This window comes from Xiphias gladius, chromosome 21 (genome assembly GCF_016859285.1).
Source record: "Xiphias gladius isolate SHS-SW01 ecotype Sanya breed wild chromosome 21, ASM1685928v1, whole genome shotgun sequence".
Taxonomy (NCBI): Eukaryota; Metazoa; Chordata; class Actinopteri; order Istiophoriformes; family Xiphiidae; genus Xiphias; species Xiphias gladius.
Window position 1 is genome coordinate 18,495,982 of NC_053420.1, and position 142,357 is coordinate 18,638,338.

The following is a 142,357-nucleotide window of genomic DNA, read 5'->3' on the forward strand; positions in this document are numbered from 1 at the left end:
CATATACAGATATATCCATATATATACTGCTCAACTGGACAGTGTTTCATCAATAGAAACAGCATATATATATATTTATATATATATTTACATTTCAACATACCGTATGCATATGACCTGATGAAGGTTCAGCATGCTTGAGGCATAGAACCTTCAACTAATTTCTTATGCAAAAAACACAAAGTTTTGTTATGACAGATTACTCTCAGCTAATGCTGCAGAATCCTCGAACCTCACAATGAAATCACAGCTCCCTGTAATGTTACCTAATCTAACTTTCTTTCTCTCTTTTCCCGTTCCCCCACCCTTCTTCCATCATTCCTTCCCTGCACCATACCAGTGATGTGTGTTAAAGGTTGGGGGCCAGACCAGGTCTAAGTGAAAAGTCTCGTCTGAGTGCTGATATTTGCAGGAGACTGCCCCAACTTTCATCAAAGAGAAAAACCGTCAAAGCCCTGTGTAAGACTGCCACTCGCTCTTTATTTCTGCTCTGAATATTGAAATAATGAGGGGATCCTGGCTTATTCAGCTTCTCAGTTCATTTTAAGGTGATCAAAGGAGGAATGCTCACAGTGGTGGGGGTTTTTACATTGCTCAGTATTCATTTATGATCTTACCTGAGCCCCACATTGGTTGCCTCTCTTCTTCACAAGGCTCGAGGTGATCGAGATCCTCCGTCCAGGAGAGACTCCAGAGGTCAGTGTCTCACCCAGCATAAAGTAATACAGATAGAGGTCCTGTTTGAGTGGAATAAATAAAAGTAAGCTCACGTTACTGTGGAGAGATGAGTAAAGTAACACTGAGCGACATGAGCGCAGTCCTCAGACCAGTCAGCTGGAGAGTGGCGAAGGAAATGCTCGGTGCAGGCAGCCACATGCTCACAGTGTCGCTGCATCAAACAGCAGGCGTCTTCATGTTCAGCTTCTTCATCGTCCTCCACAGTCTCTCTCTCTCTCTCTCTCTCTCTCTTTATCCTGCTCTTTTCAGATTCCTTTTAATTCCTCTCTATGTTTCTCTGCATTTTCTCTCCGTTTGCCTTTCATGCTACCACCTCTTTCCTGGGAGCGAGGGAAACAAGTGCACGAGATTCCAGAGGCTAATTCTGCTTCTTTGGATGGGGGAACCTAATATGTGAGGACAACTGTGGAAGGAGGGAGATACAGGCAGGGAGAGAGTGTAAGGAAAGGGAGGGGTAGGGGGGGGCAAAGGAATGAATAGCAGATCAGAGGATTGGAGTCTTTGTGCTGTTGAGGAAGAGGAGGGTGGTAAATTGTGGAAACTTGAGAGACAGAAAATATTGACTTTGTGAAGCAAAGGGAAATATGATTGTCAGATGAAACAGATGGCCTACGGGCTGATGTGTTGCGTCTCGCTTTTTGTTTAGAAAGGGATTCCCATACCCAACAGGTTTTGGTCTCAGATCTGTTAAACTATCCGTGTGTCTAATAAATAATAAGCTAAATGTGCCTCAGTCATACACCCATCCAAGCCATGGCTCAAATACTATTGTAAATCTGAGGAAACATTTCTGTGCTCAATCACTCTATTAGTCAGTGTGACTGCATAATCGTTTATGAGTCCTGAGTCTTCAATGTGGCAACTGTCATACAGCTAAACACGTTAATCGTTCATTTTTAGAATAAAGGTCAGGATTAAAGTAACACAACGATCTTTTGGTGTCTTGATTCTACAAATGTGTCAGAAAGGTTACAAGGTTTAGTGTTAAAAAGTGAGGCTTTACACAAAGGTTTTTGTGGGAAAAATGTTTTTAGATTAAAGCAAATGACTTTATGTTACATTATACAACCACTGAGCATTTTACTAGGAACACTTTACATCTGCTTATTCATGCAATTAACCAGTCAGCCAATCACGTGGCAGCAGTGTGATGCATAAAATCCTGCAGATACAGGTCAGGAGCTTCAGTTAAAGTATTACTGAAACTACTGATCTCCTGAGATTTTCACACACAACCGTCTCTAGAGTTTATTCAGAGTGGTGTGAAAAACAAAAAGCAATCAGTGAACGGCAGTTCTGAGGACGGAAACGCCCTGTTGATTAGAGAGGTCAGAGGAGAACGGCCAGACTGGTTGGAGCTGACAGGAAGGCTACGTTAGCTCAGATAACCACTGTTTACAACGGCGGTGAGCAGAAAATCATCTAAAAATGAACAACACGTCGAACTTTTAGGCTACAAGAGCAGAAGAGCATGTCGGGTTCCACTCCTGGTATAAAAATTTGGTATCACCAGCATGAATCCATAGATCCAACCTGCCCTTGTCTCAACAGTCCACGCTGGTGGTAGTGGTGTAATGGTGTGGGGAATGTTTTCTAGGCACACCTTGGGCCCCTTGATACCAAATAATTGTTGTGTGACTACCACAGCCTATTATTATTATTATTATCAACAGTAATATAGAGTATTGCTGCTGACCAAGTTCATCCCTTTATGTCCACATTTTACAATCTTATAATGGCTACTTCCAGCATGGTAATGCACCATGTCACAAAGCAAAAGTCGTCTCAAACTGGTTTTATGAACATGACAATGAGTTCAGTGAACTTCATTGGCCTCCCTTGTCACCACATCTGAATCCAGTAGAACACCTTTGAGATGTGGTAGGACTGGCAGCACGAACGTCTTGTGAAATCTGTGCCACGAAGAACTGAGGCTGTTGAGAGCAAAGGGAGGCCCTACCCGGTATTAGTACGGTGTTCCTAATAAAGTGCTCGGTGAGTGCATCCGCAAGTAACAGAAATTAAATTATTCATGTGCTCTAGAAAAAACATTAGACTCTAGGTTTAGGCAATATGATTTTTTTGTTTTTTTCCCAGTCACATCTCACAGTGCAAATCATCAAACATCAGGAGGTAACTTTTGCAGTAAGTGGCCTTCTTTAAAATGCTGATCCACTGCAAGCCCAAAACACTCTCTCAGACTTCATAAATGTGCTTGGAAGTGTCAATTCGGGGAGGGAGGAGAGTATTAGGTGGAGGAGCAGGAGGAGAGGGCTGAGGAGAGATTGACGCATGGCACAATGTCAAATAAATGTCAGTCTAATTCTGACATGCTAAAAGGCCTCAGCTCTACTGTGCCTCCTGCATTACAACTCACCAACAGAGTATGGAGAGTAAATGTGGGGTTAAGTGCAGTCTATCAAAGCTATATGAACTGACATCTAGTGTGTGAAGTGCCCTTTTTGTAAATGAGACAGGCTGTTTAACAAAAAAAAAACAAAAAAAAAAAAGAGTGATTAATGTGAGCAGTAAAAGCAGTAATGACAACGTCCCATCAGCCTTGGCAGGATCCAGTTCTGACACTCACGAGGAAGAGGTGCCCATGTAAACTCTTATCCCAGTTTAATTTAATACAGACATCTTCCCTTTCATTTCATTTACATATAATGGACACACACACACACACGCACACACACGCACACACACACACACACATACACAGACAGAAACACCAACACTTTCTGGCAACATGCCATGTAGGGGTGAGGTTAAGGGACAGTGGGAAAGGACAGCAAACTGGAGCAGTAAGCACATTTCACCAGGGGGATACAGTTACACACAGACACACGCACGCACACACACACACACACACACATGCACACACACACGCACACACACACACACACACACACACAGATGCCTCCCCCCTTTCCCTCTCAGGGTCGCTCTCCTCTCTCTAAACTGCTCTCTTTCTCTCTTTGCAATAAAATTTTTACAAGAACGCTCACCGTTACATCTGGCAGGGTCTCTCTCTGATCGGTTTATGGCTCTTCAATGTTCACTTTCGTCTCCATTCCCCCTCAACATGTGGGGAAGTTTGGACTGACGTAAATTCTCATTCAACCAGTAAATTAAACTACTGCTGTCACATTTTTTATTGCTCTCTGTTCACCTCATTTTTTGCCTAAGTTGGCATTTGTCTCTGACAATTAATAGTCCATATGTAATAGGACATCTCATACAATGAAGCAGGGAATTTGTGTCTTCAGAGGGAGGATATACAAGGTCAACAGCTGGACACCACATTTATTACGGTACAGATGATCCTGAACTGGTCCAGTATGACACCCTACTGTCTTCTTTAAAATGAGTGAATATGATCCAAAAAGTTTTCCTTATGGAAATTATAATACCGATATATCAAAATAGAACATATATTTTCCTTTAAAAAAAGTATAGAAATATTCAAAACCACATCTGCCCTATTAAAAAGGAATTCGAATTCTTACATATTTTCTCTAACCTGACAATAACCTTGTTATAGACATTTTTTTTTTAATGTGATTGTCTAATAAAGTGGCTGGAAAGTCTAGAGTTCTTTTGATCCAGACCGCTGCGATATATGAAATTCCTATGTGGACCTTAAATGAATGTGATATTTTTTTAACTGGTTATGCCATCCATCCATTCATACATTTTCCACTGCTTATCCAGGCCTGGTAATATATAATAATTCATCATAACAGTAGAAATTATTGCCATACACAGCTGGAAGCAATGAAAAAATGGGATATAATAATGATAAATGATTGGCTTCAAACATCATACATACAACATTCATCATACTTTCATACTTTGGACGGTACGATGGAGAAGCAGGTATTAAATCACATCCTATGAAGTGTTAAAAAAATCTTAAAAAGTCTTAAATTTTACTTATTGAACCTGCAGAAAACCTGTAGTGAATCATTATATACTTACATACTTAAATAATTTTTTATCGTTCATGTATTAGTTATTAAATTCAGTTGGCTAACATTTTACGTATTAGCACAAAACACAAAGTAAACTTTAAAAAGACTGATGGGAATGCCGGTCGTTTTGCAGATATCTGGTCATAAGCCAAAGTATTGGACAACCTGGAATTTTAGACCTGATGATGGGGCAAGAAGAAAAGTTAAGGGATCACCAGAGTTAATGAATGAATATTTGAACAAAAATTGTGCCAATCTATCTTCAAGATTTAGGGAATAAATTCAACTTTTGGCCCAACTGTTGCTCGGCCCAGGATGAAAATTCATCTTGGCACCATGAATGTTTTCACCAAATTTAATGGCAATGCGTCCAATAGTTGTCAAGATCTTTTAGTTGAGCTCAGATTTCTGGCTTTCACTATGCATCTTGTTTTTCCAGTCTGCCTCCACCTTGACCCTACTTGAACTTATCCTGTTGATAAAAAGTTATGCATCTAAATTGCCCATCTAGTTTCTTTCTGCATCTGTGTTTTTTTTTTTTTTTCCTAATATATTCTTTGTATCTTGAGATATATTGTTTTTCTCATTTTAGGAATGTTAATTATCCGTACTGATGTCTCAGGTGTTTGTGACTTGACTCCTTTTTTAATTGGCTGTTGCAGTGTGTGGCTTTAGTATAAACCTGTCGCTGTTTCATATTTGATGCTTGATCAAACTGTATTTTCCATAAACTTAGTGCTGACACAGGGCAAGAATTCAACTCTTTCTTTTCTCATGCCACTATTAAAATTGTGTGGTTGAATCAAGATTTTGCATAAACACCCGCCCACATCAGATTCATTAAACTCATCATTTGTCTGATTATCTATGAAGGAAGGTACAGTCACACAGAATCAAAGTGAAATTTATCAAACAATAACTTCAACTCAAATCAGAGTTTTACTTCCAATGGTGCCGGTTGTGTTGTTTTTCCTACAGTGTTTTTTGGCTCCTTTTCACTCCAGTGTGCCAGCAGTCCTGGAGAGCACTGTTTTTGTTCTTCATTTTTCCACCTCAAGGATGAAAGCGCCGACCACATCCCTCTTCCCTATTAGCCCTTGCACTTCAGTGCTGCCTTTGAAGATTTAATCAGTCAGATTTCCTTGATTAATCCTTTTTTCATGTCCTTTCACGGTAATTAATTACAGAGTTTGATACGATCGCTAGCTGGATAGAGAGGACAGCATGCAGATTTCTGATAGAGCAGAGTCCCCAGGTACCTTCATTAGCCTGATTATTCAGATCCAAACACACTCCATCAACCAGTTTACATGTAAATAGGTTAACTCTATTCCCACTCTTCTCTCACGCTGCTGGCAAACTGTGTTTAACAGAGGAGAGCTCACCAAATGTTATTTGTTTTATTCACTCTCTGCCTACTCGAACATAACATTTGTGGAACATCACTTACAAATATTTGTCTTGCAGTACGAAGACTGTGAGGTTTTTCAAGTAGGGTATGTTTAACAGATGACTGAAGCTCAATCGCAGATCGTCTGCAGAAAAGCCGAGCAATAGAGGAATGGTGACTCTACTTCCACTGCAGTATATTCAGGAGGCCTCAGTGAGACTTCGCATGCCACAGCAGGTTGTCTGGTGGTGACACCCAGTGGGCAAATGCTCATGTCTCATCCAACCAGAGATTCTAGTTCAGCAAAACCTTTCACCACTTGGTGGCAGTGCGAGTCTTCTCTCCTCATTCGCAGATTTAGTTCTGACAAATGCATCTTCTGAAAGCTAAATCACTCCTTGTAGCTTTGTAAAGGGGTGTACTTTTTTTTTCCTGAACTTGATTGCACATTAAAAAAAACAAACCTTCATTGTGTTTAGCACTGCCTGATGCTATGTGTTGTTGTGTAAGTGCACAACAGCTGCATGCTGTTGCGTATCACAGGAGATGAAGAACTGCTGCCCTGACTGCCCCTCTCCCTTCAGGATTACTGAGTTAATGCAACCATACAGACACTGAGCTCTGATCAGCTGCTTAATACTGTTTTATCCCAAATAACACAACCGCGCACGCACGATGTGTGCACTCTAACAGACACACAGACTTCACATGCATAAACCTACATATCCCTACCAAAACCAACACACACACTTTATATACTATATTGTTGACTAATATTCAGGTGGTAAGAAGCTGCTGTCATACCCACACAATTATGAACAAAATTTTTTAAATAAATAAGCAGGAAATTTTTTGGTAATTTAATTTGTGAAAAACTATCGGAAAATTTGAATTCTCTGATAGATATGCTACAGTTAAAGCCACGTAAACAATCATTACTTATTAATTTATTATTAGAAACTTTATTCTCCATATATGTTGAATTGTATGCCTGCCTATAGACAAATTTCCCATTTTTGCATGTTCACCTTACCTGCTGTGCACTGACTGAAAGGCTTAGTTACACTAGCAATTAAATACAGTTACTTAATTGGCATTGTAGCACTTCAAAATAATTCTTCTTCTGAAAAGTTATTAGGAAATTATACGGACGCGTAAAGTAAGATGTTCTAAATGTTCCGTATTTAGTCAGGAAAGTGCCTCACTGAGTTTAAAAATCTCTTGTACAACAGTGTCCTGGCCAAGATAGCAGTAACACATGAGATATATAGCATCTCTGCTGCCATCATAAACTCATCCAGATAAGAGTCATAATCAGAGGGGTCAAGGGTCAAAAAGGGTAAGGATGAAAGCAGACCTTTCTTTGTATTGGGTGCAAAAGTCCCCCTTTCAAAAGGCAAATCTTAATAAACAATATCCTTCATGTCCAGTTTCAAAGACCCTATCTGGGAATAGTTGGGTGTCTACAAAGAGCAGGGACATGCCCTGTTTTTGTTATTCATCCTGCAGCTGCAAAGTTAGTCCCTGGTTTCCCTGGTTAGTAGTGCAAATGCACAGCAAACACACACACACACACACACACACACACACACACACACACACACACACACACACACACACACACACAGGCTTATACTAATCCCTGTGAAAACAAAGCTGTATATTTCTCCCAGTGCAGGTCAAGCGTGGGATGTTCATCAGCATGTTTATCGGGATTATGAGCATTTCATCCATAATACAACCTCTAATATCATACTTACCCAACATTCACTGTTTCAGATGAAGAGATTGTGCAGAAGTGCACAGAAAGGTACATTTTCCAGCAAAATGATGATGCAACTGGCGACCATGACTCTTTCAGGCCATTCCCACCAGTGAGTCATGACCCAGTGTGACCTTGTGACCCATTGGAACTGACCTCTCAGTGGGTGGCCCTCATGCTGACCAACATGGACCATGAATCACAAGAAGTGGCTGCTCTTAGATCGGAACTTTGTTATTTTTTTTCATCATCTTCATCATCCACATTTCCAAGCTGATATTTTTCTTCTCAGTCACTTGTTATTTTTATTGTAGATTTTTCTTTTCCACCTGTTGCCATCAAATGTTTCTCCATTACATATTAATCATTAGATTCACTCCTGCTTCTCCATCCGAAAAAAAAAAAGTCAGACCCCTATAAATCCCCTTATAAATCTTGATTTAGGTATGATAAATTTGTATGTTCCTGTCAGGGGTTTAAATATACATACATGTGCTTATTACATATGTGAGTGTTAAGTTGTGGTTCGAGTGGATATCAGACCAGAATAAAGCCGTCCCAGTGTCAGTGAAGAAGAGAGGCTGCATGGCAGCCATGTTAATCATAAATCTTTATCTGACAATCCTGCCTCGCACATCCGCCCTTTCATTAAAAAACATGGATTAGTGCAGCTAAACCCCTGAGATCTGGGGAGAAAAATGAGAAACAAAGTAGCGAGTAAACAGAATCCCTCGCTGTTGATGGTAACGCAAATGGGCAAATCTATCTATCTATCTATCAACATCTTTAACAACAAGTAAACACAGAATTCATGGACTGATTGAATTTTTAATATTTTAATAACATCAACTTTTCCAAAAGAAACAAAAATGAAAAAGACTAAGAAAAATTACATGGTAACCAATGCAAAATATGTTGGAAATTTTCACAATGTTAACCTGAGAATGCTTTTTTTTTTTGCTTCTCGACCTTGATCTCTCACTCCATCACTCCCCATTTATTTCCTTCCAGTTTGTTTTTCTTTTTCTACAAATCTTCCTTCTGCAGACACCTTCCAAAAATCAGCTACAGCGTGATAGGAAATGTACCTTGGACTGTGTTTCAAGTGCAAAACATGAAATAATACCCAAGACAGAAAACTGGACACAAACATAAGATACTGTAAAAGATAAACTATCAGTCTAAGTAACAAACAAAGATGAAGCCTTGAGCACAAATATATACAAAAGGAAAACCAGACACACCTGCACATTAGAACAAAGTCCATATAAACTGTATTAAATTAGAGAATAAATAAAAATACTTTAATTTATGTAGAATATCTGATGTTACCAAAGCTAAATAAGAAGTGCTTATATTACAGTAACAGGACATCTGGTCAAAATGGCCGAAGCAAGATTTCCTGTCAGGACCTGCGGGGTCTTATTTGGTAATCAATTTTTAAGAAAAAATGTATTGGTTTAGGTCAAGTATATCCTAATATTAACAATGTTCAGCAGTGCTAATCTACTGTGCAAGTGCTCCACACATTTAAAACCATTTTTATTCTACCGTTCTTCTACTAGCAGTCTGTCTACTGAGAAAGATCGATCCCTCAGTCTTAAAGTCCAAGAGACATCAGCATCCGTGTTCATGAAGGATCAAAGACTGGACTCGACCAGTCAGGTTGCATTGATGGCTGAAGCAGAACTGACTCCCTTGATCCTCTTTAGTCTCTGTAGACGGAGGTTATATGTCGGGGGGGCATGTGCGGTGGATGGTAGGACTCATATGGCCCCTCTAAGTGTACGTCATAGCTGCTCTGAGTCTGATACAGGCCCTGGTCCACAGGGGAAGGGGAGTAGTGGTGTGGGGGTGGATAATGGGGGGAAGGCTCTTGTTTGGGCACCAGGTTACTACTGATGCTCAGAGGTGGTGTAGGAGGGCCGTCGTATGGAGGGGTCCCCACACCGCCAGCGTTATACTCATGTGGTGAGTGGTGCTCGTACGCTCCTCCTTTCATCGCCCTCAGGTGAAGTAGGTGGGCAGAGTCAAAAGTGCCATACGGTGGACTTGGCAGACCTGGAGAGGAGTAGCTCACCATGCCACCAAGAGGAGTAGGTGTTGCCCGAACACCGTGTCTGTCCTCAGGCCTCATCCCAGCACCGGGAGCTGGTCCCAGCTGCAAGCAGCCAGCCACCAGGTTGGTGGTGGGCTGCGAGAGTCCCTTACACAGGGTCTCCATGAAAGCCCTGCTCTCTGTGGACAGGCCCCCCTCCAGGGCCTCAGACAGAGCACAGATGTAGTTGCGGGCCAGCCGTAACGTCTCGATCTTGGACAGTTTCTGGGTTTTGGAGTGACAGGGCATGATGCTGCGCAGGTTCTCCAGTGCATCATTTAGACCATGCATACGTGAGCGCTCCCTGGCGTTAGCCTTTATACGCCTCGCACGGAAACGCTCCTGCCGTGCTTTGGTCATCCGCTTTTTCTTAGGCCCTCGTCGTTTGGCCTTGTTTTCATCCTCCTGTCCTTCCTCTTCGTCCTCCTCGTCTTCCTCCCCATCCTCACTCCCCATCTCCCTGACCTGTTGGTTTGTTCCACCTGCTCTGTAGTGATGTGATGACACCGATGCGTCTCCATCAGGTGAGCTTGTGTCTTCGTCCATCCACTGCAGGGGGCTGATGACCTCCTCTCCCTCGCCTTGTCTCACATATGGCTTAATCATCATAGTACTCTGGAGAAAAGAAAACATCTTTGTCAAACGCACACTGACAGGTTTACAAATCATCATTACAACTGTTGTAACTACAAAACTACATATTTTACTTCAGAAAAACTAAAGACGTAATCTTCGTTCAAGGTTTCTATCAATAGAGTAAATCCTTTGTATTGATTGTATTGTCTTTATTGTTATTAATGGGGACATTATGAATAATGGCATATTTCACTAGAGGTTGACTTGGTTTCACAGTGTGGTGGACTCCCTGTAGTCCAATCTTGGTGTGAGGTAAATTCTCTACTTCAATATTATACTCTAATTTATTATATTATTATTATCTATTTATTAATTATTATATTCTAATGTAATGATTAGTTATTTTTGCCATAGACAATAAGGATTATGCAGGTTCTTGTTTTAAACAAATTGTTTCACTGACTAGCACATTTACAACCAGTACAAAAGTACTGTTATTACATATCTTATGCTACTTGATTCTTCTTTTCCTCCACACACACACACACACACACACACACACACACACACACATATATATATATATATACAGTATATCAGAGGAAAATGTACTTTTTTTTTACCCAGGTACATTTATTTGACAGGTACCAGTTACTTTACACATTTAGATTTTACATACAGGCACAGAACGAGTTGAAGTATGATGCATTGTTATCGATTAAACTCCAAACACCACACCACCTACTCTAAATGAATATAATATAATATAATATAATATAATATAATATAATATAATATAATATAATATAATATAATATAATATAATATAATATAATATAATATAATATAATATAATATAATATAATATAATATAATATAATATAATATAATATACATCTATTGTTTTAAATTAAGTTAATTTTTCTAGGCAGGACTTTGACTTGTAATGAAATTATTTTTTTACATTTAGGTATTGCCCCCCTTTACTCTAGTCACTTGTTTTTTCAACACCTCATAGCCTTTCTTTGGAACCAAAAAATTGCAGACTCTTGGCAGTGTTAGACAGACAGCTTTTAAACCTTCTTGTAGGTAATAAAAAGTTACAGAAAATATTATTTAAGTGTTAAATGAATCAAACTGACAAACCAAAATTAGAACATTTAGATTCCTCCTTTTTGGTGTCTGAGTTTTCTGAGGAGGACCCTGTAAAGGGGGACGTAGCCTGGAACAGGTAAGTATAAGCTTTCCTTATCAATGACAAGCGGTAATAACAGCCTAACTTCGAAAAACAAAACAAAAAACGGTTTTGGTTGTCCGCAGTCTTCAAACCGGGCCAAATATTTTAGCACCGGACAGTTCCCTCCTCAGCCACAGCCTTACAGCACCACAAAGGTAGGATACGACTTGAACACCTTCATGGCAGGTGATGGCTATTTGATTCTTCGCCCATGCATTATGTTGCCCGTTATCTCCCCCCACTGTCTCCCCCTTCCTCTCTCGGGGTAATCCCGGTCAACTTGTGAACTGGTAATGCCCCGGCGGGATAAAGTCGCTGACGGGACTTCAATCTGGGGCATCGCAGGATTTGCTCCGCGGATGAAGCGACGACCATGGGATTAAATGAAAGATCGACATCCCTCGGATCAGTGACAGAGGACTCGGGTTGATTTGAAACAGACTTTTCAAAAGGAAGAAATATTAATGTCTCGTCACAAACCGCGTTCTTGGGCTGAAGCATGTGAAGATAAGCCTCTAACACGTTTTTTTCAATTTCATTTTATCAGATATAATAACTGCCTGTTGACTTTCCCTCTAGGTGTTTTAGCTGGAAGCCAGAGCTGTGGGACTAAAATCGCATGATTGTCAAAAACTGGAAAAAAAAAAAAATGACGAAGGCTAATAGATCTGGGTTAAAATGTTAAAGAAATGTGAGCCAAACGTGAGTCCCCTAAAATCTTCCAGGCTGCAGAAAACACTTGAATAATATGAGTAAACTATACCCGAGCTGGTGTGTTCCAGGACTTCCTCAAGAAGTTTGTCGGGTGATCTTTTTCTTTCCCCCACGGGTCACAGTCCGGTCTCTCTGTCCATCAAACAGTGCTGAAGTTCGGTGCTGTCCCACAGAGCCTGTCTGAGTACGGGTCGCTCTGCGGGGGCTCTGGGTTTTAACCTCCACGATCAGGCTCCTCCTCCCACTACCATCCAGCTCCTGCTGACGCGCGTGGCCGGCCCGTGGCTCGGGCGCCTGAAGCTCCGCTCATCGCCTGCGCGCGCGTGTGTGAGTGAGTGTGTGTGTGTGTGTGTGTGTGTGTGTGTGTGTGCGCAGCCAGTGCGGAGGGTCAGGGAGATGTGCATAAGCTCAGTGAAACACAAACAGGAGAGGCCCGGGTCTTTGTTGCTTTGCGAGGGCAGCCGCCAAATCCGCAGCACGTTTGCATTGAGCGGAGGGGAGACGCGCTCAGCAGGCTGAGCCTAACTGTATGTGACAGCTTGAAGTTGCGTGTGAGCAGGTGTTTGCTCCATCCCCTCTTCCAGCCATCCATCCCTCCGCACTGCGGGAATAGGCTGTTGAACAAGTTCATGTCACCCAAGAGGCAGCTCTGACCAGACGGGGTAAGTTGAGTCACATGAGGTGTGCAGTTCCATCGGTAAGATGACTTTGGGACTCATTTCATCCACTACTCTCTGAAGGATATGGGTGCAAGGCTGCCGTATTTTTAAGCTTTAAGCACCTTGAATTGTTTCTAACGGGACACCCTGAACTGAATATATACATATATATATATATATATATATATATATACTGAAGACTTACTTAAACCAATAAAAAATAAAAATATATTAGTTTAAGCAAGTCTTCAGTCATTACCTGCAAAAGCCATGCAGTCACACAAAACACACTGAGATACTTTGTCAGTGATTTTGAAAAAAAGAAACAACAAAATCTTATATTTCAAAGCTCTGTATTTCAGAGGAATGTCTATTCCGTTCTTGAGCCTCATGGTTCAATATTGACCTTGGAAAAAAAAAAAAAAAAAAAAATGGGCCACGAGATGTGGCTCCAGAAAAATCAAAAAATTTCCAGTAAATGCACCTTGTGCTAAGAATTTTTACTACTACTATTTCCAAGGTCAGTAATGCTAGGATTTTTTTTTCAAGCAAAATAATGAATTGACCGAGTAATATAAAGGGGCATACGGCATATCAAAATACAGACATAACTCATGCTTTTTAGCAAATTAATTCTATGTTCTTATGTCTTCTGAAAATAGTGCTGGAACGTTCAAGTGATATTTTGCCTCAATATATAGCCTACCAGGTGTGGACCTCTAAATGTATCAAGTATTTTGAGTATTTTGAGTTTTTCAGTATTTGGTGCTGCACACCTTTCAGGCTTCGAGTGCATAGGAACACTAACATGATATGTCAGTATGGAGTGGAAATAAAACAATATGCGTCATTACCGTCACAAAATATTAAGATGCAGGCTGCATAAAGCTGATAATTTAATAATTTAGTAAATAAAGAAGTGTTTTTAGGTAACTTACTTTGATAATATTGTGTTAATTCTACCTGTGTGTCCTTACAGTAAATAAACAAAAATCTACCAACTTGTGTTGTTGTATCGTGACAGTGGCAGAAATTTTTAAAAAAGTAACCTGGAGACGACAGAAGTATTTCAATCAAAATTCAAAACAATTATTAACACTAACAGGCACTAAAATTTGTGTAACTTAACCAAACTACAGCCGCGAGGCTCTCCAAAGTCAACAGGCAGAAGGAATCAGGCGTAATATCCACGAGCTAACAGGCTAACAAATACTGAGTCTACTGTTTGACTTTGGTACATGAACAAATCCAATGAGCCCATAAGCTCTCAGGCAGCTAGTGATGGGAATTACGACTCTTTGAAAGGAGCGCGATCTCATGACTGCGTTCCTTTCCAAGAGCATTTTTCTTTTTGGCTGGACTGCAATGGCGGCGAGTTGGCGGGAGAAGGTGAAAACCTTTGTCAGTGTTGGACCCAGAGTGCGGGCATAAGGCTATTTCCCGGGGTCGGTACGTACTAATGTAAATGCAATTCATACCAAACTCTCAAAAACACCAGAAAAAAAGATTAGTTTGCTCATTTTTGGCCAGCACTATGTATCTGAAATAATAAAATTAATTCAGTTTGTAGACTGAGCAGCCTTGAGGTACTTACAAAGTAATCTGCAGACCCAAAGTATGTGCTTCTCATTTCCCGATCATTCCCAGGCTGACCACCTTCCCCATTGCTCCTCCCCCCTGGGTCTCTGCCTCTTCTATTCCACACCTGCAGCCTGAAATGGGAATAGCAGAGCCGGGCCTCTTGGGTCCCCAGAGTGGAACTAACGGGGGAATAAGATAGCTCAGGCCTTGTGTCCCCATTGCATATACACACAATGTGATGGGGACAAGTATCATCAACACTGTTTATGATACTTATATAAAATGAATTTGCTTTTCATTTTGTTTTAGAGAGTTGCATCCCAAATTGATAACTAACAAGTCTGCCTTGACAAAAACCGCTCCATTTTTTGCTCCTTTATCATTTTTATTTCCGGTTTGACCCACTTACTCGATGTCGTCCATTCTTCATGTTCCACAAGTGGTGCTCAAGAGCAATGCTGTATGTATGCCATAATGTCCCCAGGTCCCTCAGTGCTGGCCACACATGATGAGGCCCTCCTGCAGATGGTCTTCTCTTAAACATATCTCTTATTTTAACAGTCTGTGGCTCAGATGCTCATCTAATCTCCACTGGCTGCTCTGCTCACTCAGCATGTTCACGTTGCTCAGAGGACACTCCCTCCCTCACCTTTTCTAGGTATGTTTCTGAGATGGGAATTTAGTTTATTATGATAATAATAATTTAAAAAATGAAGGACAGATAAAACTTCACTCCAGTACACACACAAACATGACCTTCCTTTGAATCCCCCAGTGTTTCTGTGTGTGAGAGTGGGGGAAAGTGGGCTTTGTCCATCTGTCATACTGGAAGTCCTCAGAGAGATGCCAACACCACAGCATGTGGAGTGTTTGCATGTGTATGTCAGCGTGTGTGTTTGTGTGCGTGTTCAGGTTTAGGGATGAGGATAGATTGCATGTGCAGAAATCAAAAATTCACGACAAAGTCACCTCAACGGACCAAGACTGTATCTTTCACTCTGCATATCCACTTCATACTTTATACCATTGGTGAAACCAATGACAATGCAGTCAACAAATTGTTTGAAAAGCATACAAAAACTCCAGAGAATGAACGTTGCTCTGTGTTTCATGGTCCCCCATCAACTTTAGAAATGGCCGGCATCTAAGCCAAACTTGAACCTCCCTCCGGCCCAGCACCGACCCTGGGGAGACTGGGGTGATGTTGACCATGTGTCCTTTACTAACCATCTCATTGATGGACCCCACTACTGGGTAAAATAGACACCCCCTCTCTGCCTGAACCCCTAAACCCCCTTAACCCTATCCTAAACCCTCTGTTGGCCCCCTGTTGTGCGTGCTCATTGGCTGACCGCCTTCAGGCGTCCCTTTTCCACGGGTCCATTGTCTGGCCCCATAAGCAGCTTTGTTTCTGCATGTGCAGCTGGGCTAGCCCGCGCAGCCATTAGCCGCAACACGCCAAAGGGAGAGCGGGATAATATAATTACAAAACAAAAGTCAGGTGGCTCACGAGATCTGCCAGGAGAAGCCCATTTGGGGGAGATGCGAGGACATGCTGGCGGGTGGCCAGCTATAATTCGATTATGAAGTTGTGTGAGTGACAAAAGAAACAATTGAATCTTTTTTCTTTTATTTGCCCCACTGTGATTTAATTTGATTCCATTGGGGCTTTAAAAAGGGGGCAGTGTGAAAAGAGAGAAGATTTACCCTTCTAATTTCTAGAGTCACCAGCTCAGAAAATGTAATGTATTGTCTGACAAAATAGCGAGAGAAATTCTTCCCTGGGCTAGCTGTATTGTCATGTTGCTGCAACACTTAGACTGCATGTGAGGCCAAAATCAGATGAATTGCTGAGGGTCGGAGTTTTCCTGCAAACTGACTGGTCTTGTGCTCTTGTTTTGCATGAATGCACACAGACTGGTGGACAATGGGATCAGTGGCAGATCCATCTCCTGTAATACTTTCTTTAAACAGGGCTGCAAGTGTGTCCCCCTGTTCCGTCGGCAGACCAGAATTTATCCTGTTAGTCACCCCAGATGAGTGAAAGAGTAAAATCAACCCCCATCCCAGCTGGACACACTAACACGCACACACACACAGACACACACACACACACACACACACACACACACACACACACACACACACTTAACCCCACATTGGGGAGTTACACGCACACAGCTTTATGGACAGCTGATAAGAACAGGTTTAGCTGGTGGCTACTGTTCAGAGCAGGTCAAGCAGAACAGGATCTGTTAATGTCCTTTTGTTTCTATAGTTCATACTGCACAAGACTGCATTTTGTTTTTTGTTTTTTGGGTTTCTTTTTTTTTTTTTTTTTTTTGCTGTTAAATAAGACAATAAGCAATTGTGTCAAATGCACACATGCTCTTAGTACCGAGGGGTTGGTGTCAGTATTGTGCCCGCTCAGGGTGTGTAAACGCCCATTTTTTGCCCAATTAGGCACAGTTTGATCGTGCCCCTGGGAGAGCACCACATTCTCATGATCTGTAAGACTGCTCAGAAATGTTTCACCGCAGCTTAATCAACTGTCTGGTTTACTGTTTTATTCATGCAAGTGGATATGCACGTGTCACGGCAACTTCTGGAGCACATCAAACAGATGAACCAATATTTGAAGATAGATACATTTTTCAGATTATTTGGAATTGCTTTATGATAACATGTTGAGAATGAAAATTAGCTGGTGTGATATCTTTATATCACCTCATACCTTCTAACTTTTATTTTTCAGTACCTCTCACTGATATAAGTGCTTCTGTTGGGATTATTTCAAAGCATTTATATAATTAGTTTAATGAAAGACAGGCGGAGAGCTCTGTAAATTGTTTTTTGTTTAGCAAATGGCGGCTCAGTTCTTGGGGGTTGCAGGAAAGGCAGAGCCGATGAACTTCTTCCCATCACCATAGAAAGATTTTTCCCAGGTGTAAGTTTGGATAGTGAGCTCCTTTCCTCCCAGGCTCAGAAGACACCTGAGGATGATGGACAATAAAAACTTTAAATCAGAAAAGATTCACAAGCCAGAGGACATCATAGGACACAAAAATTCACTCACTGTTTTCCGGGGCGAGTGATGTAGCAGAGGCTGTAAATGGCAAAGTCAAACTCGGGGCTGCAGCCGATGACTGCAGAGCCGACCTGCTTGAAGTAGCCATCCCACATGAACTGCATCCCCATGACATCAGGGTAGGAAGTCCACTGTGAGTGACAGAAAGAACGAAAATGAAGGGAGTGCTTCAACCTATTACAACATAAACCACCATATTGTGGTCTTCTTTGGGATGCTTACAGGCCCATTGAAGCTATGGCTGTAGTAGTTCAGCTGTTCTCTTTTTTCAAGTAGATAAAACTGGATCCAGTTGTGGAAACCGGACACTTTTCCTCCTTTGACCTCTCCTGCCACACAGAATCTAATTCTCAATGAACAAATGTAAAATTTATTTTCAGGACATCTATGGTCTTGCAAAGACGTCCGCTCTGTCCAAACCTGCAAAGATGTGTTCAAAGCCACTGGAGTCCATCATGTTGTTGTTGCGGGAGTACAGACCAAACCACATCATCTTCAGATCCTGAATGAACTCTTCCTCTGATGCATAGACACCTTAATATGCAGGATAACATACATTTTAAACAGCAGGGCAGAGGTTTTCAAACTGCAGAAGCTGAGGGGGAGAGACGTGAGGCTTAGAAATCATAGGAGAAACATGCTCTTATAGCGCCAGAATTTGCCTGAGAATCTTCTCATTTTTAAGTTTTCTTCAGTATCAAAGTAACTCAGTAATAGCTGTCTGTACATCCACGGGTACATTACAAACAGGGATTTAATGTATCCAATTTGACAAAATGTAAACAAATAAATGCAAAAAAAAAAAAAAAACAGAGCTCAGGTTTTATCTTACAGCTAACTAACATACTCTCACTCACTCACTGTCTCACTATAACCCAAGTAGAAGCAAGACAAAGAATAATAACAGGAGTAACAAAATTGATTAATAATAACTTTTTGTGCTATCAGAATTTTTTGTCATTAGAGTAGATGTGGGCTATTGGAGTGTGCAGTTGTCTCAGTTTTGTCTTTGAAAACCCCTGCACTAGAGCAATAGCATTACCAGACCTCTGTGTGAGCAGAGCTTAGCCAGTGTCAGGATGTACTATTACACATGGCCCCACTTACCCTTCGTGTAGAGGAAGGCAAACAGCTCTCTGCCGAGCTCAGTGTTGGACATGGTCTCCTTGACAAAAGTCTCCTGCTCAGCCAGCTGCTGAGAGCTGAAGTGCTCCGCCTGTCCAGTCATCCTGTGGTAGTTGTCCAGCACAGCAAGGAGAGCAGCATATGTGGGTCTGGAGAAGAGGGTCTCCTCATCCAGGTAGCGGAACAAGCTGGAACAAGATGACACAGAAAGAGAGGTCAATACATCAAAATCAAGAAGAAGAGGAGCCAATGAGAAGGTGCGTTGTCTGCTCACGGCCCAGAGGAGAGGTCTATCTTCGAGTTTGTCTGAGAGTCCGGCACTAGAGCCTGAGGGTGAATAACCAACTCTGACGCTGAAGCCTTGTTCACGTCCAGAGCGTAAAGCGCCTCGGAGATGGCCCTGATCTCAGCATCAGTGATCACACTACCACCCCCTCCCCCATCACCTGTGGAAAATCACAAACACAGTTATTTGTATCCTATTAAAGTGATTTATGCATTTCTGTAGCAAATGTTGTATTACCAGTGGTGGAAAGTAACTAACTTGAATACTTGGTACTTGAATTTGCATGAGTAAAAAACAAAGTATAATCAATACATAAATATGATGTAAAATACAATTAAAGGCTATAATAGATTTTTATTATGCATCATTAAACATCACAAAAGTATAGAAAACTGTTCAACTGAGCTCCACCTCGACCACCTGCAACATCAAAATGCTGTTTACAGTCAGTAATAATAGTAGTAATAATACATTTACCAACAATACAATAATACACACTTTAAGAGGGGCCATGCTTCACATTGAGTACTCTTACTGTACATATCATACTTTAATTACATTTTGTTTTTAGAGATTCTGAATGCAGGACTTTTATTTGTGAAAGAACATATTGCAGTACTGCTACTTTTACCCAAGTATAGGATTTGAATACTTCTTCCACCACTGGGTATTACTACACACAGAAGGAGCAGGTGAATTGGAGTAATGAGCAAGCTGAACCTTTTTTTTTTTTTGGACTTTTTTTTTTTTTTGCTTTCAATATGTTATGTAGCACAACAGTGACATCAACTGGTTATATACTGAAAGAAGGATTTAACTGATTGAGGCTGGTCTCACACAGAGATGTACTGAGATCCTTTACTTAAGGAAAAGTAACAGTACCATTATGTAAAAATACTCCATTACAAGTAAAAGTCCTGTAAATTCTACTTAAGCAAAATAAAAACATATTTCCAGCATTATAGTATCAAGTATCAATAGTAAAAGTACTAATTTTTAACTAAATAGTTTTAACTATTTTATATGTAATTTGGTATTTTAGTGGTTCCTAACCTGGGGGTTGGGCCCCTCCAAAGGGTTACAAGATAAATCCGAAGGGTTGTGAGGAAGAGGAAAGAAGAAAAAAGTCCTGGTACACATTTTTTTTTTTTTTTTCATAATTGTATCTCTTTTTGTGAAATACTCATTAATTTTACTTCATTGAGCCTCAAACTGATGTTTCCATGAAACCATCACAGAAGCCGAGAGGGAGAATCTCTCTTTGGTGGAACTGATAACAAGTCATAGACATCTGAAATGTGAAAATTGGCCCCAAAAGCCAAAATGTTTGGGAACGACTGGTTTAATCCTTAAAAATGTGGTGTATTCTGATGGTGTAATCTGTAAAATAACTAGTAACTAAAACTGTCAAATACATGTAGTTGAGTAAAAACTACTAAAATTCCCTCTGAAATGTAGTGGAGTAGAATTGTATAGTAATAAATAGAAATACTCAAGTAAAGTACTAGCAGCTAAAAATTGTACTAAAGTATAGTACATGAGTAAATGTACTTTCCACCACTGCAAGCCAAGACAGCATATATATATTGTCATTAATTAGACCGTGACACAACCAGATAAACTGAATGTAAAACAAAAGGTTATCACAAAGACTACAGTTGTTTTGACAAACTTGAGTTTTTTTCAGTGCAGCACCACAGGGCGCACTGTTTGACTGCTGACTGCTTAGATTAAGGGTCCACCATGTGAAAGTCACCAGGTGTCGTAGCTGTACAGGAAGGAGACTCGGCCACTAAACAGTGGTGAGATACGGTATGGCACGTGAGTTGGGAGCAGCTGTAAGTGCTACAGTGGTAAGGTTGGTCTTACTGTCACAGAGGTCTGTGTAGTCGCTGCAGCAGTTTTTGTGCTGGGTGCACTTGGAGTTACAGTGGCACTCGTTCTGCGAGTCGTATTTCTCGCCACATCTGCCTGTACAAGATGTGGCTCCAGCTGGAAGGAAAAGAAACAGACTTGTGATATCAGGCAAGATACATGTTGGTAAATTAAAAATTTCCTACAGAAGTCTACTGTTTATCCAATGTCTAATGTTAATGTTAATGTTTAGTTATAAAGCAGGAGCCTGCTCTTGGCCCTCACCTTTACATATTTCAGCGTAGTCTGAACAACAGTCTCTGTAGCGCTCACAGGATGGGTTACACTGACAGGAGAAATTACTGTCTGTCCCATAACCACAGCGGCCCTGACACGAGTCCAGGGAGTCTGGAAACCAAGATTGGGATTTTAATGACACAGCAATGCAGTGACATCCTATTTGTTAGTATTTTAAATGGCTATTAATAAACCTGCAATAATGGATTGTCGTGATAACAGAGCAGAAAAAATCTCTTACTGCTGTATCCATGGCGGAACAGGGTCACAAAAAGTACAAGGAGAGCAATGACTTTCATCTTGGCTCTGCAGCAACCTGAAAACAAGGATGAACTGACTTTTATCATGGACCCCCCTTTTTATAGCAAGATGCACCTGACCAATTCAAACGCAACACTCATATTAACCCAGCCCATAGGTCACGATGTCAATCCCTTCAGCGTGATCGTGTCTCTTGGATAAAAATACTCTAAAAACACTCTTAAAGGTGTGACATACTTCTTAATCATGAGCTACTGTAGATGTGTTTACACAAAATGTGTGGGGTTTTGTAGACCCATGGCACACCTAAACAAAGTGGGAACTTATAAAGAATTTTTTTTAAAGTGGAAATAATCTTTCTGTCTGTCTCTTCTCTGTGAAATTGCACCACTGCTTTGCACAGACAGTGCTGTAATGTATCAGAAAAAGACCATATCGAGGTGTGAGCTGGGATTACAACTGCATTTTTTGACTTTTTACATTTATCTTGACATATAAAGCGTTATCATTCAATTAAAAGTAAAACATCTCTTTTACAGCCCATTGAATTTTACAGTAAAGCAATGAAATCCAATAAGAAATAAAATGATTTAAAGTAAAGTTATGAATTCTTTCTGCACCCTTTCGTATTCTCCTGGCAAAGTGACCAGATGCTGTATTTCACAGGGTTTGTGCAAGATAGCTCAGATTACCCAGAATAGCTCACCTGCCCCAGTGTCCCTGGTCATGTTGAGGTCACATGCCCCTTGAGGAACAACAAATACCACACAGCAAAGATGAACAATTAATCAAATGGTGTACAACAATAAACACATAATATATTCAGAGGGTTTTAGATGCAAGTAAAAAAAAAAGCACTATATTGAAATAATTTGTGGTTTTCCATTTCTAACCCATAAAAGAAAACAACACATCTGTAGTTTGCTGTCAGTGCAGTCTAAGTCACGATTGTGTCTCGAACCATAAGTGAAATTGTGGTATTTTTCTGCCCCCAACCATTAGGTTATACTAAGTTAGAAAAGATGGAGAAAGTGGGACACACAATTTCCAAACAAATTATCAATTCAATAAATTATCAATAATTTCTTACTTGCAGCCTGTAAAAACTGAGCACAACTATGTGGAAAGAAAATTTTTATTCTGCTTTTCTATCCTCTTCATCATTTTATGACCTCTCAGATTTATCTTGTAACTCCCTGTGGGGGTCCCCCCAGTTGGGACCATAGTGCTAGAGGACAGATGTCTGAAGAACCAGATACAAGTCTTTCTTTAACATTTTGCTTTATTCATATATTTTCACGATCATAAATATTTAAATACTTATTTTGAGGTCAGAATCATACAATGTAGTGACGAAATATTAACATTTATCATTTTTAGCGTTGCTTACATTTTGAGGACAAGGCAGTTGCTGGATATGGCCTCGGAAATGCAACTGTGCTCCCGTGCTGTAGAGGGCGCTGAGCAGTGATTATAACGAACCTTACGTCGATTTGTTTGGCCCTGCACGGCTTCCTTACACAGCGTGGATTTCAATGACATTCTGAGCTTTCATAAGACAGTTCACTTCTGAATGGTGTAAAAATGTCGTTAGCCTTTTTATTCAGAACAGCAGTAAGAGGCGTTGCAAAGGTGAACGCATTAAGCCTTACACTTAGTCGTATTCTTTACGTTTTACCAAAGGTTTGAGCTGTCATGAGCGGGTTTGGTAGTTCGCTTTTGCACTTTCTGATTTACTAGCCAGCGTTACCGGGCCACTTTCAGTGACCTACCTTACTAATTCATTCATATTTCACGTTGTGTAGACATGACTGTGGCTCGACACCTCTGCGTGATATTTTGGTTAAAGTGGCATTTGTTGCGCCAGACGTTTTGTACACCTGACTGTCTTCTAAAGACAGAGAAAAGCCAGGAAGTTACACTGTTTGTTACACCTTCTACCATCTTTCATCCTCAGGTCAGCGTTTGCCAGCATGTACAGTCGTTACACACAGGTTGTCAGCTCTTGGCAGCAGACAAAGCCCTCCTGATGAAACTACGGAAAAGCACCGGCTACACTTTCATTAACTGCAAGAAAGCACTGGAGAAGTTTGATAATGACATAGCACAGGTAAACCCACTCCCTCTCTTTCTCTCCGTCTGCAGTCACAGTTGTGGTGTGATACAGCAACGCAGCTGTGTGACTGTGTTACTGATGTAGCCTGCCAACCTTTCAGGCAGAGACCTGGCTACACGAGCAGGCCCAGAAGGAGGGCTGGAGCAAAGCAAACAAACTGGAGGGTCGCAAAGCCAAAGAGGGTCTGATCGGTCTGTTTGTAGGTGATAAAGCTGCAGTTATGGTGGAGGTAAGGCCAGCGGTAGTGATGACCGACATCATCGTTTCAATTGTCTCCAGTTTGCCAGGCTAGATGGCATTCAGTGATATCTTTTGTCTTTCTTCTTGTCTGTGTGATGCAGGTGAACTGTGAGACAGACTTTGTTGCCCGGAATGAGAAGTTCCAGCAGCTGGTTAAGGATGTGGCATTTGCCACCTTGGCTCACCACCAGAATAAAACCCAAAGCCAGACAGGATATATCAAGGTAAAGTTGCCAAAGTTCTTTAATTAAATGAATTGTTTACTTAATGAATGAATGAATGAATTCAATTACTTAACATGTTTTTTCCAAATGTAAATAGATACTGTACATAAAGTGGCAGGCTATAGTCCTGTGGGGAAGATTGTCTTGTTTTGACAACAGTTGAGTGTTCAAGTACAGCCAACTCAATACAGTTACACAGTTGGAGTCTTAGAGAAGTAGTTAGACATTTTGAAAAATTAGCTTATTTGTTTTCTTGCAAGTAATAATTCCTCCAGCTTTCAGTCTTATGCTAAGCTAAGCTAATTGTCTTCTGGTTTTCACACTTAAACAGTTATATCAATCTGCTTGCAAATAAGTACATTTCCCAAAATGTCAAGCTATTCCTTTAACCCCCACACTGTATTTAGCAATTGACCGTCAAACTCCATCTTACAACATTAATTCATTAGTATATGCACACAATGTTCATAAAACTGTGTCTTCAGAACACCAGTGACTTGCATTTTTCTACTCAGTCTGCTCTTAAATGATGGGAGCCTGCAATAAATCTGACTTCATTTTTCTAAGCTGGACAAGTCACAAGTTAATCTAGAACTGAAAAATCACTCTTGATGAGTCTGGACTGTTATCTGCTATGTGAATGCCCCCATTTCTTAGAGTTTCTTAAAATATTACAAAATAGAGCTGTGTACTGCTTACAGTGTGTGATGCCATCAGATAACAGCGTGATGCATTTTACAAAATTTTGACACAGTTTTTCCTCAGGAACATTTCCTATACTCTGACCATGCTAACATATTATATGTGTTTTCAGAGTGTCCTGGCAGGCGAAGAGTTAAGCAAACTCAGTGTGGGTGAAGGAGCTTCACTTGCAGACCAGGTTGCTCTCACAATAGGTCAGTAAGAAAATGAAACCCTCGTGCTCCTTTTTACCATCATTTCTTCAACTGGGTTTTCACCACCGATGATGTAACACATTTCTAAATTCAAGTTGATATTGTCCACTGCATTTGTTTCCATGCATGCTTATGTTTAAAAAAAAAAAAAAAAAAATAGCTGGCCTTCGTGGCATGCTATTAACTGAAGAATGTGAAGGCTGTGACATATTTAAAGCTTTACAGACTAGTTTGGGGATGTATTTTGCATGTGTTCCCACCAGTTAAGTTGGCTGTAGGTAATATTTTTGAACTATTCAAGTCAAATCCTTAGACCTACAATTTATTTGCTTAGGAAATCATATCCAGGACAAAATCAGATGAGAGTTTGTTGACTATATTTTCCTACGATTAGACAAGTAGTAATGTAACAACCTGTCATCATGGCACAAAGGCATAAAAACCAACCTGTGTACAGGATAACTGGTAATTCCACATAATATTTATCGACTGTAAATTGATCTTGAAGTGCTTATATTCACATGTACACCAGCTGATCTGACCAAAGACACCTGAAGACTGGATTTAATTTAGTTGCATTCACTATCTTCACTGCTCAGTATTCTGTAGGAGTTTGGACAACTGGATGGTGATTGAATTCAGCAGCTCATAATGTTCCTCCATAACTACTGGATGTGCTGGATGTGCAAATAAGCAACTGTTTGCTAACAAATTTGCCATATCAACTTTTTTCACAACTTGTTTCTGCTGCCCCCAAGTGGCCAAAAAAATTATTAAAAATAGGAAATTGTTGAAAACACTTGTCACTGATATCCTAACATTAAAAGTAAATTAAACATGATAGAATGTCATCAAATGCTTACATTGCCACATGGCATACTGTTGTCACTTGACAGCAAAAAAGAAAGAAAAACAAACAAAAACATCTGTGGACCTAGCAAGACCTGTAAAGAATTGACTTTATATGATGTAAATTTGTGGTTAAATTAATCATTCATACCTCAAAAGGAATTATTTACTATCTAAGATATGAAGTAAATTTTGCTGAAATCACACAATGGCACCATCCATTGATATAACATGTTTCCCTCTTCCTTCTCAGGTCGCCTTGGTGAGAACATGTCAGTGAAACGGGCAGTGACAGTCGGTGTCCCTGCTGAGTGGCACATCGGCTCGTATGTGCACGGTGGTGTGAGCGGCCAGACTGAGGTGGCCATGGGGCGGTACGGTGCCCTGGTCGTATTCAAGGGTGGAAAGGAGGCAGAACAGGAAACTTTAGGCCGTAAACTGGGACAGCACGTAGTGGGAGAGGCCCCCGTGTCCCTGGGCAACATGGATGACCTGCCCTGTGGTGAAAGTGAGACACGTCTGCTGCCTCAGACCTTCCTGGGAGACCCCAGCAGGACTGTAGCGCAGTTCCTCAGGGGTCAACAGGCTCGAGTGCTGGACTTTGTCCGATTTCAGTGTGGAGAGACCTCCAGCGAAGAAGCAAAATGAAAGGAGGGAAATCATTTATCCAGTAGGATTTGTCATTTGTCTTTATTTCATACGAAAAGTACCCATTTATTCTGTAACATTCAGACAGTCATACATTGTCATCATGAATTTGAAAGGAGAATATATAGACCTACCAGCATTGGTGCCTGATGAAATAAACAATCCATGAACAAAGTGTTTTGTTTTTTTTCTGGAACTCTCAGTCCAAGTTAATGTTACATAATTCACAATATTTTAAATTGCAAGATTCACTTGTTTGGATAGATCTATTCCTTGTTAAATCAGTATGTCTTGCTGTAATTCTTTTTGAAATACTATATTAGTCACATGAACATCTTCTAAATCAGGCAACCCACTCAAAAGTTTCAATGTAGTGTCACCATTTTCATATTTTCTCAAGTATTCATAGTTTCCTTTCATCCTCACATGTATTTACATACGAGGCTGAGTGGAAGAAAAATAGTCATGTGTAGGTGGGCTGTGATTTTTGTTCAATCTGATATGCATTCTTACAAAAAAAACTGCATAATACAAGGGAAAAAAAGATTTTGAATATATCCGAATGATTTTGAAAGGTTGTTGATACTTGAGTGGAAGGTGGTTTTGAGTTAAGGTGCCCAGCTTGTTTGGTACCTTATATACTTAGTAAATTACCAAGAATGTGCTCAAAGTTGGAACACACTTTGTTGTAACAATGCACCTGTCTGTTAAGTGTAGATTCCCCAAGGGCTACCGTACGGTGCAAACGTTTTAGGCACTTTGGATGTTTAGCTTCTTTTTCATCATGCAGCACCATCAGTGAGGTGTCTGACCAAATTATTCTGTATGTGATTACATGAAGAGACAGAAGACACTGAGACAGACTAAATCCACAAAACTGAGGCAAGTTCTCCAAGATGCTGGAACAACCTTCTTGCCAAGTACCTTGAAAAAATGTGCACACCTTGGAGAACTGGTGCTGTTCTAAAGGCAAAGGGTAATCAAACCAAATACTGATGTAGTTTTTTTTCTGTTTTTTCCACTTCATGTGAAGTTAATTGATAATTAAAAAACTGTTCATAGAATTATTTTTGCTATTTTAGTGCCTAAAGGGGGCTTTATATTGTCAGAAAAATAATCAATTACCAGTGGATATTGCTTTTCAATCAACAGAGCTGCAGTTTGAGGCTATGACATGGATTCTGTAGTATTCTCTGTTTATTAATTGTCATGTAAGTATTGCAGGGCTCACAGATGGAAATGACCCAGCAAATTTACAGTTGTATGCAAAAGTTTGAGCACCCCCGGGGCAAATTGCATATTTGGATTTTTGAATTGAAAAGAACTAAATAAAAGCCCTGCAGCAAACAGAGATTAGAAATAAACCTTTTTCCAAACATTAACGCAGTGTTACTTTTATTTCATGAACTTAAAGATAGGAAAAAAAAGCCAACAGTAATTGTTTTTGTTGCTTGCAAACACTTTTTTTAGTCCTTCTGTTCTTTAGATTGATGACACCCACTTTTCCTGCAGATTGCTTCAAATTCTATCGCACAGACTGTGGGCACACTATCGGGCTAAAGATTTTCAGTTATGCTCATGCCGAGAGGGGCGTACAATTATCATACTAAAATTATTATTCATTGAAGTATGAATATTTTATTATATGATGTTTTTATTATCGGCATTACTATAATTGCATATTATTTAGCCAGAAAACTGGAGTTGGTGTGGTATGTTGAGGCTGTAGCTGCTCCCCTGCAAATAAAAACAGCGAGGGACGCGGTTGTGGAATGGAGGCCTGTGATTGGCTGTTGCTATACAAGCCGCGGTGACATCATCAGGGATGTAGAGAAGCCGGAGCTAGCTGCAGGAGCTAGCTGCAGGTCTCGTCATAGCTGGAGATACGAGACCCTCTCCTGTCTGTCTGTCTTATAACCCAAAACAGACATGGTAAGTAAGGACTGTTCCAGACTGATATGTCGAAATAGGTCTTTTTTTTTTTTTTTTTTTTTTAGTAGATACGTGGTACATGAAAAGTGTTCTTCATTTGTAGATTTTGAAAACATCTAACCTAGTTACCGTTAAGCTAGCTGCGTAACTGTCCTGGCCTGCTTTAACGTTAAGCCTTTAGCTATAGTCCTTTTTCTTATATCAAGGTTAGAGTTTCTGCAGGATTAACTCAAAGCTTTTGTAAATCAAATTAATGTAAGTGTCTTTTGTTTTTTCGTCTCACCCTTACCCTCCTCTGCATTTTAACTTTGATTCAACCAGTCTGACTTCACAGAGGACCAGATCATGGGTGAGTTAACATCTGATTAGCGAAAGGGATTGTCTTCTTTTAATGGTTACAGTTGTCTTATTTTACTTATTTTTCGAGGCACAGTGATCAGTCGTAAATATATGATCATCATTTGAAATAGCTTTATGAATTCTGACCCTGTAGCTCGACTTTTGTCTCTGCAAACCACTGGATCCCTGCAGGTAACTGAGCTAAACTAGACTGAGCATTTTGTATGAGGTTTAAATTTGAATGTGTTCAATGCTTGTCACGACTTACACTTTACAAATATAGTGTGAATACATTAGCAGTACCACAGAACCTTGTACTAACCTGCAAAAAAAGTAATTTGATACAGCATGTTGGTGTGTTTTTGCATGCTGATGCCAAAGTATACACTTCAATGTGTGACTCATCGGCAGTCACGATAAAGACAGTTTGTGTGTAGCAGAGCAGTGTATAGATCAGGGTGCTTGCCCAGACCTAATTTCTCTGGTGTACTTAAAGTCGTGGCAAAGGACATTGACACTATTCTTTTGTGACACTCACTATAACAGCAACGTATTGTTAAAATAGACAGCATACACTGATGCTTGACACCAGCTATGTTTTGTGTTATTGTTTAACACGAAAGAAGTCTTGTTGGAGGAGTGGGAACATTTTGTGTTTTAAAGGATAGTATTTGCTCCAACAGTCCCCACCCCCACCCACTGATACTGACAAGAATAGCCTTAAGTGATGAGGTAGATTATGTGTTTAAACTAAAGAGTACATTTCAGTTTTTCTTTCAAAGTTTGTTTGCGTCCGATCTGATACTGAAGTAATACAAGAGCCAAAATATTAAAACTTTTAATTATCAAAAAAGACTTAATGTGAAGGAAGGGAAGAGATTAGAAAAAAAGACTATTGATCTGTCCTCCCCCTACTTCCAGGGAAAGGTGTACATCCCTGGAGGTTATTGCAAAATCTGCTCCTGTTTGTAGAATAATTTTTCCTTTCATATTCTGTATATGGGCCTTTATATTACATTGCAAGGGCAGTTAGTGGCTTTAGTAAATAGCTCTCACAATGAAATTTCACCAATGCAATTGCAAAAAGTGAGTTTTGTTTTGGGTTCTGATCCAGTATGTTGACACCAGAACAGTATGAGCTGATAGGATACCTACCTACCCAGCACTGTAAGGAACTGCCATGCAACTTTGTAGATGCAGAGACTTAATTGCATGTGTGTACTGTCCAAACAATGTATGCAGTGGTAGAGCAGCTGTTCTACTCCACAAACAACTTTGTTCAATCAAATTACACATGTAGTAGTTGGAGGATTGTAAGCCTCTTGTTGTTATGTGTATGCTTTTCCTTGTGTCTCAGGTAATGTTCATTAAGCTAATGTACTGTACAGCTGTACCTGAGCTCCACCTTTGTGTCCCTATGTTAGAGTTCAAGGAGGCCTTCCTTTTGTTTGACCGGACGGGTGAGGGGAAGATCACCTACAGCCAGTGTGGTGATGTTATGCGGGCCCTTGGACAGAACCCTGTCAATGCTGAGGTGCTCAAAGTCCTGGGAAACCCCAAATTAGAAGGTAAGCATCTCTGACATCCTATTCAAATGATGAAACCTCCTGCATTATCATCGCTTTGGTTTACGGTTAGGATTTGTGGAAATATGCAACAGATTTTCTTAATTTTTCAACTAGGTATCATTGCTTATTTGTGTGAGTGGTGGGAGGATAAAAGTATATAGAGAGAGGGATCGGAACTGAACCAAATATGATTTTTGAACAACTGTTTGAACATGCTGCACAAACTGCATCTCGTAATGCTACACCGTGTTATTAACTACTAGTCACTAGGGATGTTCCGAATGACTAATTTCCCTGTTGAATGAATGGAAATTTAAATTCAGTCTATTTGACTAGTTGGTGTCGGTGGAGGGAGGAGGATCCCAACAGTCCACCGGATGGTTCAATAAAGCCACAGAATTTCTCCTGGTGGCCAGTCCGACTGTGACACATGGTCCATTGTCAATGTGTCCGGGAGAGAGGTAGAGAGAGAGAGAGAGAGAGAGTAATATTTTCAGTTTGTTATGAAACTGTGGTGGGACAAATAAGACTATTGGGCCCCCACAGTCTAGGTAATTACTGGGAAACACTGCGTGTCATATTGGTTTGTCTGGTGTGGCTAACGTTTGCAGTGCTAGCACCAGCAGCCTTCTTTCCTTGCAGGTTAACGTCCGCATACCTGTGCTAAATGTGGCTAAGCATTGCTCCGGTCGAGTGGTTATATGCCAATTTATTCTGAGGCAGCCTACATAAAACCTTTTCATTTTCTAGATCAAAATACTGCCAAAATACTTTGGCCGACTAGCGAGGGTAGCAAGGTTTAATCGTTTAGTCGACTGTTCACGCACATCCCTACTTGTCACAATTATGTTATACGTGTCACTGATGATTGGGCGTTCAGCCTAAAGCTTTGATATTATGAAAACTGCATTTGAACTTTTATTTATTAAATTTGCTGGGAGTGAAGAGAGGCTGTCTAAATCCTGTCCAAGCCTCCTGACATCGATACGAATCTGCTCCAATTCGTTACAGTTCTGGGGGTGTTTTTAAAAAAAAAAAAAATCTATATGTGACTTTACTCTTCTGTTTCCATTTCTCATTAATTCACCTGCAGAGATGAACCACAAGATGCTGGATTTTGAACAGTTCCTGCCCATGCTTCAAGCCATTGCTAAGAACAAGGACCAGGGCTCCTTTGAGGACATCGTAGAGGGCCTGCGAGTGTTTGACAAGGAGGGAAATGGTACAGTGATGGGAGCAGAGCTGCGTCATGTCCTCACCACACTAGGTAAGACCTCAATTATCTGCAAGACACAGTGTTAGTCCTCATCAGGTAATCACAGCTGATCCATTTCTGTTTTCTTGTCGTGCCTCTTATCTTAAGTAAAATCCCTTCAGGCACTTCTCTCTGCCAGGGAAGATGTAAACAAGCCTACTGTCTCCTCTGTTAGAGAATCCTTCTTGTCTTTATTGTGCCTGAAAATAGTTTACAATTCTTGTTGGTCCACCAGGTGAAAAAATGACAGAGGAGGAGGTGGAGACTCTTTTAGCGGGACATGAAGACGCCAATGGCTGCATTAACTATGAAGGTAAAACCACACAAATATCTCTCATCTAAACAACAAAACCAGACTACTATATCAAGTACTGTACTGTGCAATTTACCACGTGAAAATATGTGACACAAAACAACGAGAGTGTCTTTGTGTCGCACGCTCAGTGTCTCAGTGTTCCCATTCCACAGTCTTTGTCCATCACATCATGTCCGGCTGACCAGAAGGTTTGAGCAAACCCCTGGAAGCCCTCCGCCCTGTTGATGATGTAGAACAGCTCAGAAAGTCACCACTGCACAGGGGCCTCTTTTCATCCAGTGAGTGCAGAAGAGAGACAGACAGCTTGTACACGTCTTAACACGCAGTGGCAGTGCAGTGAAGCAGTTGTACTAAGCTTCTTATACCCAAAAGATGTCTGGTGTAGTTGCAGCAGCAGCGGTGTAAGTCAGCTAGAGTCCCTCACTCACTGTGTCATGCTAAAACTTAGAGCCAAAGGAATAAAAGACAAAATGACACAATAACCAGAACAGTAAATGGACGAGACTACACAGAGTCCGTCAGAAATGCATTCATATTCAGTGGCCTCTGAGCAATAGTTATGTTCTCTGAACTTTAACCTTTCTCTCCTGCAGTGCTCCTTTGCCTCCCCTGGCTGTAGCCTGCATGTAGCATCTCTGCAGGTTTCTGATGATCACCACCCAGAGTGTTTTGAAAGAATAAAAGGCCTTCAAGACGCTAGGTGCACGAAAAGTGAAACGGTGAAAATACAATGAACTAAAATACTACAAGCCTAACCATGTTCAGTTGCCACCTCCAGCTCCGCGCTCACCTTCTACACCTTCATATTTATGTCAGAAGCTCCTGTTCTTTCTTTCTTTTTTCCGTTTGTTTTTCATTTTTTAATAACGTGTATCAGGCCGCACACTAAGTAGAGCTTCTGATTGTGGCTGGCGAGGAGAGAGCTCGTATTCCCGCTGACAGATTTTGCATGCTGAGCTTGTTCCTGCTTTTATCTCACACGCCTCACGCTTAATTCTGATGTTGTGTTTCTCTCTCCTGACAGAGCTTGTCCGGATGGTGATGAGCGGTTGAGAAGTTCAGACACACACTTCCAACTTTAATTTTATTCCTAAATATTTTTGTACTGTCTCTTCTAGCCCTTCCATCCATGTCATCCTACCTTCAACAAGTCTGTATTTTGTTTATTTAGACGTCTTCATTTTATTTCAAAAGTGCCTTTTCTGTCTAATGTGATAATGTGACGAGACCCTTTCATCTCTTTTTCCAAACATTATTCAGCCTCGCAGGCACAATCGGCAGTAATATTCCCTCGATGATTTAACCTTTGTCATCTTTGTCAATCAACCCCTTGTCAGTCTTATCGACCTTTTTTTTTTTTTTTTTTTTTGTTGTTATAATAATAATAATGTGACATGTTACACTTAACAGTATTGAATAAAAATCCTGGTCTACAAAGTGTCTTTTAGCCTGTAAGTCTGTGCTTAAATATCTCTTTATGGATATTACACTTACAATATCAATAACAAAGTAAAACAATTGAAAATTATAGAGAAATATTAGATGAATGTAATTATCAGTAAAATATTTAAAACACATTGTTAAAACATTCTAGAAATATTAGAAAAATCAAGAAAATCTTAGAAATATATATATATATGTAAGTTAAATATCTAAAAAAAATAATCCCAGCAGAGAATAAAATCTGAAAATATATTTATCACTAGTATATTAGGAAAACTTGAAAATATTAGAAAAATATTGAAAAATGTATTTTAAATATAGATGATGGTAATAATCATAAATTATGTCTCAAATGCAAGACATTGGGTTTTACGTCAAAGGAAGATAAAAGCGGAAGGGGAAAACAACACAGAGCCAACTACATATTCAACAAAAATTGAAAGAACACACGAAGAATTCCTAATTGTATTGTCTATAGACCAAACAAAAATGAGATAAAGTAAATATAAAAGCCAATTTGTAAATATAGTGACATGAATCATGAAGATTAAGTCAGTAATAAGTAGCAGACATCTAACAGCTAGTGAAAGCATTTGCCAGCAAGTGTGGTAGGCAAAAACTATTTTAAAAAGTGGTGGAATGTAACTAAGTACATGTATTCAAGTACTTAAGTACAGTTTAGAGTACTTGGTACTTATTTTCTCCAAATTAATACTTCACTGCATTTCAGAGGGAAATCTATCAGTATGAACTCTCGAATAACGTTGGATAATAATAATAATAATATATCGGTCACAGGACATTTTACTGCACAACCACTACTTTTACTGCTGATACTTCAGTTCATTTAGCTGATGATACTTTTTTACTTTTACTTCAGGACATTTTTGACTGCAGGACTTTTACTTGTAATGGAGTATTTTAACATTGTTGTTTTGGTACTTTTACTTAAGAGAGGATCTTAATACTTCCTCCACCACTGGGAAAAAAAAATTAAAAAAACAATCTGAACTCAAGATCCACTTACTCGCTTGTCTTGGAGCTTTTCACTGTATCACGCTGTCCACATCAAGTGGTTGAGTTTGCAAAGTTGCCATGGAACTTTAGATGTTTAAGCTTTCCATGATCCTGACCCGCTGTAGCACCGTGAACACGCTAGCGAATGGACCTTAAGTTCAGACCGTTTTCCAAAGTGCAGTTCATTTGCCAAAGTGAAGTATAAAGATCAGTTAAAGACAACAAACATTAGATGTTTAAATGTTTCTTTTAAAGTGGCTGCTCCAATTTCTGAATCTGAGACGTCAGAGTTTAGGACTGTTTACACAAACTGACGCATGATTCATTAATGTTATTAGTACCATTTACTGACAAATCTTAAGTCTTAACTTCTACTCCATCTGCACTTGGTGGTCAGTGGAGAGATTTCATTACAACAGAAGTTCGATTTATCTTTAAATCTCTTCTTCAGCACCCTGACAAACTGATAAACTAGCTTATGAATTTAGCTCCTTGTGTCTGATTTTTATTGGTGTGACCAGCGTGTGAAGCAGCTGACTAAAGAACAAACCACTCTACACAGCAACTCCTCTTCACATCTTTATTTTTTCCCCCAACATTTTGTAGTTAAAACCTGAACCGCTTTTGTTTTGCCTTTTTTTTTCCCATACAAACTGCCAGAGTAACTGTCAGCACTAATGCGATGATTTACTGAGGAAAAATTGATGTCTACTGTATAATAATCAATGCAATTGCTGCTACCTTCAGCATAGTGAAAAACATACAGAAACTGAACAGACACTTATTTCATATCACAAAATCCACACAATGTAGTAATAACACAGATAAAAGAAGTCCATTTATGCTCACAGCTGCGGCGAGGACTGCAATACTGGCTTGACGGATATTAACTGTAAAGTTTCACCATCTGACTGGATTATATTTCATGACACTGATGTGATGTGCCGTGTACAGAACGAAGCATTTTTTTTAAAAATCCTTCAAACTCGGTAACACACAACAAATGGCACTGAAAATAAAGCTGAACGGTAATATGGTTTACAGATCTTAATGGCATGCGTTCACATACACACATGCCCACAGTCACGTCTCAGACGGATCCAAAAGACCTGTCTGAATCATACACAACAGTGGAGAGGGTAAATATAGGCTACAAAGGTAATAATATACAGTTACAATGTTGACATATAAAAGAAAGAAGATGGAAAAACGGACAGTAAAAAATATAAAAATTGATAGGATAAAAAGTGAGGATATTGTTGCAGATATTAAGGACACAATTCTCCATTGTCAGCTGTTTAAGGTGCGAGCTCCCTTGTTTTTTGACAGCATTAAAATCTCCATCTGTAACTTGAAATGCACCAGCAAAAAAACAAGCCGCTTAAAAAAAAAGAAACTCTTCATTTCCCGAGCAACTACAATAAAACTCACAGAATAAACGTGAGATAAACATGATTATAAAAACATTTTGGTTTAGCAATTCACACAAAGTCAAATTGTGAATAAACATATTTGTGGTCGCTGATAGAATTATTATTCTCAGACCATCTTCTTCAGCCATTTCTTCTAAACCAAACCACATTCCTCACAGAACTACAACCTGGATGCTTTTGTTCATCTAGATTTGCAAAACTGAAGCGCCTCACTGACACATTAATAAGTACTAGGGAAAAGGGACATTATCAAGATAACTAAAACGAGGTCTTTTCAGGACCTCACACTGTCAGTACTTTCAAATAGTTCCCATATTTTTCATTATAGGGCAACAAAAGGTGTGTTTGTAACAGAAAATCCAGTTTACAGTACATATTTTCCAACTGCATCCAAACAAACTTAATGTAATTCTCAAACTGGCTTCTGATATGAACGTTTTTCATTCATTACAGACTTTGCTCTTGAGAGACACTGGTTTTTAGACATGTGACCTTCAGGCCATAATTTGTAGTGACCGTTGTCCATGTAATACAAATAAAAAATATAGAGAAAAAAGTAATACTCCCAATCAAGTTTCCAAAACCTTCATTATGAAAAAGTATTTAAGACAAAGGAAGATATAAGTGCTAAAGTTCAATTTCATGGATGCTTCAAGTCTTTCAGTGAGACCTAGGGAAACATATTAAAAGTGCATTTTCTTCTTACATATATTTTAATTAGTACCTACAGTACGGAAGGGGGGCTCTGGAGAGACTTCACAAGCTGTGATAAACTGTTGCAGGAAAATAAATGCAACAATTTCCAAAACACTGAAAACACAAGATGAGTCTTTTCTCTTCTTCTCCTTGAGTGCCAGCATGTTGGTAAGACCCTCTTCATTTACCAGATCTCTGGTGTTAAGCTTAAAGTAATGAAGTGAGATGCTGCTGTCCAATCGACCACACAGGATGAACAGCTTCTGTCTGAAAACCAATTTTCTTCATTGGCTGATTCAATTTGAAAAGGACTTTGTGGTTTTTTTTTTCAACAGATCAGTCAAAGTAGAAGAGGTCTGATTAAGACGTTACTGTTTTTCTTTCTCAAATCAATTGTCCTGTTGAAAAAAAAAAAAGAAAAAAAAAAAAGGTGAAAATGTAAAATGTGGTCTGTTCCTTCGGTTTATGACTTCTTCATGTCAGATGATACAGGCAGGATTCAAAGTGGTCAGAGTCATTCAGATTCTCAGGCCATTTATTGATCACTCACTGTGGAGGAGGGACTGGAGCCGGGGGGTGGAGTGTTTCCCCGGAGAGAGGGGCGTTGGGCTCTGTGAGGAGATGAAAGAGGTGAGAAGTTTAAAAAAATGTTAAAATCTCTACAATGAAGAGCTGCCAGGTTTTACAATATAAGCCATAGGTCCTGTTAGGGGGAGCTGAGGTTGAATTTTTGTGAACAAGACAAAGAACACAAATAGACTCACTAACAGTCTGTGTTGTCCTACAGCAAGTTGACAGGGGTTTGTGTAAATGACTGACTTTATATACTTACATGAGACTAATGAAACTGCGTAAAAAACAACGGTTCTGCAGTAATGCACAATGCTCAGAGAGGAGAGGTTTGTCTTTCTGTAAGGTCTGTCCAAAACACCTGCCACATTCCTGGTGGTACTATCACACTCCCCAAAATCATATACTTTTTCAAAAATATTAGATAGTGGCTTTTCATATCTGAGAGCCAAAAAAATAAGTTAGAAAATTGTGTCTAACAAAAAATAATGAATGCATGGCCTGTATTAAAAAAATTGCTGCAGTGATTCATGCAGGTCTCATTTTGCTATTTGATTAGATAGTCACTTGTGGTGTTTTTTTTTTTTTTCATTTGCTGTCATAATATTCACTGTTCAGTCGAAAGGACTGATATCAACATATCTCTACTAAGAAGAACTCTGCGTATTTGCTTCTTTGATTGAGTAAAAACATAGTGTCTGCAAATGAGTCTGACGTGTTACCTTTTAAAGGTATAAAGAAAGAAATGTAATGACACAACCCTGATACAGGAGGACATGAAAGCACAATGCTGTCTTTATCACAGCATTAACACACATTAGAGCTGCGACGCTGTTATTAAGTTTTGAACTGTGTCATGACAGTGAGGCTGCACTCACCATGAAGAACAGTTGTAGTGCTGGAGCTGGAGTGGGTAGCCGGGGCCTGGGTTGGGGGGCAGGGGGGCGAGGTGTGAGTGCCCTGAGGTGGCTGGGACTCAGGAGCCGGGGCGGAAGAGGCTGGAGGCGCGGGGCTGGCGGCCGGCTGCGGTGCTGGCGTGCTGGGAGCTTGCTGAGTTGCTGCCAGGCCCTGGGGTGGCGGGCCTGAGGCCACCTGGTTGGAATGAGGGCCCCCCGCCTGGCTGTGTTGCTGGTGCTGAATCTGCTGGAAGTGCTGCTGGCGAGCCCTCATCTCAGCGTATTTCAACTGCTCCATGTGGAAAGACTGACGGTCAGCTAGCAGCTGCTGCCGCTGGTACTCCAACTACACACACACACACACACAGAAATACATTAAAGGATTAATACTTTAATTAGGTTGACTACTGTCTGTTGATGGTGCATATCCCAGAACCCCTCACTCACAGCCTCCCTCTCTCTGTCCATGATGGTTTCCAGTTCTTCAAAGTGTCGCAGTTTGATCTCCAGCTTCTTCATTTGGGTTTCCACCAGCAGAGCCACAAGAGATTTGATCTTCCTCTCTTCAACTGCAGCCAGGTGCTGTGAAGAAAGTGACGGTGAAACCAAAGTGAGAGAAAATGTTAAAAAAAACAAAACAAGGGGATGAAGGATACAGCGCCACCCGCTGTATCCTTCATCCCCTTGTTTTTCCCCTTGCGAGAATTAACTTTACCTTGGCTTTGACAGCAGCAGCAGCGAGTGCAGACGCAGCCGCAGTGGCCAGGTTCCCCTCTCCAACATCACGCTCCACCTTGGCCTTCCTTTCTCCCTCACTTTCTCCTTCTCTCTGTCCTTCCTCTGTTCCCTCTTTTCCCTCCTTCTCCTTCTCCCCATCGCCTGAGAGAAGAAAAAACCTTTAAGTTTCTTCACCTTTGACAGAGCACAGTATTTCCTGTGTCTGGGAGACATGCACTTTCGCACCCATCTCTGACTCCGTTTTGTCCGCCTCCCTCTCTGCTTCAGGTTCTCTTCCTCTCTCTTCTTCCTTCTTCCCATTCTCTGCCTGCTTTTCCTCTTCCTCAATCGCTCCATCTTTGCTGTCCTGTGTGGGGAAGTAAAGACAGCACGATGAGTCTCGCAGCAATGCATCTGCAGAAATATGACAAATTAGAAACGTTATGTAGTACAATGAATAAGCGTCATACCTTGGCCTCTCTCTTCTCTTCACTTGATTGGCTTTCATTCTTGCTTTCATCAGTGTTTTCATCTAGAGTCCAAGACAGAAGACAAGTTAGAAGCTGTCTCTCGCAATTTTGCATGTTGTGTGCGTGTGTCCATCCTACCAGGTCTGTCTCCCTCCTCCAGGCCAGTGCCTGCAATGCCGCTACCCTCCAGGCCGTACAGAGGGTCCTGGCGGCCGCTGACCCTCGCCGCCTCCTCCACTCGCCGCACATGAGCCTCGACCAGAGCCGCAGGAACCTCCTCTTTCATACGAGAGAACTCCTCTGAGAGGCAGAGACAGATTGTGAAATCGTGGATTTAAGCGTTTTAACGATAAATCCGTTATCGGTTTATCAACTTCAGGAATATGATTGCTCAAGAGTAATTTGTGCATACAATGAGCAATCAAAGTAACAAAAGCCCTTTTTTTCAAGACACTGGGGTAACTTTTTTTCTCGATACAGGCCTTTGTTGGCTACAGCCCTTTTCATAATACAATGAAATGGTACAATATGGTGCCTAGTCTAAATTTGTGTCCTCTATAATTTTTGCATTCTGTAGAATTTCCACTAACCCATGACAAATGGTTGAATAAAGATTTCATGATGGAAAAACATTTTGTATTTCATAAGCTTTCTACAATTTATCAGTTACTGATTAATGTGCCCAGGGCACAATTAAGGAAATTGCCTAAAACTATTGAGGCAACTTCACACGTTTATCTGAAACAAAGTACAAGCTATGAGCTCATTACCATACTGTGCCTTCAGAAGGAGCAACTTATCATGTGGCTGTAAATAATTTTACTGGACTGTTTTTCGTCGTCTGTACAGCAGAGTAACTTCAAAATAAGCCACTTCTCACCTAGAGCAGATTTGGCTGCAGCTGAGGCCACGCGTGGGTCGACGACAGAGGCGAGGAAGGCCACCGTGCTCATGACAGGGTTTCCAGCTTGGCTGAAAGGTATCGGCTGGTAGGCCAGTGGCCCCAGGGACGAGGAGCTGTCCTCCAAGTAGGGGTCTTCAATGGGCAGCCGCAGGAAGTGCAGGATACACTCATCCTGCGTACGGCTGCCCACATGTTCTGACACTTTGTTCCAGTCATCCTTGTACATCTCCAAGCCCTGAGGAAAGTGAGGACTACATTTAGCTCCGCATTTTCATGTTCTTTTTTTTTTACTAAGGTATTATTACGACTAGTTTCGTACATTTCGTGTTTATGTTGGCACCATTGTTTCACTGTCACGGTGTTGATTTTAAGGACTGTTTGTACCTCAAGTAGTAGTAGTGTTTCTTGCTCTGTCCACTCCCTCATGGAACTCGCTGCGCTCTTGCTCTGCACACAAAAACATCACCACCGCTTTATTAATTTGAAAAACCAGAGAAAATACAGTAAAATAAATAAATTACAACAACAGTCGTCTTGGACTTGTACCTTTGCGGAGCCAGTCTTCTTGCTGTACATGTCAGTCCGCAGCCCAAAGTTTTGCAGATCTGCCGGTTTCTCCTTCACTTTATCTGGGAAAGACATCATCTGCTGGGTGGCAGGGGTCTACAGGTACATGGTGAGAGAGCGACAAATGTAAAATACCTGGAACCTGCGTGCACGTGTCTATATGTGCGTGTATGTGTGAGTGTATATGGACCTGGGATGTCTTGGGTTGCAGGGGCACCAAACTGGATGGAGTGTCTGCCAGGACATGGAAGTGAGAGGTGGGGGGAGGACCCATGGGTGTGGGCCGGCTCTCAGAGTCCACTTGGTAGTTGATCAGACCCCACTGCTCCAGGAAGGCGTGGACTCTGCGAGAGAAGAATCACAGAGTGTTCCTCACAGAAACAGTTTGACTTAAACATGCAACTGTGTAGATACAGACAGTCAAAACTCTGGATTGACTGATTATGTCCGTCACATTGAGCCTCCACCTACCTCATGATTGCACACACATCTCCTGCCAAGTTCCTCCGGCAGGCGGTGGAGGTCAGGTACTCCTGGGGGTTGAGTCGGTAGGTGTCAATCATGAAGTTCCTGTATGCCAGGTAACTGCCCAACGATAGAAGTAGACAGAAAAATTAGATATAACAACTGGGACTTATTGTTGTGGCATATGTGATTGCTTTTGTAAATGTGCATCAGATAAATACTTGTATTAAAAACATCAAATATTGTGTTGTGTACTGATCACATACTTACATCTCAGGCGTTTTGGATTTGTTCTTTCCATTGAAAAACTCTGGCAGGGCTCTGCGCTCAATGGCATGAACACTGGAGGAAGAACAATAATGACAGTGTGAGGACTGACAGCTCTATTAAATCTGGACGATTCATTTTTGACTTTCTGAGTCGCCTCAAAAATCTCCAATTGGTTTTCTTTTCGACCAAAAATGATGACAGCTGAGTTCACACTTTAGGCCTCAGTTTTTATTTTTGCACAATTTTACAAACAGACTACTGAGGTCTTTGAAATACGATTACTGTCAAAAGTGTGGAAAAAAATTAAAAAACAAAGAAAAACAACAAGAACAACAACAAAATTAGATAATCTTACCTGTTGTAGTCAAACCAGGCAGCGTAGCTTGGGATGATGATGTGGTGGGTTTGCTCAGTCACATTGTCCTCATGAAGGTCTGAGCCTTTCACTGGTTCACCCTTCACACTTGGCGAGCCTTCCTCCTCCTCCTGTTTAAACACACACACATACACTCAACACTCAAGATGATATATGGATTTACTATCCTCACCGTAATATTTTCTTGCACATTTACAAAGTACGTTACCTTGCCTGTTGTTTCCATGGACTCATCCTCTTGCTCATCTGTTAAAGTCAGAAAAGAAGGGTAAGTGAATATAATACAGATGAGCAGAGAGATATAGTGGTGATTTGGTCACTGCTTCACTTGCTTTAACAGAGTGGGAGCTTTTTCTTTTAAAAGTAGTTACAGGTGGCCATGTTGTTGGAGACACATAAACTCTCTGCTCACCCATATCCGTTCCCCCCTTGACTGGAGTTGAATCACAGTCCTTTTTGGTGTTATCTGCAAAAATAAAGTATATTGTCAGCGAGTGACAGCCAGCGGCTACTGTACAGCTTTAAAAGATGACAACTGTGATTAATGTTAATGGTCATCCATTGTTAGAGTTGCTTCTACGGCTATTTTTTGTTTTATATTTTGCACACATGTGGCCTTTTGTACTTGTCTTAGCTGGGTTTCCCTCTTCAGATGCTGGAACAGGTGACGCTTCATCTAGGTCCTTACTGAGATCCTCCTGTTCCTCCTCCCTCTGGCCCCGTTTAGACTTGGTGTACGGAGTTGTTGGTCTGTCAGCACACATACAAAGGGCAGTATTTTACTATATTGTGTAACTTCTCTGATACCACTATATGCTACACCTCAAGCAGCACATCATTGTTAAATTTCTGTGCATCAAGACAGGTCTGGTCACAAACCCTTTCTTAGTGTTCTTCTTCTTGCTTTCCTGAGGCGGAGGGGTGGGGGAGGGCGACGGCGAGCGCTTCCTCTTCTTGGCACTGCCGGGCTTCTTGTCTCTCCGCTCATCAGGTGTGGTCACCTCATCTGTCAGGGTCTTGGCAGAGATCCTCTTCCTCTTAGGGCAGCCTTCACCCACCTCATAGTCCTCTTCATTCATCCACTCGTTATACTGGTCCAGGTCTAAAATCCACTTGGCATGGACCTGTGAAGAAAGGCCGCATGGTGTATGCAAAATATTGAAACATTTTCAGTAAGCATGTCAACCGCTTGAGTGAAATGTCACCAACTCGTCCTACAGTTTACCCAAGCAGAGCTGCACGCAGATGCAAACTAGAATATCTATGTGTTTTTAAAAAACACCACCAGTGTCTGTGTTAAATTTTAACAGGTACAATTTAACGCTATGCAGGTTTGATAGTAAACTAACCCAGTGTGTACATTATTTTGTGAATGCTGCTCAGAAAAATTGAATGCTTCACTGCTCTTACTATCATGTCCTAGTGAGCGCTGAACGCCTTCAGCGAGTAACGCTCTGGATACACAATAAGAGCTTCTGATGCCGCTTTGAATTTGAGTTCAGCTCTGTTTCTTCAAACGCCAATTTGGAGCAGCACTTCATTCTTGTATGTTTCGCACAGAGAGAAAAATATGAAATGAGTAACAATGCCCAAACACGGCGCTATCAGCTCAGTATACACAGTCCCCTGACAGGTTTGTATAATTAAGAAAGGTGAGATGAATAAAATTAGCTTTTATTATTATAGACTCAAGTTGTCCGGAAAAGTACAAGATGTTTATTTTTGATTCTAGCAAATTTAAAGATGTTTTCCAAATATGCACCCATAAAAAACAACAGCTTCAATTTGCATATATTACTCATTCCGATAATCATTTAAGCTTAATAAAGGGCTGGGCAGATTTTTTACCAACGTGCTAAACATAGTATGACAAAAAATGCAGTACCTTCCTGGGCTTTTCTGGGCTGGGAGGATCCTCCACAGCAGCCTCAATCTCACTGGCTGGAATCCAGGTATCATAACTATACAATGAGAGGGGCAAGGTCAAAGGATAAGCCATGGGAAAGATTACAATTTTGAGCTTGTAAAAAGACCTTAGGGAGAGTAACGCGTAGGCTAAGTTTACAGAAAACAAGGCAAGACAAAGCTCCAAGAAAACAGGAATAGCATATACACTCTACTGTGTGGGAACTGTGTTACGCTTCCACAACAGGAGCAGGCAACAGTTCTCAATTGAGTATATAATGTCATGTGGTGTTCATATCATTCTACTGCTGCTGTGTGACTGAGCATCAACTCAGAACAGACCTGTCGGGAAAATATCCCCAGTGGAGCAGCACTTGCTTATCTCTCTTCATCACGGGACGTACCCACTCCTCTGGACACAATAGGAGAAAATTATATTAGCACAAAGCCAATCAGTGCAGCAGAATTCACAACAAATACAACGTGCTGTGCTTAAACACAACACTCAAAGCCTCACCTTCCTCCAGACTGCTAGGAATAGGCACAACAACGTGGGAGCTGGAGGCCTTGTCCTCTGTCACTGAGCCCTGCAAAAGATGTTCATACAGTTGGGATATGGTCTGAAAAAGAAAGCCTAATATCTCTGCTTTACTGGGGACGACACAAGGAAACGTGGATTTAAGCATCAAAACACAAAAATCCTTTTTAAACCTAACTAAGAGAGGAGTAACACTTCTGTCTAATATCCTGATACAGGATCCCTTTTAACAGAAGAAAAATAAACTAAACAAAACAAAAAACATACCTGATGTCTTTTGATGATGTCTTTCAGTTTCCCGAGGAGTTTTGGTTCTATGTCAGGGCTCAGGTAGATCACAGGTCTACTCAGGCAGTTGTTCTGAAATGAAGAAATGCAGCAGATGTGTGAATTAATTCAACTAAGACATTCACAAGCTTAAATTCATATGTGCAGGAAAATATATATGAATGCATATATATCCTATTTCATATCATTAAAATAAGAAATCTGTCAGTGCTATGTGCTGTTGAGCTCATCAGATCAGGAGAGCTGGAGGATCTTGTGGAGTAACTGCAGGGCTGATTAAGTAGGATTACTGGTCAAGTCACATGACAGGGGGCCCTTCATTATTTCTATCTGTAAAGCTCAAGCAGCCTGATTCTCAGACACGTCACAAATTTGATGTAACAAGAGGAGACGTGTAACCTCTCAAAGAGACAGCATTTAGCTCTGGTGCCTGCAGCAGGAAAAAAAAAACTGACTCCTGCTGGAGCTCAAAGTTAATCGCATAAAAAAACACCAGTGATTTTAGCAAATACTGGGAATTGTGGGTTTACGAAGATTGTTACATTTTGTCGAATGAAGCCAGGTCTGAATGCCTGTGATATATGAAAAATATGAAAAAATATATAAAACAAGCTCCATAACTGCACGATTCATTTGCAAAATAGTCATGCACAAATAAAAGCACTCAGGCAAACTCACCTGCACTAACGACTTCTCAATGGTCATGAACATCTCCACATTTCGGTCCATCCTTGACGGATTCTGGAAGTCAAACCTGCGCCTACCAGGAAATTAGACTGGAGTTACACACGAAACGGTAACATAGCCAAAATCCAACTGAGCACTGTAATTCTAGGTAACTGCACCATTTATTTTTACTTTGTCTGTTTATCGAGCATTTAAACCAGCTGGAAAGAAAGTCTTACCATCCTTGGTCGCTCTTGAACTTGTAGGCAGCAGCCAGGATGTGGCAGAGAGCCCCCCCTGACTTGAAGTCCAGAAAACACTTCATCTGCAGACAAAAAAAAAAACAAAAAAAAAACCAGCAGTTGCAGGGGGTCTCACTGGAGTAAAGCGATATGTACAATATGTGTGCGAATAAGACACATTAAGAGGGCTAAAGGGAGATATACCGGCAGTTTGGTGAGCGGAGGGTTGCTGACATGTCGACCGAACACCTCCTCCTGGAACTGGAGCAGCTGGACCACCAGGCTGGACAGAGACTTGTTGGTGGGGGGCTCGGCCTGGATGTACTGAGAGGACAACAACAACAACACAGAGGGGCACTCAGAGCGGAGCCACGGAGGGGGACAACAGACACACGAAGACACGGTGTGCTGTTAGCTGCTGTGTGCCGGTGGAAGTTTCACAGCTTTCAGTTTTACCACTGAGAGAGTGAGACAGTGCCGTAATGCGATATGTGATGTGGGGGGTGAATTCATGAAAATCCTCCGTTTCATCATTATGATTATTGGCGTATTTCTGGAGAAATACTGTGTTTTGTGACATCAACGTGTCCAAACACCGGCACGCCGCTCAGTGTTCTACCAGAAGGGCCGTGGCTTCAATCAGCGCGGCGCGCCACACAGAGCCAACATCTGGATCTGGGCTGCATTACCGTTAGCCCATTAGCTAACTAGCCCGCTAGCTGGCGGTCACCCCCTTAAAAAAAAAAATCATCCACACAGGTGAGACTGTGTGCTGCTTTTGGGTCGGTTTCGCTACAATAACGTACAGTGATGCCGCCATTCGCGTCTGCATCTGTTGCAGCTGTTGGCTCAGCATCCTTTTGTATCCCGGCTCGTGTGAATCAAACAGCTGGACGCTCAGCAGCACCCTCCCTCCTCTCTTTGTCACTGCCTCTGCCCAGCGGGTAAGTGCCCACATTTCGGGGTGAAAATGCATGCTCCGTGTGTATGGTTACGAAACATGCGCTCGGTACCTTTTTGTAATTCTTTCCCAGCCAGACGCGGACATTATCAAACTGAGAGACGGTATCAGACGCTTCGAAATATTTTACATTCGGGCCGCCGTCTTTCTTCCGCACCGCCATCTTTGCTTGCAGACAACCAGTCGACGTCGCCTGCCGCCCAGCGGCCACAGCGCGGTACTACAACTGCTGGACAACACGGCGCTGCAATGACTCCCAGCGAACAGCAGGGGCCAGAGTGGTGTAGGGAACGTTTTTAAACCGCTTCAACATAATGTGAGAGGTTTCAGAGCAGGGTTGCAAGCAGTGCTCAGAAATAACAATGTGTAAAAAATACTCCCTTACAAGGAAAGGTTGGGAGTGGCAGTTGCGAGACATTCCACTGGCATTGTCTTGTGTAATGTATGATAATTCATATAATCACGTTATAATAATTAATAATAACCTTTGGATGTTCACTTGAAGAGTCCTGCACTCAAATGTTACTTTTGAGGTACAAAAGCAAAAAAAAAAAAAAGTACTTAAAGTGTACTAATGTAAAAGTACTCATCATGCCGTCTGGCTCCTGTCCACTGGTGGAAAAAGTACTCACTTAGAATGTATGCGTGAACATGGAACCAGCATTTAAAAAGTAAAACTTTAAAAAGCAGCAAAAATTGAAACTACTCAATTAAAGTACAACTACCTCAGAATTGTACTTAAGCCCAGTACTTGAGTAAATGTACTCAGTTAAATTCCACTACTGCGCCTGTCAGTGTTATATTATTATATTATTGATTCATAATTATGTATTGTTGTTAATATGTAAGCAGTACTTTAATGTTGCAGTCGGTTGAGCTGAAGCAGATATATAATGCTTTACATGCCGTTGGGTAGTTTAGTCTATAACAATGCATCATATTTTATAATCCGACTGGCGTTATCAGGCCTGAATGATTTGGTGTAACAGGTCGTCAGATCTGCCTGCGTCTTCACATACTCGAAAAATCAAACCGTTTTCACAATCAGCAGTTTGTTTGACGCACCACAAAGTGCTGTCGGTGCAAACTATTAGTGGCAGTTGAAAGAAGGATGTGTGTTAGAAAATTAAGTATGATGCAGCCCTCACAACTGCGTTTCAGTCTCTGACATTATGCTTCCTCAGTGAGAGAGTTTGATTAATTGCTAATGCCTTGAACAGATTACATGGGAGTGGGGGGTGAGAGAAAAAAATGTAATTAAATTTAATCCAAATTTTAATTTAAATTGAATTCAATTCAGTTTTTTAGTTGGCAAAAACTGACCTCCTCCAGCAGGACGTGAGTGAGTGTGCTGGTGAGACGAGAGAGAAAGAAAAGGCAGGCAAGAGGGTTTTTTGGATCGACGAGTGAATGAAAGAAGCCCCATACAATCCAAATAAAATTTAAAGGACCAGGTTCTGGTTCAGTGACAGTGAATGCACATACTGTATTTAGTTAAAATGTGGTTTTAATAATCCATGTGATAACCATTCATATTAATCAGGTATCTAGTGTCTACTGGGCCAGCTATCAATTAATTATCTTGATTGCATGAGACCTGACCTATGAAGGCTCTTTAAAACCTATTCATTCAGGAGAGTCAGGGTGTAACAGCAGGAGGACAGTGAGAAATTAATGCCTTTTCTAATCCCAATTTAACCTCTGGTCCTAAAAGTTGTTTGTTATGAATTTCTGGCTAAATGAAACTAATTTCCCTATACAGCCTGGTGATAAATATGGGCAATTTGTAAGGAAAACAAGTTCTTATTGGCCATTTTTAAAGGGCAATTTATCAAAAAAGGGTAAGGATGATTGCCTCGTGTGAACGTCACTGTTTAAGGCAGTGGTTCTTGACCTGGGGATCAGGACCCCTCCAAGGGAGCACAAGTTAAATCTTAGGGGCCGTGAAATGACTAATAGGAAAAGAAACACGAAAACTACATAGGACTGCAACAAAAAAATATGTGAATTTTTTTTCTACTTTTACCTAAATACTTTTTTTTTTTGTTAAATATTTGAAAGCTTTTTCTACAGGCCTCCAAAAATATTCACGACACAATCTGAAATTGAAAAATCACTCTTCGCTGAAGTTGCTAGGGCTGCAACTAACAGTTATTTTCATTGTTGATTAATCTGCTGATTATTTTTTCTATTAATCAATTCTTTGTTTAAGTGGTTGGTTGTCAGACAATAGTGAAAAATACCCATGAAAACATTTTCAACAACAACAGTGACTTTTTCAATCGTCTTGCTTTGTTCCACCAAAAGCCCAACACCCAGAGATATTCAGTTTGCACCGATTTCTGACAAAAAAAAATCAACAAATACTCTCTATTGAGAATTTTTGCTTGAAAAATAAGTATGAAATTGATTATCAAAATAGTTGCTGATTATTTTTCTCATGATCAACTAATCAATTAATTGACTAATTGAATCAGCGTTAGAAACTGCACTAAGTTCACTGATTTGTGCAATATGTCTTAAGGGATTGTAACTATGCAGTTTAAAAGGGTCGTATGGGAAAAAGTTGGGAAGGGTTGTAAGGATTGTAGTTCAATGATTTGTTCTCTATTGTGTAAAATATTTTGAGATTTTCTTGCAGAAATAACTTGATTTCTGACTGGGAAGCACTTGTTTTTATATATATATATATATATATATAGTGCTTAGTTTCCAGTTACTGCAACCGATTAAGTAAATGACAGATCTAAGCCATTAGTGCATGCTCCATCACGGACTTAGTTTTGTATAAATATGCCCGAAAATATAATTTAATGCATCCTATAATATTATATAAATATCACAGCAAAAGTCAAAGCTCCCATTGAGTAAATATATGTAAAATATATACGACAAAAAATTGTACAAAAAGAAAATAACCACCTCAACACAAACAGTCCCTGGCCTGTAGAAATTACATTCCGTAAATTCAAATATCCAAGGACTACAGCATTTTTGTTACCCACACCCCTATAAGACTTTAAGTAAGTAATAAAAATGGGAAATTCAGCAGACATAAAAGTACAGAAATAACTGAGCAAAATATAGACACATCAGACTATTTCCATGTCTGTGACCTTTTTACTGGTCCTCATTTAGTCAGAGTCTAAATTAACCTTCATTAACAGAGAATAGGTGTAATGTGTGTTTGTGTGTGTGTGTGTGTGTGTGTGTGTGTGTGTGTGTGTGTGTGTGTGTGTGTGTGTGTGTGTGTGTGTGTGTGTGTGTGTGTGTGTGTGTGTGTGAATCTTACATGACCCCGGCTACTCTGTGAAAGTCCAGAGACAACACTGAAGAGAGTAGTGCTCCTTGAGCTAGAATTCCTCAGACTGTCTGTGTATTTGTATTTGCTCATGAGCATGTGTGTGCATATCTAAGTAACATTGTGTGTGTGTGTGTATGTGTGGTGCACTCGTCTGTGCTGAAGGAGAGAAGCCTATTGATTATTTTAATCCTCCTATTTGTGAGTCTGTGATCCTCTCGGCTCAGCCTTCCACGGGGGGATTGCTAATGGGGCTGAACGCTTCCCTCCTCAGCCCTCTCTCCCTGTCCAATTAACTTAACGCTGGAATTTGAGAGGAGGGAGCGTTGGGACTCGGGGGGGGGGGGGCCACTGCTGAGATACAACTGGCCCCCCCCCCACCCAAGTTCAACATTTCCCAAACCTCTCTTTTGCACCACATTCAACAAGAACCTCCTCATCCAGGTTAGTATTACCTCTCACCTTTAATTAAAGATCCATCTCCTTGTTTTTATTCTGGTGAGGTGAGAACTGCCTTTAGCCAGTGTTTCATTTTCACAGGATGGCTTTGCAGAGGGTAGAAGCTGCATCAGGTGCAGAAACAAGTCTTATTATAGAAACACTACCTTCAAAACGGGTTGCTGTAGCCCAAATTCTAATTGATCACTGTAGTTCAGTATGCAGTTGTCCAATGAGTATTTGTGTTCAACTCTGAAGCTGTATTTAGACAACCAAACCTTTGATTATGAAGTCAGAGACCTCAAAAAGGGAGATGGTGTCCACAAAGTCACAAGGTATTGTTTGATGCAATTTATAATTATACACAGGCTCCACTTCTCTAAAGATAAGCCACATTAAATCTCTCCAAAATACTCCAGTTTTTGTTTTGGCATAAGGAATTAGATACTTACTCACATTGATAAAAACAAGATTGCCAACAGTTATTGTTAATATATCTGGGGAACTTTACAAACTCTCACAATGCCAGCAGATCTGTGTAAATTATTAGCCACGCTAGCCACGTGTGGCTCTGTGGATGGCAATGTCGGTCTGTTGACCGCTACACCACTTTGGTCCAGATTTGAATATCTTAACACTGGATGTTAATGTTAATACTGGAGTAATTGCAATGAGTTTTGCCAAAATTTAATTAGTAGTAGTTTATGGCCAAATACCTGCAAAACAACTAATGGCTGTAGTCTGGGTTAAGAGCTAATCGGTTATATCACGCTATCTTCTCAACTAAGATTAACTTGGTGAATATTATACCTGCTTTAAATCAGCATGTTGCAATTGTCATTCTGAGCATGTTAATATGCTTATGTGAGTTTTTAGCTCAAGCTACACCTGCGCCACCTGTGACTACAGCTTCACAGAGCATTATGTCAGTATAGGGAATGACTGTGAGTGATTCATGATCAGACCAACCAATTCTTACTTTGGGATATGATGTTTCAGTAAGCGTGTCAATTTACGTTTTTACTTTTCATTTTCATTCTAGCGCCCAGTTTGACATAAAAACACATAAAGCAACCAGAATAGAAGACTATTAGAAATACCTCTGAACATACAGTAATGCAGTTCAGTACGACACCAGAACTAACTATGACCTCAGTGTGAGACCATTTGATTGAATTAACAACTCTATGACAGTGTCACAAGATGTGAACATTATAGCCATCACAAAATTAGACTTCATTTTGGCAGAAGCTTTGTATTGGATTGCATTAGATTGTAAAGCTATACCTTATAAGGTAGCCAATGAGTGTATTATTTTTATCAGTGGAGCAACACTACGATATAGCAGGTAGGTCATGGTTCTTGTTTGTACGTATCACAACAGATGTCAACGCCTGCTGAGTCCATGATTTTACTGTAATGTACAAGGAGAGAATAAAGGACAAAAGGAAGACTTAAGAAAGCGCTGGCTTTACTCTGACTCAGTGACAGCAAATAATCCTGAATTTTGTTTTTTTATTGTGTTTCGTGGTCTCCAAGGGCAGAGAAAAATCTATGCTGATTTCATACATAACAAATACACACAACTCAGCTTGCAAAGTACAATGACAACAATGAAATCACACTGCTCGTGAACAAAGGTAACAGCACCAGAAAACACACACAGTCGGATGCAGCATGGCACAGAGGTTATGTAAAGCCACTCACGAGGAATGTCTGTGTATAATACACAACGTCAGGATGTTTTTAAAATCACAGCACAAGAATGACGAGTTCATCAGAAAATTCACATCCAAATCTCATCAGGGTACAGTCAAGCGATCAGGCCTCGGGGCTGGTTCTGTGCTACTCAGGACAATAAAGTCTCTGCCACGCATTTTAAAATAGTGCATTGTTGGGCCAAAAAGATGCTCTCTTCTTCTACAGCTACAATAGATGTGTTCAAAGGAGTTATTACATTTAACCCGTCTAAGCATAATATCAAGAATAAAATAGAATTGTTTAATATAATAATCATGTTATTTAAATTTTTCTGGTTGCAAATTTGGAAAAACACAGTGACATGCTTCTGTTGTTTATTCCCACAGATGTTTCCCACCATACAGAATGAACCTCGGTCTCCATTCTGGGGGCTTTTATTTACAGCAATGAGTTACCTCCAGTAATATACAAAGATTCACAGTCTGCATTTCATTAAGTGAGTAACAGCATTTGCATGGACTCCCTGCATTTGAAAGGTTTTCATCAGAAATCCTCGGCAGATTGCTGTTTGTATCACATGGATCAGTTTGTTCATATAGCTTGGATTAAACAAGGGACATTGTCTCATGCATAAAAAATAGAAATAAAATAGAGTTTAAGGCACAGAAAATCTATAGGTATGGCATATGGCAGTAAAACTAACAACAGTCACCTGCATTTCAAAAACATCTTCACATTGGTACATTAACAGTATAATTAAAGGAATAATTTGACATTTTGGGAAATAGGCTTAATTGTTTTCTTGCAGAGAGTTAGATCAGAAGATTAATACCATTCTCATGTCTGTACGGTAAATATGAAGCTGTAGCCAGAAGCTTGGTTTAGCATAAAGACTAGAAACAGGGGGAAACAGCTAGTCCGACTCTGTCCATAGTGTTACCCAGGCACTCCAGTAGAGGAGTCCTGTTCAGCCATCACATTAAAGTGTAAAAAGATTAACCTGTCTGACTGAACACCTGAACATGAATATAATCACATAAAATAGAGGCTGACTCAAAGGAGAGCTGCTAACTGTCTTCCCTTCAACGCCTTCCCCTCTACCTTTTTTCAGTAGCGCTCTTACTGGCCTGACCTAAGAATACTCCATGGAAACACTTTGGCTCTTGACAGCTCCCTTCTTAAATGCAACAGTTGTTGTACTTGCTGGATATCGTTTAAGCTGCAAATATATTTTTGCTGTTAGGGTAATGTTAATTTATCAGTCTAGACCAACCGACAAGAGCTTTCATCTATGGACCTGACCTACTCACACACAACCTGTACTTGTACATCACCAAGGAGAGGCTACTGGAACTACTCGAACTTTTACGAAACCCTTAAGTAAGTTGTAATAAAGCTAGGAAACCTTTCCTTTAAATGCAGATAAAGTCCTTTATTTTATACTGGCAGAAGCTAACAGCAATAAACAGTAAAAATTGTTTCAAAGATTATAAATGCAGAAATATAACAATTTCTTTTAAACAAATTTACTCTTTCCTTTTTTATATATTCTAGCTGTTCTACTCACAACCTCCTTGGATTCTGTGAAGTGAGGCTGAACAAAGAAATAAGCCAAAAATCTCAAAATCTCACTATCAGCTCTTCCAGATGTCGTATGAAATCAAAAGGATCTTCAGCTGCTGCCGAAGTCCCATAGCTGAGGCCCTCTGGTCTATCAGGGCATCTTGGCTCAAGCCCATCTGGGCTACCGCCACAATTCTGTCTCTTTGGCAGTCTTTCCCTCGTTGAGGTGCTTACCTTAAAGCGACGCAGTGTCCCTAGGCAGTCGATGAGCGCTCTTATGCTTCTCTAAAACCTAGGGTTTTTATACCATTTTTACTTTCCCTATATGGACATCCTACATTAGATCATTTGTAGTTACCAAATGGACCTGGTATAGCGATAGATGGCGTGATCTGGTTTGTGATACGTGTGAGTGGCTATGTGACACAAACATTAGCAACTTTTGTACGTCCTCTACCTTTGGTCAGGTCATGTACCAAGTGCTCAGGTAATGCTAGGTCATTAACCGGTGTTTTGCCAGTTGTTGCTGACCAAACATCCAATTTTGATCGAGGCACTTCTCACTTTCTCAGCCATCTGTGTCTGCTAAGCCTCTCCAGTACTTTCCACAGTGCTTTCACTTCCCCATCTTACCATTACACACTTACATTGGATTAAAAACAAATAACTCTTCATCAAACATTAATCAACAATTTCCAGAATTATTTGTGTCCTCATTCTTTATTTATATCTTTATCCCTACCTACTGTATTTATTCTCTTTGATTATTATAACATATCTGTAAAGCAATCCTCAACATAATCATTTCATTATATTACTTTTAAGATGATAATCAAATCCATGGCTATATTCTCATTCAGTGGATTGTGTCCCTTACTTTCAGCTCATTAAATCATCATTCTGTTTAACCTCCATTTCCTCTTACTGTTGTGGTCTTGATGCTGTTCTTTCCCTGGTGGTTTTGGATCTCTTCTGGTGGTTGATAGGTCAGGTATCTTTGACATGCAGGTGAAACAGTCAACAACCGAGTCAGGTTCTCTGTTATTCTGGATTACCTGCAGTAAAGAAGGCGTGTTGGGGTTCTTTCTCCTTGTCTGTGGTGTCATCTTTTGGGCTCTTGTGGTCCTGTTTTTCCATCTTGACCGGGCTACAGCATGGCGTTCTCCATTTTAGAGGCCTATAAGGCTGCCTAAATCTGGTCTTAAAAGGCCTATAGGGCCTCCTGAGTCTAGCATTGATGTTCATTTTCCTGGTCTTTTTGACAATAGGTAAGAAAACCTGCCTGCCTGCAAAACCACAAATTCTTGTGCAAACAAGGTATGTATGTTCATTAGTGACCTTTAAAGGTCACTAATGAACTTGCTTAAAGTTGCTTCCAGTGCCAGAACTTTCAGAACTTCTTGGATGGTCGAATAGCTTCGGAAAACCCCTTCCCCCACGCCTATAACTTTCTAAAACCGCCAATCCGACATACATCTTTACTATATGCCATGACTAGCAAGCTTTGCAAAGATTTCTAGTATAACCCAGCCCTTAAGATAAATATATGAGAGTGGTATAAACCTTCTCATCTCACTCTTGGCAAGAAAGCAACTGAGCCTATTTCCCAAAATGTCAAACCATTTTTTAAAGTCTTATTCACCATACTACCCACTATGGATGTCGGGTTTGACTGGGACTGAACAGGTGAGGCTGCAGAGGAAGCCTCAGCTCATCAGCAGAACATGATGAGACTCTGTCATAAGCTCTGGCTCAGGAGAAATCTCAAAGCTAAGCCTCAATATCGATATACTGTGTGTGTTAAGGGACTGTTACCGACAACTTGACACCCCCGCGCCCCCAAACAGGAGTCAGAGACTGTGCAAGTCAAACTAACAGCAACATGATGCTTTTCACGCCTCAACACAAATGGAAGAGTAAACACACACAAATGCTTGCACACACGCATGAACACAGATATACAGCACACTGGATAATGATCATGGTTTTGGCTGTATTATCAGCTGCAATCAATAATTCATGACTTTTCTCATTTGGTGTCTATGGCCATATTGAAAATCCATCTCAGAGTGAAGGTGAGGGGCTGCAGCCAAATACACACACTTCGATTTACAGTCTACATTCAGAGATCATTTCAGTCGATTCCAGACTGGTGGCTGAAATGGTCATCATGTCTCAGTGTAACAACTGATAGGAGAAGTTCAGTTCAGGTGTTCACGCCTGTGTGTGCGTGTACAAGCGAATGTGTGCATGTGAACAGATGTTAATCGTGTGTTTTAACCATGCTTAAACATACTGTACATGGCACAGATTACACAAGTGTGTGTATCAGAAGTACAGGTTAACTTGTAGTATATACAGTACTATATTCATTTTTACACAAATTCTGTCCAAACTCTATTTGTTAACTGTGATCATGTTATTTTAAATTTTGTGTACTGAACAGCATTGAAATGACAAATTACATTATGGAAGCATGGCATGTTAGATGCAGAATGGAGAGGAAACTTTTTGCCTGATTACAGAGCGAGGGAGTATATAAACGTGAGTATACTGTCAGTCGGGGTAGATGAGGAAGCCAGAGAAGGTGCTGTATTTATTGGTGTTTCCCCCATGAACTTTGCCGCCGTCCAGCTGTACACACACTTCGTCCCCCACGTCCAGGTGCAGGATGACACTGTTGGAAGCATAGTCGTAGTTTTGATCTGCATCTTGAGCGATCGCACTGGCCCTCACCTGAGATACAAACAAGAAAAATGTTTATAGGCTGCTAAGACGGAAGTAAATATTTAAGTAGAAAAGGAATTTCAACAGGGAAAGCAGATAATTGATGTCATGAGTGTGTTTTGAACAGTTTTTGTGGCCCGTGTTGAAGTTGCTTGAGCACTGTGGCTTATGGTCTTACCCTGGCATCTTAAACCCTAAGCCCAAGGGGCATCCCATATGCTGTGCTGATATTAAATATCTTTAAATCTAAAAATTGCATACCTATTAGACAGGGACTTGATCCTTCTGTTTGAGCATTAGTCTAGACGGAGTGGAAAACTTCTTCAGTAGTACAGACTTTGTATCATATTGATAAAAATATTGTGTAATTCATCTACCTTTAGCAGAGTTTTGAATAAAAATTTTGTAGCAACATTAGAGCTTCTGCACATATTACAGAAATGGGAGACAGAGGAAGAAACTGAGGTTTGATAAGGTCGGAGAGGGAAGGAAGAGGAGGCAGTGTCTGATTTTTAAATTTGTGGTGGTGGCACGATTTTTTAAAACTATATGTATCTGAACGATTGTCCTCCAACATGGCTGCAAGTCAAACTGAACACCTGCTAATCACACTGCAGGTTTGCCCTGGCAAATATGGCACATACTTTTTCATTATATGTCCTTGAACTTTATCTCGGAATGGTCCTGAACCATTTAACTAAACTCAACTGAAAAAATATGCTTTTTGTTCATAATGCCTCTTCATGGCAGGATAATGCATAGATATAGATATATAGATATTTAATGTAAGTTGTACTTTGAACTTACATACTTACTGAATTTAGCAATAAAAATTGAACTCATATAAATAAATAAAAGAAAAAAATTCATCAAAGGTTTTTTCAAATAGCTTTCATGTGTCTGTGATCATGGTGATATGAACATCCATTACTGTTTATTGGAGAGGAAAGATTTCCATTGGTGAGTTTCCAATATTTCATTAAGGGCAAACTGATTTATCGGTCTCACCCACGTGTCTCTACAAATATCTGTTCCCACAAGCCACTCTTCTCTTATTTAAATCCCTGCTCCTCTCTTATAGCCCCAAAACACCAATTACATCATCTGCATAGGAGAGGTGTTTCACCACGGTCATCTAAGTAAAGCAGTGACTACCACAGAAATATGGACATCTATGTTCCGTGTGAAGAAAGCAAGTATAATGTAAACCAGTGACCATCTGACATGTTTTATATGCATAGGCTGATGATTTTAATAGGTTTATCTTTTCTGTCTTATCCCAACCTACCATCCACAACCAGTCTGTTCACTTTATTTGGGTGTAACCAGTGCAATTTTATTTCCTATTTCATTCTTTGATGTTGGTCTAATGTCATCAGTACAGACACCTTCCTGTCCACTGGGTAGATAGATGAGATGTGCAGTGATCTTTGGCCTCAAACTCCATCTGACAGCACAACCTTCCTTAGTTGCTATCAGTTTTTCCAGAGGATTGTTACTCTCATACCTGATCCACCTGTTGTAGAGAAGAGCCTGATAGTTACTGCAAGGGTGGAATCAGGGACTTAAGTTCATTTGCTAAGTTATTACAACAAACAGAATGAATGTAGACACATACGCATACTGACTGCTGATATATGGACATTTGTTTGTTGTAGCTGAACTGCCACCACTGCTCATCAACATCATTAGGTACTCACAGTTTCTGACAAATTTTGGCCATTCGTTTTTAGTGTTTCAGGTAGTTTTTGGTTATTATGTGACTGGTATTCAGCTTTGCAAGCGGTATAAGTGGTCAGGGCTACCAACTTTTGAGTTAAGCTTGGAGTGCGATTCGGTAACCTTGCTCTATGTAGGCCAGCTCTACAACTTTACATCGACAGATCCTGAGTAACACCCGACGAATTCATAAAATTACACAACTGACCATTGCACTTTGCATTTGTACCTCCATCCTTGCTCTTCTTCTTCTTCTTTGGGTTTAATGACAATTAAAAACCAGAGAGCAGAGTCTGGAGATAATTCTTCGTGGGTTTATGGGAGTGACCCCTTTCACATTACATACATTACTGGTTGAAATTATTGGTACCCCTGAATTTTAAGTACAGAATTTAGAGTATCTTCAGAAAAAATGCTAATTAACCAATTTTGTATAATCAGAATATTTAGTAAATCATCCAAAATTACTGAACAACAAAAACAACAAATATGCATTTACATAAAATGCACGCTTGACACAATTATTGGCACCCTTTTGATGAATTTGAATTAGTTCCTCAAACAAAATAAAAAACAAATTAAATTCACCTGTACTTAATTTTCAGTGGTCAAATGACCTGAATTAACCAATGAATTATGGTTTTACTGCATAAAAAGGGGCCGATTGTTTCCAGTTTCCTTAAGACAAGAGAACTGTCTGAGAGTATCAGAAATACTATTATCAGAAAACAGAATAATTCCGGAGTTGTAATGTTAATGTTATCAGGAAGTTTCACAGTCATAAAACTGTTAAGATGCTTCAGGCAGACCTGGAGCAATCTTGAGTGGTGGTTTCAGCCCATACCATGCACTGAGCACTACACCAAGTGGGCTCCATGGGTGAAGGCCAAGAAGGGCACCACTATTGAAAGAAAGACACAAACAGACAAGACTCATGTTTGCAAAAACTTTAATTGATAAGCCACAGTCTTTCTGTGGTAATTCTCTATGGACAGATGAAACCAAAGTAGAGCTCTTTGGGAATGCAGTGTATCAGTTTGTTTATAGGTGACGAAATGAAGCCCATAAGGAAAAGAAGACCCTACCTACATTAAAACATGGTAGAGGTTCTCTCATGCTGTGGGGCTGCTTTGCTACCTCTGGGACTGGAAGCATTGAACGCATCCAAGAAATTATGAAATCAGAAGATCACCAAGGCATTTTAGACTAAAAAGTGTGACCCAGTGTGAGAAAACTAGGTTTGACGTGAAGGTGTTGGGTCTTTAAGCGGGACAACGACCCACAGCACGACAGCACAAAATAAAGATTGAAGAGGAAAAGATGGACTGTTTTAAACTGGCCAGCAATTAGTCCTGACTTAAATCCCAAGTAAAACATTTGAGAGAGCTGAAATCTGCCATTTCAAAAAGGACTCCTGCAAACTTAAAAGAGCTTGAAAGCATAGCAATGGAAGAGTGGCAGAAACTACGTGCAGACAGGTGCAAGAAGCATCTAGATGGCCACAAGAAATGTTGCTGCCATTGTTGCCAAAGGTTCTACAACCAAATATTAGTGAAGGGTGCCAATAATTGTGTCTGGGGCACATTTTGTGTTTGTATTATTTCACTATTATGCAAGTTTTGTTTTTTATTTTCTCTTGTTCAGTAACCTTTGACATTTTATTAAATATTTTGATTTGACAAAATTGGCTAATTTGCATTTATGTCTGAGGATATTCTAAATTCTGTACTTAAAATTCAGGGGTGCCGATAATGTAACCAGGACTGTATAGACATTTGATCCACTGTTATTATAAAGATATTGATTATAACTGCTATAAATTTGAAGAAACTAAATTCACATTCAAGGGAGGGGACTAAGTGGCTCATGTAAAGCTGAATTCTAATTAGCATTCAAAACAGGTTTGACAAATATCACCTTTATATCTGTGTTTTCAAAGAAACAAGCGAAAACTAAGAGTTCCAAAGAAGCAGAATCGCATGAAATTTAGTCAAACAAACTGAAATATTTTTAAATTGAAAAAACAAATATATTGAATGCTAGACATGGAAAATGATGAACAACACATTGCTGAGGCCTCAAAATTACCAAACAATCTAATCAACACCCCTACAACAAAGTTACAACAAGGCCTTGACATTATGAGTGTCATAAAACTAGCACTAATGGCTGCCAATCTTGTGAGGACTACAATTTTCAAAAGCAATATGGTCTGATGAGTCATTCTTCACCTTTTTATCCGCTTTAGGGCAGGTTTATGTTGGGAGAAACCTATTCTGATTAGATACGATGTTGAGTCTGTAATGGTATGACCAGCCATTTAAAAGGAACTTGTTACATCTGACAATTACTATACATGTTTACATGCCAGACAGCAAATATCATACCACTGAGCGCTGATTCAATAACTCCCCAATATTCCGAGAATAATCCTCCCATACATGTTGCAATTAAGAAGAATTTTCATTACGACCACAATGAAGTAAAACACGTGCAGAACCCAACACAAGTATCAGATTTAATGTCATGTTATTTCCCTTCTCCTGTAATTGGAGTTATTTTTCTAGATAAACAGTCCAGTATCCCAGGATTTAGTTAAACACATTTCAAGCTGGGAAAACAGCTGATTGGATGGAGAATAGGACATCCTTATTCATTATGTTGTTAGGTGTTTCTGTTATTTCTTCCACTCCAACACTAAGTAGAAAAGTCCTTAGTCGTTTTCGTATCCAGCAAGCAAATCTCTGTATAATAAATTGCACTTGCACATCGTTGGGTAGGTAACCAACTCTTTAAGCAGACGATCCATTTAATAGTGGAAAATAAAGTATACAAGCGCATACATATTAATGAATGCAAATCCGATACCCTCACTCCATCTTCGTCTCCTGCTATGGGTCTGGGTCTGACTAAGGATATGGTCCATCATCTCCATCAGTCATCAAGCCTCCCTGACTCCCTTGTGATCGCTAAGACAAATCAAATAAGACTAAACTACCCATTTCTCCTCATCCTCCACTCAATAATGTGTTTTTTTTTTTTTTTTGCACATTTCAATTATCAATTTGACTCACTATATGTCTCCGTACAAGTATTTCTTCCATATAGAAAGGTGAACATTTTTATTCCCCTCCTTACGACAGATATGAATCAATACATTTCCTTTGTTTTAATTCAACTCACATCACTCCATTAATTGTTGTCTCTCCAACCCCACCTCACACCCCTTCCATCATCCCTCTCCCAATCGCCATCCCATCTCTAGCTCTTCATTCTGCACCCATCTATCCATCTTTTCGTGCCCTTACACTCCAATGAGATGCAGGTCACGCACACATTTTCTCTCCCCCACCGTGGCAGTGTTGGCCGGCACAGCGACTAAGTGTGTACCTGTCCGGTCTAAATCGGATTGATTAACGGCGTGCTGCTGTGGCAGGTCTCATGAGGACCCCCCTCAACCCCCGACCCCTCTCTGCCTCCTTCCCCATCCCCTCCCCGTAGCATCCCTCACCCCTCCCTACTTCCAGATGCGTCAGTGCAGGCTATACATGGCTGCAGGCTACAGTAATTGGTAGTTGGACAGCCATGGCAGCTCCCCGCCTAATAGGTCCAACTCCTCAATAACTCCATACAATCACAATAAATGGGGGCACAGGATAGGCTAGAGTGGTCAAATGGGTCCATGAAATACTAGCAGGAGGTCAGGATAAGATCCTGCACACACATACACACACACACACACACAGTCCAGCTCTTTCTATATTTCGATAAGAGCAGTTCTCTTTTCTCTTTGTTTTTTTATGAATCTCAAGTGAACACCTGAGAAAAACCATGCAGCATATAAGACATTTTGTTATTTTATACTGTTAGACTGCTTTGCACTGAAGGGACTGAAGAGCTCCCCTGAGGAGAACTAATAGGTTTTAGGAAAAATATAACAGTATAGCGATTCTGACATCTTGTACATCCAACATCTGTCTACATGGTTGAACAGCATGATTCCCCTGACAATATTTTCAGCTGAGTTAGAAGCTGACAGGCTGCTGCAACTTGCTACAAGTACAGTACTGGATTACAATCAAAACTGTTTTACCTCTCTCTATGTGCACGGACAACAATATTACAAGCCTTCATTTTATAATAGCTCATTACTCTACTGGGTTCTGCCTAACTAACCCCCCCCCCCATTTGAGGGTCATAATAAAAGTGATATTCACACCATATCATTGAAATGGCCTTTTAAACATGAACATCAGCTAATTATATTTGCCAGCCCAAAGGACAAAATGTTATTTATGGCTTTTTATGCTTGACTTCCTTATGAAGAGCACACAAGTTTACTTAGCCTTGAATCTGACAGTGTGGAGATGCTGACATTTAATGTGTTATGTATATGATTCATTCATGGCTGCATTACCCTCCGATATATATACAAAAAAACCCAGTGGACAGGTTTGCTATTTTTTACATTTTCTTCACATATTTTAGTGTGACATTTTAAATATTATAACAGTCATCATCAATATTATTAAGTATAGTCTTGAATTAAATGTCATCTGAGGCATTCGCAGTAAAAGAAAAATGAAGAGAAAAAGACATGCACATAATTTACAGTGACTAAATCTTGACGTTAAACTATTTGTTCATATTAAATATTTCATGACATCCACTACATTTATCTGTCAGCTGTAGTAACTTTTCAGGTTAAGATTTTACATTAAAAAAAAAAACATATGATGAAATAAACCAGATACAACAGTGAAATGCTTCCTATGCGCTAATGATGATGATGATGATGATGATGATGATGATGATGATTATTATTATCATCATACTGTAAAGAGGAACAAAAGTCCCTTTTTCACTCAAATATTGTAATCTTTAGCTACATATCCTTGAGTATTTTGATTGTATGATAAGTTCTACTTCTGCTTATCTACATTTCAAAGGTAAATATTGCACCTTATACTGTGCTAAATTTATCTGACAACTGTAATTAAAAGTAACTTTCCAGATAAAGAATTCCATATGTTGAAATAAAATTAGTTCTTCCTTGACCAGCAACAGTAAAATGCTTCTTATGCATTGATGCATCAGTATGAATGTAATCTAACATATAATAACATATCAATAATGGGGGCAATTTTTCTGTAGATCAATTAGTTTCACTGTGATACTTTAAGTACATTCACGGTAAAATCAGACAATTTGATCTTATGTTAAAAAATAGGAAAAGTCAGTTAATGTAATAATTACTTTCAAGGTGTTTCCTTCATTTTTAAAGTCCATAACAACAGAAAAATGGTGAGAGAACCTAACTTGCTCCTTCTATGCGTACTGATAACAAACATATGCTTTCACTTTAGTAGGACTTTTACTTTTTCAGTACTTTGACTTGATTTCAGGACCTGAATGCTTCCTCCACCTCTGTGAAAAATACTGTAATTTCATGGACCAGACTGGGCTGGTCACATTGCAGACCGCCGTGACACTGAAACCAGCTCAGAGGAATCTTCAGGTTCAGCTGTCAGTAACAATTACAGGGAAACCTTGTTTCCTTAAAGTGGGCAGGAGGCGCTGGGGCTTTGGGAGTGAAAACAAGAGGGAAAGGCAAATCAGGATTATTGTCAACAGTGACAGAGATTGATAGCGACAAGGGAGTGAATTTCTTTCTGTTGGCCCAATGTTGTTCTGACTCGATCTGCTGCTGCTGGGGAGAAGGGAGACCCACGGGACAATAGAGAAAATTACACTGCCTCCACTTTTCATTAGGAAGGAAACATTAAATGGGGAAACAGAGACAGAGAAAGGTGGGAGAGAGAGAAATAGAGAGTGGGGAAATTGAAAGCATACAAATAATTCACTGACTGTTAAATGCTCAAGAAAATCCTCGTTTTAAGTTCTGTGCCACTGATTTGTGTGACATATTTAAGGGCTGACATACTGTATTTCAAATGTATTTAGCCAAAGATCTTCATCATTTCTGTCTATATACACCCAATATCAAATTGACTGTTCATAATGTTTATATGTGAGCTCTGTCTCAGGTAAAACTGATGGAAGGACGGCATGGAGTAAGGAGAAAAGAAGGATACGTAGTGAAAAGGAGGGTGTGAAAGCAGAAATTTGGATAAGGACACACAGATGGGCGAGCAGCTGCATTCACTTTAACAGTCTAAGCACAGGATTCGAGTAAAGGAAGCCAGAGTTGAGATGGGCTTTGAGTAATGGGGAGGGAGCCTGTTCCATAACAAACTGATCAAGCATGCCTATTTCAGAGGAGGGGGGAGGAGTATAATTGAGGTTGGGGAGGTGGGCTGTCCAAGCAGTGTGTTGTTTTTTCAGTTTTGTTTTGTTTCACAGTGGTGACTTGATCCTCTGGTAATAAAACTGACAGGATTCATTCTCTGTGATGTACAGACCTCTCAGAGCGGAGCGAGGCGATTGAGACGGGGCTCTCTTAAACTTACCTGAGGGACCTCTAAGGGTGAACTGGGAGAGAGAAGAAGGGCAATTGAAATGGCCCTTTTTGTAAAAGCTGCTGTGTTCTCTCTGCCTCCATCCATGTGTACCAGCCTGAGGTATCCTGTTTCTATACGCTGGTCGACATGTAACCCTTCTCCTGCACTGCAGACTCACACACTAATTGGCATACTAAATGCGAATATTTTGCCATGACACTCAAGACCCAAGGTGTCAAGATGTTGATTAGAAAGTCTCTAATTGGCTCTACACTGAAACCTTTGAGGGTAGAGGAGATACCTTAATTGGATATAAATGGGTTCTGTGGACAGTCTACCTGCAGAGCATCAGCACGAGCAAAGCTTCAGCTTTGAAGTTGAATTATACTATTCCTTCATTACGTATTGTTGACTGTCTCATAATAAATCGGTGTGTGTTTTACAAATTGTGCATACATGCACCTGCTGTGGATGCACAGAATGCGAGGACGCAAACGGCAGTACTCAAAAGTGACATCATCATTCATCATATAAAATGTGTCACAGATCAGGAGTTAATATCCATCTAATTCTGATATACATACTCTTCAAAATTTTTATATTCCAATGTACGTTTCAGCATTATTCATGTTAGTTCGGCCACTAGTTAACACTGTGAAACACTTCTGTCAAGAAGAGAGACAAAATCCAGCTTCCTTGATGAGGAGAAATAATGATATAATGGGGAGGCTAAAGGAAAGCACAACAAAGGCATGACAAAACACTGTAACAACCAGCCAAAACCCTTTAGACTGTAGAATATAATGGCTGAGGCCATTATAACAGAAACATATAGTCAAATAATGGCTGTGTGCATGAACATACACATAAATGTGTGTGTTAGTGGAGACAGAGAAAAAAGCAAGCTGCAGGGTATAGAGGATTCTTTCTATTTGCTCTACATGAAATGCTGTCTGAAAGGATGGACCTTTATTCTTTATCAAAAAATGTTCCCCATTATAATGTTAGTTCATCGTGTCTGACACTACAGCAATGCAACTCACAAAAAATTAGTATGAGTATTGAGTATGAATTATTCTACAAACACACACAACTGCAAGGGAGGGAAAAAAATTGCCCCCAAAGTGCCAGTATAAGATAAATTTGAAACTGTCTAATGAAATGCCACATGAGACCCATATTGACACCTTGCCTGACATACTGTAATTAGCAGCTTCCATCTCTCACAGTAGCCACATCACACCTACCTACTGGAGATGGGCCAAATTTTTTAGTCTAATTCAGTCCAAGCTTGTCATCACCACAACACTGAAATGCTCTATTTAATTATCTAATTAGCTCATAGATCTCATTAGTTATTATTTTATGTCAACACATAAATCTTGGGTTTCAGTTAGAGTTACAAAAAAAAACATGATTTGTAGAGCTTTCATGGCAATCACAATGAAAATGATTTGTTTGCACAACATTGTCTTAGCTGTTTCTTGCTTGAAAGCCAGGCTATATATATATTATCTTGCTGGCTCGGTTTTAATAATATATTAACCGATACACTATAATAAAAAACAACCAATGCACTGCACCTTTATCAGAACCTACCCTTCTGTTTTTCCAACCTGTGTACATTTAATGCACCTTTAATTCAAAGATTGATTCTCCACTTTTAATTCATCTTTCCCTGTAACCTTTACACCTTACATCGTTAGGGCTGATCCACATGTCAGAGCATTTTGTTGGGCTTTAATAAGACACTGCTTTGTCCACCAGTCTCATCCTCCGGTAGGTCAGATCCAACCTAATGCCACTGCCACATAGTGAGGTTAATTGATGAGTGTCAATAGATGAGATGCTGAAATGCAAATACGACACTGATGTCATCAAAACTACAGTGTCTGTGTGTGGATGTGTGTGCATGTATGGGCACCACAGACCAAACAACTGACCAAACCAGATTCACCCATATTGGACCAGCTATAAATATTCATACTCCCACTCTATGCTCATCACTCTAAAGGGCAAAGTACATATCGGTGGTGAATTATATATCCATTGAAAAGGTCATCTACCTCAACACCAATCTTTTGATGAGTTATGGGACGCTAGGAGTGAAGAGGATTCCTTAAATTGAGTGATTCAGCTCTGCAAACTTGATGTAAACTTGCACACCCACTACATGTTTCATTAGCCAAACGATCAGCTGGCTACATGAGAGCCTGAGATGTCTGATTTGTTTCATATATGCCAGTCGTGCATCTGATTACATATCTTTATCCCCTCTTCTCAGCTCCTCCCTTCAATGAGGACAGGGGACGGTATACGTTGCCTTTTTTTCCTTGCTGTCCACAGTCCATTCTCCTGTGAATAGCCATCCATCTCTCTCTCTCTCTCTCTCTCTCTCTCTCTCTGTCAGCCCACTTGTCTATGTCCTGTCTTTCTGACAATACTTGTATACACACACACACACACACACACACACACACACATACACACACACCTACCCATGCTGCGAAACATTATAGACAGACATAACAGACTTCAAAGGACCAGATCCACATTTTGGAAAAAAAAAAGCTCATTCACTTTCAATGCCATTCTTACAGTGACTATGTAGCTGGAGCCTGCCGCCTGTTAGCTTAGCATAATAGCTCTGCACATAACCCCACCTAAAACGTCAAATTGTCGTCTTTACACTTTGGTTTTTGTGCGGATTAAACAAACGAAGTGGGTACTAACACAGTAATTAGTATTTTAAGTTAGTGATATATATATATATATATATATATACACACACATATATATGGCTATGGATATATGTTCATGTATGTTATGTATATCAGTGCTATGTGAATTTTGTTACTTTTAAACTGAGTCAGGCTAGCTGTTTCCCCCTGCTGCCAGTCTTTATGCTAAGCTAAGATAATTGGCTACTGTTTCCATCTTAATATTTTCCAGTCAGACATTAGAGTGGGATCAATCTTCTTGTCTAACTTTTGGCAAGAAAGTAAATAAGCTTATTTTCCAAAATGTACGACTATTGCTTTAATAAGTGTCTGGTAAAGCTACGTGAACAGAATACCTATTCAGAAAGATTGTTACAGTAATAATGATATAGGAGTAATTTGCTGTCTTACAGTCTCTCAATTGACAAACTTTTTCAATATTATTTTCACAGTTTTTCTCATTGACCTAGCTGGTTCACTCTGCTCAATGAGCATTTGTGTATTCACGGAAAAAAACAGCGAGTGCAATGAAACTGTGAGGACAAGATCAGCGTTGAATTGGGTTGAATAATTTAGTTGATGGAAAAGACAATTAATGGGGAACGAGTCAATAGCCAGTGTGGACGGTAAAAGTGCAAAGTGTGTGTGTGTGTGTGTGTGTGTGTGTGTGTGTGTGTGTGTGTGTGTGTGTGTGGGGGCTTGTTTTACTAAATCCGTGGGGTCCAAAAACCGGAAGTCCACACGAATAAATGGCTGAGTGAGGGTTAAGACTTGGTTTTAGCATTGCAGTTAGAATTAGGTTTAGGTTAGGGTTAGATTAAGGGGTTGGGGTTAGGCATTCAGTTATTCTGGTTAAGGTTAGGGTAAGGGGCTAGGGAATCCATTATGTCAATGACGGATCCCCACGAATATAGTAGAGCAAGCGTGTGTCTGTGTGTGTGTGAGTGTGGGTGTGTGTGTGTGTGTGTGTGTGTGTGTAAACGAGGGGCACAGGTGGGGGTAGAAGAACTCATCTAAAGGCTATGAAAGATTTAACAGCAGGAGAAGACAGGAATGACAATGTCTATGAAGGCACGCAACAAACCAAGTCCCCCAATTATAGCTGGCATTTAACTGTCTGTCCACTTTACTCTGCACTTTATGCACATCCCGTCAAATCAATGAAATGCGGAAAAACTATTTTTATGGACTTGATCAGTCACATAAAAGATCTAAAATGTAATGATGTATGTATTTGGGGCACAGCAGTGCATCTCAAAAACATTATGACACATTCCAGTGAGAAAAAATGCCTATCTTTGGTGCAGAGAGACATTTAAAAGCATATCCAGACAGGGGATTTTGCATATTTTCCTTGTTTTACTCATGAAATATAGCATATTTTTCATTGTAAAAATATATGTACTTTGATGCAGATTTTATCATTAATTTGGTGGATTGCACAGCCTTGGTAGAGATGTGCTTTCTAAATTTATTAACTATTTTAATAATAGATGAATCGTCTCAGTCATTTTTCAAGCGTTTGCAAATGTGAGGACTTGCTGCTTTTCTTTGTATTACATTATTATTGGGTTTTGGACTGTTGGCCAAATAAAACAAGCATTTCCAAGATGTCACTGTGGACCCTGATGAGCATTTTTTCAATAAATATATTTTTTTAAACATTTCATAGACTAAAAGTTTAATCAATTCATCGAGAAACTAATTGGTAGATTTATGAATAATGAAAATGGTCATTAGTTGCTGCCTTAATTTGTAATCTGCATCTGGATCCAAATCCTCACAAAATACACTTTATGATAGACAATCATGGTATAATCATGGTAACAATCATACTGTTGGCTAGATTTTTTCATACATTTAGTGGTTCATATAAAAATAACATAAATGCTCTTGAAATCTGGCAATGCTAAGAAATGTTCAGAAAAAAAGAGAGGATCTGCACCAAATATTAATGGGTTCTTTCTTGGCCCACTGCAAACCTTCAACCAAATTTTACTGACATCTGTCGAGAGGTTTTGAGATATGTAGCTAACTACCAAACAAATGGACCTGCTGTGCATGGGTGGTGCAGGGGTAAAGCTCCAGTCCATCACTGCAGTGATCCCGAGTTTGATTACCAGCTGCAGGCCCAATGATGTACTGTATGATTAGCGGTGCGTTGTTGTTGGTGACACCTTTGCGTTGTTGCACTGCAATGAATGGTGGGAAAGTCGACAAGGCCAGGTGCAATAGTGACTCCTACTGGTTGGCCAGGGCACAGTGTGAAGCTGAGCCAACAGTAGGATTAGAAAGGGGAAGTGCCAAGGAGTTCAGGGAATTAGGCATTCAAAAACTGAATATAACATGAAAAAGCCCACATTAAAACACAGACAAGGGCGCTCTGGTAGCATGATGGTTAAGACTCATACCATGTAATCTCAACATCCAAGGTTCAATTCGAGTTGGGGACTTTGGTTCCATGTCACACATTTTGTGTCTCTTACCTCTAGACTGTCAAATAAAAACAAAATGCCAAAAAAATTAGTATAATGCGTATTACACATACTAAGGAACAAATTGTACCTGTGCTTTTTCGCATAGAATTAGAGAAAAAGGTTGCCATGCAAACTGTTCAGTTACTCGCCTGCCATATTCCTACTGGTCCAGATACTGTATTTAAGTCATTTAAGATGGAGATTCAGTAAAGCGTATCAGTGAACAGCAGCCCAGCAGGGTGATGGTCTGCTCAGCAGCATATTGCTGTCAGTTCATGTACCATGTAAATTATGTGTAGAGAAATCACTGTTGTACCATCAAACACTCAGTTCAGTTTGACTTGGCTTGTAACAATTCAAAGCATGTTTTTTCCTCGCCCTGGTAATCCCACGGATGTCACTCTTCTGTTCTGCAGCACACATGTCGGAATCAGAGTTCCTCAACAGAGGGAGGGTTCTGTTGAGGAAGCCTTCAAGGCTTTTTCCAAGCAATTGTACTTGTTTATTTATCAGTGTTAAAGTCAGAGTTTCTCAGAGGACAGTAGCCAGCTGTTGCATTTTGGCTTTGTTCCACCGAGACGTGGAAGACTGTTATCCTCTTGATCGCTTGGCTGTCAATCTCTCTCTCGCCCCTTCTCCCTTTGTTTGCCAGTTGTACAATTAATTAAAGTTTTGGTTTTCCATGTAAAGCACTTCTTAGTCCTTCCTCTGTTTCTACTTTCATCCTGCCTTAATTTTCGGATGTCATACAAGCAGAGCTGAGAAAGTGCAGTCTAAAATGCATTTCAGACAGTCATTTTCATTAGTTTACACTAAGAGGAGATTTGCAACACTATCATAAAGTAGTCGGTCTTATTGTGCATTATTATTAAGTATTGTACAATATTATTTTGAATTATTATGATTTTAAGAACTTTGTGAAACATAATGTTTCTCAAGTAATAAGTTTTGAAACATGATCAGTTTACTATGATGAGTTTTACTGATGGGAATAAACCTTCAGCAGAATCAGAAAAGTTTAATAGCTCAGACTGAGTAATTATTTAACATGACTAGCTGTATCAAGATCAGTCAATAAATTTGAGAGTGATAGCAGGATTCAGCTTTAATACTCTGGCTCCCTTTACGTTGGGCAAAGTGAGACTGCATATGTACGGGGTCCAGATTTTTTTGCTATGCCCCTGGTTACAATCTGGATATTTTGTAATTTAATTCGGATGACTTCTTGTTATCCTGTATGCTGTATATTGTACTAGATTTAATATTAAATTGCTACTTTAACTGTGTCCACTGGTGACACAAAGTAATACTGGATCAAACTCTGTACATAAACTGTACAAAAGATTTTTACCAATATATTTTTGGTTGGTTAATAGTTGCAGACTGAGGGTTTGTTTCAGAAGGCTAAACACTCAGGTCACAACTTCAGAGAGACACTTCAGACACATGATCACATCCACCTAAACCCACACTCACCTGTCCGTTCTTCTTCAGGTCAGCCCACATGCTCGTCCCATCGCCACCTCTCATCAAGACATGGTAGGTGAAGTAGTAGATACCTGGCAGAGGGCAGGTGAACTTGCCGGTACTCGGCTCGTAGTAGTTCCCTACATTGGTCACAACATCATCAAACTTCAGTATTTCACTCCCTTCGTGCTGTTTCCGGAGGCCAGCATAGAAGGCGATTTTGGGACTGTAGAAAGAGGGGCCGTAGCCACCAGGTCCAGGCCCTGGTGGACCAGGTGGGCCAGGCTTGCCGGGCTCTCCAGGGGGCCCTTTAGGACCTGGAGGACCAGGAAGTCCAGGGCTCCCCCTAAACCCTTGTTTCCCCCTGCGGTTTGGGAAGTCTGGGGGCTGAGGGGAGACAGCTGTCAGCTCTCCCTGTGGGGGGGTGAAAGTGTCACACACCATCTTGCAGCTCCCGAGCATCTCGTAATGTGTGCCCCCTCCTCCGGACCCTCCTCCTTTGGTGGTGTGGACCAATAGGGGAATGGCCACCAGCAGGACCAGGACCATGGCCACGCCAACTCCAGCCCCGATGACACGTTTCTTGCGGCTGAGCCGGGAGGTGGCCAGTGTGAGGAAGTCCTCCTCCCCCTTAGCTGGAATGGTTGTGCCGGCCAGGCTGAACTCTGGGTAGGAAGTAACTGGATCAAGAAGGTGGAGGGCAAAAATATGTGATTGTGTGGGGCAGAGAAAAGAAATGGGGGCTATTCTAGGAGTGGAACAGGCAAGTCTCAACCAGGAGCAGGAAAAAAATCAGCAGTCTGGGGGAGAATGAAAAATAGATTTTTCCATATCGTGATGTTCAGTACATTTGTTTTGTATCCTTTTATTTTTCAGTTTCCTCAAGCTCACTGTGGTTGGAGGCTTTTAATCTATCTGGAGATAATTCCTCACTTTGCAAGCTAAAAATAACAAATATTTTAAACGTCTTTGTCAAAAATGAGCATCACCTCTGAAATGTTAGGAGTTTAGGCAACCGCTTTATTATTTTTAAATCCAGCTCTGTGGTTGTGGAAGCGCCAGTGAAAAGCTTTCAGTTGGTCAGGCAGAGAGCTGTCAGGTGGGGTCTACAGTATTCCCACTGGAGTTCATCTCACCCACCACATACAGGGAAGGGTGCTTTACTTGTCTGTCCAGGAATGAGAAGAGAAGAACAAGGAAACTGCTAAATCTCTGCTTTTTTCTCCCTTCCTCCCTGCTTGTGCTTTTGTTGGTGGGCTCACACTTATCTATATATCTGTTGTTCAAAGGAGCCCGGATTTGATTTAGCTCAGCAGTCTACGCCTCCATTCAAAGTACAGTTTTGTTACAGGTCATAAAAGGGCAAATTCCAAAGACCGTGCAGGCCAAATTGCATTGAATGTGGAAACTCTTGTTTTAAAGGCAGCTTGGATGAAGCAGAAATCATTTTATCACAGCATCACAGCAAAGCACTGAATCTTTTGATATCTAGAAGGAATAGAAAACACAACACATATACACACATCTATAATAAAATAAACAGTCATGGACACACAAAGCAAAATCTCTCTGCTATAACTCACATTAAATTTGAACTTAAAATGTAAAAGAAATTTAACAAACAAATCACTTGAATTTGTAATTTATGGATATTTAAATTAGTTTTTAGCAATTTAAAATACAGGGAAAAAATGTGACAGACAGCAGAGGGATTTGTCATAATGCCTTAGGTCTATTTAAACATCTTAGTGGTTTTTCATAAATGTAACAAAATGGGAAACCTCAGTAATACAATAATCAAACGAACTGAGTTCATTGCTACATGTTGATATTATAACAGGCCTACATTCATTATGGTCTACAAACTCAGACAGTTTTTTTTAAACAGCAAAAAGACCACGTCTGAATTATAAAAAAAAAGCAATTCGAAACCTTTTTAAAATGGTCTTTAATATTTTTAAACACTAGCCCGGATTTAATCAGAGCAAGAGAAGAAAATGATCTCACAAGCAAACTTTTGAGAAATTCGAGCAAAAAAACACATCAACTTACCAAGAATTTTTCTTTCCTTCTTTCTACCCGGTATTCAGCGTCTTTTCATGCTGCGGGTTCAGAGGGAGACGCCGCCGGAGAACTGGTCCAGGACTGGAATGAAATCCTCCAAAGACTGAACGAGCGCTTCCACCCGTCGCATCGGGTGAAGTTGCGCCGCGATGCAAACTCAGAGTCACACTAATATTTGAACTCATTCAGCAGCATCTCATCCAGGAGTCCTGCGTGGCGGCCGGACAGCGCTGTCCGAAATGCTCAAGGGCGGTCCGAGCACACAGGGAGGATTTTTATTTTTCTAAACAGAGAGCAACAATAGTGCGGTTCGAGGTCTCGCAGCGCTCCCTCAAGCGAATTTACATATTCTGAGGAAATTACTTTGGCAGACTTCCGACGTGCAGAAATCCACGGTACAGAGCGACTTTATTTGGAGAGCAACAGTTCACTCACTTGTTGTATTTTCCGTCCTGCTTCTCTCTCCTCAGTCTCTGCCTACTACTGCTCCCCCGCCCTCCCTTCGTAACACACACACACACACACACACACACACACACACATTCAGCTCCACCATCCCATATTGCATGTGACCTTTTCACAAATCAAATGACTACATCTGTTTAATAGTTTAATGAGAGGGTGTCGTTTTCCGTTCAAATATTGAGATTTATTTGCACCACGGTTAGGCTACGCAACCAAAGACATTACTCATTATATTCAGTACATTATATTCATTGTGTGACTGTCGTACTCTCTGGTGGATGTAAAGCGTCCTCATTTAGCTACATTACATCTGTCATTTACTGTAATATAGCTATCTTTTCCATTTTATTTATTTTTTTTCTGTGAGATGTTTGTAATTTTCTTGTAAGATGTGAACTGGGATTGCCTTAGCGATTCATCATGAGGGCAATGCACCAGAAAGCAGACCATTTGTAGAGCGGTGTGCTGTAGCCTTGCTCGGCCACATTAGGATTTTCAAGAATGAGTAAAACACAGCTACTTGTGGCGCTGTGTTTGGGGGGGGGGGGCAACAGGTGTGAAGAGACTGAAGTGTGAGCACAAAACGTGGGCTACAGATGTGAGACCGACACACGTCATGCCGTATAGCCGAGTGAAAAAGGATAAGGTGAAAGGAGGAGAGTGGTGTTCTCAAGGTTTGTTGTCAATGTCTGTGTTTCTGTAGCTTTCAGACCTCGTTAGAGATGAAAGATGTATCGCTGCTGACAACCCCCCTGCACATCCTCCTACTCCTGGTCTCTTTCTTTTCTTTTCTCTCTCCCTGACTTCATATTTGTAGCACTCGTAAATTAATCGATTCTCAAAGTGGACATTGTTTTTATGCTGTTATTTTTGGGAGTGTTTATACCTGTTATAGGGCAGGTTATCCTAAATAAGGGATTATTTTCACATGTTGTTTTTTTTATGGTCTGTTTCAGAAGCACACCTGACATTAAAGTCAGTAAAACATTCTTCCTGAAATGCACTCTGGCTATCATTGCTCTTGTTGCTTACAAATGTTGGTCTGGGGGCATTTGCACAAGAAACAGTGGAGTAAAACCATGTAGGCAGCATGCCAGTCCTCTAAGGAACAAGTGTACTTGTATGTACTGTCAGTTCTGCTCCTTATTTATTCATCTCCCAACTTTATTGAGCAGGGGAGTGTAGCAGATATTGAATATGGATCAATAGATCACTCCCCAGGATGCATACTGTCAGCCGACTGAGCCCTCAGGCAGATGCCAAGCCTCCAGTCACATTTGCATTTGGAGATAGAAAATAACTACTGCTTGTCAGAAAGCGGGAAACTGTGTGTTCTCAATATTTTGCAAAATTGGCAAATCAAAACTATAGAAGCTAAAGAATTTTCTGTATTTGTAAGTATTGCTTTTACAGTACAGCCTCTGCTTGTATCCATGCTTCTTTATGTTCCTTTACGGCATGTGCGTGAACGATTACATGCATACATATGTGCGCACATGCACATATAATTTACATGTTGGCTCTGACACACCGGCGACACACTCAGACGCTCCTGTATTTAAATTACTATTGCCAACAAGGGAGGACAATTTATAGAGAAGGAGCTTTTTAGAGCCCATAAAATATTAACTAAGTCAATGAATATATAAGCTGTGAAGCAATAATATCTGTCTCTGACTCTGTTCCTCGTGATATATGATATCATGTTCTTGTCTGTACTATATCATCCTCTCCTGTGTTTAATTAAAGCGCAGGTTTGCAGGAAGAACATGCTTGATCCTTTCTTTTGAATGTACAATACAGGATTTTATCTGACAAAATAGTATTTTATCATTGGTTTTTAAACCACATGTTAAATCTCCTTTCTTGCTCCTGACTCTGATGTATGTCTTTCTCTTTTCTGACCTTCAGGTGTCTGAGCTTTGGAATTATGATTAATATAAAATCTTTACAGCAACATCTGACTGGAAGGACTGAAGCCCGGAGAGTGGCAGGGTTAAGTCTCAGGTGGGACAGGGCTGTTTGTTAACACGAAGGTCCGCTGACCCAACCCCAATCAAGAGCAAGTCCAGAGAAGAACTGAAGTGAGATGCTACAGCGCATGATAGCTGCTTGTTATAAAGGAGGTTTTTCTGGGTGAGTGAAATGTGGTATGCCTGTATAATAATTTGTAATTAAAATCAAAAGAGTGGCCCTGAAGTCAAGTCAATTCCATTTATACAGCCCAAAATTTCAAATCTGTCTGAAAAGGCTTTACAGTCTATACGACACACAATGTCCCCTATCTTGAGACCCTTGATGTCACTAGAGAAAAACTCTTGGTGCTCTCCAAGTGGCTTTCATGTGTTTTTCATTGAGGAGTCTTCCATCTAGCCACTCTGCCAAAAAGCCCAGATCGGCGGAGTGTTGCAGTGACAGTTGTCCTTCTGGAAGTTTCTCCCATGTCCACACAGGATCTATTGAGTACAGCCAGACAGGCCGGGTTCTAGGTCACCTCTTATACCAAGGCCCTTCTCCCCCGATTGCTTGGTTCGGCCGGGCGGCCAGCTCTAGGAAGAGCCACTGTGCTCTTGGGAACTTTCAATGCAGCAAAAATTTTTTGTAGCCTTCCCGAGATCTGTGCCCCGACACAATCCTGTCTCTGAGCTCTGCAGGCAGCTCAGAGGCTTGGTTTTTGCTGTGATATGCATTGTCAGCTGTGAAACCTTATATAGACAGGTGTGCCTTCCCAAATCATGTCCAATCAATTGAATTTACCACGAGCGGACTCCAGTCAAGGTGCAGAAAAATCTCAAAGATGATCAAGAGAAATGGGAGGCACCTAAGGTAAATTTAAAATGTCAATAGCAAAGGGTCCGAATAGTTATGTTAATGTAATATTTCAGTTTTTTTTTAAATAAATTTGGAAAAATTTCTAAAATTCTGTTTTTGATTTGTCATTATGGTGGGGTATTGAGTGTAAATTGATGAGGAAATATTGAATTTAAACAATTTTAGCATAAGGCTGTAACATAACAAAATGTGAAAAAAGTGAAGGGATTTATATATATATATGGTCGTCCTGCATCTCATGGTCTTCCTCAGCAGATGGAGTTAGTTCAGTTGTCATCATGGCACATATGGAACTTTGGTGGCATGATAAAAGTTGGATGTATAACTGTGATCACTAAATTATGGTTATTTATTACAGTTATTCATTATTATAAATGTGATAATTCATAAATATGTTTGTTCTTTAGGTTATAGGTAAAAAATAAATCAAATATCCATCCATCCATCCATTACCTATACCGCTTATCCTATGACGGTCGCTAGGCTCGAGCCGATCCCAGATGATATTAGGCAAGGAAAGAACATGCAAACCCCACACAGAAAGGCCCTGGTCTTATTTATATTAATCCTAAAAATCATAGCATATCATTAATTGCACATCATCCTCTTGAGGTGAAACTGTCTCCAGTTATGTAACAGCACTTCTGGAGCTGGTGGGAATTCTGTGTCTCGCTGAAGCCTCCCAGCACAGGACTTTGAACTAAGGTCTCTGCAGGCCTATAGGCTACTTGTTACTCTGGATTTATGGTCATAAAAAGAGGTTCTAAGTGTTGGAACGACTCATTCCTGCTGATACACTCTGGTTTTCCAGCCGCACGTCAAGATAGACAAGGCAGGACCGAGGTGACTTACCAGCAGGACAGGCGTTCACTCTGTTTAGAACAATCAGTAAAACCAATCAGGGCATGAGCAGAGAGTCAGCATGTGCTCATAGAAGCCACCATGGTATTAAACAGCTCATTCAAGGTGGAGGTGCTATCAACACAGCGAGACACAAATACAAGCCAAGTAAGTGGCTGTGGAAAGGGCTTAACCTGACCTGCAATCTCACAGGTCAGAGAGCGAGCGATAAGGAGAGCGCGAGAGCCTGAGAAGGCCAGAGAACTGAGAGGCAGCGAGGGTAATGGAAATGTAGGGGTCATAGCATCACATTGGCAGTGTATACTGTAACCTGTTATTGTTTAGTGTGAGCATTTGTTGTATTTGGAAAGTGGAAAGTGTCATTTCAACTTCTCTGCATGGCATGGCATGAGCTTCCTCACCAGAAAAAATGGTGAGATGGATTATATTTGCCTGACAAGAACTTCTTATAACTCTTGTGTGTGTCAGGGAAGAGGCGGAAGTAAAGTGACACTTTGCTACTGCAAAACCTCTTACAGTGAAGACCCAATGCAGGCGAACAAATCATGCAACATGGACTCATCAACTTCTCAGTCGTTGCTATGGGCGTGTAAAGGGAAGCTCGCTTGTTAGCAAACACCGTGGCATCTTATGACATTCTCCAACAACTTATGTGACTTTGTGAAGAGCCTCACTTGGTTTTTCTTTGTATCTGTAATCTTGGAGGCAAGAGACATGTACAAAAGAGGGATTGCCAAAACAACAATATTGATCTACTCTTCCATCCGAACCTTAACCACAAAGATGGAATGTGCATTTTGAAAGGCAATGACAAATGATGTCCTGTTAACAGAGGCACTGGATCAGAAAAAACTCATTGGGTCATTTTGAATTGAATAACTTATTTCGTCGAGATTGAAAGTTCATTCTTGACCTTAGCTGACAAAACAATATCACCACAAGGTCCATTTAGTAGCTGTCCATTTGAGCCATAGCTGTTCACATTTCCATTTTTGGGAGAACCTTAAAGACTTCTTGTTCATGTTGGATTAAAAACTCAGATTGAAAATTCATTCTTCACATTTTAGAAACAGTAGCTGACAAAACAATCTCACCACATGGTACAATCGAAAGCTCCAGAGCAACTGCGAAATGGACCTTTGTCAGTGACCCATTTTGTTGTTTAGTTTGGAGGACTGCTTTGCATGGCAGATGTACAGATTAAGTATCTATGAGATTTTTTTGCGTGATTTATCTCAATTGACCTTTTAATATCATTCTTTACAGAACAAAACAATTGTAAAATGTACTATCAGTACTTGTAGGTATATGGGAACAAGGTGTGACGTTTTGGGAATAAGGGGGTAACAATAAAGGAATATATTTTCTAATTGAGGCTACGTATTTTTCTAGAATATAGGGCACAGTACGACCATCAATAACAAAACAAGGATACAGGCAAACAACAACATTGTTTCTTTTTAGGTTTAGGGTAAATAATTATGGGGTACATTTTTGTTTTCACTTTGCAACAAAAGCCCAGGGGAAAGAGTAGGACAGTACCATGCTACTATAGGCCTCAGAAGACAGCCATTCACTTCCCCAGCAAACATGCTTGTTTATGACCTGTGTGCTGCTGTCATGTGGCTCCACCACCAAGCAGGCAAGATTATATATGTCACTCACCTACTTGTATGCTTCAGAGTAAACGCATTTTGAGCATTTTGAAATAATGCAACTGTAATTATTCTCCCTAGAAATTGCATTTGACTGACATTGTTGCCCATCAAGTTGCACTGCAGTGGAAAACAGCCGTACCTTTGTCATTTATAGGCTTCACCTGTGCACAGCTTCCATTTGTATCCTAGGAATTAAAATACAAATACAACATGAGAAAAACACAAGACATGGATCACAGTGCATATATATGGTTGATATGCAATTTTGACAGCCAACTCTGCGGTTAATATTGTTAGTTCTTATGTGTTTCGAGGCAATTAAGATTTAAACAAATTTTTCATATATTTTTCTCTATATTTATGGGGTAAGTACAATATGTACGGGCTTTATTATAAAATGGTGATTGTTCCACTCTTGTTACATTTAATTACAGGGTAAGTAGCATGTCATATTAGAACAGGTAACCGCTAGATAATACCTACGGTAGAAATAGTTTTGAGGTTCCCAGATTGTTACCTTCTTATTCCCTAAACTTCACATCTTGTTCCCTTATACCTATTAGTATATGTCAGTACTTACTGAACTGGTATACTGTCATTACAAAAAATTACACTGTAAATTGAGAATAATTACACTGTACTTTGCGGGCTGTAATCTAAAGCTTTACCAAGTTTTTAAAAAAATATGAATTTGTTTTATTCCTCTATTTATTGTAAACATCAAGCAGGCAGTAGTCGTGCTTCTTGGTTTTAAATGCTCTCTTATGGACATTTCTGCAAAATTAAAACATTATGGGAATCTGCACTTCCTCATCCACTTAAAGTCCCAACTCAGTGTAAGGGCTTCAAATTAAGGTTAAGAGCAGAATAACGAGTAGTTTTTAGTAGGGGATAGTTTAGGACTGGGACTGAAAGCAGCTGTGGAAATTCCTTGTAAGTGCAGAGAAAAAAAATGTGTGTCTGTGCGTGAACCCCCGTTCTCCTGTACACCTCTGGCTGTGTGAAGATCTGATTATGGTCTTGATTGCGAGTGACAGTGTGCAGATTGAGTTGCACAGCCTCTCTAATTCTCTCTATTAATGAGTTGCGCTCCACAGTGCTGCCCCGGACCCCATCTATTAATCACAATTTGTCATCTGTCTTGTGTCCTCCCCCCAACTCACCCCCTTCCTCCTCCCCTCGAAACCACATTATCCTTCCTCTACCTGTCCCTTAACCCCCAGCTCCTGATTCCATTTCATCCCTTTATCTCCTCCTGACTTACTTCTCCGGAGATTCTCCACAACACACTCTTCTCTCAATTTGCTGTCTTTCTGTGCGTTGTTCTGTTCTCTGCACCTGTTCCCTTTCCTGCCGTTTTTACTTGCATCTCCATCTACAGCTCTTGCACTCCTTTTTTTCTCTCCCTCTTGCACTCGTGTCTTGCTCTCCTTCCACGGTGTGGTCAAGCATACTGAGTGGGTTTCCCCCTGAAATCCACATTTTAATTCTGCCTTGCATTCCAAGGTTAAGTAAGCCCTCTCACATCAGTAAATAATGATTAATCACTCCAATTCATATCCGTATTGGTACTCTGTAATTAGATATTTTGTCACAGACATTTGGCTGTTTGTCGAAATTAAAAAATCCTCAACATCTTATCTAAAAGCCTCCTCTTCACTTCCCTCCTTTTCCTCTTCTTCAGACATATCAGTTTTTTTTTGTGTTTGTTGTCAAAAGTTTACATGGTATTAGATATTCTTACACAGTGTGTAAAAACTAGGAGTTGCAGTACCATTACAGTGAATTGTTGGGAAGTTGAATGAAATTCTTTGGGGACAGAAAGCGAAGAAGAATGGGTCCTCTATATACAGTTCATCAATCGTGGATCAAAAGTAGCTACTGAATCCCTACTGGGCAACTGTGTCAGAAATCCTCCAGCCGACACTGAACATTAATTAAAGCTCTTGTCTGTCCCAACAACCTGCTGCTCTTGCCAGGAGATCTGTGTTCCGAGTCTGACCAGCATGGTAAAGACCGCACCAAGGTATCAAGACAGAACACAAGTAGACAAAAAACAAGTGAATTAAGAAAACATCTTCGTCAACTTGGCAAGACACAACACAACAAATTACAGAATGCGCTACAAGTAGCACAGACAGCAACTGAATTCTTTCCAGGGGATTTCTAAGTGCTATACAAAGGCAACTGGATCTGTTTGCAACTTACGCAAGTTTGTTTATTTGGTTGTGTTGTGTGTGTTCATTGCCATTAAATTTGTTGCCGAAGTCCGCGGTGATGGATGAATCTCTCTGACCTTCAGTGTCACCAGCAGTTCAAAGTTTTCACTCATCTCAACATCTTTTAGATGATTTGGCACAAAATGTTTGAACAGATATTCAAGGTTCCCAGACAACGTATCCTACTGACTTTGGTGATTTTCTGATTTTTTCCTCTAGCAAAACTGAGGTTAACAATTGTGGTTTTTAGAGAAATATCGCAACAGCTATTGGATAGATTGCCATGACATTTGGTGCTGATATTTATGTCCAACTCAGAATGAATAATAACCGTCGAACACTTTGGTTCATTACCAAATACCTGCAGAAGTATGGGAATAGGAATGTCATTCCATCAGCCTCAGCTTTACTTTGTATTTAGTGCTTATTAGCATATGTTAGCATGCTAACATGCTAAACTAAGATGGTGAACATGGTAAATATTATACCTAAAGGTCCGCATGTTTGCATTTAGTGCTAACCCTGTCTCCTGGAATTTACTTTCCTATACTACTAAATCACATTCTGGTGGAAACGTAATCGCTGGCTTGATTACGTTTAGAGGCACATTCTTTATTTTTTAATGAATGAAGCACTGCATTTATTAACATTAGTGGAGTCACCAGGAGGGGGTTGGGGTGGATGACGGGCAAACAAAAGGCACAACTGTCACACCAGACACCGGGATTCGCATCCAGAATCCCACCTGTGGTTGGGTTTAGGCAACAAAAGCCCCTTGGTTAAGGTTGTGTTTTTTTTTGTTGTAAATAAACATTTTTCGTCTTAAGCCAATGTGAACTTTATTCTTATTAAAGAAAAACTTATTAAACCAGACCTCAATCTTTCCCCAACCTAACCAAATGCTGTAAGTGCCTAAACATAACCATCAAAAAAGTTTAATAATGCTTCAGTCACTACAAGTGGCTTTTGTACATCTGGATCAGATATTTTGGCAGAAAACAAATACTTACAAATGGGGTACACAAAAAGTATACAAATACTTTACTAATAAAGTAGTAAAACATATTCTCGGAAAACATAATCCAATCACAATTATGTTTCCTACAAGAGCTATTTGCTGTTGCAAATTAGTTGCATATAAGGATTTCTAGGATACAGGGCTGCTGACTACAGCCTCACAGACCTACCTGCATGGCTATTGACTTTATGGACAAATATTTACAAGGTTCACATTCGAATACAGTACATTGACTTCCCAGATCATGTCAGGTAAGTCAGTTGTACACCAAGCCTTGCACTGTATTACACCCAGCTACAGAAAATAGATGTAGATATTTGTAATAAGATGCCCAGAGGTGATGTGGTGGAATTTATTCATTTACAAGAGCCTGTCAGGAAATTCAGCCTTCCGTCACCTAAGATAGAGGCTGTGAAAAGAGTCAACAGTTCATTTAAACCCAGCAAATTGCCCAGACGCCTACCCACTCATTCCCACAAAAAAAAAAAGGGAAAAAATTTTTTTGAATAATTTAGCAGCGGTGTTCCACTCGCTGCTCAGAAGTCATTGCCTCTCTAAATGATGACAGGAGACAGATCTGGCAACCCTGTCCGGTGGCTCCAAGCACGTCCTGTTCCCTGGGACTGAGTGACAAACCTGGGCTGGACTGGGAACCTTCCCTTCTTCTGTACTGTAGATATCTCACAGTTCTTACTTTCACAGTTTACAAATACTTTTTTCTGTGGACCATGAATCTAGCACAAGTAAAATCAGTTCCGAGGATTGGAGTTCGACATGGAGCAGGATGCAGAAAAAAAAAACATGGGAAAAAGAAATGGACACAGCAACCCGTGACGAAGGACAGCCGGGGTGGAAGAGAGAGCGAGGGATCATCCAGTAGGGATGACAAGGGCAACAGAGAGAGGAGAGAAAAAGAGGGGGAGATAGTGAAGCGAGACATCGATGACCTTCTTTTAGCTCTTAAACCATGCTGTTCATGCCATCGCATCACTCAGAGACAAGAACACCTCCTATACCCTGCTGCTGCGACATGAACATGACAGGATCTGTCCGATATACTGGACAATGCTCTCTAATACACTTACACAAATACACATCCACACACAATTTTCCTTCTGAGGGTTTTACTGATTAAATTTACAGTAGAACATCAAATTTTCATGTATACCTAATTTGCCTTGCCTCATTAGAACAGGTTCATGTATGTTGCAACATATGACATAGAGACTCCCAAAACCATGTTCCACATATCGGCTTATTTGGCTTTAATTGGCCTCTACATTTTCAGCAGCTAAAATACAAACACACCGGCAGGCTGTTTATCAGCTGGATAAGTATAAGTTATACTTTTTCAGGTTTGGAATCTACAGTGTCAGGAACACAAAACACAAATAGGAAGAAGCATGAATGTAAGAATAAAAAAATCAATCAATTGATTGCTTGTCCATATATTACTCAAGTCATTATTTGTTATTTTTTTAAAATGGATACACTTCCTCCATGGTGTTATTCCAGCGAAACTAATTACCCAAGACATTTATGTTTGCCCATCTCATCAGTTAGCCCTCATCTTAAAAGCCGTTTCTCTTTTGTAGGTGTTTTGAAAATACAAACAATAAAGCATAAATTTAACCACCTATGTTGCTTGGCCAAGTATGTTTTTCTGTTGTAAGCACTCAAAAGGGTTTTAAATGTTTAGAAACTTTTTAATTAGATTTTTTATTTGTCTAATACTATACTATAATACAAGGACTATAGCTCTATCCTGCAATAAAAAGAACAATGCTGCTTCTTTATTCCCATTTCTTCTACATCGACCATCAACTTGTGAAGCCTTTGCCTGGTACCTGTTAGCATTAGCACGTCTTTTGGCAAAATATATCTGCAGCCATCAAGTGCATTTTTTGGAATCTTTTAGAAGGTCTTTGTTTTAAAACAATTCAGCTGGAAACATTAAAAAGTCTGCCAGGGATGGAGTTTTCAGCCCACTGATAAAGTCTGGCAGCAACAGTTGTTATTTCAGACAAAAAACCGATGGTCATTTGCTAGAAATCAGAAGCCTGCTTTTGTTTACGTATGTGCAAAATCGAAGATCCATTGTTTTAAAGACAATGACACTTTTCATTTGGTAAATGTGCCATGTTATCACTGCAAACTTCAGAAATTGACAAACATTGCAGCAGTAACGGAGCTGAGGTTAGACACAGTATGAAAAACATAACAAAAGACACAAAAGAATATCATAAATCAAGAGTAAGTGAAATACAATGCACTACTCTCCTTGATAGCAGGATGTTGCCTATTGTTAATTTAAATTGATACATATTTTCACAGATTTTGTGATTATTGTCATTAAACTGGGCATGACTTTATGTAAACACACTCAAGCAGTTTTCTGTGTATACCCACCCCCCTTTCGCTCCTACACACAATCTCACCCGTTCTCCCTCCTTTCAAGCTTTAACTCCAGCTCTCAATCTCATGCTCTATCCACAAACCACAAGTGCAGTGGCCTCATTTGTTTTTGTCTTGTGGATAACGACATTTCGTTTAGCCTGTGCCTGGGTGGGTTGGTAAACCAAAACTCTACGTCTTCACTCTCAGATGGAGAAAAAACTTGGGCCACCACTGTGCAGGAAATTATCATACCTGCAGCTTTAGTTATTCAGATTGTCTTGTTTGTTTGTTTTTTCCCACTATTCTCAGCTTAATTGTGCTTCTTCAGGTCAGAACTCTGTTGATGAATGGCTCCTGTGAGTTCATTATTGGTTATTGATCTTTTCTGCTGATGAGTGGATGACGCCAACCGTTCTTCTTTTATCAACTATCTAATGTTGCATTTTACTGTAGTGCTTTGCTGAGGCCTGACTAGTGGACCGATTGATGCTCTTATTGAAAATGCTGGGCAAATGATGCCAGTGTTTCATCACTGAAATACCCACATGTGGCTGAGCCCACAGGAAACGAAGGCCACCTAAAGACCAGGATGTAGTAGCACAGACAAAAAAGAGAAATAAGCTGTGAAATAAAAAGAAATCCTTCCAAGAAAAGAAAAACATGTCATGTCTAGACAGGAAACCAGCCTCTCTTCTTGTCTAACCTAAATCCAATGTAGAATTACCAAAAAAGGTGTGGTTCCCGTATTATCTCTCTCTCTCTTCCTCTTCAGCATCTGACTGTGTTTTCACAGTTTCAGTGTGTGTTGCAGAATTTTGCAGACTCTGTTATGCTTCACTTCTCTACTAATCACTTTCCTTTTTTTCCCCCAACACCTGATTAGCAACCTGCTTGGACACCTGCCCCCTATTAGTCATTAATCCTAGCATATATACATGTAATACCAAGGCAGCATAAGCTTTCTTCCATTTTATCTGCATTGCTATTTTTGATTCAGCTTTACAGACATTCCTGTCTGTTTCCTCTTACATGAGAACCTGTATCCAATTCTTACATTTTTTGGGAGCTTTCCATCTTTGTCTGTCACCATCCTCATTCTTCAACCCTCGGTAATCATAAATAAACACGATAACAGTAGATAAAGGGTAGATAATTATCTGGAAGGTTTATAGTAATTTCGATTCTTGGCTTTCAGTGATCAAATCAGTTCAGGATATACTAGCATGGCACAGGGGCTTGAGATGTGGGCAGGGAATTAGCTTTTATCAGAAGAAAAGAAATTTGATTTCCAGTTACTCCAAACTCTCTAATGTATATGTAGTGTATTTGTAGCTGTCTTGCTAACAATCAAGAATCACTTTGTTTTGGAGGTTGTGGTAACCCCGCTGCTTCACTATGAAGATGACATGGAACAGTTGATGTTCAGTAAAAATCTCCAGACTCTAGGCTGATTGCTTGTTAAACCACAACGTCTCGTTTCTTGTATCTACAAAAGTTAAATACAGACAATGTAACATGTGGTATTGGAGGCTTGTTTAAAGGTACATTTGATGGAACTGAGTATCAAAGCTGCAATCCTGTACTACAATGTCAGATAACATATTTGTCATCCATTGCGGGGCTCAATGAAAAACAGCAGACAATAAAAGTTTTTCTTCTTTACCGACTCATTAGCCAGTTTGAACTGGTTTTGGTGGATTAAAGAATTGTCGTGAAAGTCTGCCTGTAACCTGAGAAGTGGCTTGGAAGGGCACCAGTTTCTCTTGATACAGCCACATTAATGGGACATGATTCCGGACCGGATACAGAAGAACGTCTGCCTAGACCCTGGGGAGATCATGTTGGTCAGTCAAGGGAGTGAATGTGATAGGATAATGATGCTGGGACTTCTACTTTCATTGAGAAAGACTACAACATTACCCCTAAAAATAGTGAAGAGGTGCAGCAGTTGAAAGAAATAGCCCAGAGGAAGACAGTTAGCAGCTGAATGAGTCATTTCCTCCAGTGTATTCTGATCAGAAACCTGTACTGTAACTACAGACAGGCTGTTATTGCCACTTTCCTTATCTGGACCCCTGAGCAGGCATGCCAGAAAACCCAGCTGAGGTTACAGCATCTTTTTTTATGTACCATGGGGCTGAAGGCTGTTTGCTAAATCTATGGCATTGTCTGTCAAATGAAATGACTCTTTATTCTGCCCCATTCTACCATGTTTTTCTTAATCATCCACCCCCTGACCTCTTTGTCACGGTTGTACCATGCCTTTATATAAAGCCTACATTTTCATTGAAGACCTATATCTTTCTGCAGGCTGAAGCTCAGTTTATCTCAGGGGTGAACAGGGGGTTGAATGATGTGTTGAAAAAGCTTAGACAAGACGGCCATGGATTTTAAGGATATATCGAAGCTGCTTAGCTGGTGACTTATTATTTGCTGCATTCACAGCCAAGACAGTAAATCTTAGCCTACCAAACTTACTCCCTCTCTCTTTTTTTCTTATCATCTGTCTTTTTCAGTGGCAGTCTTCCAACATTTCTCTCTGTCTCTCGTGTCTCTCTTTTTGCCAAATAATGACTGTGCATCACGTTTGCTTCATTTCAGGAAATTGCCTTATCATTATCTTTTTAACCCCTCTCTCTACATTTGTTAGATTTTGCTATCCACTGCATGATTGCAACACAATAATTGTTTACTCTTTATCAACAGGCTGGCTAGATGGTCACAGGCTGAAACTGAGCTTTGTCTTTGCTCAGTGTGAGTGAAATGCGGCACTGGGTGCCATAGGACCTGAATAATTCATGTCTGCTCTAGCTCTGTCCATGTGTTTTAAATACTGGTTATAGACCAGGAAGCTATGAATGATTCATCAGAGGCTATTAAAGTCTGCTGTTAATTAACCCTTATCCTTTGGCAGTGGTATGGAGGGGGTCAGTGACTGGTCCCTGCCCTGGCCTCTCAGACCACCTGCCTTCTCCCTTAGTCTGTCACTCCTGAATTCAGCTATCCATCTTGCTGGAGCATGAGGCAGTGTGCGATGGTTTGTCTTTTCTGGGATAGGAAAGGTCAATCCCATTGAGATACAAGGAGTTTTTCACCAAAAAGAAAAGATATTTTCGGTTTTTAAGTCATATGTAGATTACACTGTGTTGAGTATAAATTACACTTTGCAACACGTTTTGAGTGTACTGAGTATGTTAAATGTTAAATGTGTGTATGTGTGTGTGTAAGTGTGAGTGTGTGCGTAATTGCCGTGACGAGACAAGATGTTGAGAACTCAGCGGTGCATGTCGTCAGAGCGCTTGAACGCTCCACGGATGGCCCGCAGAGAGGAGGAATGGAAGAGAGACAGAAGGGGGTAGAGGGATGAGAGGAAAAGAGAGGAGAGACGGATAAATGAATAAACAATGTTTATTGTTTAACAACAGAAAACTTCACTGAGATATCAGCGGGAGCAGCTGTGATACTGTGTGTGTGGTTTGGGTTTTACAATTTTTCAAGATATTGAAGCGTTTTATGGAAGAGGCTGGGTGTGTGTGTCAGGACTGAGGTCAGATCAGTTTCACACCTGGTTCACCTGGCTCAAAATGTCATTCACTGGCTAATTAAAAAACAGAAACTGTTCAATTCTATATATACACTGTGTGTGTTGGCGTGTGTATTTGTGTAATATGTCTTCAGATACTGGAATCTGTATTCAGATTCAGATGTATTCATTCGCCTGTGAATGTATAAAGAATGTGTGAATCCACTCTTTAATCCTCTGTCTCCTCAAGTTTCTGACATATGATGTTTCCTAGCAGAAATAAACCAGTGAAGGAAAAATTTTGACAAAGATGGATTGAGCAAATGGAGATGGCAGGTTTCTAAATTAACTTGAAGTCATTCCTCTTCCGTTATCAGTTATCATTAAGGGGTTTACAAAGGACTGGTGTAATTAACGTGGTGCTGCTCAATTATATACGTGGTAAATCTGATGTCAAGACAGCATATGCAGTGATAGATATAAAAATAGTGTTATTAGTTAAAAGGTTTTCAGAGGGTCCGTACTTCAGAGTCTGGATCAAATTATCTGTCTGGAGACAAAACGCTCCCATATCCTGTTAAAATGAAAAGGTTGGTCTAATAAAAAAGACACTAAAAGCCTTCATAGGTATGAACTTAAAAGTATGAATGATACAGTTACGGTGTTACAGGCAGCTGCTCAGATATCCCTCAGACTGGAATGTTCCATTATCATTATATCGTTTAGACATGAATTGCAAGCGAGTCATCCTCCTGGTTGTAATTAAAAGTCTGAAATATCAGGACTATCTGATGGCGATGATATCGCCCACTTTGTGAAAAGAACTACAAAAGTGTCCACAAACTGTGGGCAAAATGGTTGCAAAGCTGTAAAATCCAATACAAACACTAAAAAAGTTGGTTCAGATATTGTAAAAGTAGCTATAGACTGTTTCCTTGTATCAGGGTCTGCGAAAGTAGCTAATTTTGGCTACTTAAATGTTGTCACAACGAGGCTACCAATGGAATTAACCATCTTGGAATAATGCATGAACACTCCCAAGATGGAATAATTTTCTTGTTCAGAGATCACCTGAATGCAGCATGAAAGTATACAATATCTGGCAGTGAACAAAAGAATGTTACTTGTAGAAGAATGTCCAGCCAATGGGGCGAGACCAAGAGTGGCTCTTAAGATGCTCTTCAATTAGCGTACTGAAGTACATTCAAACATACCTGCAGAATATGTCTTTTCACCATGCAATACTTTGGAATAAAATGTGGTTAATGTCATTCTGACTGTTAAAACGTGATGTTCTTCCTCTCATCTTACCCCCTTTCCTCACTATACTCTCCCTTCAGCTCATTTAGCAGAGGATTCATCTTTGAGAAAAAAAAAAGAGGGAGTAATGTCGGAAAAGGGAGACGGGAAAGAGATGAGGCCTGTGACGACCCTGTTGATTTCTGTCAAGTGAGCAGCATTTTAATTCCATGTGCCGAGGCCAGCAGACTACAGATGGACATGCACACACAACCACACTCATATATTTATATGCACATTCCTTCTGACTCACTGTACAGTCAGTCTTACAATCTTAATACACAAACACTCCATCTACTCTGTCATCAGAGCTGTTAACCTGCAACCTGTCCAGGCTTTCTAACTCTGTTCATCACAACATCCTCTTTGCAAAGGGAAACAGTTGGTAGGTTGTTGATTCTACACACAGTATATCGTTGACAGGGCCTGGGACTGATGGAGTATGTGTGTGAGTCTGTGTGTGTGTGTGTGTGTGTGTGGCTGGCAGTGGTGGACGGGGAGTGACAGGCAGTGACGGTGGGTACACAGCGTAACCTTTAGAGTGGAGCCACAGGAGCATGACGGCCAGACTCCAAGGTAACAGAGAGAGAGACAGCGAGAGGTGTGAGGGGGTTATTGCGAAGAAAGGAGAAAGTTGACAGGTAGGGGAGATAGAAACTTCAATGTATTTGTGTCATCTGCTCTTCTGTCTGTTTGCTTTGCTGTGTCCCACTGCAAAAACTGCTAACAGTCAAGAGGTTACATAAAAAAAAGTTCAACAATTTAGACAAGTCTGTCTTGCAATAAAATACAATTCTCTCTTTTCCATATGCATGCTGACAGAGTTAGTGGTCGCTGTAATCATTCCATTTCTTCATATAGACTTCACATTCAGTAGGGACAGGAAGAATGATTGCAGTGATCTCTAACTTTCTCTCAGTGTATACTGTATATGGAAGTATATGAGATATATAGTGAATGAGAATTGTATACAGATACACTAGAAGAAATTCCAAACCTATCTTTTAAGTATGGACTATGGATGTGGTTATCCCAGTTTAGCAGAAAAACTCAGAGGCAGCTAGTCTGGCTCTGTCCAGAATGAAAAAAAGCACGCTTAACAACAACTCTACAGCTGCCATATTTAAACAATGACTCTGTTTTTTGTTTTTTTGGTTTTTTTTATCTGTAAATTAAAGTCCCTGCACACCCATGGTCCACCTGTACTTTGTTTACACTTATTTCCCTGATTAAACCTCTTTTTAGGACAGTGGGTAGTGAACAAAATCTGCTTGATTGACATTTCCCTCTCTCTCTCTCTAGTTGCACCTGGTTAGGCGGGATAACTTACACGTCATCATTAGTATTGGTATGTTGAGATTCCTGCATAGCTCCCCCCAACTTGAACCAATCAGTCTGGTTAATTCAAAATTCCTGATTGGGTGTTTTGTTGTGCTGGTCATTTGTTTGTCCAGTACATTAATTTCGTGATTTAAGGGGGAATTATTCACTATCACGTCTTCTTAACGAACAACAGTTTATCCTTCCATAGAGGACTTAATTGCAGCGTCTCCGGCTTGAGCGCAGGTCGAGGTTGCCAGAAACATTAGGTTAACACAGATTGTGAAATCTGTCTCTTTACATGCACAGTGATACCAAACCTCACAATCTTTCTGCAAGTTCTCTCCAATTTAACACACAGACATGAGACTGAAATTAATCTTCTCATCTCCTTCACTCACTAAGTGCACGACAACACTAGATAAAATTTGCTATAATTTTGCTTATACAAGAACAACAGAAAAAAGGTGTGTTTGCCTACTCCCAAGCATCAGTGTGATCTACCCTGTTAAAGATTGTGAGTATTTAAAAGCTGATTGAATTTCTCCTATTCCACCATGACTTAATTACACAGAGAGACTTAATCATTCCTCTTGTCCAGCGGCACTAATGCTAATTAGTTTCTCTGTACACACCCTGCACACACACATACATGCAACCACACACCCTCTACATATGCAATGACATGGTGCCTATTTACACTTTAACCACGTGCACGCACTGACACGGCTGAGTGTCTCCCTGCAACATTTTTCTCATTGGGATCTCTGTCCCGTCAGTCAAGGCTTGGTGAATAATTTATAGATATTGGAGAGAAGATAGTTGGCAGAGGATGTGTGCGTCCAGCTTAAGTCCCTGGTGTGAGTTTTTAAGCTTCTACAAGTCATGGGGGTCTTTATGCCAATACTGTCTGCCAGCTAAGATCTCCTGTTCATTCACACTGACAAGCCACACACACACACATTGTATACATAATGGCACATCCAAATACACTGAGACATGCAGATAAATGTACACACACACACACACACACACACACACACACACACACACACACACACAGTTATTCACACTTGCATTTTTATATACAGTATATACATTTACATACATATTCATCTATTTAAATCACACAAACACACATCTACATGGTCATTAGTTTGATGTTTTAGAAAGGCACTAATTTTAATGTCATAATCTATGCTCTGTGAGAGGTGATTGTGTATAGTCAAATATTTCTTCGATGTGACATTTGTTTGGTTAAATTAACATTTTTCAACCTGGACCTTATTCTCATAAAAGTGACCATTCTGACTTTGGGTTGTGCTAACTTTGCACTGACAACCTCCATTGTAGAGATTTGGAACCACAGAGTTTGGCAAAAGAACTACATTGGAGCTGGCAGCGCAAGCCACCAAAAGCTTTCCAAATAAAAATCAACTTTGCAAAAATTATTTCAGACACTTGTCTCTAAGTCTGACTGAAAGTCACATGTAATGATGAACCCACTGAGAATTATTGCCTGATTCTGCAGTTCCCCTGGGCTCTATTGAGCTTTACATCCTCTTTGAGCTCATTTTTTTTATTTTTTGGCCCACAACTTTACTGTTAGGATTCACTCTCATTGCTGTCATTGGCCACAACAGATAAAAAAGCTCTAAAAATCCATTGTACACTCCTTGTCCAGCACCAAACTGAGGCTTAAGTTAGCAAGTAGCTGTTGAACATAGTGGAGCATTTAGCTGCTAAAGAGCCAGATATTTCCCTGAGGTGTTGGTAGAGACCAAAAACAGTGTGAAAAGAGAGTGAATATTGGACTTACATTCATCAGGTGGGCAGAAATGTGACTCCAAATGAATGATAATGTTGCTTCGTAACTGGATGTATAAATAGGCAGCTGTTTGCTAACAAGCTCACCATGACGATTTACAGTATACAACAAAACTGAGTGCACCCCTGTACAATATCACTCAAATGTTCAATGATCGAAAATGGTGTAATCTTACAATATTGTAAGTTTCAGTGTAGGATATTTGATCTTATGTATAATTTAAAAAAAAACAGGCTAGATAGACTCCATTGAGAATACAGGCCCCAGGGTACAACCACAAAACAACAAAACTCACTTTACCTATGACCACTGCAACGAAAGTGATTACAGGCTAATTGAACAAACAAGGTTATAAAATAGCCTGTGATCGACACAGTTTCAGTTTTGGCCTGGGTTGCATCTAATGCAACGTGGCGCCATATGTGAGATTTGATAAAGATGGGAGAAGGTACAAGAGAACCAATATTTACCGAACATAAGACGAGACACAGTTGCAGCAGTTATTAGGAGGTACAGGAGGAGCCACACTACCAATAACAGAAGACTCATTGGCCGTCCTCAAAAAATGACAGCGCACACAATTTGCTATTTATGCGACCTTGCATTGCAAAACAGGCAGGTAAGTGCTTCTGACTTGGCACAAAAATCATCCGTGGAAATTGGTGTATCAGTGACTGAGCAGACAGTGCAAAGGACATTGCATGAAGTCAACATCTACGTACGGCGTCCAAGAAGGAAACCATGGCAGACAGAACAGCATAAAACATCAGATTAAACTTTGACAAAGAATGGTAAAAGAAGCCTGATGAATTTTGGCAGCACATTCTTTGGTCAGAAGAAACCAAAATAAATTTGTTTGGATCAGATGCGTTCCTGGTCAGGGCCACCAAAGTGACTGCACAGTGCCAATGAAACATGGAGGAGGGACTGTGCTGATATGAGACTGCATGAGTGCAAAAGGTTTAGGTGAGATGACATTTATAGATGGCACTATGAATGCATGTTTGTGTACCCAAATACTTAACGATAAGATGACTCCCAGTCTCAAGAAGCTTGACACGGAAAGGAAATGTTTTTGCCATGTTTTCCAACATGACAATTATCCCAAACACACTGCAAAAATTACACAAGAGTTTGTAAAGAAGCCAAAAATGAAAACTATGACCTGGCCAAGTATGTCCCCTGATTCGGACCCAATAGAAAACCTTTGGAGTATTTTAAACTGGAAGGTAGAGTAGCAAAAACGCTCTAGCAAAGAGCAGCTGAAAGGAAACATCTGTGAAGAGCAGCAGAACATCTTTCCACAGTTGTGTGAAAGAGTGGTGTCATCCATGACCGGGAGGATAGAAACTGTCATGAAAAATAAAGACGGACATACAAAATATTATAAGAATAATAGAATGGATTCACTTGAAGCGTGTACTGATTGTTGTTGCAGTTGGTTCTTTTTTTAAAGAACAAACTGTTCTTCCAACTGTTTTTCAATTTAATTGGCTTAATTCTCCTGAGTTTTGGCTAAAACAAATTAAACTGTATTAAATGGGCAGGATTTGTAATTACTTAACATTTAAGTGATATTTACCAGGGGTGTACTCCTTTTTGTTGTGTGCTGTAGAAGGTGAGAATATGTCAATGTTGTGTTCACAGCTTGTATCTGCTGGCCCAAAGTGGCCAAAAAAATTGTTGTTGCAGGTTTGATTGCTCAGTATTTTATATGATTGTTTGTCTTTTATTAAGCTTATTTGGTAAGTTTTTGCTCAGGGTAAGGATTTTTGATTGTTTTAGTTAAGGTCAGGTGAATTTTGATTAATTTTATGTGAAAATTGACGTTTTGAAACAATAAATCATGAATTTCCCCAGAGATTTTCCTACATGCAGGCATGCATAAACAAATTAGCACATTACACATGCTCATACAAACTATGCACATATACACATGTTCAAACGCATTCACATACAGTACAGATTCATATGCTCATTCTACACGAAGAGAGAGAGAGACACACACTCTGCTTGGACCTAGGCCTGTAGCTATGACAAGCCCAGCTGTCTGCCTTGGTGCTCTCCCAGGCTTTGAGAGAGGATGGGGAGGAATGCTAAAGAAACCAGGAGAAGCCAAGCATGTAGTTCCACTGTGCGGGCTGGGGGAGGTGGAGGCTTGAAGTGAGGGAGGAGGGGGTGGATGCTGCTCACCACAGGCCACACAACTCTCTTTCTCTCCTTCCCTTCCTCTCCTAGCATCCTCTCAGTCTGCAGAGACCCCATGTGTGTCAGCCAAGCAGTGGAGCATCCCTTCTGTCTATTCTACCTGTTTTTGTTGTTCCTCATGCAGTCTTTCTTCCATCCCTTCTCATTTCGTACGTTACCTGATCTCTTTTAAGAAATTCTTTTTTTGTTAACGGTGGTTCAGAGGAAGACGTTCATAGCAAGGAAAAATTTAATACCAAAGCAAACAAAGATAAGAAAAGAAGAAAATGGGAAGAGGTGGAAATGGAGAAGTATGCAGCGCACAAGTGTGCTTGTAAGAACAAGTGGTGAAGGATGACTGACAGAATAGAGTGTATCTGTTTACCACCCCCTCTCCTCTACAGCGTATTGAAAAGCTGTTATTCCGGACCATTGTTAATCTGGTTGTTATTGTTTTAAAGTCATAACTGGACTAACCTAAGAAAGAAAGGACTAAATTGTAAAGAGAGACAGACTGAGTGGTCCTAGAGAGGCAGCTCTAGTCAGTGTGTGCGTGCGTGTGTGTGTGTCGATTTGTTTCCTGTTAAACTTCTCCACAGCAGGTGTCAGCTGAAGAAGGATGCTTGGAGGCGGAGACATGGAGGAAGAAGGCAATTACTGTTGTGGAGCTTTTTGTTTTGTTTGTGGAAGCAGCATTGTGTGGCCTGCTGCTAATGAGGCCCTGCGAGCTTGTTAATAATGAATTGGGGAAAAAGGTGATGCAGGGACTGTTTGTGTGTGTGTGTGTGTGTGTGTGTGTGTGTGTGTGTGTGTGTGTGTGTGTGTGTGCGCGTGTGTGTGTGTGTGTGTGTGTGTGTGTGTGTGTGTGTGTGTGTGTGTGTGTGATTGGTGGAGATGTTCGGTGGGGTCATCTCACCAGAGAGTGATGACATTCTCTCTGATAGGCCCCCAGGCTGAATATGGTATCACAGCACTGTTTGATATTGATCCGGCTACACACACACTTTTCTTAGTAGCTCCTTTTTTTCCAACTCAACCTTGTAGCTTTTGTATCTGTGTCAGGTTCAACTGTGTGACTTATTTTTCACAAATGTCCTTTAAAAAACAATGTGTTGCAATTTTTAAAATTTTTTTAACCATTTGTGAGTACAGCTTCCAAAACTATTTCGAGGTTTCCTTGCAGGTTGTGTGACCACATCCAGGTAACTGATGAGTTCATGTGAAACACCACTTGCAATGAAATGGAATTGTTAATAAAGCTACACAAACCTTACACTATCTTTTCAAAACCCTGGACTCAAGAGCGCAAACTCGCTCAAATTTCTTTGATTTGAGCTTTGTCATGTTGGGCAAGTTAGCATGTTGATGTACACATTTATCTCCCAGCACCATTGTGACTAAGTGCAGCCTCACAGCACTGCTAGTATGACTGTAGAGTCTTAGTGTTGTTGTTTCTAAACCACGTTTTGTAATGTTTTACATTATTCTTGAACTGTTTGATCCCTAATTGTATAATTTTTTAGTAGCTTTCCTCCACATGGCAGTGTTGTTTGTCAGCTCTGGGCTATAGTAAAGAGCTCAGGGATTTGGGCTGGATCTGTTATGAGAGCTGACCACTCACTGTTACACCCTCACCTGTGCTGTATTGAATGAAACAGTCACTGCTGCTTGTGGATGGCTTGATCTGTGTGTGTGTGTGTGTGTGTGTGTGTGTGTGTGTGTGTGTGTGTGTGTGTGTGTGTGTGTGTGTGTGTGTGTGTGTGTGTGTGTGTGTTGGCCGGTTGGGTGTGTCTATGTTCAGTGCTGGGGGTTGAGACAGAGAGAGAGAATTATTACTCCCCTCACTGTGGTGTCCAAACGAAGCCCCTTAGATTCCTCCAGACTAACACCTCCCTGAGGAGAGAGGATCAGACAGTCTGCAAAAGAAATGAATCAGTGTGTTTGTGTGTGTGTGTGTGTGTGTGTGTGTGTGTGTGTGTGTGTGTGTGTGTGTGTGTGTGTGTGTGTGTGTGTGTGTGTGTGTGTGTGTGTGTGTGTGTGTGGGTCAGCCTTGTTGGAAGGTATAGGTTAGCATGGACCAGAGGACCAAAGACCACTGACAGCTTCTCCTCCAATACATTACCTCAGCACTCTTTGCGCTCCAACTCCTCTTTGTCGTTCTCCGTCTTCATTGCCTATACAGCCTGATCCTTCCCTTTCTCCTTTTAGCCTTCTAGTGTACCACCCGACTGTTAATAGCCTCTGTCAACACCAGTGGTCTTTTCTCTTTCTGTCTGCTTTTTTCCCCCCTTACCTTTAAAAGATATAAAAAAAATTCTTTCAGCATCCTGCTTTTGTCTATGTAGCTGTCTGTTTTTGACACTTTCTCCCAGTGCTTCATAAACCCTTTCTCCTCTTGTCTCTCTTCCTCTCACCTCCGCAGAGACGGTGACCAAAATATACAGTCCTATTTAAAAAAATACACACTTGTATGCCTCCCTCCAGCCATTTAGCTTTTCTCTCGTCTCATGTCTCCTTTCATTTCTCTCCCTTTCTTTTACTCGTTTGTATCCAGCCACTGAGAGCAGGAACGTGAGGTGCATTCTCCTCCTAAAGTATTACTTAATTTATTTGTCTCTTCCATCATTCATCTTCTTCACCTATCTCTATCCTCTATCCATCAGACTGATGGACAGACAAAAAAGACACATTTAAGTCTGAATTTTCCAATGCCATGCTCATGACTCAAGTATACGTATAATTTACATAGTCTACATTCATGCATCTCTCTAGCCACGACTGTGTGCTGTCACGAAATCAAACAAGGTAGTCTCTTATCGAACAACTTTACATGTAGTAACCCTGGAGGTTTCTTATTCACTTCCTCTCTCTCTCTCTGTCTCTCCATGGGTTTTTCTATGTCTCTCGCCCTCTGACCAGCCTGTCCCTCTGGGGTGGGGCAGCGGAGTGCCCAGTGGACCACAGCAGACCTTGTCTATTTCTGTCTCCCTCTCGTCCTGTCCCTCTCTACGACACAGGCGGCCCCCTGGTACAATGGCTGACCCCCCTCAGTCAGCTCTCATCAGCGGGACTGACAGCTGTCAATCAAATGTCTGGACTGCAGCCTGACAGGGGGAAGCACTGATAGACAGCCACTATGTTTGTGTGTGTGTGTTGCAACAATGTGCTCAGCATTCATTAATATCCCAACTAACATTTGTATATCGATCAGAGCTCAGTATTGGAGTTGGGATTTAGCACTTTGAAAGTTTCGTTAAAATAAAATAGATATTTGAGACTGTTCTCCAGTAAAAATGGAGCCTATGAGTCATCTATGGAAGTGGTTTATTACGACCCATAGTAATGTTATGTTGTTACGGGACTTCTGGCAGCCAAGTAATTATGACGGGAGCAAAGGAGGAAGTCAGGTGACAAAGTATAAAGAAAAGTCCGTGTTAGGAGGAGTTTGGCGTGGATGGATGAGGCCACAGAACACTGGAGTTTAACACAATAGACCACTGTTTGTCTCCTGTTTGAAACATCGTTGTTTCTTTTAACCATGACGTTCCACAACCTTAGATGTCATGAATGTGCTAATTAATTGTGCTAATTATTACATCCCCTTTTCGAGCAGGCTTTGGCTACCTTCCGTTGAAAGTAGCTGTTTGCAGCGTGCCACAACAGTTTTCAACTACATCCTCAATTTTGCACATTTACCGTATGAGGTCCAGCCATATACTGGGTTTTTCCCTAGTCTTGCGTATTGTAACCATGATGACAAAAGGCCCTCAAACCTTAAAGCACTGCTTAGTTTTAACCCGAACCCTGATCTTTTCCTAAACCTAGCCAGGTAGTTCTTGCACTTAAACCTGACCAAATTGTGGCTGTTCCATAAGCTTAACCGTTATTGTAACCATGACGACAGAGGACCAGTACAACTACCGCTGCATGGGTGCTCCTATGGATTGTACCAGACGGTAGGGACAAGCCATCTATGTGGTTATTCAGGTAGAAGGTCTTGCTGAAATATTCATTATTTTTTATTACTTACACATGCAGCTTCAAAAACAAAGAACTACTCAGCTGAATGAAGTTTGTTTGAGTAAAATACTAATGACTAAACAGTCACTAAAGTCAGTCTGGTGAGATTCAGCTCAGTAGTTCTGTTCATTTAAAACATGCCTCCTGTGTTGTGTTATTGAGTAAAGCAAACATGCCCAGACGTTTGAATGCTTTGTAGCCGGTGGCAAAAGAGCAGAGCAGCGAGGATTTCTCATTTTGCCTCTCTTTGTTGTGTGAGAGCAGGCACATCCATTGTTTATCTGCATTATTATTTTCCATTGCCACCAAACCACTAATGACATAGCATTCAGATCAAACCCCATTATTTATGGCAGCCAGGTTGGAATTGAAGACTGTGTGAACAAAGTAAGGCCTGAACTGTGTTCCTCTATCATGTAAGGCAGGAAAAACAAGCCCAACCTTATAACAGTATTTCTCTACTAGAGAATCACAGCTTGAAAAAATATTGTTGCTTGGATCCTAATTTGGTATTAAAACTGAACCTGACATGAACTGTAAGTCTCTGTATAAGTTACACAATGTTGTAAAAAAAAACCCACTACAAGTAAGAGCATTCAAAATCTTCCTTAAGTACAAGTATGTACAAGTAAGTATTTTCAGCAAAATGTAATCAAAGTATCAAAAGTAAAAGTACTCATAATGCAAAATGAACCAAAAATAAGTGTTATGTGAAATGAGTGTTATATTTATTATGAATACATTACTGAAATAGGGGGCTACATAAATAACACAATTCTTCCTAATCAGTATCAGAAAAGAGAACATGGCACAGTACAGGTACAACATAAAGATGTATAACAATGATGAGACTAATAATAAAGCTAATAATTATAATAATAGGGTGGATAATAATTCTAATAAAACTAAATATAATAATAGTAATGATAATCATAATTATTGGAGCAGTGGGTGTTGAGCAGGATCATGGGGGCAGTAGGTGGTTTGCAGTCACGGATCCAGACTCTCTAGCACCAGGGGCAGAAGTACGTGCAGAAAGCGAAAGGAGGGGAGGGGAGAGACACAAGAAAGCACAAAAGTACAGGAGAGAGAAGAGGTCAAGTTAGTAACGAGCATTAATGCGATATGAATGCGTACAGATGAAGAGGAAGAGGAGGAGAGAGGAGCTTGGTGGATCATGGGAAGTCCCCCATGATGCACCAAGGCCTATAGCAGGATAACTAGGGGGTGGTTCAAGCCAAGCCTGAGGCAGCCCTAACTGTAAGCTTTATCAAAAAGAAAGATTTTAAACCTACTCTTAAATGTGGGAAGAGTGTCTGCCTTCCGAACCCAAACTGGAAGATGGTTCCACAGTAGAGGAGCCTGATAACTCAAAGCTCTGCCTCCCATTCTACTTCTGGAGACTCTAGGAACCACAAGCAAGCCTGCGTTCTGGGAGCGCAGTGTTGTAGCGGGGTAGTAGGGTACTATGAACTCTTTAAGATGTGATGGTGTCTGACCATTAAGGGCTCTGTAGGATAGGAGGAGGATTTTAAATTCTATTCTAAATTTTACAGGGAGCCAATGCTGAGAAGCTAACACAGGAGAAATATGATCTTTTTTCCTAGTTCCTGTCAGTACTTGCGCTGCAGCAGATTTGTTGGGACAGCCTGATAATAAGTAATTGCAATAATTCAGCCTAGAAGTAACAAAAGCATGGACTAGTTTTTCTTCAAAAAAAAAAAAATTCCATGCTTCCCCCCATCAAAACTTTAAATAGTACCCACATCACTCTAGCTGAGTCATACAAATTTAGTTTGAGAGCAGACTGTCATTTCACTCAAAAACTAAAAATCAATCTGATGTTCCTGTAAAGAATTAAAAGCTGTCTGTCTTTTTCAAACTGCTCAACTACTGTGCAGTCAACATTAATGTCTGTACCACATTATGGAGACATACTGTACTGTCATGCTGCCCCGTCATTACTTCAGCAGCTAAATCCTGTTTATCATAGAACTTCACGCTTTATCACTACTGAAAAATTTCATACTCATCATTGTTCTCGGTATCAGAGAGAACAATGGGTCGCTGTGGCTCAGGAGGTAGCGCAGGTCGTCCACTAGGTCAAAAAGGTCGGTGGTTTGATCCCAGGCCACCAGTCCAGGCCAGCCCAGTCCGCATGTTGAAGTGTCCTTGGAAGATACTGAATCCCAAATTGCCTCCGATGTATCATCGGTGTGTGAATGTGTGTATGTGTATATAAAAGCGCTGTATGAATGTGTGTGTGAATGGGTGAATATTGCAGTAGTGTAAAGCGCTTTGAGTGGTTGATAAGACTAGAAACGTGCTATTTAAGTGCAGTCCATTTATCACAAGGTTCGATGGAATTCCTTATAGACAAGAAAAATAATCATCTCATAATATTCATCTATAAAGCTCTGTTAAAGCCTCCTAACTACCTCACACATTTAAATCGTATAACTGCAGTGCAGGATCCAGTAACTACTCAACCTCAGATATCCATTATGTAACCATGAACCTTTGCAGCACTGGTTCCAGGTACTACGCACGTTTTAAATTGAATAAACTGCAAACTGCCCTCAAACTACGGTTCTTCATACCCTTTGGCGATTTTAAAACTTTATTATTTGACGTTTTTTATGAGTCTTGTTTTTATTAGTTGTGTTTTAGTTGTGTTATTTGTGTTTGGTTTTTTTTAAAGTTATCACTGATTCATTAAGATGTAAGCAGCATTTTAATGTTATCAAGGTGAAACTAATTTTAACAACATTATATATGCTTGGTATAGTTTAATCTATAACAATACATGTTTTTGAAATTGATAATGCATAATGTTTTATGTACAAATATTCATCTGACAAATAATGAATAACAATAACTGTGAAATAAGTGCAGTGGAGTAAAAAGTACAATATTAGTATAGTAAAAGAAAATATCATAAAATGGAAACACTCAAATGAAGTACAAGTACCTCAAAATTTTAGTTACTGGTACAATGCCTTTTTCTTACCTTTAGTGTAATTTTCTTACCTAAAAAAAACTTTAATAAGATCTAAGAATTATTACATTTTTATAAGCTCTAAGTAGCAGCTACTTATATAGAAAATGACAGTAAATATGAATTTATCCATTGTAATAGTAATGGCACTCTGCATGTCAAAAGACCACATTGCAGAGGATTGTGAAATGATGTAGCAAAAATGTTATAATCAATTTAATCCTGGGTGTTAGGATGATCCAGCATGTATCAAGTGTTTGTTATGCACGCATTACTGACACACAGCTATCAGCCTTAAGCTATTGTCTACACAATCCTCATATCAAACCTGTAGCTGTAGGGCAGCTATTGAGTTAAAAGAAGCAAACATGTAACGGGAAATTTCCCAGTTTGAGTCCCTGGATCATCTTGGAAAATGAGGATGGGAAAAGTGATGCCCTCCCCATACCTCGACAGCTACTGTTTAAATCTTTTCAGTATCGTCATGTAACAATGTTGCTATTTTTCCCCAAAACCAAACAGCATTTCTGGTGAATCAACACACCACTAGGCTTAAAAACTCAACTTTACACAGTATATAATGAAAATGTTATTATCTGAAGGCAGTAAAATTAAGACTGTGATTTATATGACTGCTAATTAACATATCAATAAGCCTTATAGGAAATGTCTCATTAATTAGTCATCCCTTAATTGGCCCTGAATGCCATTAGTGCGCTGTGTGTGTTACCCATGCGTTCATTAATAACATTACTGTGCGACCCGGATTTGCATGGCCAAGCTAAAATTTATTTAAATGTTGTTGCCACTTCAGCTGTTGCACGGCTGTGCGTATGTGTGTGTATGTGTGTGTGTGTGTGTGTGTGTGTGTTTGTGTGTTTGTGTGTGTGTGTGTGTGTGTGTGTTAAGTGTCTGAGAATGATATGACACCCATGCCCATGCTGATGCACAGACCTGTTCTGCTTTGATCAATGGTGCCTGGCATTGGGGGGGGGGGGGGGACCTCCCCCTGGTGCTGATGAAGACGAATGAGCTAACATGACATGACGGAATTGCTTTTGTAAAGGGGGGGGGGGGCTAAATGCTGTATCGTGATATTTTGTTGAGGGCGGCTAAAGGGGCCGGTTGATTTATTGTTCCAGCTGCAGATAGCCACCGTTTTACCTCCTCACCCTCTCTACTTATTCACCGACACCTTTCGGTCTTTAATTACAAGCCCCCAGCCTCTTCCATTTCCTCATCCATGTCCTTATTAGAAGAGTCATACCACATATCATACATCCATGCTGGCAGAGGAGGACAACAGTATATATGAGACAGAGCCCGAGGGGGGAGGACTGGTGCCCAAAATGTCACAGCCATGTTGATTTTGCATTCCATTACCACCTTATGGTCAGGAAAACATGAAAGAAATACAGAAATAGGAGAGAGTAATGAAGCCAGGGAACTGAAGGTCAAAGGAAGAACTAGGAAAAAAATAAATAAAGAGAAGGGGGAAATGGGCCGATTAAGATATGTACATAATGGGAAAAAGGGATAGGGGGTGACAAATGGAGAAATTGAGCAATCCTCAGAGAGAGGAGGAAGGGTAAAGACATGTTAAATGGTGTAGGTGGCCTGAGAGTAAGGTGGAGCCTGATGGTCCCATCTGATGAATTCATAGAAGGTCTTAAAAGTAAGAGGGCAAAACAATAAGAAAATGCAGACAATAGGAAAAGTTAGAGCATTAATACAGAGAAAAAGCCGGACTTGCAGTTTACCAATCAGCCATATACACAGTTATTGCCTTGCCGGCTAATTAAAGATTACTCTATTTGTTCTAAAATGAATATGAATAATCTAAGTACATAACACAAGACCAATACTCCTGCACCAATAAGTGGACAAATAGCGGTGCAGGTCTACATTAGCGATTCTCTGCAGCAAAAAGGCAAGAGAGAAGGGAGGCGAGGGAGGGGGGCCAGCTCACCCCAAACAATTTATCACTGCATTGCCACTCGCTCTCTGAAATATCAGCCTATTAAAACATTCATTGAGCTGATTAAACTGCAATAAAATCTAACAAAATTTGCACTGACACTTTCAGTGAATGATTTATTAGGCCAAGGCTGTGCATATGCTTCTCCAGCCCTGATAAACACAGGGATGGGAAAGATCAGATGCTGCTGCCACCTGTTGGTTGACTGAGCTGAAGGGAGTTTAGTCAAGGTTTTTCAGTCTGTTTTTAAAGAGCGGGAATAGCAGGAAAGTCCAGAATTTATACTGAAATAGAGTAGAGAATAGAGAATTTGTTTTTGATTCTGATTGCTTTTTAACACAGTGGTTTAACCTTATATCAGCAATGCCAGGTCAGTATTTTAATCTATGCAGCCCAAGCTGACATATTTAAACTGATTGTTTTATCCAACAAATTGTCTAAAACTCCAAAGTATTTAGCATACTATCGTAGAAGACTAAAAAATCTAGTAAATATTTGTATTTGGGAAGTTTGAACCATCGGTTTTGTTTTTGGCATTTTTACCTAAAAATTACTTAAATTAGTGATTGATTACTAGAAACAATCAATTAATCGATTAATTAATAATACTTTCAGTTAAAACACAGAGGACCCAGACTGAATTTGAGCATCACAAAATCTGAGTATGATCACTCTGTCTTACTCTTTGTTGGTTTTTCATAGTGACCAAGATGCTCAGTGGCAACTATCTGTTGCAGCTACATTCTCTGGTTCTACTGGGCTGTGAGAACATGTAGAATAAAGAGAAATGGGGAATTTAGCAACACTCGGGGAGCATATTGACTTCAGTGATAAATAACAGTTGTAACAAATTGTTGAAAGAGGAATACAGACAGGAGGGAGTGTTGAAAGACAAAGAAAAAGAAAGAAGGAAAGAAAGAAATGTAGGAAGAACTAGAAAAAGGTTTTGTAATCTATTGTTTAATATGCAGCCTCATATTTCTAAATGTCAGAGCAGTTAGTGTATGCAAATTGCAATTATATATACTCATCTGAACACCATTTTGCAATCAGTGAGAACTGTGTAACTGTACTACATGTCATTATGTAACCATCCCATTCTCCTTTACACAGCGTGATCTAATTACTTAATGTATGTTTCAGACAATTGGAGAAGGTGAGGGGTCAGATTGTAACAACATCCAGTCCACATTTCACTGCATTAGCTGATTTGGAAGTGTTTTTTTTGGCAAACTGGTGTCGTATTGATCCATATGGTTTATTATAGGCTGTGCGATTGTTAACACTGTCCTGGAAGGCAGGAGGTGGGATTACCTGGAAATGGTGCTATTGATCGGGGTTTTTGCCGCAGGAGAGAGCTACTTGTCGCTCAACCCACCAGGGGTGCACAGAGTTGGAAAGAATCTGCACAAAGAACCAGAGCGCAAACACCACCAGAGGCGTGTGTTTATGACAAGCTGCCTTTTGTCCAAAGTGATGTATCTGCGTTAGAGATCACTTTGTTGGTGTTAAAGGAGGGGCCGTGGAGTCATGACCTTCACAGATGACATGAGCCGATTAATCATATCAGCAGGAAACCATTTTATTTAAGGCTTCTTTAACTATCATGATGTGCTTGTTTTTGCATGAATTTGCTCCTGTACCCTACTTCCATCTCTGTGAGGACCAATTTGAGTTTTAGACCTTGAAAGTGAAAACATTTTTGAAAAGCCAGGACATTTTGGCTGGTTGTCCCTCTTAAAGTGTAGTTGGAGGGTTGTTTAAGAATTAGGCTTAGGTTAAGGTTAGGGCATGGTTTTGGTTTGGGACCTGTTGTTGTGATGGTTTAATATTAAGGGCTAGGGCATGCATTTTGTCAATGAGGGTCCTCACAAAACGATATACTGTAAGTGTGTGTATGTGCGGGTGTTGTGCGTCTGCTTTCACATTGTCAGGCTGCATGTGTGTAATCTCAATCTGCTCTGGCATGAGAGTCAGTCCAGTATCACAGCCAAATGGCTGCATAGCTCGCTGTCTGCTGAGTGGCTGCTACTTTAATCAGGAGTGGGTTTAAAGACAAGGTCCCCATTTTATCTCACAGCACAGCCATACTGTCCCATATACTGTACCTGGAGACATACAGTAATGGAGTTTATCCACTTTTGAATTACATTTTGTCAGGTTAATATAAACTGATTGATCTATGCTTAGTTAAACATAGGTGGGTTGTTTAGAAACCTCTTTAATAAAAGACAAGGGCAAAAAATCTACTTGAATTTAAAGCGATGAATTCAATCTTTAAATCTTTATCCATTAAAATAACAGTTGTAATAACATAATAGTTGCACTATTTTCTATGAAAATGATCATTAATTTTATGTTACTAACATCTGTCTCAGTTTTCTTCTTTCACTTTAATTTGACTTTTTTCTTATTTGGGTTTATGTTCAGTTTTAGGCAACTTTCATGACTTAAACACCCAAGACGGTGTGAATGTATTTTTCAGTAGCATTTTCTACATGCATTATAGTCTAGATGTAGCTTAGGATCCAATTTAATTAATATTCACTTTTGCTTTATTTATTTTCATTTTTGGGGGGTAAATTAATACCTACCCTTTTGAAACCTGAAACATTCTTTACCCCCTTTTGTCTACCTAACAATGCACAAAAACGTGATGCGTGGACAGCTTCCCAGCACTAAAGCCTCTGATTATTACAGATGCTGGCAAGTTGTATCGGATTGCAATGAAGTAGTGACATCAAAGTTATTAATAAAGATCAGATCCACGATAGTTTCCCAAGAAGAGCATAAGGATGTGGTACCCCACCGTCCTCTCAGCCCAGTGGTTTGTCACTGTCACACTGCTGGCCTGTCTGCTGTTCTGGCTCAGAAAGAAAGGTCAAGGTATGCATACGGTGCACATATTTGTATCTTTGTGTGTTTGTGATGGGCCTATTCTGTTGGTCTTGGTTTTATATTTAAATTTGAATAGAGGGCTGGCCCACACATTGCATTTGCCTGAGCTTTGCTTTTGGAAATGTTTGACTTGTAATATTTCTGTAACATGGCATACAGTATATATTAACCAGGTAATAAATAAACAAGCATGACATGTTTTGACGTGTCAGTCATTGGGATGACTTTGCAGTTTCACAGTAATGGCGGTGAAGAAGGGGAGGGCTTTCTGTGTGTTTTATAGATAGCAGCCTAGTGTCTGCATTCAGGCACCCTGAATCTATTTAAAGACAGCTCCAATGAGCTGCCTTCAAGAGATGAGCCTCCTACTCTCACTGTTGTCATACTGATTCTTTCTTTTTCATCTTTAGTCCGTTTCAACAACCATCAGTATCAATAATTCACATTTTTAATCATGATTGTTGCTTTTATTTTAATTTCATATCGCACTGGCTACAGTATCAATATTGAGCTTTCGATGTTTTATTGCTTAACATGCCTTTTGTAGTTCTAACATAATATGCAGAGAAAATACAAGCATGTCTGCATCATTGGTACTCAACAGAGGTGAATAGTCACAAAACGCCTCCAGACACACACACACAAGCCTATACACAGAGGTGTAGTACTGTGTTGTATCTAATTACTCATCTCATTCATAATGCCAGACATGACCCATTAATTTATAACACTCGGTCCATACTCCGTAAAGGAGACAATTTGTTTTCTAAATAAAGGAAGTTGTGCAAAATGTATGTATATGATTTTTCCTCGGTATGCACTCTTCAGTCAGCAGCCTATCAGCTGCAGCTCGTTGCAAACGACAAGATAAGGCCAGTGGGAGTAAACTCACCTGCCATGTACAGATAGACGACATTACATGGCTATTACAAATGCTTTCACTGGCAAAATGGACAGGAGAGAAAATGAAGAGGAATAATGCTTGAGTAGTTTGTCTTTTGCAGAAAGGGTCTATCATGTGAGTGAGAAGCTGCCTTGTACACTGAAGGCAGTTATGGATTTTGTTTTCTACAAAAACAGCTGATGATTCACCTCTACAGTAAAGTCATATACACTGTACAGCTGAGGCTGGATCACTCTTCCTCCTCAGGTGGTGTTGACCTCTCAGCATCTGAACGTGAAAGGAAGAGGTCCCCGCACTCCCATCCAGCAGGGGATGCTGGTACGTCAGACTATAATTAAAGAACTACCACTATAAGTTTGAATATAGTATTTAGAGTGTTCATAATAAGGCAGCGGTGAATGAAGACCAGCTTAGTTTCAGAGATAATCCTTATCATAATGTAATGAATAATGGTGATAAAAAGCACATATACAGTATATTTGCTGCTGTACAGATTTGATATGTACCTGCACTTGCCGTGACAGCAACTGCTGTCTAATACACAGTAAATAGGGGTTTGATAGCTACAACACAGAATCACAGTGAATGTTAATAGAATTTCTGATGCTCATCAACAAAAAGCATACTTTAATGTTAAAAATAAAACAAATGGAACTAAATCAAGTGGAGGTATAAAACATAAAATGAATTGCATGGAATAATGTGGTAATGAATTGCAAGTAATTGCCAGAATTCCATACTTCAATAGTCTTGAGCAGTTAATTTACTTTTGATTGACAATTGATTTTAGTGCTATTCCATTGCCTGACATCAGCAAATCGCACTATAATAAACAAAACACTTGTTGGACAGAAATAGCAGCACATGCCAAAGCAAAAATAGTCAATCCAATCCAAAATTTGTGGCAGAAGTTAAAAAATGTTGTTCATGCTCAGTCTCCATGCAGGTTGACGTGGCTGCAGCATTTTCACTAAAAATGGGAAAAAACGAGAAAGAGGGATGCACAAATTTATTAGTATGTAGTAGTTATAGTGCATTTTATTTTAACTTAATTTAGATCAGTTTGAATGTATTTCTATTTGTGTGATTCCACTTGTTTTTATGCTGATAAATGTGAAAAAAAAAATTACATCCACTGAGATTCACTATTGTAAAAGAATAAAATATGCTAAATTACAAAAGGGGTGGATGATGAAGGGAGTTGAATATTTTTAATAGGCACTGTGTACGTGTGTGTGTGTGTGTATCTAAATGTGTTTCCGCCACTATGTGTGCCTGAGTGTCTGCCAAGAGGATAGTTAAGCTGTGCCCCCTTGCAACGACATTACTTCCAAAACAGGCGGGCTGAGTTAGAGTTGAGAGACTCTCTGTACTCCACACAGTTAAGAAGGGTGGCAGGGGTTTTTACACTCAAGGCGTCTTTCCCTCAGCCAGCTTCAGGACCATGGCACAAGTGGCTCACATTGACACCACCAAGATGGGAGAGGGTCGGGCGATTGCTGTGCTGACCTCGGGAGGCGATGCCCAGGGTAAGTGGAGGATTTTCAGGGTGGTATGTGAGTGTGGAGTGCTAAGGCTGGGCATGTCTGCTTTTTGTTTGCCACAGCAGGTGGTTGAGGGGATCTGGCGAGTGGGAAGTCAGTAATGAGTAACCCCACAGCAGGGTTTAATGACAAATCAATTAATATTTGAGTTGTAAATTGAGTCAAAGACCTAGAAATCAAAAGTCCAAAATTTGATGCCTCTTGAATAGTCATTGGTTGCCTTAGATGCCTACTGTAGCCCAAAAAGAGCTCCATACTGTTGGTGTATTGTTTGCTTTTTGATCTTATTAACAGCTCAAAACTTGAAGTGTTATACAGCCTTTACTAAAATTGCTTTATGTAGCTATAGTACCAGAAAATACACTGCTGCTGGCACCAAGAGAGGACACTGCTTCTTGCCACATTTATGACAGCATCTCCCTTTTATATCAAATTTGGCTACTCATGATATTTTATTACTGATAATAATACTCTCGTGATTTCTGTACTAGAACAGTTATCTAGCTATCTATCCCACAGCATAACTTACGGAAAAGGGCAGCATGAACTGCCTCATTCAGACCTGCTAGGACCACAGAGTGAGACAGATGCTCCTTTGACCTTTAACTTGATGAGGAATATCTCCACTGTGACCTTTAGGAAGTGTGTCAGTGACCCCACAACCTTGTGGCGTGAGCATGTGAGACAGTGAGTTGTCCATCTGCTTGTTTTTCTGTCTTGCTGAACTTTGTAAGACCTTAGCCGAAGTCTGTAAACGCAAAACTGTAAAACTGGCTAACCCTCACCCTTCCTCTCTATCACTCTAATCCTCATACATAATCCTCGTTACAGCCTTACCTTTTTAGTCATCTTGATATCCTCAAGTACAACTTTCTACCTCCTTTCCTTCCTCCTGTCTCTCCAGCATTGTAGCTGTTATGAAGGTTAATTTTAGAGTCATGACCTTTCTGCCATGTGTTTGTAAAGTGGTGAGGTAGTGAGTGAGAGGGCCATCCTACTCTACCTTTCTCTCTTCTCCTCCTTCACGCTGTAAGCGGAGATGCTCTTGGAACCCCTAAAGTTAATCTATCCACTTCTTGTCCTTTAAGCACCCTCCGAATGTCAAGCATGCAGGCAGAGGCCCAGTTGCCTTTCCTGCAATACAAGCTTGCCACTATCACTGACAATTTAACTGTTACAAACAATGACATTACAGTCAAATAATACCATAGTCATTTTTTATCATCTGTCTTTGCCTCAAGGTTGTGTTGTTGTTTCACCCATCTGGTGATTCAGCAGCCGCAGCACCAGGTTGAGGTAAAGTCTAAAGAAAAAAATGCATAGTCAATGATCATGGGTTCAAAATACATGCAACATGTCAGTTCGCAAATTGGAAGCTTTGAAAGACTATCAAAATATCCCACTCAAGCTACCTTGCTAGATTTTTTTAGCAATATGTACTTAAATGTAAAACTATAGATAATTTACCCAAAAACCATCGAAGTAAAAGTTTAAAACTTCATATAATTGTATATATCATCATAATTATGTATATCAACATTTTTTACAGAAATGTAGTTCACAACTACTAAATTCCAATGACAATAATAACTGTATTTTTTTTCACCACCGTTGCCCCATTATTCCATTCAATCATTAATTTTCAACCTCACCCAAACAAAGTGAGTGCTATCACAAGGCTCTCATATAACTGAAAGGGCTAATTAGCACAATCTGTGCCTACAGGTATGAATGCAGCTGTAAGGGCCACAGTTCGGGTTGGACTATACACCGGAGCCAAGGTGTATTTTGTCCATGAGGTAAATACTGCTTTTTATTATTTTATTTTTTTCATTTAACTTGTACAATATCAAAACAAATACAACATATTGTGAAAAATACCTTTTTATTGGGGTGCTATAGTGCAATTTTCAAAATTCAAATTGTTCATTTGTGTCTGTCCATCAATCCAAAATAAACAAGTTATTTAATTTACAATGATATAAACAACAAATGATCACAACTGAGAAACCAGTACCAATGAATGTTTTGCATTTTTGCTTGAGAAATTACTTAAACAGTTAATTTACTTTTGATTGACAAATCACTTTCGTGCTATTCCATTGACTTACATCAGCAAGTCCCACTATAATAAACAAAACACTTGTTGGACTGAAATAGCAGCACATGCCAGAGAAAAAATATGCCTGTAGCATTAAGCCTAAAACTTCTTCCCAGCAATGAGCTCTTTTCAAGGAGGTGATTTTGTGTTGTGTGTTTGTTTGTTGACAGGGTTACCAGGGTCTGGTGGATGGAGGTGATAATATCTGCCTTGCTACTTGGGAGAGTGTGTCTATGATGCTGCAGCTGGTGAGAACAAGCATGAGGATGTAAAAGCATATTTATCTGCATGTTTGTTATCTCCGCTGTTTTTGCAGTCACAGTCCAACCTGTTTTTATGATTGGGATTGATGATGTGTGTAACTCTAGCAACTCTTCAGCCTCTACTATGTCCTTCTGTAGGTCAAATGGTCATTTAAATGCCAAGGTTCATTAAATAGCAGGACTTAGACATGAGCGCCAAGGTTTCAGATAATCTTCCCCCTCAATTTATCTGCCTCCTGGTGATTCTTGTTTGGGACTGAAACCCTTCCTCCTTGCCTGACATCAGGGTGGGACTGTGATTGGTAGTGCCCGCTGTAAGGATTTCCGTACCAAAGAGGGACGCACCAAGGCTGCATGTAACTTAGTCAAGCTGGGCATCACCAACCTGTGTGTGATTGGAGGTGATGGCAGTCTCACTGGTGCCAACCAGTTCCGAACAGAGTGGAGCGAGCTTCTGGTAGACCTGGTCAAAGCTGGTGAGAGTCGTGGCCATAAAATACACTGTTCTGAACAACACAACCCACACGTGAAATTACTCTTTTATACATCTGCTGTTCTACAATAAAGTGCTGGTACATTTACTGCACTCATTTAGGTAAGTTAGTGAAAGGGTGTCTCTGAAAGTGCCGCCGTTTTAATCTTTTCTCAGGGAAGATCACACCCAATGAGGCCAAGAACTCCTCTCACCTCAATATCGTTGGCATGGTGGGCTCCATTGACAATGACTTCTGTGGCACTGACATGACCATTGGCACAGACTCTGCCCTTCATCGCATCATAGAGATAGTGGATGCCATCACCACCACAGCACAGAGGTATACATTTATTGTAGGCATTTATATATTTATGTGAAGGAGAGACCTGCTGTGTTATTTTAAGACTGTTGACTTAAACTATGTCATTCTACAGTCACCAGAGGACTTTCATCCTGGAGGTAATGGGCAGGCACTGTGGGTGAGTACAGCGTGCGTGCGTGTTGTGTGGCATGGGAGCTCGGTGGCTACGAACCTCTATTTATCTACAGTATGTGGAGTCCCAAAATAAATGTGTAAACTGCTGGTCACTATTTTGAAAAGGATGAAATTGTAAACGTTCCTCTATACTACAGTGAAAGTGCAAGTAAAAAAGACAGTCTACAGTCATGTCAGCAGCTCTGTGAGGCTGTACTTAGGCACAGCGATGCTTTGAATCAAATGCTAACATCCACATACTAACAAAGAAAATGCTAACATGCTGAGGTTTAGCAGGTATTATTTTTACCATATTTATTGTTTTTAGTTTAGCGTGTTAGCATGATAACATTTGCCGTTACTGTTCATTTTAATACATGAATCATCAGCAAAGAACATATTAAATAGTTCAAAACGTTATTACTCTGAGTCAAATTTTCAAAACACAGTTAAACCCTAGCTAATGACCCTTTACCTACAGTTACCTGGCTTTAGTGACAGCTCTGGCCTGTGGTGCTGACTGGGTGTTCATCCCAGAGATGCCCCCAGATGATGGATGGGAGGAGCATCTGTGCAGAAGACTGGCAGAAGTACATGTCTTGTCCCGCATCATTTTCAGTGACTAATCTGAATCTGACCAACCAGACCAACCAATGCTGATCTTAAAACTTTTCTCTGTCCCTCTCAGCAAAGAAGCCGTGGCTCCCGTTTGAATATTATCATTGTTGCAGAGGGAGCGATGGACCACAGTGCTAAACCCATCACCTGTGACCATATCAAAGAGGTCAGCAATGACAGTACTCCATCATACCAGCATGTCAGATAGACTGTAGTATTCGGCAGACTGCTCATAAGTTATTTGTCTGTCCAGCTGATATCAAGCAAGCTAGGCTTCGACACTCGTACCACCATCTTGGGCCATGTACAGAGAGGTGGAACCCCCTCTGCCTTTGACAGGATCCTGGTAATACCTCATTTTCCTCATATATAAACTTTTTAAATATTCACCAGTTGGTCTCATCCCTGTTCAATAATGTGAACAAACACAGTTTTATCATCTTCTCTGAGTGCTCATCTGCTGTCTTGTGTCTTGTTATGATTCAGGCGAGCAGGATGGGTGTAGAGGCTGTTATGGCTCTGCTGGAGGCCACACCAGACACTCCTGCATGTGTGGTCAGCTTGTCTGGTAACATGGCAGTCAGGCTGCCTCTCATGGAGTGTGTGCAAGTGGTGAGTAAAGTATTTTCCATACTGTACAAAAAAAATCATATTTTTCAGTTTATACAAAATGAATGAAATGAAAACTAACCAGTTATATGTTCAATATTGTTGCATAATTTTCTGATGAAATTCCCAGTTTATTTTTTGTCATTTCATTTTCTCCCACAAAAGACTAAAGATGTCACCATAGCCATGGCTGAAGGGAGGTTTGACGATGCCATTAAGCTCAGGGGAAAGTGAGGCATGCACCTTTGTGTTATCCATTCAAAATTCTCAAGTGTTGAATTGAGTTTCACATGTCTGTACATTTCTGCTAATTCTTGACAAACAGGAGCTTTGAGCACAATTGGAGCACTTACAAAATGCTGGCTCATGTGCGCCCCCCAGATACAAAGGTCAGGAACTACGGCTGTTTACATTAACTGTCTATCAGTCAGTAAGTCTATGTGGAAAATACATTTGTTCTGAAAAATGTCCCTGCAAATTTCCCCGTGACAGAGTAATATCAACATTGCCATATTGAATGTGGGAGCTCCATGTGCTGGGATGAATGCTGCAGTCCGTTCATCTGTCAGGATCGGGCTTCTCCAGGGCCACCAGATGTTGGGAGTGCATGATGGCTTTGATGGGTTGGCTTATGGAAAGGTAAATTGTAGTTACACACACATAAACAAACAAGAAAGCATTTACTTTCATGACAGTTAATCGGCTTTACCCTGTCAATGCATCGCCTAAACAAATGAAAGAACCTGATAGAGGACAAACTCTGTCTCTGCACAGATTGAGAACATTGGTTGGTCTGGAGTGGCAGGATGGACTGGAAAAGGGGGCTCTCTTCTGGGAACAAAGAGGTGAGACATTTTAACAGACTACCTGGTACAGTAATGCTGCTACATTTTTCAATGTTTTTAAATGTTAATTTACTCGTAGTTTATGAACATTGGCAGTGTTGATTTTAAGTTAACATGGAGCAGGTGTAATATACTATGATTTTGTGTTTTTCCCATTTATAAAGAACCTTGCCACATGAGGTCATGGAGGAGATCAGTCAGACCATCTCTAAGTTCAACATTCATGCTTTAGTCATCATTGGAGGCTTTGAGGTGAGCAGCTAGAAGGTTTTGCTGGCGTATTGCTATCTTTGTCCTACCTAAGCGCACGCACTAAAATGCAACATGTAAACGACTGTGAAAGTCACTTTTACTAATTTCGTCATTCATGTCTTCATCAGGCATTGGTCGGAGGTCTTGACATTGTGAAGGCTAGAGAGAAGTATGAGGAACTGTGCATTCCCCTTGTCATTATTCCTGCTACTGTCTCCAACAATGTTCCTGGATCTGACTTCAGTATTGGCGCTGACACTGCCCTCAACACCATAACCATGGTAAAATTATTATAGTACACAAAAACAAACACTAGACAGTCTAACCCCGGATGATCCAAAAACTAATTCCTAATTACTACAGTATATTTTTTTTCTCTCTCTTACTTTTTCCCTCTTTGTCTTTCTCCTTTTCAGACATGCGACAGGATCAAACAATCTGCTGCTGGCACCAAGAGGAGAGTGTTTATTGTTGAGACTATGGGAGGATACTGCGGCTACCTGGCGACCATGGCCGGCTTGGCATCTGGAGCTGACGCTGCCTACGTCTATGAGGACCCTTTCAACATTCATGACCTAGAGGTCTGAGCTTATGAGTGCATAAAAGAAAGAAAGCTAAGTGATGGCATACATTGGTGAAGGGTGGATGGATGGAAATTTTTTAACTCAGTGGTCTGATAGCTGATTTCTTTGTAGGTGAATGTGGAACATCTGGTGGAGAAGATGAAGACCACAGTGAAGAGAGGACTGATTCTGAGGTTTGCAGGAATTTGTCTAATTTCTTGTCTGAACAGAATCAACTTTATGCTCGGCAGCTCACTCTGGCTTCATATCCCATCCAATATTCTATTTTTGTTTCAGAAATGAGAAAAGCAATGCAAACTATACAACAGATTTTGTCTTCAACCTGTACTCAGAGGAGGGGAAGGGTGTGTTTGACTGCAGGAAGAATGTACTTGGACATATGCAACAGGTGTGTGTGCACTAGGCGCAGATCTTCTGTTTGTCATCTTAAAGACTCATTATTATCCACCCAATTCAAAACCATAAATATAAGAAAACTTCTCTGTCATTAGGGTGGAACCCCCAGTCCTTTTGACAGGAATTTTGCCACAAAGATGGGGGTCAAGTCTGTCCTTTGGTTGACTGAAAAGCTGAAGGAATGCCACAGACATGGTGAGGACATGACCTCACTAAAAACACAAAATGTTGTGTACTTCTGGTGTGCTGACCTCTGTTGCTCGCTGAACAGATTTATAGTTTTATTTTTAATCTCAAACCTCCAGGTCGCATCTTTGCCAACTCTCCAGACACTGCCTGTTTGCTGGGCATGAAGAAGAGATCTTTGGTCTTCCAGTCTCTGGAAGAACTTAAAGAACTCACTGACTTTGAGTAAGACTTCATTTCTACCCCTTCATCTTATTTTCTGGTCACTTATTCTCTTCTGCGCTCTTTTGTACTTAATCAAATTCTTTGGTTACATTAAAGCTTTGAGCAATATTTTTTTACATCAAAAGGAAACCTAATGACTATGGCCCTAATGAAAATCAACACCCCACTTTACAGCTGGAGCTTTCAGTTCATTGGTTTGTTTTCCCAAACTGATACAACCAAAGCAAAACCTGTTGATACTAAACCATAGCCAACTGTACACAAAATAATAAAAACATGAATAAAATTATTATTATACTTATATTTGATAGGTAGAAAACTCCAATGATATTCCCATGGGGGTCTGGTTGTGCTACATGTGCACATATATGCAGCTATTTGTTTACATGTTAGCTATAAAGCTTTAGGCCCCTTGCTGTGAAATTGCTTTGGAGTCTTTCTGTGAACAGAGTGGTCAAAAATTACTTTATTTAAATATTTTACATCAATCATTTGACGTAGGTCTGGAGAATTTTGCTCTTGTTGTTTTCACTTTCCTCCTTGCACTGACACGTTTTTTTGTTTTTTTTTCTGCAGACATCGTATTCCAAAGATTCAGTGGTGGCTAAGGCTGAGACCCATCCTGAAAATCCTCGCCAAGTACAAGATACCCCTGGACACCTCTGAAAAGGCTGCGATGGAACATGTTATCAAGAAGACGGGCTTAGTTCATCACTAGCCTTTCTATGTGATTATTCTTTTTATCAGGACCTGACATGACCTGACTGTCTTCTTTTTGAAGCACTTTGTAAACTCTGTCTCTGAAAAGTGCAGTATAAATAAAGACAATAATCATATCACCAACACAGACATTAAGTCTCACAATAAACACTAAAAAGTTTCACAGGTATTTGTATTTGCTATGTAAGAGCTGTCTCCCAGCGTTGTGGTTTTGGTCTGTCATGTGCACTCTGACTTTAATTTCTGTCACTCTATTATCATCTAAAATTACCTAACGAAATTGAATACTCCTATGTATTCATTTCTAATCCAAGCGTTTTACCACTTCCAAGGCAAAACAAGGCCCAAGAAAACTTTCTTTGTTTTTTTGCTTGTTTCTTTGTCACCAGGATTATGCAAAAAGTACTTAACTGATTTGCATCGAACTTCATGGAGGGATAGGGCATGGCCAAGGAAAGCACCCAATAAATTTTCGGGTAGATCTGGATCATTTACTATGAATTCGATTTTCTTTTCCTCTGAAGTCTGGTGTTGTTTTTGACATTGGCCTTGGTAGAGGAATGCACTCTAATGAGGGCATTTTCTGGTTTGAAATGTTGCCATATTAGTCTGTCAACTATACCCAATTTCAAAGAGAAATCGGTTCACAACACACAATGTGTCTTACAGTTCAAATCTGTAGCAGTTTAAATCATTTTACCAGAATTGTCTTACTAAGAAAACATCTTTAGATGTGTTACTACATCCTTAAAATCAAACCTGCAAAAGTACAGGCTTATTCAAGTTAACTGCATAATTGAGCGTTTCCAAGGTGTATGTGGTACTTTGAATTGGCTGGCTATAGGTTTGATTGGTTGCAACAGCGAGACTATTAGATTGCTAAAAGCAATCTGTTTTCAGAAAAAAACCCAACCAGTGGGCTTAAAGCTAAAAAATCTGCAAAGAAATACAGAGTTAATCATTTTTACAATGAAGGAAGATTCTCTATCTCTTCTTGCTGTTTCTTCTTTGCCTTTTTTATTTATGCTTCTTATCCTATAAGTGACTTTCATCATCCAAAGGCCCAATATTGAAGAACACCGATGATTAAAACTACTCAAAAAAGTGATGAATAACTCTGGATGAACTGTTTAGAGCTTTGTTCACCCACTCCCTCTGCCCTTTGAAGCAATGACCACACAGAAGTCCTCTTGAGGTTTTAGAGAAGTGGGGAAATCTGCACTAGCTTGTTATGTTACTCCTGGATACACACCCTTTATAATAATGCTAAAACAGACAGCCACACTTGAGGATGGGAAGTTTCAACTTGATTGTTGAAACACCGCTGATCTGCTGTGGGTCAAGTGGGGAAATGTGGACCTGTGCCCTCTACTGGATATGTTGGTACCAAAAATTTTTATTCATCACCACACTCACCAATTACAAACATGTTTACAAACCATGCCAGAATCGGAAGGCTATCAGGGATATTAGTCTGTATGCTATTTGGGGATTTACAGTGACCTCAAAATCAAACTGTAGCATTTCACAGGGACTGAATCATTGGTTGCATTGATGTCTGCACTTCGACTGGGCCACACCAGGAAATTATCATTGTTGTTTTGGAGCCATTTCTGTGCAGCTTTGGCTTCGCCAAACTGGTCTAGCTGACTGCTGATTTTGTGAGTACATTAGGAACTAAGCTGTTAGTAAAAATGGTTACCTCAGCATTGTATAATAATACAAAATATAATCAAAACTTAAATTATGATGCATTTTTCAAAATTAAGATAACATAAGACTATATAGATCCTGGGTGGAAATTCACATGGTAAGCAGCAGTACATTAAGTAATTCAAATTAGCCCCACCTTTACTAGCTGCAACATTAAAGTGATGTACACATTAATGCATCAGTAATTATAAACCAATAATGTACTGTGAAATGGGTCATTCTGTAATCTTAGTTCTTTTCTTTCTGTACTTTAAGTATATTTTGAAGCAAATGCTTTTGGACTTTTCCAGAAGTTAAATTTTGAATGCATGATTTTTTACTTTTAACAGAGTATTTCTACACTGAGTTATTGGTATTCATGAAAGATAAAAGTAAAAGATCTGAGTACTTCTTCCACCACTGGTACGGAAAGAAAAAGCCTTTTGTTTCTAGGAGATATTATGTGTAGCCATGGTTTGATAAAATACAATAGCACATTAATTCTTTGAACATTTATGTATTTCATGTTTGTCAAACCAGTGAATGTTTTAAAACAAACTTCCTCTAGTTTTTAGCCATGAGTCAGTGACTTTGATCAGATATTCGGACATGGAAATAAAAAACAACATTACCCATAAGCCCTCATGTTTCCTGGAAAAAGCGGATGTGCTATCGGATTGGTTAGCTTACACCTTTCAAAAGCAGTGCGCGAGTGGTGCAGTTTTCCCGATTGTTAAGGATTTGAATATTTTAACTTTACAGAACTTAAGTTAACAAGCAGCCGTATCGCTGCTTCAAAGTACGTTAATATGGACAGCAATTCTACCTTTTATGTGCTCTAAATAAAGGTTTTGCTACAAAGGTCTCCCGATTAAGGTAAGTCTCAGCTAACGCTTTTAGTTACGTTGGCAAATGTTAACGTCTGTTGGGCAGTGTCATATTGTGGTGGACTTTGTCGCTAACGTTAGCTAACAGCTAAGCTAACTCGTTATATCGAAGCGTAAAACTAAAGCAAATAACCCTTAACTAATGTGTCCTCTACAGCTGTCGACATGAAATGTTTGAAAGTGGACGAGTACATCAAGCGGACTGCTACTGTGGGACAAACGGAGCATTTACTTCGAGAACTAGAGGTTAGCATAACCTTATCACACATCTTTAATAAGATGAACCACTCGTATTCCTAGTAACGTTACAAGTTAATATTATTTTACTAGTCTAAGAGAACCTGAGAAAGCGCTGACTTTTAACCCAGCATTAACTACCTCCAAAATAGCCAAGTGCCATTTGCTATTTTAGATGTGGGGTATGTTTTGTGTATAAAATACAAACCACCTTACAGTTAATTTCCTCATGTTAAAGAGAGAATCTAAACCAGTTTGTTTTAAATTTTGCAGAATTATGTGAAGAGTCAACCAGGCCTTCAGGGTCGCACGCTGTGTGACAGGGTCATCAGAGCCTGTAACCATCAACTGGGAGTTGGATCCCCTGACTCTGACCATGTCAGTCAGTTGGTGAAGTTAGTGGAGCTTTCCCTACATGGCTATGATATTTCTGCAGCAGTTGTTCCTCAGAGCAGTCCACTGTACATGGAAAAGATCATTTTCCATATTGTCAAGAAGTTAAGCTCCCTAGAAGCTCACAGTCTGTGCAGCTCTGTAGCTGGGTTGCTTTACAGCAGGCTTACCCCAGTACAACAGGTATGTATCAGTTTTTAACCAACACATTCATAAGTATGAACTGTGCACAATGTGCAGTATATCCTACATACACGACGCATGCTTGCTTCATTACTGTCATTAACAAGATTTGTATGGTCCATAGACTGAGGACTACTCTGTTCTTTTGCGGAGCTGCTTCTCGGTGCTCTGGAGTGGACTATCTACAGCCAAAGACGGGAAAATCCTAAATCCCCGGGACAAACTCCACTGCCAGATGCAAGCTCTGAGCTTCCTCCTGTTGTTGGACACAAAGAGTGCAACTCCCTCCCTTTCCAAAGCTCCTATATACACAGAGGATGCCATTGCTGAATTTGAGAGTAGCTCTGGAGCAGTGACCAAGGAGGATGGTTCCTTTCTTCTGCAGGAAGTGTATTCGCTTTTCAGCAGATGCCAGACTGGTGGACGAGGCTGCGAGGGGGACAAGTCCAAGCAGTATATTGAGCAATCAAGTGTATATGTCCTATCTGAAATGCTGCTGATTATAATTAAGGTGCTTTGTAAGGCTGGCCACTACGATCTGGCCTCCACCTTCCTGAATAAAATTGAGAGCAAGGTCAGGGACTGTGCTGACTGTGACTGTACAGCCCTGTTGCTTGGCAAATGGGCAATAAAACTTCATTCAACAATGAAGGCTGGTGAGGATACTGGCCAGGCTTTGACGGAGTGTGCTAGAGCCTTGAGGTCTCTCTCGGCGGACCTGGGAGACCGAGAAACTCATGCAATTCTGGAAGGGTGCGGACTAGTGGTGTGGGCTGTCGAGAATAGCCACAACAAGGGATTAAGTGGTCCTGTACTTCTGGCATGGTTTTCTTTCCTTGAGGAGCACCAAGAAAGGATATTAAAAATGCGAAAGAAGGTGAGCCTAGTTACTGACTAGGAAAAACACTTATCTGTGCGTGCACAGGGAAATCATTTGGTAAAATTTGTATTACAGAGAAGAGTTGGGTTTTATCAAAGGCTTTCAAAAAGGCATTCAGAGGCTACATTTCTTTTTTTGAGAATTTTTAACAACTGCAAATGTGTGGCCTGTTTTTTGTTTCCAGAATTTGACATGCCAGGCTGAGGGCAGCAGACTGCAACAGGCCCTTTGTTTCAGTATTTACCAAGGCTTTGTATTTGCATATGAGAGCTTGCTCGCATCACAGGTGAGGATAACATCTGTAACGTCAATATTCATGGTATTGATAGTGACTTGAAAACGCACTATGGGGGGGGATCTAAATCTTATGTATAGGGGCTTGGAGGTATTTTACTATAACCTGTCCACCTTAATGAGACTAATACTCAGGACCCTTAATGCCCGGGGCGACTTCCTTGGGTGCTGAGCGATAAAGGGCACAACTGTGTAGTTACCTGCACACTAACCCCAAAAATCATCCTCCTACAATATACTATACACCTCATAATTTTTATAGGCCACATGGTAGATGGAACCTAAATTGCTTTTAGTTTCCAGGGAGCAGTGGTTTGACCGGTTAACCCTGTATCACACTTTCTAGGAGCGATTCAACGCAGGCCTATCCTTTAACCCAGGAGGGCGTCTCGATAATACTAATGCTTAAACTGAAAATGACATGGATGAGCACAAACTTACATGTTTCAACAGTTATAAATGTTCTTGCATTTAGACTTTAATTCTGATTGTAGTTTGTCATTCTTAGCTGGAGAACAGTAATACACTGGACAGAGTGCTGCTGTACTGCCAAGCCACAGCTGGACAGATGATGACAGAACTGCGCAAGCTGTCTAGTGAAAACCTTCTCATAAAAGCAGGTGATTATATTCTACTTTATTAATGTTGTCAGGTCGCTTTAAAATATTCCTCAATTGCTTCCTTAAATTCCCAGGAAAACTTAATATTAATATGTTGTTATATTATTATGACATTCTTTTCAGTGTGGGTTCACTATGTGTCTTGCAGTGATTGCTGTGAGCAACTTAGCCTGTGGACTGTACAACCGGCGTCTCTATGACCAGGCCTACACGCTAGTTGAAATACTCTGCAGGGATCTATGCAAGAATTGCCCCGTCTCGCTCTCTGTTGATAGGGTAAGCTCTTCTTAAGCATGTTTTGTTTTATTATGCATAACATTTCACTACATACGATGTCTTTGTCTAGAATGGGCTTAGAGAGAGGGTTTGCTTAGAGAGAAGCAAACCTAAATGATCTTAAGGTCATGGGGGATTTGTTTAATATAAACAAATCCCCCATGACCCTGTTTAAAGTCATCTGTACTATTATCATGGTCTTCACCATTTTTAATTCATAATAAAATTTATTATATTATCACCTAGTTGAACCGACCCTTCATGCTGGCCGTGCAGACTTCTCGGCGGGCTGGACAACTGGAGCGATCACTGGACTGGGTGATTCTATGGCTGAAAGCTCTGGGTGACAAAATTCCCACACAAATGGCTGAACCGGTCTCTCTATGGGTGAAAACGAAAACTGATGCAGCACGTAACTCTGAAGAGGACATCCGACTCAGGTAAAGACAGGTGATAATGAAATGACTTATGGTAGTAAAGTCTCTAAATAATTCCTGCCAACAATGTAATGGCTAGGTCTTCTGTTGTGTGTATCACTAAGGTTTGTGAGTTTTTTTAAAGTTTTTTTTAATTTATTTATTTATTTATTTATTTTTTATTCATGTATGGAAAATTAACTGTTGTCTTGTCCTGGAACAGGACATTACGTGATGGTTTTAGTCCTGACGTCCCTGATGAGGGAGTAATGCTCTGCCTTTTGGAGGAAGAGCTGCATGCCTATAAGGAGGTGGCAGGGGACACTACCCAGGAGCGTTACAACACACTCTGCGATCTGTTGGACATCTGTCACGAGGAGAGCTCCCACACCCACCTACGTGCTGTCTACCTCTGTGAAATGGCCCAAGTTGTGTGTTTCCAGGATTTCAGTGAACAGACTGATTGGTAGGAGCTTTTATTTACATCATCATATACAATTAAAAGTGTTTCTTGACAGAAACAATACACTTGGTTTGCCAGCAGTCAATCTGAACGTCAATTTGGCTTTGTGACCAGGGTTGAACATAGTTTAGCTGCTGTCTGGCTTTGGTGAATTTTGTGGCATTTGCAAACATGTATGTACTACCAAGCTACTCCATAAATAGATTGAACAAGAGACCTAGTGTCTCAAAGAGAGAGACACTTAGATAAACCATAACTTTACTTGGTACTCATACAATTTTATATAACTCTCTGGTTTAGTCTTGATTTGTCCGAAACTGCAGCTCCAGAGTGACTCTTGTAATGTGTTGAAAGAACTTGCAACAGCAGTCTAATTTTGTAAAGGACATAATGCATAATGGTCCCCTGTGTGAATGGGGTATACACGGCAAAAGTGATGGCAAGGGAAATAGGTCAGACCTGGCACCTGAGCAATGTTTTGGATACAACCTGGTTTTGTGCTGAGAAAAAGTGGATAGCCCTTGAGCTAACAATTGAGAATGTTAGTCTTGAGCCCTCCCGGGCCAACACGGGTAGCTGCCCTTCAACCCGTCTCTGTGTTTATTATGTTTCTCTGTAACTACACAGCTTGGCAGTTGATTTTACCCACGAAGCTTTACGGCTACTGGAAGAAGAACCAGAGACTGCGCAGAATGCTGATAAACTGAAGGACGACAAGGCCCATGCTTTACTTTGGCTCTATATCTGCACTCTTGAGAAGAATCTTCAGGAGGTGACCACTGCTATATCTGTCAGGATATTATGTACCTATATTCATGAATTGCTGTTTTTGTTTTGTTACAAGGATAGTATGTTAAATTGTCTGTTTTTAGGATTTCTGTTTTTATTTGTGCATTTCTTCTACATCCTGAATGTATAGAGTAGCCTTTTTTTCTCAGTCTTTTAAGTTGCTTAATAATTAGAAATGAAGTCTGAATTAGGATTATAAAAAAAATATTGTGTTGTAAGAATTGATTTGGACTGTATAACTGGTATCACCTTTGAGATAGAATTGTCAGAGATTAATGACAAGCATGCTGTAATTGAATGAACAATACTGTGTGTTTTTGGCCAGGCCATTGAGAAGGACAAAAAACTGCGAGAGCTGCGTGAAGAGACACGATGTGTGGCCAATCCCATAGGAACCAATGATTTTGATTATGAAGATAAGCAAAAGACACAGGACAGCATTCTAGTCTATGAAGGCTTGCATTTCAACCTGGCTGCAGAGAACAGTAGGAACACCTTTTTTTTAAATATTTTTTTCTTTTTTATATAATCCACTGTATTTAACCAAACGCCAGTATCATGATATGTTATACCTGTTGTTCTGATTCAGAATGCACCTCCTACCATTGGTGGGTGTAATCTAAAATAGATCATTCTTTATCACTTGCTTTCTCTGTGTGTGAATAATACACACATTTTTTTTCCTTTTTAAGAACTGTGCAAACCTTTGGAAAAAGCATTGGATGAGTGGTCTGCTCTTTTGAAGCGTCCTGCTCTGCCTTCTGTCAGGAACCTCAAGCAGACGTGTAGCTCCATTGCTTTGACTGCGGCTCTCTTCAAACTCATGGGAAAGGTGTGGGCAAAATAATTCTAGATGTTCTCTTTTGCTTGTTTTTGGTTCTATCTTCAGCTCCAAATGGATTTTGGGCATTATATAAATCAGGGATATGCATTTTAAGTTTCACTCAGTTTATGCAGAGAATTTTAATGGATTGACTAGTCAGATATAGTTATTCTTTTTTTGCTTAGATGGGGGTACAACGAGCATCGCCAACAAATCAATTATGAATCAAATAAAATTTGTTTAAGACCTCTGGAAGACCTTTGGACCTTATGGTGTATCCTGGGGTCAGTTTGTTATAACTAGTGTTCACATCGTTGGTAATGACAGTATCTGTATTAATCAAATTTTCCTTTTCTCATATGCAGCCTCTAAAGGCTTTGGAAGCTTACAAACTTGCTACTGGACTTTCACGTCAACTTGCTGACACCCATGGTTGTGCCAGCTCCCTATGTCAATCAGCCAGCCTCCTTCTGGATATGGGTGCCCCTGAACTGGCTTTGGTAATGCAGTTTTTTTTAATAATTATTCTTGGCAAACAGTGTGTCTCACATCATATCAGTAATGGGACTGTAAAATATTTACGGTGCTATGTTTTTTGAATTATGTGAGAAATTATTCCCCAATGTAACTTACTGTTTTTAGGCCCAGTTAGAGCAAGCAGAAAAAAGTCTTACCTCAGAAACCACTGGTGGGGGACCTTCTTCCCTCTCTATGCTGGCCATCCTGTTGAAAGCTCAGTACTGCTACGGCACAGGACAGGTATGCCTGCTAGCAGTATTTCTCGTATTATTGCACTGCTACTATTTTTGCTGGAAAAAGTGATTGACTGACTGACTCATTCATTCATTCGCCCTTTTCCTGTTTGGCCATATTTCAGGTGGACCGTGGAGTGCCTTATCTCTGTGAGGTGCTAAAAGAAGTGAATGAGCAGAGACAGTCAAAAAGTTGGTACCTGCTGCGTGCTCGGGCGCTGCAAATCTGCAGCTTGTACTTGAGTTTGGACACGGCTGCACTGCCACAAGCAGAGCGTGGCCGTATCACACAGCATGGTTAGCAGAAGCATTTGTGCACGTTATATGACCGGATGGCTAGTATTATTATTTTTGCATTGTGCGTATGTAATGGTGAGGTTCCCAGCTATAACCAAGAATGGCCCTATGTTTGTGTGTCTCAGGTTTGAATAGCCCAGACACTGCCCTGTATGAAAGTCTGAAGCTTCTATGCAGCCTGCTGGTCACTTTAGTGGGGAAAGGCCTATATGGAACTAATAGCAGCAGCTCAGATGGGCGCTTCATCAACCAAGGTACATTTGTCTCACACATGAACAGCTCATGGAAAAGCTGATAATACTTTGCTTTCTTTTTCTTTTCTTTTTCTTTTTTTTAAATTTTTTTAAATGCTGTCAGCTATGTCAATTCCTCTGTCTCTCTCCCTTGGTCCATGAGTAGGAGATAACCTGGTGCTGAAATGGCAGCTGCTCTCAGAGCTGTTAAACTGCTCTATGAAGATGGTGGCTGTTAGGAGCAGCTGTGGAGCCATCAATGATGCCAGGCTCCAATGCCTAGAAGCCCTTAAACTGGCAATCAAGCTGCAAGCACTCAGCCAGTATGTACATGTACATGGTAAAATGTAAATAGTAAAGATAACTTCTGTTTGTTTGTTTTGTTTGTTTTTTGTTTTTTTTTCTTCTGTAGTGTACCATGCTAAACATATTGTAAGGTCAGTGTGTTTGTCCTTTTGTTGTGTGCACTGTTAAACTGCTACAACACACTGCTAAAGTATATTTTGGGCCTGTAAATTTCACTGGGGACCATCCGTGATCAGTAGATGCACAATATATGTATACAGTATACACAGTGTACTCTTATTGTACTTATTGATCAAAAGGGTAACATGCTTAGTTACAGCTCATTAGGTGCCTGTACAGTTTATTGTATACCAATACAGCAGCCCTCCAGTAAATCCTAATTTTATGAAGCGTTTTATAAAATTTCTTTTAGACTATTTTATGGAAGTGCTGATTTCTGAGGCTTTACTTTGTGGTGGTGTTGCAAGACTGCTTTATATTTAAAGGTGTTAAAGGTATTTGCAAGGCTGTTAATTTTATAGCGTTAGATTGTACAGTTGTACCTTTTTTTAAAAACTAGTATGATACCCGAATTTGTTCTCAGTACATGCTGGGTAATACTTATAATTAAATTATATAGGCCCAGAAAAACGAACAATATAGATATGCACCAAAATATATCAGAGCATATTATGTAAGCCTTTTTTGGATGGCATTCATTCCTTTTATTTACTTTTTGTGTCATTGTTTTAGTTGTGCTGAGCTGCTGGTGATGAAAGCTGAGTTAGAGCTGATGCAGGGGGAGAGAGAAGAAAGTGGAATTGATTTAGACAAAGTCAGAAACCTTCTGGAGCTCTGCACAGGTCAGTTAAATAAACAGCTACCAGTTCAAATAGCGCTGGGTGTTGATTCATTTTATTGTTCAGTGACTTTCAGTAAAATTGTATAGTGATGATGACATCATATTGTGTTATTGTTCTTAAAAAAAATTATTTTCTATGTGAATGATTCCAAGTAAACTGTAGTTGATTTACTTAATAAAAATGTTTGGCTTAGGAATTCCATTAGACTTCCTCTTTATTGCTCAGCCCCAATTTGAAATATTAAATATTTTTTGACTGTTGCCACTTGTCTTCAGCTGCATAATGGACTTTTGTGTGTTTTTTTTTTTTTTCCTCAGATTTTTCTGATCCGGTGCAGAAGGCAGAGGTGAAAATCAAGCCAAGGAAAGGTCGCCTAGCGCAGAAATCTCAGTCTCCCCTGCCTACTTTGGAGGATGATTTTAAGGGCATCCTGAGCACTAGGTGGATTGCTAAAGAACCTGTAGTTAGGGATCTGGCCAGCTCCCCTCCTCTCAAACCCCAGCCTCACCGCTGGCTCTCCTCACTGGCGCATGAATCTGACTGTCAGTGCCCCTGCTGCTCTGAGCCCTGTCTGGGCTTGAACCAAGGCTTAACAAGGTCTGTGGTATATGGAAAGTACTGGAAGCTGGCTTAGCATTTGTTGATTCCACACCCTCTCCTGTGCTAATACCTGTGAGAGCAGGCCTAATGGCAACTAAAGCCATTGTATCATTGATTGATTTGGCTTCCAAAAGGGGCTGCAACCCAGAGGAGCTCTTCTCTAATGCTTGGACTTGGAATGCACCGAAACTGGATAAAGAGCTGAAATCAGAACAGAAAACAGTGCCACTCTCATCCTTTCTTAAAAAGTCTAAAGACTCCATTAAAAACCCTGATATTCCTGACAAAACAAAGGAGGTAAAGAAGGCCAAGTCTGTCAAGCCAAAGATTCAAGCAACAAGTTCCTCAACCAGAGGAAAGGGACTGGTTCCCATGACACCAGTAATGGTAAAGTCAAAGCCCTCTGTTAAGGAGCTTGGCTCTTTTGACTTCAACACAGTGGTACCTACTTTGGCTTGTACTCCTGTTCAAAAGCTGAAAGCTCCTGCTTCAGTGCAGAAAGCACCGAGGACTGCCCCTAAGCTACAGTTTCATGTCTATGAAGAGTTGTCACCAGTTCAAGACAAAGCCCAACCTGTGCCTGCTGCCCCCAGACGCACAAAGAAATCACGTTTCAAGGTAGTCATCTATTTAGAGTGGAGGTTTTATTGTTACAAAAATACACTGGTTTGTGTTGTTTTTTTTTTTTTTTAATGAAAAATATCCTTCCTTTTTTAATGTTTTAATACAGGTGGAGTTTAGTGACGAGAGTGACTCAGAAGCTAATACTCAAGCAGAAACCAAAGAAAAAGCAGATGTCCCTAAAAAGCAAACAGCTACTAGAAGAGCTGCCCCCTACACTAAAAAAGCCCCAGATCCACCTGCGGAGAAGATCCTACCCAAAAGGAATGCTAAGGGTAAAAAAAGCACTGCAGTGCCTCGGGCCACGTCTTCAGAGGATGACAGGAGTTTGGTCAGTCAGGCTGCCTCAACAAGAAGAGGAAGAACCAGACGAGAGCTGTCCAGGACAGAGGCAGAAACGGTGGAGGAGCCAGACACAATGAGAATCATTGAGGAGGAAACTAACGAAGTTCTGGACATAAGCATTGAGCAACTTAGGACATCAGACACTGAGACTGAAGATAATCCCACTTCAAGTAAAGATATCAGTGTGTATTTTGTGTACATGGAAAAAATAATTATAACTTTCTCATAATTACCTTGCATTGGCTTAAAATTCACATTTACTGTAATCATATTCTAAGTTAATTTTTTTTTTTTTTTTTTTTTTTTTTTACCATTAATCACACCATAACCCCCAAATTTCTTCCCAGGTCATTGTTATTTTTATTTATTTATTTATTTTTGAAACTCAAAAAAATTAAACATTTATGTTTCAGAAAATGCTGGAGGAAATTTGTGGATTTGAAGGAGTTATTGGGCAGTATAACCAAATTAGATGTTAAAAATGTCAGGAAATAGCAAAAAATAATGGCAAATATAGTCATTGCAGTTCTAACAAAATCTGGATAAATGCTAGAGCTGTAATCTATTCTTTACCTCTCTGTAGACACAGATTTTGAGGTCTTGCGGAGGGATATGTGTTGCAACTTGGAGAGAGACGACTTGTCTGAGCTGAGGAGCAGAGGTCATCTTAGAAAAGGTCAACAAACCCACCTCTGTCATTCAGACACCAGGCCAGGTGAGTTGCTCTGCAATGAAACTGTAAAATATATTAAAATATGTCATTTCATTGAAGTGTAACTCACAATCTGATAATATGTAGTTTGTGGTAACAATGGTATTACAAAAGTGGAATTTATACATTATTTTTGCATGATCTTTCCTAATCAGCGCCTCACAGTATAAGGCTATGGTACCTTACGTGTAAATTTGCTGAACAGTTAAATGCCTTTTAAGTCTTAAAATCAGTTTTAAGACTTTTATGTCCAATGTTTTGGAGTAGAGACAAAACAACAGAAAATGTGAGACTGTCCAAATATGTAGCAACAAATCAGATTTGAATGTATCAACCCAGCCTTTCCTGCCTTTATAGACAGCAGGTTTGTAGAGTTAAAATATTTATTCGGATGTTATCAAGACATGTAGAATTTAATCACCAGCTCCTTATCCAGTTTCCCCAATTGTCACCCCCCAGAGAATCTCTCTCTGGAGGATATTCAGTTGTTACTCCGCTCAGCTTGGCTTGCCCTTCAGCACTTCCCGTCTCCCACCATGTACCCGACCGTCTCTGCTCTTCTGGCCTTGGCATTGGGAAAGCAGGACCCCATAGCTACAGCAATGCTACATGCCCAGTCCTTGGGCATCACAAGCCGTCATCGCACAATCAGGCATTTAGCCAGTTGTCTTAAGTAAGCACATGTGTAATATTTATAGTGCCAATTTATGGTTTTGCACTCACCCACACTTTGGTCTCTGATAAGATATCTGAAAAACTCAATCAAAAGACTTTCATGGCAACATCTTATAGCTCATTTTCTTTATTTACATGATCACAAATTGCATTTTAAAATAACTGAACACTTTCATTGCTTTGTATCATGCTAATAGAAAGCTGAGAAAGTCGTCCAATGAGTTGGCAGACAAGATGGATGCTCTGAGTCTAAATGAGCACAGTCTGACTTCTACTGAACAGAGGTTGGCTCAGTTGGAGAACATCTTTTCCTTCCCTACTGCTCACTCCTCATCTTTCCCCCAAAACCACTGCCAAGAGTTTATCCAACAACTTCAACACCTTCCCCCAGGTAAAGTAATAAATACTGTTTTGATCTCCTTAGCTAAATGGGTACATTTTCGTGTTTGACTTTGTTGGAACATGGTTTGCATGTCAGTAATGCATTATGAGAGACTAGTATGTCATTCTTCTTGGTACTGTAACAATACTTAGCGGGGCTAATTTAGAGAGTGTTCACTTTTTGCCTTGTCCATAACTTGAATCAGATTTCCTTGATGCTTTTGTAGACTGAATTGCATTATATCCTTTCTCTCTGTTGTACAGGGGTAACAGTGTGTGTGATGTCTGTGCTCGGAGTAAAACCTGGAGAAATGGGTGACAGCATCATACTGTCACGTCTCGAGAGAGGATCTGTTCCTGTCACTGTTCACATCCCCACATCTAAGCATCAGGTAATGATAATTTATACAATTTTAAGATATATGGTCTTACTTTATCTTCCATACAAGTATTATCTAAGAAAATGCAGATCCAAATCTTGGCAAAATGGTAGCAAGAATCTGAAAACAGATAATTATAGTATAAATGGTTATGACCTAAGGATTATGGAGACACTAGTGACTTTAAAGTCTTGCCATGCTGACAGTTTTCCCATCTTATCAGCAGTAAAAAGTAGTCTAGCTAAGAGACAATCTACTGCAGCTCTAGTTGAATCTAAGTGAAATTAAATTAATCTATTAAGGGAATGAAATTACAAGATTGTTACAATTTGATGTATTCCATCTAAAATGTTGGCTTTGCTTCACTGACTATTGTTGCCTCACTCCTTACAATCAGCAGTGGCAACCGGCTCTGTGTCAGAAAATACTACATAAAAAAAATATTATTTGGAAAAAAATTTAAGACAAGTTTAAGTTTGACTCTTGTGATTTCACTGAGGTACAAGTTTGATCTTCACCACCAATTAAAATGACTTTGACTTTCTTCATCTCTTTGTGTTGTGCAGCACCCCATTAGCTGGCTTGTGCAGGAGCTGGACAGTATTCAGGTGGAACAGAAGGTTGTGAGCTGTGTGTCTGAGAAAGCCAAGTGGTGGGAAGGCCGCAGGGCGCTTGACTCTCGAGTTGAAGTAAGTGATGAAAAAGGGAACTGCTGGGGAGACTTGGAGGGCTTTGAAATGCATGTTTCATTTGCTTACTTTCAATTAAAGTTATACACTTTACTTGGATATTTAGAGCAAGAAAACATGAGCAGGCAACCTTAAGTGATGCTTTTTAGTTAGCCATGTTTTGACTAAGAAACTGTCACTTAAAAGTTGACAGTGATTATTTTGTCTAAACACCTTCACATCTGTCTTCCAGCAACTATTGAATGAGATGGAGGGATTGCTTGGATGCTGGAAGAGCTTTCTTCTACCCGTTTCATCAGATCCAGAACTCTCCAGTCAGGCCCAGCACCTTTGTAAGGCCTTGTCTGCCAGAGGAGTGACAGGCAGTGAGGAGATGTTGAAGGTGTGTGTTTGTTTTTTCATTTCTTGTTATTCCCTGGATCCTGCAGCATCAGCAACCGACCTTCCATTCTGTCTTGTTCTTAAAAGCAGCTGGAGCAGGAACAGCAAAACAACAACTACTTAACTTCTGACTTCTCTTTCAGGCTGTGCTGTCTGCTTTTCCTGTGCTCTCCCAAGAAGACCTCCAAAGATTTGCTCTTGGAATTTTTCCACAGTGGGACATGGAGTGTGACCAGCTTCTCCATACAGCCGTTTCCCAGCTTTCAGAGGGAGACGAGCCGCAGGGTCATGTGGTTCTCATCCTGGACAAGGTTGGTTTCATCATCTCTATCAAATACTGAACTCTCCTGTAGTCTGACTTAGACTGGCTTTTTGAGAGTCAAAAAGCCCTCCAAAGCACTGTTACAATATGTCCCTTTTGGGGTGGAGTAATGCTAAAATGTAGAAGTATCTCCATCTATCCTGTTTCCTTTGCAGTACCTTCAGAAGTTGCCATGGGAGAGCATCTCCATCTTAAAGTCTCGCTCTGTCAGTCGGATGCCCTCTCTGCATTCACTGATTGGACTGAGCATTCAGAAAGAGGTAAGATTAAACCCCATAAATATAATGGCCAGTGGTGCAGATGTAGTTTACTGACTGAGGGGTAATTTGGGGTAATTTCCCTTTAGCATGACTCTCACTCCATCCTGGAGCAAGGTGTGGATACAAGGAAGGTGTTTTATGTGCTGGACCCTGACGCCAATTTAGGAAACGCTCAGGACCAATTTAAGGAGTGGTTTAGCAGGTAAGACCAATACACAGAGTTAAACGAAAAGATTATATTTGTCTGTCACTTCTCTAGTTCTTTCTCATTTACTATGTTACTATTCTCTTTAAAGTAAACTGGAATGGGAAGGTGTATGTGGTGTTGCTCCTGACTCGGGTCAGCTGGAAGAAGCTGTGGCGACCAAGGATCTATACATGTAAGTTTGTGATGATCTTAAGCCTCCTGACAGGGAGATGAAACAATGGCTACAGTCCATGAGAACGCTAGTGTTGATTAAAAAGTTCATTTCAGAGGAAGCACAGAAAATTCAGTACAATGGAAAAAAATATATGTAGCACTGACGTGAGTGAGAGGTTTTACTGCTTAAATGCAGGCTACTGAATTTTTAGGAAAACACTCACTCAAATTATGTTGTACATCAAATTTACACACATTGTAGAATGGTTTTTATTAAGAAAGAAATCCATAATGTTGGCATATCAAAATGGTTCGAGGGAATACCACAATGGAGACGATTTAACAAACACTGTTAAACGCTGTTACATACACATTTTGTTCTATATGAAGTGCTTTGATTTGATAACCTGTTTGACTTTATACCTTTGTCCATGTGACTCTTTCCCCGGGGTTTCTTTAGTTACGTGGGTCACGGTGCAGGTGCTCGGTTCCTAGACAGTCAGGTGGTCCTGAAACGGCAGATGAGAGCAGCCTGTCTACTCTTTGGCTGCAGTAGTGCTGCTCTGGCAGTGCGCGGGGATCAGGAAGGACAAGGCATCATCCTCAGCTACCTCATAGCCGGCTGGTGAGAAAACTGTCTTTACGTCGAGACGAATAAGGATCAGTTAATACTGTCGTATTAATACATATGTTTCTACAAATTTTATAATAGGGTTAGATTTGTTTTATATCCTGCTGTGGCAGATCCACTAAGCTGAGTCAACTGACTTTTCTCAGTTATGCTTTGGTCAGGTTAAAACCAGCAACTTGATGAATCACATTTACAGACTAATTGTCAACTTGACAGCAACACCACTGAACATTACATGGTAGATACTGTATATCAAATGCTCTGATGTTGTGAAATACCATTAAAAATCAATATTTTTGATGAATTTTGATCCATCTTTCTTTCTGTGGAAACCATTTTAACATTACAGTGGTTTACTATGTGGAACACTCATAATTGCATTGAACGCTGTGGTGTGTGTATTGACTGTGACTTTTTCTTTTTTCCCCCCTAGCCCCCTTGTTTTGGGAAACCTGTGGGATGTGACAGATCGGGATATTGATCGTTTCACTAAAGCCTTGTTGGATTCCTGGTTATCTGCTGGGTCTGGAGCCCCCCTCCTGAATTATATGGGCCTGTCGCGTCAGGCCACACACCTGAAACACCTCATAGGAGCTGCACCCGTGGTCTATGGCTTACCCATCCACCTGCAATAGTTGGTCTGGGAAGCTAAAACTCTTCTAAAAGCAGGATGTAAACATTCTATGCAGTATTTCAACGTTATTGTTCAGCATATAAGCTGGAGGGAGTTACTTTAACTTGAAGTTCAATCCAAGTTTTTTCAAGTTTTAGCAAGATTAATGTGCTGCATTTTCTTAATTTAAACCAATGCAATTTTTTTTTAACCAATGCTACTATAGTGTGCATGATTTTTAAATATCTTGCTAATTAAGTGTTTGAATGCACTTTTAATGTGTTAATGCAACAGCAAATTTTTTTAATAAATATGTTGTCACATACAGTCGTTGTCTGTGTGGTATTAGTCATTTATTCAAAGGGATGGGGAAAGGCATGGACAAGGGTATTTACAGTGTTGCATAGGAATAAGAAAAAAGTGCTGTGTGATATGTGAACAAGTCGGATCTTACACAACATATAGATCTTGTTCTTACAATACCAGTGTATTGTATCTTTCCTTGTGACATTGTGTTCTCATAACGGCTAAAAGCTGTAGCTAAAATTCTTGATTGATATTAACATTTAAAGAATTTTTTTTCTTTTTTTTTTGACTGTATAGAGTTCGCTCTAGAAGTATTTGATGCAGAGCTCATACTGTTTGTGGCTTTATATTTTTTTGGATGTGGGTAGTACATGGAGATTAAAATGCAGAGTCTATGCTGCAATCGACGGGTGTAATTTGGATGAGCAGGTCAGAAATGAAAGCCCCTAGAAGACAACTACTGAGGAATCTCAGGGCTACCAATATTGATCATATTAGTTTGTTTGTTTATTGTTTAAAGTTTTAGTCGAATGTACATATGGTACGACAAAATTAAACTGAAAAAAAAACAAAGGTTTGTAATCGAAAAGACAACATTACTGCCAAAAGTAATGTACAAAATGCCTGTCACTCCCACATGTAATTTCTTTGACGATAATGAAACTGAATGTGAAATGCACTTTCCAAATTACTTAAACTTGAAAATCCATAATGACCTTTTGAATTTGAATTGTATCCTGATTTTGACTCATATGAAGTTGAAGTATTGTCAGTTTGCAATTTTATTTGAAAAATTATAGCATTTTCTGTGCTTTTGTATGGTGCCAATTCCACAGTAAGGGGGGATGAATGACTGAATTTCAATTTCATTTTCCAGTTGAAGTAGCAGTTTAAAAATGAGTATGCAGTGTAGGACGGACATATTTAGGAGCATGCTGAAAATGTTTCAGCGGTCAAGTTTTCATTTTAGTTTTACTGTTGGTGGTAATGATCCATTTTCAAAAACAAAAGTTTTTTTTTTTAACATAATCTTAATTACCCACACACACAAGGAAAAATTAAGTTAATTTGTTCAAATGACTTTTATATTGTGAGCCCTGAACTCCCATATAATATGGCCTGCAATATGCATGTACTGCGCTGTGCAAACGTTTTAGGCACGTTACATGTTTATATTCTCATCCGTTATATAACACCATCAGGGAGGCGTGTGATCGGTCCCAAATTCATTCTGCAAGATGATAATGAGCCCAAACATTCAGCCAGAGTTATAAAGAACTGTGTTCAGGGAAGAGAAGACCAAGGAGTCCTGCAACAGATGTTCTGGCCCCCACTGAGACCTGATCTGCACATCATGGAGTCAGTCTGGGATTACATGACGAGACAGAAGACACTGAGACAGACTAAATCCACACAACTGAGGCAAGTTCTCCAACAACCCTCCTGCCAAGTACTTTTAAAAACTGTGCACAGGTGTACCCAGGAGGGATTGTGCTGTTTTAAAGGTAAAAGATGGTTACACCAAATACTGATTTGCTTTATTTTTTCTTCTGTTTATTGCTCTTTGTATGAAATTAACTGATAAATAGCGTTATTTCTTAAAGCATCGTCACTTAACTTTAAGTGACTTAAACCTTTCCGAGGCACTGTATGTGTAGTTTATATGCCTGACATGCACTGAAGTGAGAAAATAGCGGTGTTGTTTAGAACCGTTGAATCGTCGCGTCTCGTCCGCAGGGGGGCGACGTTTCAGACCAATGACGGTCCTTCACCCGGAAACACAGTCGCAAAGGGTCATCTGGCATCGCGCTTCCAACATGGCTGTCAACCTCACAGACCTCTCCCTGTCTCAGTTAGAGGGACTGAAAACCCAACTGGACCAGGTAACATTAAAAGGTTTAGTACATTTCGGTTCCGAATGTGCTCTTAGATATTGACTTCATGAAGGCGGTAATCGGGATGATAACGGGACGGCGGGGTAGCTAGCTAACACCTCCGGACGCTAACGGTAAAAGCGTTAGTTAAATACCCGGTATGTCACCTGGTGTGTAACGTTATTGTTATACCTTCCTATTATTTTACGCATTATACATTAGCATATAACGTTATGGGCTGCACTTGCCAGTAAAAAATGATTTAGAATGTTAGGTGTGGGCACATTTGGTTATTCTTATGTTAACTCAGTGAGTTAGCAGCCACACTCTTGCTGGCATCGCCGGATTCCTCCCTGGGCCCCGGGAGGAAAATTAGCTGTTGGGCCCCTGTAGACCCCCACTGTACATGGCAGTTTCGTTATTTCCCTCGGGCAACCAGACACCAACCAGTACTCTAGAGCTGAAATGATCAGTTGATTGATCAAATGGAGGATTGACGGAAAATAAACTGGCAACATTTTTTTTAAAGCAAAAATGTGAAAAACTTCACTGGTACCAGCTTCTCAGTTTGGAATTTTTTCCAGTTTTCCCTGTTGTCTATGATATTAAACTCAACATCTTTGGGTTTTTGACTGTTGGTCAGACAAAACACACACTTTGAATATGTTAACATGTTTTCACTATTTTCTGACATTGGATACACTGAACAACCAATTGTTTAAAACAGAAAATTGTCAGACATATGGAAGATAAATATGAATGGCTTCATTATTACTATGTAATACTTTCACCTGGTTTTCTATGTGATAATAATTTGACAAAACAGAAAAATTGGAAGCAATTTGATTAAAAAAAACAATGGAACAACAAATGAGCACAATATTAACTAAAACAATTAGGGTCTTGTAACCAGAATTTTCCCCTGCATGAGACTGAGCCACAAGATGGAGGATGGAGGAGCAGTCAAAGCTGAATTGTACCTCAGTGGTGCAAATTTCTGACGTGAAATTTGCAATTAATCAAATTACATAGACCCAATTGAACCTGGGGCTTTTTGGCCCCTTGGCGATTGCTGGCTTTGCCCAATTGTTAATCCAGCCTTGCTTGTTGGATTCAGACAGCTGACAGGTGTGGTTTTGTATGGAGTTATTTGATTTCCTGGTGTACTGACTCTGACCTTGGTTGTTTGGTAAATGTTAATGTTTTGCAGGAGATTGAGTTCCTGACATCTTCAATAGGACAGCTCAAAGTGGTCCAGACCAAGTATGTTGAAGCAAAAGATAGTTTGAATGTTCTGAACAAAAACAATAAAGGTGAGTAAAATACATTTTATAATTTTATGCCCCACTAAGCCTTTAACAGTCAGTGCAATGATTGATAAAACGATATGAAGTGATTCTTCAGTTTCTGTGATAAACAAGGCTGCTTTCCTCTATATGTCGGAATGGTGACCTTTACCATAAAAGTTCAGCCTCCACATAATGAAAACATCAAGTAAAATCGGCACAATTTATTCATAGTATTGTAAAAATTATTCTCTTCAAAGGTTTTCAATTTACATGTCTGCTGCACTATATAATGTGGAAAAATATGCATTATGTCTTCAAAGGTGTAGCGTCTTCATTAAAGCTTACAAAGCATCCACCACGTCTTTGAATTTGCAGCTGGAATTGATTATTTGTTCATCTTTTTCCCTTTCTCTCCTTTCTCGTGCAGGAAAAGAATTGCTCGTGCCTCTCACCAGTTCTGTATCCTTCATTACAGTGGGATAGCCAGCAGTTAATATTTTTCTGTTTTGTTGGATGTGCTTTAAAGGAAGTTATGTATCTCTTGAGATATATACTGCAAGCTTGTCCTTGACATAGCTTCTTGTCAGATGTACGTCCCTGGAACATTAAATGACGTGGAACATGTTTTAGTGGATGTTGGGACAGGATATTATGTTGAAAAGGTGAAAACAATCATTTCCATTTATTTGCATAATGTAGAACAGGTTATTGTTATATGAATTTCATTTATGCTCCTGTATTTGTCTATCTCTGTAGAACGTGGATGACTCAAAGGCATTCTTCAAGCGCAAAATCGACTTCCTCACAAAGCAGATAGAGAAAATTCAGCCAGCCCTTCAGGAAAAACATGCCATGAAACAAGGCAAGTTCATCTACATTTTCCATAGATTACTTATTTCGTCCTTATTGTTTTACCAAATTTCATCACAATTTCTTGTTACAAAGACGTACATTTTAATGCTGCTGTTCTCCTTCATCTTCTAAAAACACATCGGATATGACAAGGCAAGCCCTAAGAAATGCAAACTTTTTCAGTCATTTTGTGTAGGGGTTTGCAAACAGACATTGTACCATTGGTTTTGTCGGTGTACCCTTGTATGCTGGATTGGAAGTTAAACACTAAGATTAAAGTACCAATGCTCCCCAGCAGTGAACTGTCTATAACCAAATGATGAATACATTTGTCTACTTCTGGTCTCCTTCTTTATGTAATTACCCAGTGGTGGTAATGGTGGGGAAAATGAATCAAATGTTTACAAGGTTTGATTTTGAGACTGTCACTAAAACGTTAACAGTACTCATATTAAAGTTATTAATAGTACCCGGACAATATTTTACAGAAAAAAAAATGCAATAAGTTCACCAGTATACTGTATATGATTTGATGGCTTCGATTCTACAGAAACTACAGATCGAAGTAGAAGATCTGAGTGTGTAAATACTGTAATTTCATTAGTCATGACATCAACCACCACCTCATTCTTTAGTTCAGGACAAAGATAACAAACATCTTTACACAATACATTGTGTTTTGTCTTGCAGCTGTGATTGAAGTAATGAACGCAAAGATCCAGCAACTACAACAGAGCCAACAGACATCGCAGATGGTTGCGACCACCAAGGCTTAATGAGAACACCTGCTCTTCATGATTTGGGGGAATTTTTGTTTGTGTGCTGGGAAAAAAAAGGAAATGACAATAAAATGCCCTTCATTAACCTGATGAAATCATGCTAACTACTGAAGAATAAAAAAAAAATACATGTTTTTTTTCTATCTGAAAGTAAGTGCATTAACCTGGTCACCAGTTAAGTAGGTTACTGTCATGGTAAAGCAATCATCTGTACTTGGTCAATTTTAAATTAATTTAATTGGGTTTTCTTAATTAAAACAATCACTGTGCATTCAGGAACATTAAAGATTTTTTTCATTGCTTTGTTTCCGTCAGTGGTATCCACTACCAATAACTATTATATCATTTATCAGGCTTTGCTAACATTTTTGCAAAAGTAGGTAAACTAAATCCTCTTAGATGCGACTTGTAAGGCCCTGCACACCCACATAGGTGATTTCCCTTTACCTGGTTAATTGGACTACTTAGATTGAATGTGGGCAAAGCTATACTGGGAATTGCATGGGTGATCGGACTCCACGAAGTGTGTACACATCCACACAGTCTGGTGAAGAGGTCTAATCAGCCTCGTGTGAAAAAACCTGTGTGGGTGGACCATGTGTGAGGCTTTAAAATAAGAATTGATGGCATGAGTGTGGAACAGAACAGCACTTGCAAAGTCAAAATCCAACATCACAATGTTTCTACTAAGGTATGTTCACTACAGCTCCAGTGCAAGGTAAAATTAACCAGTCACACAGCTGTTTCCTTGTATAAGCTCCAAGATTGAAACCAAACCTTCATGCATCTTTAGGCAAGACTTATTCCATCCTTCAACAGGGAATGTTTTACACTGTTTGGGTCATGTTAAAATGGGCTTTATATGGATAAAATTTTATCAGGTAATCTTGATTTTGAGATCGTTCAAGAGAGGCCTGAGATCAAGAAACATTCATTATTACACAGACACACACCCAGCGTACTGCAGTTTGTTTAACGTTATCATATTCTGCACCATCCGTGTTATGACGTAAAGAGATATTCTTATATTCCAATTTCATGCGAGCAAAGATTGCATTCTGATTAATATCAAAATAGACAAAGTTAAAACAAACAGGTCTTGAAAATGGACAGAATTTGCCATGTCCTTTCCTTCCACTTTTTCTTCAATATATTAATTTGATAACTTTAGTTAATTCACAAATTAAGACTTTTGCATACAAAACACCAACACATTTATAAAATATGGTGATTAGTTATAGATTAAACTACCTAACAATATATTCAAGTAGAGCTGAAATAATTAGCTGATTAAACTGATCAGTTAATTGACAGAAAATCAATTGACAACTATTTTGATAGTCGTTCAAGTAATTTTTACACGTAAAAATGCAAACTTTTCATGGCTCCAGTTTCTCATCTGTGAGGATCTGCTGTTTTTCCTTTTATTAAATGTAACTTTTTATTTTGAGGTTTGAACTAGTGGGTGGAAAGCAAAAGCAGTCGGAAGGTGTCAGTTTGCCCTGGGCAACTGCGATTCTCACTATTTTATGAATTTTTACAAACCAGTCAATTAATGGGGAAAATCAGAAGATTAATCCATAATAAAAATAATCTTCAACTGCAGCCTTATATAAAACAGTTAAAAATTTGCTTCACCTTTATCTACTACAACAGTAAAATGTTAATCACACATTAATGCATGAGTAATAATCCAATAGTGTAAAAGTCACAGTGGCATATTTTTTTTTTTCTTCCATAGGGTGCGTTTACTTTTTATACTTTTAGTTACATTTTCCTGATTAAAGCATACACTGAACGGCTCGGTGTGTTGCATCATTATTACACGGCAGGTCTCACAGACGCATGGACTCTGCGACTCCTCTGACCGTACTGTCCCCACACAGAGGTCATAGGCAGCGGTTGCTACGCTGCGTCGTTAGCGTTGCTGTTGCCGCGGAGGCGGAGGCGGAGTGCAGCCTGTTGGGACGCACGGTGGCAGACAGAGGACGAAGCTGTCACATGCTGGATGAGCGGTATCTCGAAGCTGACCTGTGGGATGAGAAATTAAGCGGAGTAACATATGCCGTAAAATGGGAAACGCTTTTTACTAAAAAAACAAAACCAAAAAAACCCCAAAGAGCCATTAGCGTTACTTGTTAGCAGCTTTCAAAGTTGAGGTCCGCGCGGACGCACCGTTTGTACTGGAGCACGTTCGGCCGTGTGACTTACACGTTACCAGTTGCCGGGGAGACGGTAGTTAAGCGGAGAAAGCGACGACGGGCCACTGTAAATAAGTGCAGCCACTGAGTTTTTAAACATTCAAAGAAGAGTAAATCGAGCAGGGCGATTAAATCCCTCGGAGCTGAAGAGGACATCGTAAGGCGAGGATCCAAGCAGCATGGTGAGTTTTGGGCCTGGACGCTGGCACGCTAGCTAATATGCGACAACCTGTTTGCGTCCTTCCTCCCGTTTAACTCGTGCTGTCTGAAGCTCGACCAAAACCGCTTTACTCCATAGCAGCAACTTTACACTTCAGCCAGTGTTAGTTAGCTTTCATGTTCGAACTACGATTTATTACATACGATTTTATTTGCATTAACAGTTAATTATGTGTTATTGTCAACCTGTCAAACAAATTAGCTAAGGATAGCGGTATTATGTAAGGCCGGTTCTCACTGGTTTGCTAGTAAACAAGCTAGTTAGCTAAAGACGAGTATTTATGGTGTAGCTAGTTACCATATGGCAGATGGCTAAACAACAATCAAAAGAGTCTAATATATCTTGCCAACACGCGTTTAAGAACATGTTGAATTGGGAAAATTGTACCATCTCGTCCCGTAACAAGTTGCACTAAACATAACTTAAATCTCTTACGTTGTATGTGCAGCAACTACTGCACGTGATTTGTGTTAGATGTTAGCTGTTACACAATTGTAGCTGAATAGCTATCAAAGGGTTGAGTGAAAAAGGTCATGCCACTGCGCTGCGGAGACGGTAACTTTCAGGAGATCAATGTGGGGATGGTTTACTAATCAATTAGCCACAAGCGCCCTATATCTAGAATCGGCTGTGTTTATTCACATTTAGAGGAAAAGAGAGCGTTTTGAACATCGTCGCATGTTTTAAGTTGCATGGGCA

General features: G+C 40.1%; 10 protein-coding genes across 16 annotated transcripts in view; 6 read left to right on the forward strand and 4 right to left on the reverse strand.

Annotated features, from left to right (window-relative positions):
- Positions 1-9,572: 9,572 nt before the first annotated feature.
- On the reverse strand, positions 9,573-10,571 carry LOC120783245 (neurogenic differentiation factor 4-like). Its single transcript, XM_040116099.1, has one exon. The coding sequence runs from the start codon at positions 10,569-10,571 to the stop codon at positions 9,573-9,575; it is 999 nt and encodes a 332-aa protein (XP_039972033.1).
- Positions 10,572-17,486: 6,915 nt separating this feature from the next.
- endou (endonuclease, polyU-specific) lies at positions 17,487-21,683 on the reverse strand. Its single transcript, XM_040116080.1, has 9 exons — positions 21,621-21,683; positions 21,368-21,490; positions 21,098-21,220; positions 19,217-19,388; positions 18,925-19,130; positions 18,238-18,351; positions 18,040-18,146; positions 17,806-17,948; positions 17,487-17,722 (listed from the first exon to the last, which is right to left on the reverse strand). The coding sequence occupies exons 1-9, from the start codon at positions 21,676-21,678 to the stop codon at positions 17,602-17,604; spliced, it is 1,167 nt and encodes a 388-aa protein (XP_039972014.1). The 5' UTR covers positions 21,679-21,683; the 3' UTR covers positions 17,487-17,601.
- A 1,448-nt stretch (positions 21,684-23,131) lies between these two features.
- On the forward strand, positions 23,132-26,787 carry tsfm (Ts translation elongation factor, mitochondrial). Its single transcript, XM_040158569.1, has 6 exons — positions 23,132-23,272; positions 23,598-23,750; positions 23,857-23,985; positions 24,098-24,220; positions 25,035-25,116; positions 26,219-26,787. Exons 1-6 carry the CDS (start codon positions 23,225-23,227, stop codon positions 26,611-26,613), a joined length of 930 nt encoding a protein of 309 aa, XP_040014503.1. The 5' UTR covers positions 23,132-23,224; the 3' UTR covers positions 26,614-26,787.
- A 1,613-nt stretch (positions 26,788-28,400) lies between these two features.
- On the forward strand, positions 28,401-33,436 carry myl6 (myosin, light chain 6, alkali, smooth muscle and non-muscle). Of its 4 annotated transcripts, none has more exons than XR_005706314.1 (7): positions 28,401-28,545; positions 28,867-28,894; positions 30,309-30,452; positions 31,546-31,719; positions 31,943-32,020; positions 32,176-32,301; positions 33,048-33,436. XR_005706314.1 is itself a non-coding variant. In XM_040116009.1 (6 exons), exons 1-6 carry the CDS (start codon positions 28,543-28,545, stop codon positions 33,074-33,076), a joined length of 456 nt encoding a protein of 151 aa, XP_039971943.1. In that variant the 5' UTR covers positions 28,401-28,542; the 3' UTR covers positions 33,077-33,430. The 4 variants fall into 4 exon arrangements, 1 of the variants encoding a protein (XP_039971943.1); XR_005706316.1 differs by lacking the exon at positions 32,176-32,301 and adding an exon at positions 32,617-32,742 and having other exon boundaries at positions 33,048-33,435; XR_005706315.1 differs by lacking the exon at positions 33,048-33,436 and adding an exon at positions 32,617-32,737.
- Positions 33,437-35,067: 1,631 nt separating this feature from the next.
- Positions 35,068-46,610, reverse strand: smarcc2 (SWI/SNF related, matrix associated, actin dependent regulator of chromatin, subfamily c, member 2). Of its 2 annotated transcripts, XM_040116168.1 has the most exons (26): positions 46,500-46,610; positions 45,691-45,810; positions 45,484-45,569; positions 45,257-45,338; positions 44,558-44,650; positions 44,270-44,339; positions 44,095-44,164; positions 43,733-43,808; positions 42,727-42,971; positions 42,473-42,597; positions 42,260-42,313; positions 42,056-42,093; positions 41,827-41,957; positions 41,472-41,543; positions 41,208-41,321; positions 40,927-41,080; positions 40,716-40,832; positions 40,554-40,616; positions 40,146-40,404; positions 39,404-39,565; positions 39,266-39,327; positions 39,042-39,162; positions 38,794-38,957; positions 38,526-38,660; positions 38,061-38,424; positions 35,068-37,223 (listed from the first exon to the last, which is right to left on the reverse strand). In XM_040116168.1, exons 1-26 carry the CDS (start codon positions 46,608-46,610, stop codon positions 37,159-37,161), a joined length of 3,153 nt encoding a protein of 1,050 aa, XP_039972102.1. In that variant the 3' UTR covers positions 35,068-37,158. The 2 variants fall into 2 exon arrangements, with proteins under 2 accessions (XP_039972102.1, XP_039972103.1); XM_040116169.1 differs by lacking the exon at positions 46,500-46,610 and having other exon boundaries at positions 45,257-45,332; positions 45,691-46,006.
- Positions 46,611-56,006: 9,396 nt separating this feature from the next.
- On the reverse strand, positions 56,007-71,591 carry LOC120783064 (complement C1q-like protein 4). Its single transcript, XM_040115760.1, has 2 exons — positions 71,031-71,591; positions 56,007-56,186 (listed from the first exon to the last, which is right to left on the reverse strand). The coding sequence occupies exons 1-2, from the start codon at positions 71,568-71,570 to the stop codon at positions 56,007-56,009; spliced, it is 720 nt and encodes a 239-aa protein (XP_039971694.1). The 5' UTR covers positions 71,571-71,591.
- A 37,220-nt stretch (positions 71,592-108,811) lies between these two features.
- Positions 108,812-117,270, forward strand: pfkmb (phosphofructokinase, muscle b). Its single transcript, XM_040116179.1, has 22 exons — positions 108,812-109,019; positions 110,760-110,833; positions 111,306-111,383; positions 111,685-111,874; positions 112,048-112,213; positions 112,308-112,352; positions 112,830-112,938; positions 113,037-113,132; positions 113,220-113,312; positions 113,453-113,578; positions 113,741-113,805; positions 113,901-113,964; positions 114,068-114,214; positions 114,350-114,420; positions 114,585-114,672; positions 114,801-114,953; positions 115,089-115,253; positions 115,368-115,429; positions 115,533-115,644; positions 115,748-115,847; positions 115,958-116,063; positions 116,640-117,270. Exons 1-22 carry the CDS (start codon positions 108,935-108,937, stop codon positions 116,779-116,781), a joined length of 2,337 nt encoding a protein of 778 aa, XP_039972113.1. The 5' UTR covers positions 108,812-108,934; the 3' UTR covers positions 116,782-117,270.
- Positions 117,271-119,149: 1,879 nt separating this feature from the next.
- espl1 (extra spindle pole bodies like 1, separase) lies at positions 119,150-134,464 on the forward strand. The gene is given in 33 exon segments (XM_040116078.1): positions 119,150-119,351; positions 119,520-119,608; positions 119,873-120,175; positions 120,300-121,052; positions 121,240-121,341; positions 121,858-121,969; positions 122,118-122,245; positions 122,492-122,685; positions 122,885-123,127; positions 123,752-123,896; positions 124,239-124,398; positions 124,606-124,745; positions 125,102-125,236; positions 125,379-125,495; positions 125,614-125,785; positions 125,911-126,039; positions 126,185-126,341; positions 127,057-127,166; positions 127,484-127,737; positions 127,740-128,384; positions 128,497-128,914; positions 129,316-129,447; positions 129,904-130,117; positions 130,317-130,510; positions 130,765-130,892; positions 131,447-131,569; positions 131,802-131,951; positions 132,094-132,261; positions 132,428-132,532; positions 132,619-132,734; positions 132,829-132,912; positions 133,354-133,518; positions 133,958-134,464. Coding segments are annotated over 32 exon segments (6,279 nt in total). The 5' UTR covers positions 119,150-119,351; positions 119,520-119,527; the 3' UTR covers positions 134,160-134,464.
- A 1,330-nt stretch (positions 134,465-135,794) lies between these two features.
- pfdn5 (prefoldin 5) lies at positions 135,795-139,537 on the forward strand. Its single transcript, XM_040159343.1, has 7 exons — positions 135,795-135,948; positions 136,181-136,326; positions 137,528-137,630; positions 138,034-138,065; positions 138,194-138,268; positions 138,363-138,468; positions 139,149-139,537. The coding sequence occupies exons 1-7, from the start codon at positions 135,798-135,800 to the stop codon at positions 139,232-139,234; spliced, it is 699 nt and encodes a 232-aa protein (XP_040015277.1). The 5' UTR covers positions 135,795-135,797; the 3' UTR covers positions 139,235-139,537.
- Positions 139,538-139,858: 321 nt separating this feature from the next.
- The window catches only part of larp4ab (La ribonucleoprotein 4Ab), a 14,664-nt gene continuing 12,165 nt past the window's right edge, over positions 139,859-142,357 (forward strand). For 2 of the 3 annotated variants that reach the window (XM_040159340.1, XM_040159342.1), the window contains exon 1: positions 139,859-139,928. In XM_040159340.1, coding sequence (XP_040015274.1) covers positions 139,866-139,928 — 63 coding nt within the window. In that variant the 5' untranslated portion in view covers positions 139,859-139,865. Of the gene's footprint in view, positions 139,929-141,511; positions 141,621-142,357 lie in introns of those variants that run through there. The other variant, XM_040159341.1, reaches the window with a different exon arrangement.

What these genes read in the sequence shown, in the direction of transcription:
- LOC120783245 (XM_040116099.1), bottom strand. Translation starts at nt 10,571, where the DNA reads ATGATGATTAAGCCATATGTGAGACAAGGCGAGGGAGAGGAGGTCATC.
- endou (XM_040116080.1), bottom strand. Translation starts at nt 21,678, where the DNA reads ATGAAAGTCATTGCTCTCCTTGTACTTTTTGTGACCCTGTTCCGCCAT. An exon ending in ATAGACCTCTCCTCTGGGCC is followed by an intron (nt 19,131 to 19,216) that starts GTGAGCAGACAA and finishes ATCTTGTTCCAG; the next exon opens with CTTGTTCCGCTACCTGGATG. An exon ending in GCCATAGCTTCAATGGGCCT is followed by an intron (nt 17,949 to 18,039) that starts GTAAGCATCCCA and finishes TGTCACTCACAG; the next exon opens with TGGACTTCCTACCCTGATGT.
- tsfm (XM_040158569.1), top strand. Translation starts at nt 23,225, where the DNA reads ATGTCGTTAGCCTTTTTATTCAGAACAGCAGTAAGAGGCGTTGCAAAG. An exon ending in CAGTAAGAGGCGTTGCAAAG is followed by an intron (nt 23,273 to 23,597) that starts GTGAACGCATTA and finishes TTTCATCCTCAG; the next exon opens with GTCAGCGTTTGCCAGCATGT. An exon ending in TTGATAATGACATAGCACAG is followed by an intron (nt 23,751 to 23,856) that starts GTAAACCCACTC and finishes CCAACCTTTCAG; the next exon opens with GCAGAGACCTGGCTACACGA.
- myl6 (XM_040116009.1), top strand. An exon ending in CACAGAGGACCAGATCATGG is followed by an intron (nt 28,895 to 30,308) that starts GTGAGTTAACAT and finishes TCCCTATGTTAG; the next exon opens with AGTTCAAGGAGGCCTTCCTT. An exon ending in TGGCTGCATTAACTATGAAG is followed by an intron (nt 32,021 to 33,047) that starts GTAAAACCACAC and finishes CTCTCCTGACAG; the next exon opens with AGCTTGTCCGGATGGTGATG.
- smarcc2 (XM_040116168.1), bottom strand. Translation starts at nt 46,610, where the DNA reads ATGGCGGTGCGGAAGAAAGACGGCGGCCCGAATGTAAAATATTTCGAA. An exon ending in AAGAAGAACACTAAGAAAGG is followed by an intron (nt 42,598 to 42,726) that starts GTTTGTGACCAG and finishes GTGTGCTGACAG; the next exon opens with ACCAACAACTCCGTACACCA. An exon ending in GATGTGTGTGCAATCATGAG is followed by an intron (nt 41,081 to 41,207) that starts GTAGGTGGAGGC and finishes CTTCTCTCGCAG; the next exon opens with AGTCCACGCCTTCCTGGAGC.
- LOC120783064 (XM_040115760.1), bottom strand. Translation starts at nt 71,570, where the DNA reads ATGGTCCTGGTCCTGCTGGTGGCCATTCCCCTATTGGTCCACACCACC. An exon ending in ACCTGAAGAAGAACGGACAG is followed by an intron (nt 56,187 to 71,030) that starts GTGAGTGTGGGT and finishes TTTGTATCTCAG; the next exon opens with GTGAGGGCCAGTGCGATCGC.
- pfkmb (XM_040116179.1), top strand. Translation starts at nt 108,935, where the DNA reads ATGGCACAAGTGGCTCACATTGACACCACCAAGATGGGAGAGGGTCGG. An exon ending in CCCTCAACACCATAACCATG is followed by an intron (nt 114,954 to 115,088) that starts GTAAAATTATTA and finishes TCTCCTTTTCAG; the next exon opens with ACATGCGACAGGATCAAACA. An exon ending in TACTTGGACATATGCAACAG is followed by an intron (nt 115,645 to 115,747) that starts GTGTGTGTGCAC and finishes CTCTGTCATTAG; the next exon opens with GGTGGAACCCCCAGTCCTTT.
- pfdn5 (XM_040159343.1), top strand. Translation starts at nt 135,798, where the DNA reads ATGGAGTCAGTCTGGGATTACATGACGAGACAGAAGACACTGAGACAG. An exon ending in TGAAAACCCAACTGGACCAG is followed by an intron (nt 136,327 to 137,527) that starts GTAACATTAAAA and finishes AATGTTTTGCAG; the next exon opens with GAGATTGAGTTCCTGACATC. An exon ending in TCTGAACAAAAACAATAAAG is followed by an intron (nt 137,631 to 138,033) that starts GTGAGTAAAATA and finishes TTTCTCGTGCAG; the next exon opens with GAAAAGAATTGCTCGTGCCT.